This window comes from Buteo buteo, chromosome 6, assembly GCF_964188355.1.
Source record: "Buteo buteo chromosome 6, bButBut1.hap1.1, whole genome shotgun sequence".
NCBI classification, from domain to species: Eukaryota; Metazoa; Chordata; class Aves; order Accipitriformes; family Accipitridae; genus Buteo; species Buteo buteo.
The window spans coordinates 25,356,559-25,498,831 of record NC_134176.1 but is presented as its reverse complement, the minus strand read 5'-3'; the positions used below and the strand labels follow the sequence as shown (position 1 = coordinate 25,498,831).

At 46.5% G+C, this 142,273-nt stretch overlaps 3 protein-coding genes across 11 annotated transcripts; 2 read left to right on the top strand and 1 right to left on the bottom strand.

Annotated features, from left to right (window-relative positions):
• Positions 1-52,607: 52,607 nt before the first annotated feature.
• On the top strand, positions 52,608-64,913 carry CIPC (CLOCK interacting pacemaker). 9 transcript variants are annotated; one of them, XM_075030102.1, is made up of 6 exons: positions 52,639-52,739; positions 53,638-54,251; positions 55,217-55,389; positions 55,711-55,885; positions 56,797-56,966; positions 60,453-64,913. In XM_075030102.1, exons 4-6 carry the CDS (start codon positions 55,819-55,821, stop codon positions 61,329-61,331), a joined length of 1,116 nt encoding a protein of 371 aa, XP_074886203.1. In that variant the 5' UTR covers positions 52,639-52,739; positions 53,638-54,251; positions 55,217-55,389; positions 55,711-55,818; the 3' UTR covers positions 61,332-64,913. The 9 variants fall into 9 exon arrangements, with proteins under 9 accessions (XP_074886208.1, XP_074886210.1, XP_074886203.1 ...); XM_075030107.1 differs by lacking the exon at positions 55,217-55,389 and having other exon boundaries at positions 52,608-52,739; positions 54,161-54,251; XM_075030110.1 differs by lacking the exon at positions 55,217-55,389 and having other exon boundaries at positions 53,638-53,894.
• A 16,401-nt stretch (positions 64,914-81,314) lies between these two features.
• Positions 81,315-86,359, bottom strand: ZDHHC22 (zDHHC palmitoyltransferase 22). Its single transcript, XM_075031085.1, has 2 exons — positions 85,798-86,359; positions 81,315-81,580 (listed from the first exon to the last, which is right to left on the bottom strand). The coding sequence occupies exons 1-2, from the start codon at positions 86,357-86,359 to the stop codon at positions 81,315-81,317; spliced, it is 828 nt and encodes a 275-aa protein (XP_074887186.1).
• Positions 86,360-105,545: 19,186 nt separating this feature from the next.
• On the top strand, positions 105,546-138,582 carry TMEM63C (transmembrane protein 63C). The gene is made up of 24 exons (XM_075031084.1): positions 105,546-105,648; positions 126,173-126,287; positions 126,561-126,781; positions 127,172-127,251; positions 128,385-128,472; positions 130,687-130,724; positions 131,147-131,289; positions 131,597-131,648; positions 132,088-132,196; positions 132,638-132,711; positions 132,816-132,896; positions 133,024-133,144; positions 133,263-133,396; positions 133,583-133,705; positions 134,225-134,378; positions 134,942-135,048; positions 135,901-135,987; positions 136,510-136,575; positions 136,694-136,856; positions 137,078-137,183; positions 137,395-137,562; positions 137,856-137,971; positions 138,135-138,206; positions 138,288-138,582. The coding sequence occupies exons 3-24, from the start codon at positions 126,584-126,586 to the stop codon at positions 138,498-138,500; spliced, it is 2,493 nt and encodes an 830-aa protein (XP_074887185.1). The 5' UTR covers positions 105,546-105,648; positions 126,173-126,287; positions 126,561-126,583; the 3' UTR covers positions 138,501-138,582.
• The last annotated feature ends 3,691 nt before the right edge of the window (positions 138,583-142,273 follow it).

The window sequence follows — 142,273 nt, the reverse complement described above, 5'->3', positions numbered from 1 at the left end:
ACAAAGTGACTCTTTTTTAGGGGAAGCTTGTAGAAGCAGCAAGTAGCGATAGAAAAGTCTTTGAATTATATGAGTCTCCTATATGCAAATTGGCTGAAGAAGAGAGTGGATTTCACACTTAGAAATTTCACACCTAAACTGTGGACATTAGAGAGGCTTCACGAAAGCAAGCTTCCAGTAAAGCAGATGAAAGCTGGTCAAAGTCTTTGCTTCCAGCCACAGTGATTTAGTGATGGCTGCAGGATTTCTACATTAATATGACTTTACTTGACTAAACGAGCATGTGTTCGCTCTGATTCATACTGGAAGGTCAACTCCTTTCCTATCCTTTTACTGCCCCGTGTTGGATCTTCATATGAGAAGCAGAACTGGGCTGTGGGAAAAGGTCAGCCCCTGCTTAAAAAACTCAGGTTGAGAGGGCTGAGGCTTTCCCCTTCAACCCGAGTGTCTGGGAATGCAGAACTGCAGCATATCCCGACTGTACTTCAGTCCCCAGGTTATACAAACCCAACACATGACAAGGCACTCTGTGTGCTTGAACTGCCCCTCACCCTGGCTCCTCGCTCCACTGAATCCTCCTGCAAGAAAGCCCTTTTTTGGTAACACTCACCTCACAGAAACAGCCTTCTTGGCTCACAAGAGCAGTCTTTATAGTGGGTGTAAATAATAATCACCTTAGATATAATCTAGCCTCAGAAAACCATTTACAGGTGCTGTCAACTCCCTTTATAGTTGTGAATAGAAAAAGAGAAGAGATTAGCATCTGTGACCCAACCAATCTGCCTTTACTTTTACTTGCAGGATACACAGTTGTGGAAGTATGTTTGTTTTTCCGTAATGATTAAACTTTGATTTAAACTTTGGTCATGGGCATGTACTGTACCATTACGCAAGCAGCACTTAAGGATGAAGTGTCAGCATAGCAACAATATGGCCAGCAGCAGTGGTGATCTCTGCAGAGCTGACTGATGAAGAGAACTGCAGTGTAAATGCAAATAAATGCCATGCCGTGGCACCTTCACAGGGAACGAGTTGTCAGTATTAATCTAATCTGGTAGGGGAAAATAGATTGAATGGTGGCAATGTAACAAAGCTCCAATCTATGGCAGCGCTGTCCCTGCGAGGGTAGCAGCGCGCTTTCCTGCTCACCTTCCACCTTTCCTCTCCTTTGCCATGCGAATGGCGGGGCAGGAGCGATCCAGATCGGTCTTGCTGGATTTATATTAAACACGTCTGGTGTTTATTTAGCTCTGAAATAATCCAGGAATTAAAATTACGTTTGGAGGAGGAAAAGAGGAAGCCCAAACAATGAAGCCATTCAGGTGCCTGATCTGGCTAACTGAAAGAAAAAAGTGAGCAAACAAAAAATAGCATAAGAACCCCCCAGACAGTACCTTGTTTAATAAGATGGAGGGGAGCGCAAGAAGGGATGGAGCCACGGCCGCAAACAATTGCTACCCAGCTACTGCTTTTTGCACAGGAATGCGAGTCAGCACTTTGGATGCAGCATTAGGGATTCTGCAGAGATTGCCCAAAGTTTACGACCTACCAGTAGTCCCAAGGGACAAGGAATATAATTTTCACTATCAGAAGGGAAATCTACTAACTCCTTCCTTTCAGTGCTAGAATAAATACTGCCATCCAATAATCCCTTTCCCTTTATTCCTGTTACCCTCTTTATTTGGAAGTATGCACACACACGCACATACACATCTGTGTAACATTAAAACAGCAGGTGAAGCTTTGATTTAAACGAATTCAAAACGATCATAAAAAGCACGGTGTGCAGGAGCTGGCCAGCACCTTTCTTAGTGCCACCAGCAGGTATGGGAAGCGGAGGCTGCAACGCACCCCGAAGGAAGAAGCGACAAAACCCAGGTGCCTGGCTATGCCCCAGGCCCGCCGGGCTTTGCTCCATGCCATTCCTGTGTGTGAGCTCCCAAAATATGGGGGTTACTGTTGATCTGGATGCAAGAGGAATAGTGTTGGTTATCGATCAGCAGTCCAATGTTAATTATGCAGAATATAGGACAGGCCTGAAGTTTGCAAGCAGTAATAATTAGGAGCCCATGATCTCGGCAGCTGGGGAATGAAGGGTCTGGTCTGGCTCTAAATGCTCACAGCCTGGGAATAGGTTTAACTCTTTCCTGCTCGCTTTATGAAGTTTTGGCACTGATCAGTGCAGCGGTCACAGCAGCTGGTTCTTCTGCAGGCGTGCACCTACAGAAATGGCTCTTTCCTCAGTGGTCAAAACAGCAGCTACAGCTGGGAAAAAATATGAGAACCAGAAGGGAAGCTCACTCCCGAGAGCATGATTTACATGGATTTACCTCGGTATAGCAAATAAAATCTGTCACGATCAAATCACTGGCTTCACAATGCAGAGATTAGCAGTGAACAGAGCACTTGGTGGTAAAGGAAGTGTGTTCAGCAAATCAAAACACAAACACTTCAGGAAGGAGTTGCATAATTTTGTCAAATTAAAAGTTAAACAACATTGTCTTTTACTGGGAGCTGCCAGGAAGTGTCAAAACACCTAGTTACAAAGAATAGGAGTGTAATTACGTGTTTCTGTTTATCGTTTCAGTTCTCATCTCATTATAATTCTGTTTTTTCCTACCATTCTTCAGGTAGTGAGCCTTGCTGACATACAGAGCCTATTGCTTGCCCATCTAGGAACTCTTCCCTCCTTCCTTCCTTTTCTTCTTTCTCTCCTTAGTCTGCAGTGCAGACACGTCTTAACGGATGTTGCCTGTTGTGTCCTCTGGTTTTACCAGTCCCACTTCCACGTTGCTGCTGGAGCATGGAGCCCAGGGCACAGCTGGGCGGGAGGCTGCCCTGCCCGCAGCCTGGCCACTGCCGAAGCCAGGCCTCCGCTGCCCCATGTGTCCCGCCGAGCCAGCTCTACAGCCCCACAACCGCACCAACCTCTCGCTTCTACCCCGGGAAGCAGTTAGGGCTCCTCTTTGAGACCCGCCCCAAACTGATTCTCCTACAGCCGTCTTTATGGTTTTAAAACCCTCCTGTGAGCCCAGATTTCCGCACGTTAACCTTTGCCAAGTCTTACAGTGCAAACTAAGACACCTATAATTAATTCTGCTCACTCTGCAAGGGACAAGCAACTGGGTAGCATGTTTTAGGCTGGGATATGCGGAGGCTGGGTCCTCCGCTGTTGTTATTTTTACTTTATCCCTGGACTGTTTTCATCTTGCATCCTGTGGACATAGTAAACAATCAACAACAATGAATCAACTGAATCGGTACATTTTTTAAGGCTATTCCCACTGAGAGCCACTTGCACTTTCGTGACAGTTAAGAATCTGCCAAACATTAGCTTAGTTACCAGCAAGACAGGCTCCCCCCTCCCTTCACCCCATACACAGATTGTTTATCAAAACGTGCTGCCAAGAAAAATATCCCTGCTTTTGGCCTCCACCAGTGATTAATAACACTTGAGAACTGAACAAAACTTTACTGTGTTTTCCAAAAAATGGGGGAGGTGGAAGGAGCGGGGGGATTAAGAAAGAAAGACAAGAAAGAAGGAAGGGAAGGAAGGGAAAGGAAAAGAAACTGCAGTATCTTAAGTTATTTCACATGGCATAACCTCCTTTTCCTCTGTAACTAGGCCATCTGAAAAGACCTAAACCACTTTTTCTCCAAGACTGTGTTATAAATGCTGATTAACATTGTTATTGAAAGAAGGATGATATGGACACAGGATAAGGGTGAGAATAGAAGAGGGGGAGGCAGTTTCTTTTATTAGGACATATCAAGATGAGCTATGGGGGGAAACCAAGAAGAAAAAAAAGATCATTTACTTTCTTTTCAAAGACTGTTGGTAAAATTCCTAAGGGAGACTAAGTGCCAAAATTAACTGTCTTGGTGTATTACTTTTAGACACTACTGCCTGGGTGAATTAAGTCAAGTCTTCAAGCAGCAGCCAAAGATAGCTGCAAGCTGAAAAAGAGGCACTACATTTCCTTGTTTTGTGGTGAAACTCACAAATTTGTGGAGATTGTCTTTGCTCCAGGGTTTTTTTTCATATCTCTCTCTCTTTTGCCTTCTAGGCTATTTTTGCTATTTTATATTTGGCATTATAAATGTGTTTCGTAATGGGAAGGCAAGGTAAGAAACAAGCAATTGTTAAGAAAAAACAGAAAAGTAAAAAAAAGCGAGTGCATCCATGTATACTGTGTCTATTTATATGTATACATACATGTGAAAGTACACATACATATGTAAGTCATATAAGGTAATTTTCATTACTGTACTCCAAAAGACATTATTTAGTAAAAGATAATAAACAGCTCTTGAACAGTGGGATATAGACTAGTGAAAACAGTTTACTGAAATTAATGATGCTGGATTGAACCAAACCTTCCCTTTGGAATTAGTGCCAGACATAGTTTTCCTGAACCCTGTCCAACTGCCTGAGCGACAGACAATTTTCATTCTATTTGTGCTAAAGGCTTATGACTAGTGCTGGAAAATGAAGCCCTTGCCCTTGATCTCAGTGCAGATTAAAAAAAAAAAAAAAAAAAGGCAGAACTGTGCCAATTTGTTTCCTCTGCCAATAGAAGCCCTTGTGCTTTCGGTAACGCAAAACAATAAAAAGTTCACATGAAAACTCTCCATTGAAAGGAAACCCACCAAGAGCCATGTATCTCTGCTACATTCATCAGCCAGTTTCCGAGATTCTCACAATGTCAGCAAAATGCGGAGGGTAAGGGCAGAAAATATTTACCAGCCAGCAATACTGTCTTCTTTTTCTATTCCACGTCTCATGGCTATGCATTTGATGATGATTGCTAAAAAATACTCCACTGTAAATAACCACACTCTCCCTTCTTCTAACACTGATCTCCCCACGCTCAGGTACTGCATGTAGATTTGGGGCTGTGCAGCCCCTGTTGTCAGAGCTGATTCTATTTCTGAGGGATGAAATACACATTTGACACGCACACCCCGAGTTATAAACAGTGGCTATACTGTACTGCTGTCAGCCAGCTAATCTCCAGTTGCTTTTTCCTAGATTATTAATAAAATTAGAAACCCAAGCAGAAGGCGTTTGCTTTCATTGTGCAGTCTGCACTTGTGACATGGTACATGTGGAAAATTTTGAGTGCACTGCAGTGAATGGTCTGGGGGTTAGTTTTTAGCTTCCGCTAAGTACCTGGCAGGCTGCCACGGCTGAAGGATTCTGGGAACTGAAAGGCTCCCAAGTACAAACTGCCAGCATTAAGCAGTCCTGACAGCTCTGCTCCTTCCACACTTGGCAGCAGTTCAAAGTGCTCTTTCATTTGAAAGGCTGGAAGGCTGCCATGTGCAATGCAGATTTGCTGTGCCTGCTCTCATAAGGAACTGATAAATGCCGTTGCTGTTGCCATGGGGACAGGAGGCTATCAGAATGGCCTTGTGATCTGCAGCCTCTCAGCTCTGCAGGGTTTTTTTTTCCCTGAGATGGTGAAATAAATGTTCTAGAGAAGGTTAACTCTTGAAGGACAGGAAGCGCTGGTTTGAAAGGACAGGGTGAACCTCTATTCGTGGCTCCTCCAGAGTGCTGGGAACAAGATTAACACATACCTGCCAACTGTCCCTATTTGGGAAGGACTGACCCCAGGGATTTTTTTAAGGCCAGGAGGGAGGGAGGGAGGGAGAGAGGGAGGGGGAGGAAAGACCTCCTTCTCCCCACTCAGTCCCGTCAGATTTCTCTTCCAGTTCAGGATCTCCCAGCATAATTAAAAGGCTGTCCCCTTTCTTCCCCTCACTATCCGCACATAGAGTTTTCACATGCTGGTGGAAATGAATTAATTTACCACTGGATCTTGTAACATGCCCAATGCCTTTACCTCTCATTAACATCACTGGACACCTAGCAGGATTAGACCCATTATGTGGACTCCGTGTGTGGTTAATGTGAGTAAAAAGGATGAAGAGTGTGATATAAAACTGCATATTTAAGAGAGATCTTAGTGATGATGCAAGTCCTGAGAGTGAATCTCTGCTGTTCCTGGTTCCCAGATTAAAATAAACACACCCTTGAGCTATGCGCAGTTTGAGTGTGTATATAAATGAGTGTGCACATCTACTTCTGAAAAAGTGTAGAGAAAAATATAGGCGGCAAATATTTTAGCCAGAATTTATACCCTTTTTCCTACATCTTTTTTTTTTACATGTTATTTCTTTCCGTCTCTGCTACAGCAATAAATTTGAGTTCCCTAAAGACATTTTGCTGCAGTTCAGTAAACTGAATTCTGTCTAACCAAGGCAAAGTCTGAGCATGACATCATAGCGGGGAACAATGGAGTGCATCACTCCTCTCCCTGATCACGCAGCAAACTTCAGGGCAGCGTTTAAAAAGATCAATATAGGCATGTATCTGTGTTTACAGAGAGCATATAAAATGCAAAAAGCATTCAGATAGTGGCATAAACCAGGAAAGATAAAGCATTGGGAGAATTTTGTTTATATGCTGGAGTGTTAGCAGTTTGAGGGCTTTGTTCAAAACTGGGAAAAAAAGTCAACCACCCCACATATGAACAAATCCCCCCCTTCCTTCTCTAAACATGGATCTCTGCCTTTCAGAATTGTACACTTGAATCTTTCCAATATATGTGAATGGTATTATATGAAATGGCACATTAAAACTGAACAAACAGAATTTCAACCCAAATTTGCCAGATAATCTGGTTAACCACTTGATGGTTAACCTGTAGCTTTTTAAAATAAATACCACCACTCTTACTTATTTTAGTTTTACTTCACCTTAGTTTCACTTATTTTTTACTGTATTCATTGTTTAAAAGCTTTTTGTTTGTGAATGTGTTAAGCAAAGGTTTGAATGAAGAAAGTGGTCATTCGAAAAATATACAAGGGGGAATGTTTTAGAAATAACACAGAAATATGCACTATACGTGTATATACACACGCACGCGCACACACACACACACTCCCTATACCTTTTCTGAATTCTCTTTTAGTTTCTGTTTTCAAACCAATTAAGGCATCTGTGATTCTGAGTTTTGTATCTGACATAAAATCCTGCTGGTTAAAACAATCTGCATATGCAAATCTAGACAAAAGCTACTTGTATACATTTGCAAAGTAATTTCAAAATTGCAAACAAGGCTGCACTTCACAAGCCTTTGCACCATACCGAGCTAGGCCAAAGGAAATATTTCTTCCTGACTGCTTGGGATTTTTTTTTTTTTTTTTTTAAATAAATAAATGTGAAGTTAACTGTAATTCTACTGTAATTTCTTTACCTGATTCTCTCTGGGTTCTTGCCTACGGTTGTCATGGTAATTTGATAATTCTGGCTTGCTCTCTACACATTCTGTTTGTCTCACTGGATTTCTTGATTATTCAGAAAACTCTTTTAAAAAACCCTCCCGTCTCTCCTCCTCTGCCCCCGTTCTGTGCTCAATCCTGCTTTTTTCATTCCTCTAGCATAGAGAAATGTGCATTATTTTGCTACAAATCTACTAAGGTGAAAATGTTTGCTCTACTTACCTGAAAATGGAGGTAATGAGATAAGCATACATATTAGAGCACTTCTTATATTATCTTTCATAGCCTATGACAGGGGATAGAGAGGAAATGTGGAAAGATAACTGCATATAGATTTCTTGTAAAGTACTTGGATCTTAATCCTATAGATATTATTTAGGGTTTAACTGCTGCATTTCTGACAGCAGAAACATGTATTTAGCTGTTGCCTTTTCAAACATGACGGACACATTTGTACCTAGAGTGAGAGAGTCAGAATATATTCTCTCTATATGACAGAGTAGAAGCAATATTTTTATTCAGGGGTTCAGGTGACAATTTATGCCAGAAGAAACAAACTGATCATGCTTTGAATGCACCAGTAAAACCCAAATAAAAATGCACACTGCTAAGTAATATTTAGCTTGGGTGTGCCGTTACAGAAGGTTTGTGTCATTGATGTATGCATCATTTAAAAGCACTCAGTGTCAGATTATGTATAGAAAATATATACATACATATTTTAGATGTATACGTAATATATATGTATGAAGGTATATAAACTTGCATTTTTGGGGGCAGTGGTTCTCCCCCAGACACTACATGATTTTTGTGATAAAAGCACAGAGGTACCATATGTACCTATGGTTACTTTAAATAATTTGCTGGAATATTACATCTCATATTATTTCCTTTGTCTAGTCCTTGTACATTTAGCCTTTACGCTCTTCATAAAAGGGTATGTATTTTACTGTGCTCGTCAATGCCTCATACAATGCCTGACATCGTGAGGATCTCAAAGAATTATTTCAAGGCAAATAATTCATGACCATTAAGAGTCATAACTGAAACTATAGTCCAATTTATTACAATTTAGACCAAATAATTTCCACTATACCCTGTCTTTCCAATGTATCAATGGAATCTGCAATCCCACTGGATTAAAAGTAGCTGTATCAATTAAAAGTACTAGTATCAATGGAATCTACAAATTCTGCTGTCTGGCCTCTATTGCTTTCTTCTTTCTCTTTCTTGTACTGGAAAGCACATTTGGGATTTCTTACTAAGTCCTTTTGATGGCATCACACTGTGGAATCTGCTAAACTTAGTGAGCATTCCAGCTGCCCCAACATATTGCCATAATCTAGGACATCTCTGACATCATCTGACAGTCTGTGACATCATCCTGTGAACCGCAAGACCAGAAGAGGTTGCTGTTCCATAGTCACCATGAATTTAAAAGGTGTCGCAGGTAGTACTTGGCATGCGACTACAATGTTCCCACTTGATTTTAACTGTGAAAATGCTGCTAAAATAACCCCCTGTACATAGAATAAAGGACCAATAAATCTGTTTGGAAACTTTTCAGCTGTACAAATCTTATTTTTCTCTTACTTTGATTTTCAAATTTCCATTTTCAGTAAAATAAAAATTACAAATTCTATCCAATTTCTATGTAGTGGAATAAATCAGCAATGAACACGTTTTCTCTTATGTGCTAAAAACCACGTAACTCCGACTGCTACTCAACAGAAGAAAAGGTTTCAGTAAATCACGTGTAGGACATCTAATGTTAAAATGTTCTTAAATTCACTTTAAACTCCTATTTATTCATTTATTTCTATAGCGTAGACACTGCAGAACCTCAACAGACCGTACGCTTCATAGCTAGCAGAAAAATGATGGCCTCTTTCTTCTGAAAAGAAGACTGAGCAAGGGAATGCTCTATTTTATATTCTGCTAGCACCTAATTATTTTTACAAAATATATCCAGCAGCATTTATTATTTTAGCAATCATAAATATTTACAAAGAAATTATAGTTTTGAAAGCAACCTACATGCTGATGCTTTTTTATTTTCTTAGAATGTTGTTTGTTTACATACCTGCTAATTGCTAAAATTCAGTAATCTGTAGTGATCTTACTTTTATTAGTGTAAATTAGCAAAGTCTTGCTGCACAAATTACCAAGGCTTTGCCACGCAAATATAATAGGCTCAGCTATTTCTTTTAAAAGTCAGTGTGCTCTAGTCCATTTTTTTATTACTGTTATCTTTAGTTCTGTGAAGCCTTGGAACATTTCCCAGTCTGGATCTATAGAAAGTTTCCCGGGAAAATGTATAAAGAGCCTGTGTTCTGCTTTACTCTGTGCTGGCAGTGCCTGTGTGCTTTTGGTGAGCTAGGTCTTTGAAGACCTAGCCCATGCATGGAGTCCAGTCAGGCTGAAAAAATTTAGCAGTTGAGACATTTTACAATCCAAAATCTCTTTTAAACAAAGGTGTGGTTTAGCAGGACTGGCTGCTTCTGACCTCTTTCAGCCTCTTATTATTGCAGCTGCTATGATGTAAGTCTGAGTATGGTAGAGCTAAAGTAGCTGAGGCTCAGGGAGAAATGCTGAGAACAGCTGTTTTACTGTAAACATTAACAAGGGTTTGACTTCATTTGCAAGCTGGGAGCATTCACAGTTTCTGCACAAATAATACTTCAGGAATTTGATCTAGATGTTCACAGCACAAAGAAAAAAATTATCCCTTCTATACATTACTGCAGCTTTGAATGAAGCAAATTCTCTGCAGAGAGATGCATCCCATTAAAATCAACAGGGAATTTTTCACATTAATACACAGCTTCACACAGACGATACAGACGTACACACAGGAGAAGCAGCAGCAATATTTATCTACTTTAGCTATTTCTAAAGCTCCTATCACATTGGTATCTAAGTGCCAATTAGATACCAAAAATATTCAGTTGTAGCAGACACTGATGTCTGCTGATTATTGCAGAGCTACAAACAGAATCCTATCCAAGAGGGCAAAGAGGGATTTGAATGCTTTCCCCTTAGCTTGGTGCTGCAATTCATGGATGTTAGGAAACAAATTTCAGAGCTCATTTCCTTCATTATATTCTCGAGGTTGCTTTATTCTGAAGCAAATGAAAAATCTCAGACAAAGTGACCTCTGCAGGGTGCGGGGACATTCACTGACATCACATACATCTGCATATGCACACACAGACATTTGGGCCAGATCCTCCAGACACTGAAAACTGGTTTTTTTCCACATTATCAATGCAATGGAGACTGTGAGCAGCTCAGCCAGCTACTTGCGCATCAGCCAGTGCAGATATGACAAAGCCTCAGCTGGTTTGCAGCCACTGCAGGGACCGCAATGGTTCTTCCTTTCCAGAGTCCTTGTGAAAGACATACAGTTTAGAAATGGCTAAACCAAGCCTATTTCTCATGGATCCCCAGTTACCAGACTAGTTTCTTGGGTCCAGTGGTAGCCAGTGCAAAATACAGTAGCTCTGCTGATGTTACAGTTTACACTAGGGACCACGCTGGCAGGGAGACAACGCCAGGATGATGCAAGGATGGCTTAAAGCTGCATTTTCAGCACCCTCTTTGAGGCCTGCCAAGAACTGCTTGGCCAAAGCTTGGAGTCTGGGCAACAGTCCCTACTTACAGACTCCTTCTAGAAACTCCCCATATTAAATATAAAGCTATATAAATCCTGACTACCTTCCCCGTTTGTTATTATTATGGTTCACAGGCTAAGTGGCATAAACTCTGGTCAGCCCTTTGATAAAAGAAGAAGGCAAACTTGGGATCCAGAAAGGCTTGTTAAAATTCATCGCTTCCAATGAAAATCTTAAAGTTGTGCCTGTGCTGTTGGATGTGGACCCCTCTGAAGGAGAAATAAAATTATCCAATTGGACATCTGACCTTTTTATTGTTCCCAGGACATTTCCCACAAATCTGGAAGTATCAAATTTAGTATCTCTCTAAAATTCAAAGCTAGTTAACTATATTCCATGCTTAAACTGTTTGTGTTTATGCAGGATAAGGGGAGGGTTTTGGTCTCTGTCCTGTTTTATGGTGTTAATCTATTGTACAGTTGAACAGCTACTGTATCCTCCTCCAGACTGGCTGTGTTTCTTCAGATCATGATTTGTTTCTACGTTGTGGGATCATATAACATAAAACTCTGTCTACCTGGTACAGCTGTAAATATTGGCTCTCTTGCATTCCTGTATATAGTGGAGAATAAAAATATTCTGAGTGCCATTTATTCCTGACCCCAGGCATGTTCAAATCTCCAATTAAAATTTCACCATCCATGTGCAATAATTAAGGCTTTGAAATGCACCTGGAAATGTATCTCTCTTTCTTTCCTTCCTTCCCTCTGACAGAATTTCAGAGCTCTGGAATCATATCTGTTGTGAGTTGCCTTTCCCCTAGTCATACTTTTTATTGAACAAATGTTCAAAAAACTACCCAGTTGTTTGCCTAGATCTTGTAACCAAAACAAGGCCCCATCCTGTCCTCTTCCACTGCTCATGGCTATAATTTCTTCTCAAGCTGAACATTGAATGGGGCTAAAGCCAGCATACTATTACATTTGGAACCAGGTTCCATCCAGGAAAATGATACAAATGAACCTGGGAAATAAGCTGCAGCTTGAGAAAGTAATAAAGCATGTTACAGTGCTCATATGTAACTGGAGATGGAGGAGCTGCTTCCAGAACAGGGACTGGAAAGGCCATACTGGCACCTGTGTAATTTCTGAACTGCTGAAGTAAAATTCTTTCCTCTCTGTCTTGGCAAGTCCAGAGACCAGATGAGATGCCGTGGCCTGGCCAAAAGAGAGACTGCTCTGGCACTACACAAACCTCTTCTTTAGCTGATTCTTCCTGTGATAGTAGTTCTTCTCACCACCTCAAAAATGCTCCCTGATACATCAGCCCCAGTTGCAGTTTCTACAACTGGATGAAGTATCTGCCACCACCATTAGAACCATTCAAGCAAAGAGTGGGATAAGACACCTCACAGCACTGGGCCAGCAAAGAGTAACCCTGCTCTAGGCTGGCAGCACACATTCAGGCAGCTGTATCAGGGCATGGTAATTCTGAAGGGCACCGAATGCTCCTTCCCAAAGCTCCCTGAGAAAACTAGGTCCGAAAGTTTGGATTTTGTATTGAAATTCCCCATTAAACATCCCTGTAAATTGAAACATTCGGTCTTCTTGTCCATTCCCATTTAATAATCCCACCTAGAAGCCTTCTTGCCTATAAACGTGTCAGACATGCACAGTTGTCTACCAGAAAGCAAGTGAAACCAACAAACCCATCACCTTGGTAATTCACAACACTAGCCCATGCCGGTTTTCCTGTGTTAAAAACAGGACTGTCAACGTATTTAGATAGCTGAGAGAGGCTGACCTCTAAGCATACAATGCAACCCTATTGACACACAATCCAAATGAAAAATACTTTTTTTTATTTCATCCATTCCTTGATTTGTCAGAAATAAAACCTAATTTCCTATATAAGACACTATATTTGAAAATCAGTCCGCCAATTCTGGCCCTCACTGCTGTCCTGCAACTCACGTGTTGCCACCATAGCCCACTTCCAAATGTCCTTCACACCCATGAGCCACCTCTGGTCACAAAGAACTGCATGTATATCCCTCCCTTTCAGAATGCTGAACTGGTCAGGTTTAAGGAAATCACTGCCAAACTGTGGAAATTTAGGCCAGAAACTGAACTCCCAAAAAGCCGTCATATTGAAAATGTTCTGGTTTAAAAAAAAAGGGGGGGGGGGGGGATGTGGAATTCTGTGATTTTCCTCAAACATTTTCCAAAGTCAGTTTTTCTCCAAATATAAACGAAAACTCCATCTGGAAGATGTGCGTTTATTCCAATCCAGGCAGTCTTTTGGGGAAATGCATAAAACACCAAACTGTATCACAAACATTTTTGGTTAGAAAAACAACTCCAACGTAGGTTGTTATCTGAATATAGGCACAGTCAAGCTTCTGTAACAGGGAAATGGCTGCATTCTCTAGCAGGTCAAATATAAACCAAAAAATGTACCCTAGTCAAAGATAAAGTCTGACCTGATTTTTGAAGCTTTTAATTTTAAAGCTATCTGGAAGAGCCAAAGGAATAATGGAGCACTTGTAAGAAGGAATACAAAAATTGTCAGTGCCAAATATACTGGGAAAGGAAATGTGATGGAGAAAGTGCATCTCTGAAATAGATTTTTGAGGTGACAGCCTGAGGATCAGGTCCAATAAGGGAATTAGTTACACAGAACTTCAACCCCGCAGTGCCGAAGTGAAAGGCACTGGGTTCCTAGAGGGGAGTTCAGAACCTCTTGTTCTGTGTCTAGATTTCCTATATAGAGCATGGGAAAAATTAGGCACCTCTCAGTATGGTATCCAAAACATCTGTTTCTGTATTTTATCCAGTGACTATTTATATGAAATATTTAAGAAACAGTCCTGAAAGCTGGGAAGGGAAGCTAAGGCTCTCTTTGCCAGATGGGTGCCTTAACCAGTACAGTCATGCTTTCTCTTATGCTTTCTCTGCTCTCTGTGACTCCCATTCTCTCTCTTTGGCCCAATGAACTTAGATTTATTTTCTGCAGCATGGCACAGTTTCAATAGGAAGGGTGGAGAGTGCCTGCCTTCAAAACAGCCTGCAGTCTGGTGGTCAGGCCACTCTCCTGGGATGTGTGAGTCGGAGTCTCCTCACGCATGGAACATTCTTGTGCTCACAGACAGGAAACAGTGAGGGTGCACTTGAGAACTCACCTTGTTTTTTCTAATCTCTAACTGCTATTATACAGATAATAAAAGGAAATATTTAACAATAACCATGAGAATTACTGACACTTATAGACACCTTTAATCTTTGAGATTCCAAAGCAAACAATGGGCTATGCTAAAGCAAGTTTGCCCTTTGGACCTAGCAGAAGCACCCAAGAATGCAGAAATGGGCTTTGCTGTACTTCTTAAAATGTTGTAAAGTATGTTTTTTTCTGAGCTAGATCAACTCTGTAGGCTGAGTCAGAAGAAAATTCTGCTTGCACGGTATACATTTTGTCCACTCTATGGAGACTCGCAAACCCCATTTCAGCTTTAATCTCCTTCAGCTCCTTCTGCTTTCCTAGAGCAAAAGTAGAGCAGTTGTATTTAAGCCCTGTGCAGGAGCTCAGAGGGGTAAGTCTTACCTACAGGTATGTACATTTGAATCACGTTGCTTACTATCAGTTTATCATCTCCTGGGGCATCATGCAAGCAACAGTGCACAAGCTTAGGCTAGGAGATGAAGAAAACTTCAACATGTTATTGAAAGTGCAGAGAAGAGCTTGAAGGAGGCAGAAAATAATAAAGCATGTTGGATTTTGGCCAAGACAGTAAGAATTAATAACCTGACTTCCAACAGCATACCACGGGATCTACCGTAACTACAACTATGGCCAGTTCAGTTGCCTGCCAGGTTGTCGGTTTCACGTGGATTTGACAGTTTTGCAGGTCAGACCCCTTTGAATCTACTTTAATTCTTACTATATTTAAACAAAAGAAAAAGAAGAGGAATTTCTGAGTCTGCACAACTCCTGCTGGCAAAGCTACACAGAGCTCACAGAACAGTAGGAAAGGGAACTTTCCAGAATATGGATGTCTCTTTTTTCAGCCAAACCAACACTTGCTGCTCAGATAACGACAGCCAGTCAGTCTCAGGCTGCTTCTGTGCTGCAGCTGGCCAGGAGTCGTAGCGGTGCAGGTCCTACTTCCAGGGTTACTCCATCATCCCTCCAGCTCCTGCACTTACAAGAGAAGCAGTTACAATGACCCCATACTGTGCCTCCATTTGAGTCAGTCTTTCTGTACCAATTGCTGTGCATTAGCAGACCTTGTATACTGAAGGAACAAGAGCCAAAGCTGTCTCAAGTTTCTAGCTTTTTGACTCAGGAAGTTTATGCAATGCAGGAAGCTATGGTTTCCCAAGTCCTTTCCACAAACAGTGTCTTTGGTGAGCACTTTGCTCCTCTATGACCCAATCAAATCAAGGGCAGTTAGTGTATAAATAATTTCATGTCTGTATTTAAATGTTTTGCTCTATCTGGGCCTAAGTAAAGATGTATTTAAAGATAAAAAGGTTCCTAAAATTATGGATTCAGAATCTTTGTGCATACCTTAGAAAATGAAGAACTAATGATATTTTCCTAATGGCTTCATTAACATTGTACATTAATTCCTTCCTTTTCCTTTTCAATGTAGCATATTTAAGACTTGTAAAATATGTTTTTTTACTATTAGGATTTTGGTTTGCTATAATTTTTGCTTTTGTATTTTTTGCCATACAAACATATGTGGTTTTCCATTTTATGCATGAAGGGTGACCAGTTTGGGCTATGATAAAGGAGGACCTCCTTTAAAAGACTTCCCTTTACCAGCAGAAAATCTCTAGCACAGGACAGGGGAGAAAAACGCATGTCACCTCCTCTGTGTCAGCCAAATTACATCCTAACACCTTAGCACGTGTTCTTTTTTTTTCCTGATTCACACAAATCCCTACTGCTGTATCTTATTATGGCATTAAAGAATTTGAGTGATTAGATGTTGAATATAACTCAGTTTGTCTCTCACAAGCAAACACACATATATGCAGTAATACATTCTCACCACTTGTAATCGAGTCTTTACCATAACATTTTCCACCTTGAAAAAAATAGTAGAAATATACAGCATGCGGAGGCTATTTTAACTTGTAATTTCTTTTTCTCTCCTTCTATTGCCAATGACTACACTGGGGAAACACTTTCAAATTACATCTTTGGTAGGCATGTCAGAGTGCATTTTATATACCTGGGTGATGCGACATGGGCTGCACACACTATTCCAATATGAGGACCTTTAGGCGAGACAGTTTGTGCTCATACTCCCTGAGCATACACTCAATGAGCAGGTAATAACAACAGCACAAGAGCTACCCTCTGGCTCTGCCTCCTAGTAACACAAATCCCTTCAGCATGCATTCCACTTTGACTCATTGACCTCACACACAGCCTGTGACCATATAAACAGGGCTTCAGCCAGCACTGTCCATCAGCCTCTGCTTTGCAACTCTGACACACATGATGCCTCTTGCTGCAACTTCTGCTGCTGCTGCTATTAGTTTGGATGGTATCAGACTTTGAAGAACTAACTTGGACACAATGGGATGGGACACAATGGTTCTCAATGACCAGGAGAGAGTTTGGGACTGAAGTCCTCTCCCTCACCCTAGACAAAGGGAGACTATGCTGTTTAGAACAGAACAGCTCTGCTACTTACCACCTAGACTTACTCCTATAGCACAGCCTATCAAATACAGATCTCTTCTCTAGCAAACAGAAGAAGGGAGAGGGAGATGAGCATGCACTGACAGGACTGCTTCGGATTCTACAGAGGGAGGATGGACAGTGACTCCACCGCTTTAGGATAAGGAGTCACTCTGTGCAAACAATTGGAGCCTACCCAGAAGCATGATAGGCTTTATCCGCATGTCCACAAGCACTGCAATCTGCTCACAATGCCTGGACATTCCTGACTCCTGCAACCAGTCTTGCAGTGATAGAAAAGTTCATCATCGGGTGACCAGCTCAGATGTGCTCAGGTCCACCATCCTCAAATGGTGTGGACCACTGTTGCCCTGAGATCGTAAGGCAGCTTCCCAGAAAGTATGCTCAAATAGAGGGAAAGGGGCCAAGAGATTAGCTAATTGTGCCTGGCACAGAGGGCCTTTGACAAAGTTATTCAGAAGAGATTTCACTTTCTGGCCTACAGAGCCTTGCGGAGTACAAAGAAGAATACAAGGACGTTGTGACGGAGGTACCCACTGAACATACAGTTCCTGTATTTTCTAGATTAATAAATTGATTGCATTTTGATCAGTGCTATCTATCTTGTGCTCTCCTGGTCATGCTGTCCTACCAGACAGGGAGGCAAACACGAGTATTTCATCAAGCACTGAACTCCTGATGAGTAGGGGATAAATGAGCTTTTGATCAACTCATCAAGGCTGCCATGTCCTTCAAAGCTTTTACTGAGCCCCATGAGAGCCTTTCCATCCAGAATGGATGCTGCAAATAGAGCCCTTCATAGCAACTTCTCAAAAGCTAGCACCAGTGTAAGCAGTGAGTCTGGCTTCTTGATGAGGAGACAAGTCTGAGAAGCCATCGGAGTTTATTTTGCAGCAGAACTCACAGCATGCTTATAAAGTGCAAACGTGGGTGAATGGCCACTACCAGTGGCCATTACTCTTCCCCATTTCCCTTAGCCACTCTTTTTTTCCCCCTCTTCCCTCATGACCCAACCCTTCAGCCCCTCATGACTGATGTCTTATTCCCCAGGAATGTCCATGGGCTTCAGTCCCTAAAAGGAAGCCAAAGGCTAGTTAGTGTGATTTTCCAGTCACTGGGTTATGTGCATTTGGTAGGAGCTCCCTCCTACTCTGCTAGAAAAACTTCTCTCCTGTGAATTCAGTGCTCCTCTGGGGGCACTCCATTCCCTCAGTCCTATCCCCAGTGCTCGCTGCACGTACTGTCTTCACACTGTGCATTCTCAGCCAGGGTTTCTCCCTCTACACAGGATGCCTATTTCGGCACACACACAAAGGCCCAGGAAGGTGAGGGGAACAAAACGTAAAGAAAGTGCCAGCGCCTAATAATACAGAAAAATATAAGAGGGCACTCGAGTACACCATTCATTTTACAACTAGCTCATTATTTTTCAAAAAAGCCCAAACCGAGCAATAAACTATTTATCCTCAGCAAACAAAGTAACTGGGGATTTGGGCACTAATAAGAATATAGCAGGAGGTTTGGGGGTCATGTAGAAAGATCTTAACATGATGAAAAGGGACATAAATACCTTTACATTTTGCCATCTGTTCTCCTATCAATTCCTGCTTCTCAATGTCCACCAGCAAGATGCCAAGTTTGCTGGGAAGCATCTGGACTAGCAGGGTCAGAACGCTTGTCAGGATATCTTTGGAAACCTGGAGTGTGATTAGGTCTAGCACAGGTTGGATCTGTACTGTTTGCCTGTAAGCCAAAGGAAGTTTTTCCTGCCCCAAGACCTATTTAGTTTCCCCTTCAGTACAAAACCTTGGCATAAATTAAGCTTGTATTCTGTAGAGATGGATGAGGGATGAGGACACCGGTGTGAAACAGCAGTGCATGGTATACAGATACACATGAAATAGAACAGGGCATCTCTAGTTTTAACATAGTCAGGTAAACTATGCTGTTACCTGGGTCAGGTAAACTCTAAGGAAACGTCTCAGGTTAAGCCCCGTACTTCTTAAAAATATCAATAAACATCCAGATTTCCCTCTTCAAACTACTATCACATTAACTGGCGGATCATCAATTTCAGATTGAAATAGTCCAGTGTTGATACAGTCAGAAAATCAATTATATTTCTAATTATATTAGGGGAAATATAGGCTAACTGTATTAAATTAGAACTTTTGTTCTAAGGCAGAACACAGGTTAGGTTTTTTGTTCAAAAGTTAGAACTTTTGAAAATTCCACCCAATATGGGTAATAAAACTGTACACTGCAAAAGAGATTCCAATCAGCTTTTTACAGAAGAAAGGGGCTGCAACTATATCTATTTCTAAAATTCAGCTATTAAAGTGTCTTTGAATAAATTGACAATAAAACACTTAATGATCAACAGCACTACATAAATGCTAGTAAATTACAGAAGACAGAAACTGATGGAAATTGCAAGATAAAATTATTCAATTTTATATTTGGCATATGTGGGTTTATTTCCAGTCAACTACCAAAGTAAGTAAATTGTTTTGTTATGGGCCTATGTTTCATACCAAGGTCTTCACAACTCTCACAGTTCATAGTGAGTAAAAATGCTGAAAGGAGATGATCAAGATAAATTTTTGTGTTTTGAATGCCCTTGCTAACAAAATCTATGCTACTGAATCCAAAAGCCCTTTAAAATGTTATTTTTCAACAATTAGGCTGTTTAGTTTGCTTACTGATTTCCCTAAATATTGGCAGTGAAAAAAATCTGATCTATGTCAGGGTTGTTTCTAATCAGTTGTGCCTTCTGACTCCCATCTATCTATCTACATGTATTTCCCCTATTAAGGTTTCAGATCTTACTGGGAAAGTTTTGCATTCGTCAAGAGCTGGTCTAACAGAGTAATAGTTACCCAACACTTGACACTATAAGACCTTGGTTTAGTTACTTGTAACTGCCAAACTTTAGTAATTTGAATTTAAATTTTCTGTGCCTTCTGCCTTGGGCTGATACTTTGTACAATGTCAGCATAGATGTCTCTGTGATTTCTGAAGAATAACTTACAGAAAACTATATTGTTTTGTCAATGATAAAAAATTCTTACACTTGTTTTCAGAAGGTTCGGTACCTCAATGCTTCAGAACTGCAGACCAAATGCTAGGGTAGCCCTTGCAGAGAGAAACTTTTATTCGTTCCCTAGGTAATTCATGCTGGTAAGGTGGAAAACAACCTGACATGATAAAATCTACAATGGCTAGCTGTGTACACTCAGTACATATAAGAGGCTAGTAAGTAAATTTGTTGGTTATTTCATCCATACTGAGCACATCTACTACAGGCTGAGCTGAGCTGACAGGGAGGTTTTTTTCCAAATACAGAAGGATATAGACTGAAGAGAGTTAAAGCAGAGGGTCTGTAGCCATTAGCGCAAGTACAGTACCAGGACAAGGCTTCCCATTGTTCCTCTATTGTCAGCAAATAGCCATGAAATCCCCTAGCAAAGTGTTTGTCTCATTTTGCCTTTAGAGGCTGGTTCTCATAAAGGATAGCTGCCTGCCGTTAAGGTCAGTTAGCTCAAATGGTAGAGGTCTGTACAAGCACATCTAAGTTCCAGCTCTACTAATGATCCATGTGAGACTTAATGTGGTTCCACATGATGGAATTAACACAGGAAATTACACATAAAGAGATTATATTAAAAGAATATTATGGCTGAAAAGTCAAACACTCAAAAATTTAAAATGCTGAAATTCACATTGCCATGAAATATTAATTCATTCTTTTCTTGCTGTTCACATAGAGCACAAGATGAGCAACATGGTTAAAATTGTGGGTACAAGCAGGTCCCAGGAAATCAGCTGCATTACCTTGTACTTAGCAGAGGACACATACTTAATTGTTGTGCTGAAGAAGACTCTGCAGCCTAAAAATGAGGACAATGACATTGATGTTTTATCAGCCATTCATGTACTATGTAAATATTTTGAAAAATAAAGCCTACTTTCATGAGTGATGCAAATCTTCTCATCATCAAAGGTGCTTCATGATGGGTGAATTTAGGCCTCTTTCTTGTCTGTGTTTATCTCAAAGAGATAGAAAATGACTTCATGTTTCTAGGAGTGTGTGACTGGGATGCCCTGCTCCCAACCCCTGATAATATGGTTAGCATAACTAACACCATTTTATGAGGCAAAGCCATTCTCTGTGACTGAGAGAGTCATGTATGAGTTCCCTTTCCCCACATTATCAAGCCCTGAAGGTCCTGTGAACCAAACAGACAAACCAAACAGATTTCTTCTTGCCCTCCCTGCCAGCCTCAAGGTTTCTGGGCGCCAGGCCAATTACTCCCTTACTTACTGGCCTTGAAGGTCTCAGGCACCCGGCCAGCCAGGTGTTGTGGATGACCCATCACAGAACAGGGAAGCGTAACAGCAAACACTGTCTACAAAATCAAGCAGTTACAAGTCCTAAGTGGGGAACTTGGACTGGAGCTGCTACTGGACAGTGAGACCTGTGACCTCCCGATGGCCAGGGATGCCTCCACCACCGTTTGCTTCCTCTGAAGATTGAATGAGCAATGGGTTGGATTCTTTGTATGATTTTCGGGTCTAGATTATGATTGTTATATTAATACAGCAAACCATGTATTAAGATGTGATCTGATCTGCAGAGGGTTTAGGTGATTAGAAACTGTAAGTTAAGTTAGGGTTGAGGTGATTAGAAATAATAAGTTGTATTATAAATTCTGTATTAGCTACTTACGAATTGTACTACATTGATCCTGCTTGTAGAAATCCTGTGCAATTCTAATCATAAATTCTGTGCTATACTAATCATAATATCCTGTTAAGAAAATAAAGTTTTAATTGTGACTACAACTTAGTGCCATCATCAAGGATCCCTAAAAGAACCTGTCTGTCCTCTTAGTGTCAGGTGACACAGTATTTTAGTCCCACCAAAATTAGTAATAAATTATAATTATTATGCTATGTAAATGATCAGCTCCATCCCCAAACAGAATGTGGACTGTGAAATGAACTGTAAATTCACTGTAAATAGAAAAAATGCAGATGCTAGGTTATACATACACAGCAGCTTAAACCCAGGAAATCCCAGTTCTGACATATAGTGACTTGGGCTTCATTTCCACCATTCTTGGTGTCACTTCTCGTTGATGGAATTATAGCTTTCACTTACAGTGCTGATTATTGATTTTACATAAGTCTGCATACAAATAATTAAACTGATAATTCTGGATTATATATGATTGATGAATAGTAAAACCCAGCACCTCCTGAAGCTTGGAAATGTTCCTCTGTTAGTGACGTTACAATTGATCTTGAATTGGTCATCTGAATTTTGACTCCATCATTTCTTCCATGTTGTTTTCATCTTACTCACTATTAAACAGAACTAGCTGTTCATTGAATATCCCAGTAAATTTTCCAAGATCAAAATCCTGTGTTCTGCTTCTGATAAAATGGGCGCTTTTTGAAATAACCCACAGGCTGCTAATAAAAAATTTACGTACTGTAACAGCTCATTTTAGTTGCCTGACCCTCAAAGAAGATTAGGTACCTTGGCTTTCTATACTGTGCCAGGAGAAAATTAAATGCCCCAATCAGACAGTCAAAAAGGATGAGTGGTGAGCTGCACAATGATTCATAAAGGGGAGAAATGTGAAATGCTGTTGAACCCAGGAATCCCATCTTCAAGGTGAGAACTCTGAGTGCCAGGCTAGCTAGTCGTGCCCCTTCTTGTCTGCCATTCTTCTGGAACCATAAATCTTGTGCTCCTTTCAGCACAAAGGCACAGAGCCAACAGGAAGAAAAATGCTGCCCCTACCTCAACCAGTTTGCTAACTGTTAGGGCAGGCTCCTAGGGAGGAAGAAGATGGCATAATTGAACCTCCTTAAGCAAACTAAACTCAGGACCCCAAAGACCTTGTTGGTAAGTGCTTTCACCATTGGCTTAGAGGGTAAGGCAAGAGCTCTAGTGCAAGGTAAGGTAACCACCATATAAAAGGTGACCCCTATAATCTCATTTTAAGAAGAAAGCAGTTATGATTCCTTATGTAATTTTCAGTCCTAAAACTATTGTGTAGTATAACAATCCATTGTTAAACAGCTGTGATATTCTTACCCAGAAGTGGCAGTATTTTAGCCATGAACAAGCAGCCACCTGGGATATATGTAACTGGAAAAAGGAAAAGGGAGAGGATCTGATTATCTATGAAATATTTTTCTACCTTTCAGGATGAATGACAACAGACAAAGTTAGTGTTTTTTCCCCATAGTTTCATATCTTGCTAAAACAAAACAGATAAATCTTAATAATATCTCATATTTCCCTATCTTCCTTGTTCTTTCCCCTACAAGCAAGTGCACAGATTTACAACAGGCTTAGCTTTACAATCTTGATAGGGAGCCATCTGCCCAAGCAGAAAACAAGAAAATTAGCAGCAGAGTGGATTGTTACTTCACGCTATGATGCTTTTCATATTACAGTCATAAGCTCTTCCTTAAAAGAGTCCAGAAACAATAAATTCAACAGGTAATTAGTATTAGAGGTTTTGCTTCTTCCCTTGTGACCATCTTTACCAGATACTTGCTTTTAAATTTACTGGGAGAATGACTAGCTACTGATACAGAGGCAAATACATTATCTTGGTTGATATTTCCAGATACTTTATACTGAGAGAGAGATATATATATTAATTTGAAAAGGCAGTAATTTTTTTTTATTTCACTTTTTTCCATTTCCCTAGCACTCTCTCTTCCCTGAGCCATAATAATCAGAGGAGTGGATTGAGAGCTGTCGCATAGAGACAGCCTCCCTCAGTACCTGCCCTGCATACTAATTAAGTGCTTCCAGTCTGCAGGCTGGGACATGGATTCAGTCTTTCAAGTCAGCCCAAGGCTGAAAATGAAAATGAAAAGCTGTAAACCTCACTCAGCAGAATGGAAAGCATAAGGTTGCTGGGATATTGTATTGTGCAAGTTACATTCATGAATACAGTGAAAAGGACTAAAAGAATCTGCTGTGATAAAAAATGCAATGATCAGGGGGATTTCTTAGGAGAGCTGCATATGGATCTGAATTCCAGCTACTGATTTGCTTTCATGTCATCTGCAATATTTGCCATCTCATTGTTCACCCCCCTTTTATAGATAACTGCTCAATATATTATACACAATAGTAGTAGTTAGTACTGTATCTTGTGGCACCCCACTATTAACCTTTTGTCATGTGGAAAATCTAACAGTTCTGCCTTTTAATCAGTATCTAATTCATTAAAGTATTACCTCATATCTGTGACTTTAATAACTTTAATAGCTTTGTCTGAAGCTTTGCCTGTGAGATTAATGATTAGTGAAGGTATAACTCCTTTACCCTATAATACCCCTTCATACTCTGAACCAAGAGAGAGTCGATGGGACGATTAATAACATTGGGCAGCTAGGAGCTTCCTGTGAGATTTCTGTGCAAAGAAGCTCAGATCCGGGGAAGTTAAGGCTGACGGTTGGGATGAGCAGAGAATGCAGCCATAGAGAGGTACGGCATTGCCTTCAGATGATGTACTACTTGGTTACCTAAGAGTGAGTTTGCTTCATTGTTCAGAACCTGAGAAGAAGGAGTGAGAGATCTTGGTTATTTACATTTTATTTCAGTTGTGTCTGTTTCTTGCTCCTGGAAAATAAACTCTAGCTGCTCTGATTTGCAAGAAGCAGCAGCTTGGGATTCAAGGATTCTCTTGAAGAAAAAGATGACATTTCTTTCTTTGCAGCAAGGAACGTGGAAGAACTCTGTTAATGTGCATGTTTACTGCAGATCCAGAAGAAATACATCTCTTTTGATGAGCTGTTGACAAACCAGAGCTAGGGTAGAACACTCCTCCCACCTCTGCTGGAAAGATGCTGTGGACCTCACAATTTCTAGGGACTCTTCTGGGCATGAACCTGGCAAGTGGAATGCTCTGGAACCAGAGATGCTACCTGGATAAACTTATTCTGATGATGCTTGATTCCTAAAGCCCAGGAGCGGACAACCCCAATTTTTCTTCTTTGAAGGGAAAAACTCTTTGTGAGAATGAGCACATTTCACCGTGAAACTGATGGTGTAAGAAGCTTTGACTGGTGCACAAAGGAGCGTTATAGCCTGGCTGCCAGAAAAGGGAGCTGGTAAAAGTAAATGGTAGGCCATAGTACAATGATTGCAAAGTTTTCTCTGTGTTAGCATTTTTCTCCAGAAAAACATTTAAGAGTTGCTCTGTTGTTTGGCTTGGATACTCCTTACCAATCATGATTTTTGGAGCAGGCTAAAAGAAGGGCATCTCCATCAAAGTATATTTGGTCAGTATTGGATCAAGTCTTTCATGTGTTGATGGAAAATGCACCAAGTCCAAACTTCAAATGCTTATTTTGTACTTTAAAATCTCTTGTTATGGTATAGATCATATCCAAACTGCATACCATTCTTCAGTATCACATTAACAAAATAATATAACTTGGGTATTCTGTTGTGGATATAGCTTGATCTCATGTCTGTATTAAATTTTAGAAGCTGTCCAAGCACATGTAAACTAGAGCCCTTTTAAGACCCCAGGTGGCCTCTGTCAAGGGAAGAACCTGAAATGGGGCAAAAGAAAGTCTTATTTTGATCGGGATTCTTCAAGTAGTAAGTTTCCCAGAAGGCATGAACTACCCTGATGTAAAAATGATCTCTAATGAGTAAGTTCTCTAGATAACTAATGCACCTGCAGACGTTAACAACAAAGATAAGATAAAACCATTGCCAAGCATTTAATGATAGCCTAAGGACTAATGAAGATCTGAAGGATAGCAACTTGAAAGGCAATGGTCACAGCCCACCAAGAACATGATGTACTTTCTTGTCCTACTGAGATATAGATGGAAATGATTCAAAGGCCTAGAGACCCAAATCCATCCTGAACATTGAAAGGATGAATTACTCTCCTCTAGTAAATCATGCAGAATTTTCCTTCTACTGAGGTATTTGTCCAAACTGCAGAGATTCAAATCCTCTGTGTGTGTGTGAGAGAGAGAGAGAGAGAGACAGAGAGAGACAGAGTACAGAAATTGAAACTCTTGCTCCTGGCCATGTTTTCTATGATTCACATTTTCACCATGGCCAAGTAATAGTCTTCAAGGGTTTTTCATAAGCAAGATACCAGGAGCAGAAAGGGACAGGGCCTATAGGCTTTGGTTCCATTTCTAGTCAGAATCACCACCCTTTTGAGCCTTTCAAACCAAATGACCCAAAGAAAAGGCAAGACAAAGAATCATCATAAGGAGAGAAATAACAGTATCTCCTCTCTGGCTTTTGATCTCTCAGTCATATTCATAAATAATACGTAGATTAAACTTTGGCTTTAACTTTGGATTTCAGGGGCAATTTTGATTTCTTTTTGAAGGGGGCAGAAGAGGGACAATGGCAAGAGGGGTGTTGTTTTTTGTGTTCTCCTTTGGTTAGGACTGGCAGATTCTTGTGGTCTTTGCAGGTAGCCAGTTCCTAGAAGGAGACTGCTAACTGCTGTCACTTACAGAACTGAAAAGATTTCCTGCAACAGCAGAGTTTGATTCAAGCCCTGAAAACTGGCTGTGAACTCTGTGGCTTTCAGCTCTTCCAAAATCTTGTCTGCCTTGAGCTGAAGAGATCTGAGTGAGTCCAGTTTCTCAGATGAACAGAAAAGGAATTCTCATCTCTCTATTGAAGTTCCTATACTAGCCCAATCTCTGAGATATGATTCAGTAATGTCTCCTGAGAGAAACCATCATGCCTAAAGATCACCAGCAGCACAAAATATCAAATGAACCTTGAGGAAATGTTTGGACACCTCCTTAGCCTTCCTTGAACAATTCCAGATTCTTCTGAACCCAAAAGCCAGCCATGAACCACAGTGAGTCTGCATCTGCCCATAACTACTCAATAATTGGCAGCTACAAGTATTGAGAGAGCCAAAGAATAAACCTTTCCTCCAAACATGTTCAATTGTTTGGACACTGTCTCTAGGGGCCGATGACACTTCTCTCAGTTTTAGACTTGCAATCTTGCAGCCAAAACCACAACAAGACAGGGTAGGATGCAGGAAATAAATCAGATGCCACCCTTTTCTGGAAATTATTTTTCTGCAGCTATTTGGCAATATTTTTAGGTTTGTGGACCGGAAGGTTGTCAGACTGAACAACTCAAGAGACAGGGAAAGGAACAAGTTTCATCATCAGAATTGCTACGCATTCCTGCCCCTCTTCTCCCACCCAGTTTAATATCTATTCTCTCTCCTTTAGGGCTTTTTTCAATTGTCTCTGAAAAAGCTACACAGATGGTTGGATGAGGAGACAGTACTGGATGATATCTGTACCACCACATATAGATGAATCTTTAATGTTTGGAATATGAACTTAAGATTCCTGTTAACATTTTCTTCCCCAAAGTAGTGGTGTGCCCAACTCTCCCACAAATTCTTTTCCAGTCTTTCCTATCTTCCTTATGTTTGCTTTCCATCTAATGAAGGTTTGATGCAGGCAGCCACAACAATCCTCAATTTGCACAGTGCTCCATGAGCCAGTGACCAGAAAGCGGTGCCTTAAATCAAAACTAGGAAAAGTCTTTAAGAGTCTAAGAAGAATGCTGTACCTGACACTTCCCAGAAGTTACTCTGTATGCTGTGACACAAATGAAAGTTACACTGACCCTCTATGCTATTTTTTATTTTTTCTTTCTCATGTATCTCACTTTTTTTAATTTATAAAGCAAACCAGTGAACCAACCAAACCAAGACTGGCATCCAGCACCAGCAGTTCAATGCCACCTAACTAGTTCTTTCTACTCCTCCACTTTTTTTGTAGCAGGGACACTTAATACCACCTTTTAAGGCTTTGTATAGAATGATCAAATTTAAGTCTACATACCTGGCAGATAAAACAAACATCTTGCTTAGCTTCTTTTTTTCCCTGTGTCAAAACTCCTTCCCCCTCTTTCTGTATCTAAGGAAAAATAAAAAGGTTTTAAGTGATCACTTGCAAGGGGAGTATACTTGGCTATAAGTGCACTTGCAAGGCATGCCACAAGCCACTGAAACCATCTGAAGAAGTATTCCTCTGAAAGAGGGTGATGCCTGAATTTCTATTCTTCTATTCTATTCTATTCTATTCTATTCTATTTCTATTTCACTGACAGGTATAGAAACATTTCTTGCCAGAGGGATGGGTGCTGGATGAGTAGAACCTTAGCACCAACAGCCCATGCTACAGAACACCTGGAAAAAAATCAAAGTCAGAAGGTGAACTCTAGAGCTATCTAAACTATCAGCAATAGCCTCAAAAGTGTTCTCTTGCTTAAACATTATTTTTATTAAGTGGAGTTTCAAAAGAATAATATGAAACCAGGTCCTAGACTCAGAGATTTATGACAGCAAGATGGGATCTATAGATTTCAGAAATTCGGTGACATAAAGTTGTCTTTGAACTTTGACTTCCCCTACACAAAGGACTCATTTTCCTGGACTCTCATTTAGTCCAGAGAAAATGCTTCCTAAAGATGTTGAGGCATCAGTAACTGTTCGATTATTTGACATTTCTTTCATAAACACCTCCAAAGATGACAACTGATGGTATCTTGGCCAGGCAAACTTAAGCGGCACATTGCTATAGATGAATGATCCAGTCAGTCTAGATACAAGAAGCTTTTATCCTTGAGACAGGATCCAAGGTTGTTGACTAAACAGATCCATTTACTATTGGAGCACCTTCTCTTCCTTTCTTTGCTCATATTACAGGAGTTGCTCTCCTTCACTTCATCTGACAAACTCTAAACCTTTACCCACTGGAACCCACTTAACAGTTCTGTGTCAGGGATAATACACATAAACCCCTTCCTGGTTCACTCTGCATTTAAATTCTCCCACTGTGTGAAAACAGGAAAGTAGCTCCTACATGCTGCTTGAACTAACAGCTGTGACTTGTTAGACTGCTAGAAAGAAGAGATGAAAACTCTCTTCTTAGTAGGGGAGGCCATAAAATAAGAAAGCAGGGGCAGAGGGGAGAAGGAGGTACATTCCTCCCATGGAAGGGAGGAGGAAACTAAAAAAAACCTATAAGCCAAGGAGGCTACCATGGTTTCCCTAAAGCTTTTTCTAGTCTCATTTTATAAGAGAATTTCTCCTTTGAAAGATTAAAGGAAAAGAAGCTGTACTGGGCACACCTACATGATCTTTTAGGAGAACATCTAGTTTTTTAGGTTTTAGTGGAAAGGCTTGAAAGACTTATGTTCTCAAGCTAAGAACTGTGTCCCTTCTGGACCCCTTAGGGAAAGGTTTTCAACACCATCCCCATAACAGCATGTTTCTCTATGGCATAAAGGTAATTTCTGTGCCCTGGAATGACAAACACTGGAAATGGATCTGCCATATTGGGCAAGGTCCAAGGAGCCTAAAAATGTCCCGAATTTGATAACCTGTCAAAAATTAATCTCTTTAAAACAAATTTTGTGAACCTACCTTTAAGATTTTTAAAAATCATTTACAATTTTACAAATTTCTTTCTTCCATAGGAAAGAGGTTTGTTCTGAATACCAGTCTCTAGTGCAGCTATTTGAAAATAAAGTCTCTGACAAATTCATTGGTTTCATTGTGTTTAGTTTGTAAATTCATAGAAATGGTTTGTGTTGGAAGGGACCTTAAAGATCATCTAGTTCCAACCCCTCTGCCTGAAGGCAGGGACACCTTCCACTAGACCAGGTTGCTCAAAGCCCCATCCAACCTGGCCTTGAACACTGCCAGGGCAGGGGTATCCACAGCCTCTCGGGGCAACCTGTTCCAGTGCCTCACCACCCTCACAGTGAAGAACTCCTTCTTTACATCTAATCTAAATCTACCCTCTTTCAGTTTAAAACTGTTACCCCTCGTCCTATCATTACAATCCCTGATAAAGAGTCCCTCCCTATCTTTCCTGTAGGCTCCCTTTAGGTACTGGAAGGCTGCTGTAAGGTCTCCCTGGAGCTTTCTCTTCTCCAGGCTAAACAACCCCAACTCTCTCAGCCTGTCCTCATAGGAGAGGTGTTCCAGCCCTCTGATAATCTTCATGGCCCTCCTCTGGACCTGCTTGAGCAGGTGCATGTCTTTCTTATGTTGGGGGCCCCAGAGCTGAATGCAGTACTCCAGGTGGGGTCTCACGAGAGCAGAGTAGAGGGGGAGAACCACCTCCCTCGACCTGCTGGTCACACTTCTTTTGATGCAGCCCAGGATATGGTTGGCTTTCTGGGCTGCAAACGCACATTGCTGGGTCATGTTCAGTTTTTCATCTACCAACACCTCCAAGTCTTTCTCCACAGGGCTGCTCTCAATCCACCCATTGCCCAGCCTGTATTTGTGCTTGGGATTGCCCCGACCCATGTACAGGACCTTGCACTTGGCCTTGTTGAACTTCATGAGGTTTGCATGGGCCCACCTCTCAAGCCTGTCAAGGTACCTCTGAATGGCATCCCTTCCCTCCAGTGTGTCAACTGCACCACACAGTTTGGTGTCATCGGCAAACTTGCTGAGGGCGTGCTCAGTCCCACTGTCCATGTCACCAACAAAGACATTAAACAGTGCCAGTCCCAATACTGACCCCAAGGAACACCATTCGTCACTGGTCTCCACTCAGACATCAAGCTGTTGACCGCAACTCTTTGAGTGCAACCATCCAGCCAATTCCTTATCCACTGAGTGGTCCATCTGTCAAATCCATGTCCTCCAATTTAGAGACAAGGACGTTGTGTGGTATTCAGCAATTCAGTAATCAGGTAATTCAGTATCCTTCCCAGCAGCATTTATAAATAGGTACATTTACCTCTATGCAAATATTTGAAATATTATGGTAACTTATTTCAGATTTTTAGAAGTAGACCGAATATTTTATTAGCAGCTCAGCTACTTCAAGAACTCTGTAAAAGCTTAAAAATGGATAGAAGGTAATATTTTGTTTTTCCATTAGAATCTCTCATATGTCTGTTAAATTCTTCCTTACACCTTCCATTTGGGCTGCATTTTTCTTTTCTGGAGGTAAAAATACTCATTTGTCTTGAATTACCATATGAACTACTTCACTTAATGCTTTCCTTTACTATTTGTCTGGTTTGGGGTTTTATCATTACAATCCCTTTTAAGGTAGGGAATGCTTTTATACTTTATCTCATATTTAATAGTAAAGAAGTATAAATACAAGTCATAATAATTTAATAACAACATAAGATGATAAATGTTAATGTCTCAGCACAATGTGTCTTAGAAACTGCTCTCTGCAAGACAGCATGATGATAATTATTAATTTATCTGTCCCATAATTTAAATGCATCAAAACTCTTGAATGCAGAAAAGCACGTAACAGTACTACATAGCAGTTCGGGAAGTGATGAAGTATATCATGCCTAGTTCAAACTTCAGAGGGAATGTAGTCAGTCAGCTGGTAAATAATCACAAAGCTGTAGTTAGCACCTCAATTCTTGAGAAAGATGCTACCGATCTTTAATAAAATCAAACAACAAAGAACTCGGGTTTATACTTCATCAATAAAACAGCACTTTCCGAATCATAACTCTAGCATCAATATCATGCATCAATTCAATCCTGGAACACAGAACTGAGGATACTACAGGCATAAAAACGTGCACACTTTCCTTTCTGTATTCCGGAAGTCACTCCCAAGGCCCCTATAATGTCAGGGGATTTGTTAGGTGAAATCAACTCAAATGATCCTTAAGTGAACCACTTTGCAAACTACAGGGGAAGGCACCCTCTACCCCCACCCTACAGCCCCAAGAAGATCCTTGCCAACTTACCATTAAAAAGCTTTCTTTCTGACCTGAAATCAGTGCACCAAATCTGAAACCCACCAAAGCTGTAGCCAATCTCATCAGAGAAAGATGGTAGAGTGAAAAACATTACAAAAGGGAAATTACACTACCAAAAAGGGGAGAAGAAAACAAGAAATTTTTTCTTCTCCTCTTCAGGCAATGCATGGAAACTCTGAAGCATGTGATACCTTAATTAAATGCGACAATTAAATACAACAATTACTACTGAGAGCTCATAATCCAGCAAGAGATGAAGAACCTCATCTAATGAATGGGTCTGGATTGGCCCAATCTTCTGTCCTTGCACATACCAGCCACAGAAACCCTTGGACCCCATACTGAAACATGTCTTTGAACAGAGAGTCAGTTTGCCTTCATGGACATGCCTAGTATCTACAGGACAGAAACCAAGCCAGTACTTAACCTTTCCTTTTATCTGTGCCATTTTCTGGCTTCACTCTCTTCCACTTGCTAGTTTTACAGCAAACAAAACACATGGCACCAAACACTTCCTGACACAGCTGTACATGGAAAGCAAATCTTCCTTTAGCGCTCTTGTAAGAATGACAGCAAACCAAATGCACAAAGCCTCATTTCACAAGCTTTACTTTCCAACTTCATGACCATCCCTAGCCTGCCCTTAACTTATCAAGCTTCACCTTGTAAACCATTCAGATTCCTTGCACCCATTACTCTGTCTGGAAGACAGTTCCTGAAGTTAATTTCTTTGATGGCTAGAGAATTTCTTTTAACATCCTGTCTAAATGTATTATTGATTAATTCATATCCATTTGATCTTATCTTTTAACTTTAATTCTTCTTCTCCCTACTTGCTATTTACACCCAAATGTGTTTCTAGAAAGTAATCATATCTTCTTTGAATCTTCATCTTGGTCAGCCAAACCAAGCCATGTTCTTTTAACTTCCTCTCAAAAGACTTTTTTACCATTCCACTGATGGTCCTTGGAGATGTTTCCTGGGTTTGTTCCAGTGGAAATTCACCTTTTTTCCAGTAGAGATGGTCAGACTGATACCAGTAATCCAGATGAGATCTTAACAGTATTTTGTCCTAATCGTATCAATATTTTCCAATACCCACAGAAAAATGTGTTTTTGACATTTACAGTGGCCTTCTTCATGGCTGAAAAATACTATTAGTGTGTTTATCCTAATAAACACAGAGGTCTAACTTCCTGCATCCCTGCTGACCAATGAGCCTCCAGCTCACAGCAGAAGGTCCCTAATGCATGATTTTGCAGTATTAAATTTTTTCTCATTGTGATGATTCCTGTTGACAGTCATCTCATTCTTCCTATGTCATATAGGCAGATTCACCTTAATATTAGTAATACCTCCCAACTCTCTGTTATGTGCACATTCATGAGCACAAACTGGGTTTTGCACTAAGGTCACTAATGCGAAATATTAAACTGAACCAGTCCCAAGATGAATCTTTGAAAAATACCATAAATAAACTCCCCACTTTTTTACAGCCTCCTTTACAAAATACCCCACTCTAAGTCTTTAGCTAGTTTTTAATTCCAATTCCCATTGTCTCCTCCTTAAATAATGATTTCCACGAACACTGTTTCAAATGTTTTGCTTAAATCCAGATGTATCACGTCTACTGCATAGCCCTTTTAAAAGAAATCCCTTATCTTATCAAAGAAAGATGAGGTTTGTCTGACATGATCTACTTTTGATAAAACCATCTCACATTTTATCCCATTTTCCATTTAACTCCATTTATATGATCTTGATTAGTCCTTCCTTTCAGTTTTTCTAACAACTTGCACAATATCAAGGTCAAACCAACAATTCTCTAGCTTTTCTCTCTCTTTTTAAAAACAAACAATTTTTGATACTTGCCAATCACATGGTACCATCCCAGAATTGAAAGATTAATTGAAAAGCCTTGCTAGTGGAGTTGGAATTTCATGTGCCAGTTCCTTCTGGCACATAATATAGATTTCCTGTTTTCTCAGGGTAAGAAGTCTATATTTTCTATATTATTCCACACTGGTGGCAGGCATTTCTATTACCCTATAATTATTCCCATTGGGTATATTATCCTTGTCTTTTGAATGTCATTATCTTTATTCTCCAGTTCCCAAATCATGAAGACCACACTTCTTCCTTATAAAACCTCTTTTCATATTTAAATACAGTAGATAACCAAACTAATGGAAGTACATGTCTTATATTAGCGCTGTGGTTAATATGATATAAGAAATGGACTACATAGTATAAAACAGTATGAAGGAAACTTCATTAACATTAGTTGGCTCAGTGATATTTGAAGAATATCACTGAAATCAAGAAAACATTCACAACAAGGTATAATTCCCACTGGTACTCCTACTGGAGGCACCAACGTTGTTGCAATTTTTCCCTTTAGTGTGAAGAAAAAGCTATTACATTGATTGCATTCCTTATTTCATGAAAGGAGGATGAGAAGAAAGGTTTTGCAAAAGGAAATAAAGAACAGCTAAGTTTTACGCAATGAAATTTTATCAATCAAAAAAAGCGTATCCTTTGTAAAATGCAAGTTTATAGTCTGTAAACAGAACATACAGATTCACTGTCTTGCTATATTTGCTTCTTATTATTCTGTATTGCTTTCTTTTTACTATTACTGTTCCAGGAGAGAAGCCCATTTAAGTTCTTCCTGAGGTAGCATACAGCAGAAAAAGCCATCCCTGTGCCATAATATGCAGCTGAGAACAAGGAGCAGTCACTAAAATTAAGTTCTTATTCTCTTTTTATTCAGAGAGTTATGACATTTCCTCTACCTGCCTTTTCAGCCCACAGAAATGTGAAATAAAATGTAGAGTTCTCACAGTTCTTCAATCATAGTTTTCAATCATCCCTGAGACTGGAGAGCCATGTACAAAATTTACAGAAATTACATCTCTTTCCTTTCATTCCAGCATCTCCAGACTCCCATCAAGCTCTGCTCAGCCAGCCTAGTATGCTTGGACAAACAAGGTAACTGATCAGTCTGGCAATTAGTTAAACATAGCCTTTAAGATTTGTCCCAAGTTAATCTACGACAGGACAAAGTAAATGAAGAATTGGGTCTAAATAATTCTTCTGAAAGCAGAAACAATCCCTACAAGAGGTATTTTTCTTCCACTCCAGAGCCTTCTCAGAGAGATCTGCCTTTAGGATACTCTTTTCCTATTTGACTGCCTTGGTCTCTTTCTCATTCCTCTTCAATCTTACTGCTCCCATTAAAGGGTCACAGATGTTGCAGAGACAAGTATTCACAAGCTGGTAAATGCCAGCAGTAGTTTTGTTCATGCATATTCATTAGAATAAGTCTATAATTGCATGAGCACATAGTATTTCCATGGTACTATTCCATTGCTCTACCCAGACAGGGCCTTTTACCCTCTTTTGTACCTTATCCATTTTCTACATGTCTTCCAACATTTAAGAACATGTAATTGGACTATTTCATTATGCACAGATAAAACAGTTTGGAGTCAAGTCTGCCCAGGAAGCCTACATTCTGTTTTTCCCTTTTCTGAATGCATGACTTAGAACTTCAAAATTCTTTTGAGATATTTTCATAAGTAAAATGCAATTTTTTTCTATAAATTCATAGGTCAGAAAGAACTTTAAAACCCTTTAGTTGGATCTCCAGCATATCACAGTCTATTAAATTTCACTCTATACTAAGGCTACTAACTTATTTTTCACTAATGCACATTAAAAAACCCAAACCTGTTTTGATTTGAAGGTTATTCATATTTCTTTAGGGAAACTTTCAAATCTTCATCTTAGGAGATGAAGAATCTCCATTTTCCTCTGTAGCTTATTCCATCACTGTTAAAAATTTGAGTTTTGTTTCTAACATGAATTTATCTGGATACAGGTTCCAGCACAAAAGGATGCTATTGTACTATGCCTATCTCCCCTAAAATGAAGAGCCCCTTAGAATGAATGATTTTCTCCACAGGAAAGTATTTTTACATTGTAATCAAATAACTTCTGAATAATTTCTCTCTCTCTTTTTGTTTTTTAAATGAACTAAGCAGACTGGGCTCTTCAGTTTTCAAACTACAAAGCAATTCTCCAGAATTATTTCTGTGGCTTGTTATCCATTCAAAGTGCTCGCTGTTATTTTTAAAATGTAAGCCCCAGAAACTTATTCAGGATTCCAGTGCCAATTCCATATCCAAAATTTAAATGACCTCTCAAGCGGTCCATTTCCTATTCAAATGACCTATTTTTGCCAAATCATTACAGTGGGAAGCCATGTGGAGTCATTTGTCCACTGTGACCTTAAAATCTTTTCAGAATCACTGCTTTCCAGGAAACAACTCCTCTTCCTATAGACCAACAGACAATATGGGTTTTGTCCCTAAATAAATGATCTTGCTTTTGGCAGTGTTAAAATATAACTTTCTTTGAGTGGGCATAACTTAATCAAACAGTCCTGTAAGACTACCCTGGCTTCATTCAGTACTTACTATTTCTCCCATTTTTATATTATCCACCAATTTTACCAAATACATTTAGTACCATTTATTTATTAAAATAATGGGGGAAATATTGAATAGCATTAGACTTCCACTAGCCTCCTGATAGCATTAGTATCAATCCCTGTGCAAGGTAAACTCCATTCATGATGACTCCCTATTGACAACTACTTTTTTGTGTTCCAAGTTCTTCAACCAGAGCAGCATGTGCCTTGTTGACATTGTATAGGGTTCGTTCTTGAATTAGAATGGGGTTTTTTAGTACCAATTCAACTGCCTTATAAGAATCTGTATATATTGCTTCTATAAATTAGTAAACATATAAATGTCCATCAGACTTCTCTGACTAGACTGATTTTCCGTAAATCTACTTTGACTGGCATTCATCATATTTTCATTCTTTAATTCTTTTTTTTTAATAAATTCTTAATAACTTTCCATTATATTGGCATGGATCGATGCCAGGCTAACACATCTATAATTACTTGGGTCAGTCTGCTTACCTTCTAGAATGTTAGCACAACCTTATTACTCTTCCAGTTTCATGGAATAAATAATTAATTAGGGGTGAATGCAAATTCCATCATATGGACCTATGTTAATCTCTATAATAATAGGGTTCTAATCTTTAAATTCATAGTACCTGCTGCTGTCAGAGTCAGACTGCACTAACAAAATCACCAGTATAAATGGTAAACTGCAATATAGGTCAGAGGGTAGAGGGAATTAAGATGCACTTTGCTAGTAGATTTCAGATATATTTTATGATAGCAAAAGAACACTGGGACTCAGGTTTAACTACATGTTCTGTTAATTAAAGAATTTCTTTTCCTCCCTTTTTGTTTACCAATCCTAGCTTGTGCTGTTCTTCTCATGTCTTGACAAATACTGTACCCCTATCAGACCCATAACTATCCTTTCCTACTCATTCCTTTGTATGTCAGGGAGCAAGCTTTCTCTCTCCATTCCACCTCTTAGCAAGAAGCAGCAGCTTTAAGATACAAGGAAAAAGGTCTTACCAGTTTCTTCCATGGTGCCTTGGCACTCCAGAAGATTGATGCCTGGAAAAGTCATGGTCCATGCTAGTCTGTTCAGAGAGTTTTTGGAAGTGGAACATTTTTACTCCCTTTAGAAAGGATACCCATCAGGGCAAAGGAATATCCGTAGAGACAGAGAATGCTCAGTGGATTTGGCTGCCAGATTCTGACAAGCCATTCCAGAATATTTAAAAACAGTGATTTTCGGAGATTAACCGTTCAGCCAAATTAATCTGAATCGCCATAGAGGCATACTGAGCTTGCTGAACAGAACTGTATATATTTTGCAAAACTTGACATCCTTCAGAATTTGAAATTCGAATTTGTGATTTGACTCCCAACTTTTACTACTCTGACATAAACTGTGACATAACTTCTTCCCATATATGTCATGTATAAAGCCTGTAAGTGTTAAAAGAAGGAAGAAAAGTAGGCTTAGAGTCTACCATTTCTGCTACTTTTTCCTAATTTAGACCAAAATCTGGCAATTGTCTTAATAATCAGTGATGCTGGCTAAATAACATTTCTAATTAGAAAAGACCAATAACAATCAAAGAACATCTTTTATCCCTGTGTAGTTCTAACTGTTAATTAGACATGCCATTTTTCACTGTGACCATGACAGTAGACTTGTATGTCTATAAACTTTCTATCCCTCAAAACCACAACGTAATAGCTTTTGTAAATGCAGCATCTCTGTAAAACAAAACCAGTAAAGTCTGTTGTGTTTTGACCACAGCTCACTTTGGACTCAACACAAATTTGAATGCCTGTGTTATTCCTTATGAAAGTATAGAGACCTTTTCAATCTGATTTCCTTTGACAAAAAGGTGACATAATACTGCTTGGATGGTGTAAAATGGACTTACAGGTGTGTTTAAGTCCCTTTATGCAATGCAAGCCATCATCTTACTGTAAATGAAAATGAGGTCAACAATTTTCCATGGAGTTCCTCCGAATGCCGTTAGGAAGGTGCAGCATCAATGCTCCTTTTTTAATCAAGCAAACATGAGACTGATGGTTGCAGGAGAGTATCTGAACTCCCCAAATATGCCATATGATGGTGTCGGATGCTACATTATTTCAAAATTATATTTTTGATGTATGTTGAACACCTACCATATGAATGTTTAAAGTGATTTTTAATGTAAATAGCTTTATTCTCTTTATTTCCATCATTAGAACAAATGAAAAGATCCCTTTTATGCTTTTCTTTTGAACTAGTAGGCAACATCCATACCAACCTGGACACAATATTCTTTGCTTTTCTTTTCAGACACAAAATCGATAGCATTAAGTAGGAACTCATTTTTCTCTATGGATACTTGTATCCATTATTGGATTGTTTCTCATGTGCAACGAACCATCTGCTTTAACGTCAAAGTTGATTCTTTTAGTTGTTCCTTTAATTTTTTTCTTCTGTCTCTTCACCTGCAGTATCTAATACGAAACCACAAATTTAAATCTGGCTGAATGAGAGTATTCAGGGCAAAGTGCTTCAATCACTTCTAAATTGCTCATTTTGTGCTACACTGAAGGTGATGCTTTTAGAAGAAAAGAAGGTTGCAACTTTCTATCAAGTTCAAGCCTTTGCCTTAATTTCTTTCTTTTCTTCCTTTTTTTTTTTTTTTTTTTTTTTTAAGGTGCAGTCGCCAATTGATCTGTCATATTGTGGTTTTCAAAGATGAACTGAGAATGCTCTGAAAGGAGGTTGCTGTTGAAGAGCTTCTGGAAGACCTAGAGTAGGGAATTACATTTTCATTGTGGCTAACTTTCAATGACACTGAAGATGTCTCACTTGGAAGATCATCAAACCCATGTTTTCTCTTCCACTTCAACAGACAAAGCTTCATTCATTTGATGTGGAGACTCTGAAGAAACTAATTTTCTTTTTGAAATAAGTGTGAATTCTTTTTATCTTGTGATTTAACAACTCCTGACAATGCTTACAATTCACTTCAGAAAAATTAGCTGTTTTCATAACTTCAGTATTTCCAATCATTTTTTCCCACTAAGTCTTTTAGTATTCCCTTTCTCAACCCAGGTTAATATACATGGAAGTTTAATAATAACTACTTCTAATTTACCTATTTGTTGTATTAATAAAAAGTTTTCCCATTTACTAAAATTACCATAAAAATAACCACTTCTTGAATTTAACACTGTAAAGAATGAAAATAAGATGTGCTAATCATGTTCTCCAATGATTTATCTTCCATTAATTTCTAGCAGATCAAATCCATCCTTGATTACATACTTTTACATATTTTCTCCTTTACAATATCTAACATTTAGCTCCATCTCTGTTCTCCTGTGACTACGAACACCATGCATTCCCTGTAAGGCTTCCAGTTCTGTAACTATGCTAATGCTTAGTACAAAGAAAAAGTATTTTATAGTTTCATAACATGTTTTTGACAAAGATTTCATGTACAAAAAGGGAGACAGGAATAAAAGTGAAGCGAGACCTAACTTCTGGAAAAGTGTATTATTTGGAAGTTTCTTTTCTATAAAAGAATCCTGATTTTTTCAAGTCACTGGAGGTCTGGAACTAGTTTTCCATTAAACAGTTCAACACACACTGTGTTGTGACTTACCACCATGTTACTAGGCTATAAGAATAATGGTCCAAGTAGAGCAGTGCTAAGGCCTTGTGATCTCCTTTGGTGAGAAGATGCTTTACACAGAAATTGCAATTTCTAGCTAAACTACAGATATGACTTTCAGAAGTTTGTTAGGTGGAGCCAAAAATTTATTACTAAATTTGAAATCAATTTGAACCTCCCAATGCAGTATTTTAAAAAGCTTGTGGAAGAAAAACATGGGAAAAGGGAAAATTAAGATGGATTACAGCTAATGATGACTCTTACAGTGGAAACATGGAAGTTACTTTTGGTTAAATATCTACTGCATATAAGCCTAACAGTTTCTGCCCCCAACTCTACATGGTACTTAACAGATACAGAGAAAATCCTTGCAAAGTTTGTATTATACAAAACAGAATACCTGTTTCCTTTTTACAAAATTTTATTGAAGTGAATATTGGTGAAAAGTGCTTGGTTGCCATCACTGTTGTCTGAAGTGTTTGACATATACACAACATTGGGGCAGCCAAGGTTGGAGAACAGCAAACTTCTGACATAAGATGCCACTGGAAAGGACCTTGAAAGCTCATTTCATCTATCTACTGTCCTAATGCAGGACAGAAACATTTGCAACCAGTTACAATCAGTAACATTTCTGAGCACGGGTAGTCTGAACATAAAGAACTCTAGTAATAGAAATTTGACATCATCTCTTCACAACATACGCCAGTGCTTCATTATTCCTACTTATTCCTCCCAATATCTAATCTGAATGTCTCTAGCTGCATTTTAAACCTCTTATTTCTTGTCCTATCCATGCTGAACATGGAGAAAAATTATTCCCTTTCTTTCTGGGGTAAGCCAGAAGACATATCTGAAAACATGTTTCGCCTCAGACTTTTTTCCCTATAGACTAAACACCACCAGTTCTTCAAATGTTCCTCATAAATCACGATCAGTCTCATTGTTCTCCTTTGGACTCACTCCAGTTAACCCACCTCCTTTGTGAAGTGTAATGCTAAATGTTAACTATAATAATCTAGGTGAGACCTTACTGATGCCGACTACCATAATTTCCTGTATCTTACAGGCTACATTTCCATTTTTGCATCCAAGGGAGACCTACTCTATCCTCCAGATCCTTTTCTAGAGGACTAGCCAGTTATTTCTTATTCCAAGCTGTTAAAGCTGCTTAATCCCACCTAAATATGAAAATTCTCATTTCTCCATATTGAACTGCATCCAGTTTTCCAGATTGCTTCCCCAACTGGCCAAGACCATTCTGAATTTGAATTCTGTCCTCCAACTTGCTGTGGCCAGCCTAGTGCCATCTGTAAATAGAATAAACATACTCTGTATTCCATCCCCAAGCCACTAGTGAAAATACTAAATAGTATGAGACACAGGAGAGATGCTTGTTCAACCCAGTTGATACATCCTTCCAACTTGACAGTGCTGATTACTTTTGCTATTTTGCTACTACTACTATTGCTAACTATTGTCTGAGTATGCTTTCTGAACAATTCTGCACTAACCTTACCGTCACAGTGTTCGTATCAAGTTTTCCCGCTTTGCTTATAAAAATTTGGTATATATGTATGACATGTAAATATGGTCAGAAACCTTGCTGAAGTCAAGATATACAACATCTATTATTGCTCTTCTGTTTGTGGCCCTATTAGACAAAAGCAGAAGGAAAACAGATTGGTTTGACATGGGCTGCTCTCAACAGATCCATTCGGTTGACCATTTCTTTGCTGTCTTCCAGATGTTTACATAAAACTCATTTGATTATTTGTTCATTATTTGTTCTAGTATTTTTTTTGGAATTGAAGATAAATTGACTGATGTAAAAGTCCCTGGCTTCTTCCTTTTTACCCTTCAAGCACTACATTTGTCCTTTTTCAATCTCTTAGAGCCTTAGCAAGCATCTCCAGATTATCAGAGATGCCTGATGACAGTTTAAATAGTTTTGGCCAGTGGTCTAAATAAGCTAGAGTCTATTTTATTAGGCTGTAAGATCATGCTCCTTTGTTTTTCATAATAATTGTATTAGCCACATGATTACAGTAGACTTCTTTGGTGAATACTGAAACAAAAAAGGCATTAAATGTTTTGGCCTAAGACATCTTACATTACTAGTTTTCCCTCTCAACAGAATACTGAATAGTTTCTCAGTCTTTCTCTTATTTCTTACAGAATTCAAGTAGAAACTCAATGGTCATAAACTGTAATGTTCTTTATAAAAACATATTTTTTAAGCCGGTCACTTATAAAAGGTTTCTTGTTCCTCTCAATTATAACTTGTTCTGTGCCTTGTTCTTTTTGATTTCTGTCCCCACATACTTATACATTCCTTTATACTAATCCTAGTAATCTCACATAATTTTCATTTCCTGTATGACTCTTTCACGTGTTTGAGGTCAATCTATATGATTTAACCAGATGATTTCTTGCTATATACTTGCTATTCTTTCCTTGCATTGGGATCATTAAATTCTTAATAGCATGTTTTTCATAAGGAAGTGCTTAATTCCTTTATTGCTTCAAACTTCTCTTTCATGACATGTGATCTTCCAGTATCCTGAGTTTGTTGAAGTCTGCTTTCTTGAAATCCTCTTTTTCTACTTTGCTGTTCGCCCTCCTTTCCTTCAAAAGGATCATGGATACTTTCGTTTCATGTTCACACAAGTTCTCTTCCACTCTCATGTTCTCATCCACATCCTATTTAGCACAAGGCTGCTGTAGACTGTATTCTAACTTCTCTAGTTGCTTCCTCTACCTTCTGTACCAAGGCTGTCACCAAAAAAAAATATATTTTGCTCTCTCTCTCTGTAAGCTGTTATATTCCTTTCCAGCTAAAGTCTATGTAAACTTTTTTGCCTGTTTTTATGAAGTTCCATGCCTTAGAGGATTTGGCTAGTTTCTCAAAGAAAACAAAACCACCCAAAACCAGAACCACCCCCACAAAAGAGCCAAAACTGAACTCAAGCCTTATGCAACAGATATTTCTGGCTTAGGATTTCAGCAGAAATCTCCCTGATCTCATAACAGGTGTATGTACCTGCTTTCTGGACAAGCCACCATGTATGCCATTATACTCATACTTTAGTCATACGAGCCATTCTAACAAGCCATTACTATGCCAGTTGAGTTGGAGTTTTGTAGTAAGAATTCCAGCTTTTCTGTTCCTACTTCCTGTTCCTGATTTCTATGTTTGAAGAGACATTTCTAGATTTGAAAGGACAGCAGACCATTTGGGCTTCAGACTGCCTGCTTAGCCTGTCATCAAGGGAGAAAATTAACACCTATTCTCATGGAACTGTTTATATTCATATTTTTCAATGAAAAAACCCAAAACTTTTCCTGATGTGCATTCACCGCTAGGGTTTTTTTCTGGTGACGCTCAGTCTGAGGTGTGGGTTTTGCTGCTATATACCATGAGAGGAAGGAATGGCACCTATAGCCCAGATTTAGTAGCATTTGCTATATACAGAAGATAAATGGGAGGAATATTTGGCCTTAAAACTGGAAAATAAGATAGAAATCTCAAGTAATTTTCTCACTCTGCTACATATGCAGGTATTGTGTTTACTAAGAAGAACATGTTCTTTTCACAAGTTTTAAATAAAGTACAGGTATAATCCTAGTGAAGACAAGAGAGTTATAGCATGAATCCACATTAGCTGCTTGAAGTAAACTCTAAGATTAAAAACTTTTTTTTCTGGTGATGGCACTACCCTGGTGTGTGAACTTTGGCAACTCATTTATCTGTCCTTTAACTTTTGGTTCTCCAGCTGTAAAATGACTATGACAATAGTTATAAAATTCATAAGTGGGGTGTTTGTCTTAAAGAGTATTTATAAACCCATAAAGATCCCCAAATGATAAGTGCTACAGAAAGCAAAGGATTATTATTAATGATGCCCACTCAGAATGATGCTTGTATCTTAGCAATAACTTTATCCCTAAAATCACTAGGAGAAGATTTAAAAGCTTACAGAAAATGCTGAAATGAGACAAATTTTCTCTCATCTCTGTAAAGCATCTTGCTGCACTGAGAGCTCCAGCACACATCTGTCATCTGGAGGCCAAGCAGGCCTTCCACGATTCCAGGAAATCAATTCCAAAGACTGTAGATTGTCAGTTGCTTGTACACTGGAGGCCATCCAGGCAGCAGATTAAATTGTATGAGAAAATTGTAGCAGGCTCTAGACTGCACGTAATGGAGACCCCCAATGACCTTTCCGAGGACTTGGGAAACATGCATCGAAATTACCAACAGGCCCTTTTGTAGCACCAAAACTACATACTGAACTTCTCTTACTCATCACACAGGGTCATTCTCAACTGAGCTATTTCTGAAGAGGAAAAACAAACCAGAAAATGTAATCACCATCCTTTTTTCTTGCAGAAAATGTACAGCGATACCAGAGCTGCATTATCTGTATGACCAAAAAAAAAAAAAAAAAAAAAAAAAAAAAAAAAGTTGGTACTTGTGAAAGCCATGGTCTTTAGCAGCTTTTAATGGGGCTGCTGTTCCTCAGACTTTCACCCCTGAGAGATTTCAGCAGAATGCCCAAAACACTGGCCAAAATGACTGCTGATGCAGAAGGCTGATTTACAGGAGTAACAGTTTCAGTTTTGTTGTTTTACTCAGACTCTGTTGACTACCCCCTGGTTTTTGGTTTCATTGTTTCTAGAGTACCCTTAACATGGCCAGAGTTCAAACTGCTAATGTGACCCTTTCAGTGCTGCTGACTTGAGGGTTCAGGCTATAGTGTGTAACTCTCCTTGTCATGAACAGGAATGCTGCATGTACACAAAGAACCTAATCCCTTTCGAAAATAAAGTTTTGCCATACCAGCGAAGGATGAGCTACATGAAATTCTGTTTATTACTTCTGATCAAAAAACTGGGGAGTTATGCTCCTGACTTCTACTTTCCTATTTATCAGTGGCAAGATAGGCTGGTCATTTTATCTCACTCCTTAATAGTATTCCTACTCTTTAGGAAATCTGCATGGCTTAATGTATATTTGTAATTTTTAAAAAAAATTTATATCTATTAGAAAAAAATTTACAGGGCCTTTTAAACAGATGGAATGAGTACATTTGTTGGTTTGGAGGGGGGTTATGGTTTTTTGAATTGCCCCTTTACATTCGCTGTGACAGGTAAACATGTCTTTTTTCTTTGCTAAAAGATCATACAGAATCATATCCCAAGCTGCCCATAACTAAGAGTTTTGTATTTATCTCCAAAGCAGCCTTTAGGGCATCAGACTAAGCTAGTTCTTAGTCTGCCAGCAAGGCTCTACAACCTCTATAAGGCACATGATCAGAGAGGAAAACGGTGAACAGGAACTGCCCTTACCATTCTCATGATTTTTTGACTCTGCCACAGACTTCCTATATGACCTTGACCAAGTTTTTAAATCTATTTCCTAATTCCCCATGTGCTATTCTGGGGTAATAATTCCCCATGTCAGAAGCGTCTGAGTATAAATTTATTGCTAAATGTCTTTTATGCTAGGACTTCTAAGTAATATACTCTCTCAAAGAAAATTATCTTTCTGCTAAAAGAGCAATTGCCCTATTGATTATAAACTAACTTTGTGTATATTTTTAACTTTGCTTTATCAGAAATCTTGGTCTGATTCATCTCTAAGTTGTACCTTATGCATTCATTTACACACCGGTATTTTTCTGCCACTTATTTTTGATATTTTTACACAAGTTTTGATCAGCTATAGATAACTACTTTTGGTGCTAGGCACTACAGAATTAGACCTCCTATGTTCTGGGGAGGAAAGATGGGGAGAAAGGTATGGAGCAGCAATACTTGCACACACACAAAAAGAAAATCTGTGGGCTGAATGAATGAAGAATGGAATGAAAGACATATAAATATGAAGAGGAGAATTTCAAAGACTGTTTTAGCCACAGGCCTTTTCATGTCAAATATCTGGTGCATCCAAGCTGTAAAAAGCAAAGCAGGAATTTCTAGGATAGATTTCACCTCTTTAACTCATCCCCTTCCTTTGCCCATTTGCTCTTGTAAGACAGGTCCAGAGTGTGCAACAGGAAACCGAGCAAAAACAATACAAGAAAAACGCATTTTAATTTTAGCCACACAGCTGCCTCTGGGTTCTTTAAATATACTCCCCTCTAAGTGCTTCCATACACCAAGCTATCCAAGTGCTCTAGACAGGCTGAGTCTCAACTGCAAACTCATTCCACAACTAATCTCTGCCTGGCATTGTTACAGCAATCAAACCAAGTTGGTCAAATGCCCAGTTGGGGCAAACTGGGTCCTTATCCAAGTGCCCTCTGTTATGTGGTTTGAAGTGATGAAGTAGTCTCCAAGTTCTTTGTGTGGGGACACGATTTCGGATAGGGATTAAAAACAACCTCTTTTTTCCTTATCTTCTCCCTCTGCACATTAATACACAGCATAAGAAACCAAAAATATCTTTTCAAGTCCTGCCTGTGAGTGACATTGTGCCCTAGTATAATGTGACGGGTGACCTATTCTCCTTGTGCCAGGCTGCATGTAGCCTTGCTGTCTGGAAAACTATCTGGGGAATTTAAGGACTATCAGGAGAAAAATGGGAAATCTAAAAGCTCAGTCACATACTCAGTTCTTCATCTTGGGTTTTTTTTTCCCTTTGGCTTTTGAAGGTGAAGCATAAACCACCTCTGAATTCCAGAGGTTTTTTACTGCCATCATGTGGAGAATTTCCTAAAAAAATGAAAACCTGTCTTCCTTGACTGGATATTTTTCCTGCCCTTGGCAAAACTAAAAAAATCGCATTCAGTCTTACATCTACAAAAGGCTAGTCCTGGAGCCACAAATGCCATAAACATCTGCTAAATATTCTACCAACCTTAGTACACTTTGTTTTTGCCCTACTGAAGCAGTGTATTTGTTGGCATAGCAGAGCTGGTCAAGAGTATGACAGCCTGGCTATGCTTGTCATTTCTGATATTCTATTACAGGTTTCTTTCTCTGGTCTGCAGGAACATACAAACACTTAATACCAATGCTGTTTCTTTCCATGCAGCAATGATACATAGGAAAACAATATTACAGCAGGGTACCACAAATGCAGTTATATAAATTATCTTAGGATCAGAAATATACATTTTTCAGGCGTTACTGTTTCCAGTATGCAATCCTCCATTTTATCTGACCACCATTAACAATCACACTTGAGGAATTTGATAAAAATATTAAAACTGATCCAGAAAGTTGGAAATTTAGAGGGCTATATTAATTTTAATAAAAGGAGAGTATTCTACCTTCCAGGAAATTCCAAGATTTCAAAAGTTTTGACCAAAACCAATAACTATATTTCAATTTAAAAAAAGCAAAATGGAACGTCACCAAATTTGATTTCTATTTAATTTCTTTTTAGTTTTGTATTGTACTGATTAACATTGTATTTACTACTGTAAAAGTCAAAATAAAATAGGTATTTTTTCAGTGAACTTTTCAGCAATATTGACAGATTTTCCTTAAAGGTTTTACTTTTGTTAAATCAACATAATCTGGAAGACAATAACTGTCAGAACACTTCCAAGAAGCTCTGTTTATTTTCCCAAAGACAGGCAAACAAGTGGCCCCATTTTCAAGAGTGGTGAGCCCCCAGTAGCTCCTCCTGAATTCAGCACAACAGAAGTCAGCCTTGCATGTGGATTAGGAATCCACATGGTATCTGTCCATTCTATCACACTTGAAATCATAACTGGTTTTTAGTTTCTCCCTGACCAGATGCTTGCAAACATAGTAATTATGGACCTCAGCAAGGTCCATAAATGACTCCAGCACAAAAGCATGTTCTAATTGATACTGACATCCTCTTGTACAACAAGACCTCTTCAGAAGAGCTGCTATACTTGGTAGTTTAGAAAGTTGGTCTGAGGGTCTGTGAAGTACTGTCATCAAGGCACTGCCTTCTTTCAGTCCCATAAAAATCTGTTCAGATTTGGCTACAAAATACACAGGCTACTGGAAAAATCAGCACTCAGCAGCTTTTTCTTGATTTGCTCCTAGAAGTGCTCACAATTCCTGTAGCCTTGGACACAAACTGTTCAGTGTTCTGCTGTGATAGTCTGTGCAGTGTAGATTTCTAAGTTAAAGGTAAAATGGATCCCGCTACTGTCCCCTAGCACAGGGGAACATACTTTGCTCTGTGAACCAAGAGCCAGTTCCATATTCGTCTTTTAAATGGCTCTAGTAATTCTGAGTGTTTCACAATCATATTATTAAGCAAAGCCTCAACTGCTACTAAGAGAACCCACATGCAATAGATGAATTCAGCCATCTAACAGAACAAGCCTACACGGAAAGCAACTGAGTCACAGTGGCATCTGAGCTTCTCGGAAAGCCTACGTCCAGTCTATAGCCTTGGCTCATCTATCTGTACTATGAGGCACGGCACATGGCTATATCAATGTTACCGCATCATATGATCTCTCTAATGACTAGTCCATAGAAAATGAATCCTTCTATGTGCAACTAATATGGCTAGTCTTTAATCCTCCGTAGCAGAGGTCTGTACTGAAGGTTCGAGGTTCAAATTCTCTTCTGCACGAGGTACATTTGTTATCCTTGCACATAAAGTAATGAATTCTTGCTTTTTCATTTGCTTGTAAAAATGACAGGAAATAACAGGCCAAAATCCTTATCAAAATAATATTCTCAAATATAGTCATGTCAAATATAGTTCCCACCAATTAGGAAAATACAGATTTGAGATCACCATCGCAGCCTTAATTCTGCTACATTATGCATTTATGTTATCAGGCTATCTTTAATTACCTACTGACATCTTAGGTTTTTTCCACCAAACAATGTGTCATTCAGTCGACTGGGTAAATGGTATTGGGAATAAATCATGTAGAGAACTAGTCTGTTGTTTGTAGTATCCCTGTCTCATATTTGTTGCCCTTAGTATGTAAACAAAATTGTTTTAAAGTAAGATTTGGACTACTTATTGTCATTTTATGTAAATTAGATAAAGTCCTTTTCATCCTGAAAAAAGTCCACAAGCAATCCTTGATTGGACAAGTTTGACCTTCCCTATAACTGTAATTCAAAGAGACACACGACACCCAGCGGTTGTTAGAAATAACGCAGGAATGCAGAAGCCACGTAGAATGTGAAGATACTTGCCACCATTCTCAGGTTGACAAAATTAAGATGCAACTAGAAAAATGACGACACTGGACAAGTTACAATCCATATTAAAGAGTCAGTAGGGATGGCCTTAACAGACTCATCACGAACAAAAAAAACCTCCCAAAGCAACCACCAACATCTGAAAAACAAACCCAAATAATTTTTGAGCTCCAGGAAAACACATCTATCCCACTCTGGAGTAAACAGTAGCTGTTTCATGACAACAGGGTAAATCCTGTAGATATCTCCATCAGAAAATAACAATACCATGAGAAGATTTCCCTGATGGCATTGCACTGATTAATTAAAGCCATCCTTCTACACCCTGTAGCTTTCCAAACACTGGAGGCTATACTGAAGACAGAGAAAATGACTGCACTGGGGAAGTGAGGAAGTACGATAGGGCATGCTGCCCTCCAAAGTACTCTGGACTGCTGAAATGGTCTGATGCTGCACAGATTAAAAGCAGTCACTTGGGCTGCTCTTTTGCATAGTTTCCCCAAATCTTCAGTTGGCCCAAGAGCCTAGGAGCTGCAAAGGGAGTATTAAACCCACCTTTGTTCTACTCCAACACAATACAGTACAGAAGAGTGTAAAGAGCACCAGAGGTGCTTTATTCTTGATATGCCATCTCTGCTAATCTTTTGTTATTGTTAAATTATTGTCATTCTGCCCTCCCTTAATTTGGAGACATTTATGGTAAAGATGAATTTGCAAGTGGATACAAGAATCTGAAAGATGTGTACTTTGAAAAGGAAACATAGCTAGATAAAGTTGAAATGTAGAAGAAAAAAACCCCATTGCTAAAATACCTTCATTAGAGAAAAATCTTGTTAACTCAACTGCTGGGTGAAATTCTATGGCCTGTGATAGACTTCAGGTCAGAGCAGGTGATCACACAGTATCTCTTTCATGCTTTGGTATTTATTAAATAAGATATGAATTAAAAACAAAATCCACATGTGGAATGTCTTTTCAAACAGATTTGGGAGGTTTAATGCTGTTTTAATGCCAACAACACAGCTAACACAAATATGAAAGGAAACATCTCTGAGATTTAGTGCCCCTCTGCTGAAAGGTGAAGCAAATACTTTATCCACATGAATTCATTCTTTGGTTGAGACCAACGAAAACTCAGAGGCATCATTTGAAAAATATTCTTCTATTACTGTATTAAAATGACAGAAATGAATAGTAGAAGGAACAAAGGTATCTGTATCAAAATATCATAAAAGTTAGACTTTGGTACAATAAAGTGAGATGAACAAAGCTATTTATTTGCAGACTAACTTAATGAAATACAGTACCTACTAAATTGTATTTTGTCTGTGATAGCAAAATAAATTGGCGGGTATATGAAGCAAAAAGATTGAGTACGTGGTGTTTTCAGACAAACACCTAACCTCTCCAGTTCAGACAATGTATTATGAAACCATGTTCTTCTGACCTGGCTATGCTTTACTTCCAAAGTTTGCCAAACATTTCTTTCTACTGCTGTGTTAGGAGAAAAGATTCTTTGTTCCATAAGTATTTATGAAGTCCGTGCATCAACACCTTTATTAATTGTTCAGTAACCACACAAGAGCTATTATTTAACCGCCTCATTGGATAAATACTTGCTTTTGTCCCTCTTAAGCCGTGAAAGATGATTTCTGCATTTTTTCCTGGAAGAACAGATTCAACACTTTTTTTTTAAACAGAAGTGTTGGAACACCTAAACTGAGTAAACATGCAGTCATACTTCACTCATATTCTTTTCACTCTTCTCCAGCTGTATGACCAGAATAAACAGGGAAGTGAACAAAAAGCTAATACTTACATGCCAAAACGCTCACCTTTAGGATAAACAAACAAACCACAGTACAACAGATGAAAAAAGGAAAACATCCTGTTGCCACTGACAGTAATCACTGAAAGCATGCACTAAAGGAGACCTTGTATCAATGAAGAATCAAATGAAAGGAAGAGAAAGGACAATGACATAAATATTATTAAAACCACAAAAAAGGCATATTTTGGAGCAGGGAGAATTCAGGTGATAATGCTCAATATAAACCTAAGGTTTAATTCAACTGAATTCAGGGAGAATTCAAGTGATAAGATTTTGTTTATTTAAACCTGAGGTTTACCTTGACTATCCAAGAAAACTTCTCTATTAAACAGTACAGTATTTTCAGTTCTCCTACCTGCCGCCACCTGGATGAAAGCCTGGTATCACACATTCCAAATCTGTTCTGAATCGCCTCAACTGAACGGCAGGTTGTCTGTCCCAAATACAGATTGCTTGCTCTCTGATGAGCTGTTTTCAGTGAGCATCCACACATACTCCATATCCTGAGAAATCTGGTCTCTGTGGAAATCAGTAGGGGTTGTTTCTGGGGATAAGGCAACCAGGACCATGCCTGAGCAAATATAATGATGCAACAGCATTCTTAGCATGCTTTTCCTCAGAACCCAAACCTCCTGCACAGTAAGGGATCCAAATTCACAGTCTAGAGATCACACATCTCACGGTACTGTTTAGATGTAACTTGGAGCCAACTCTGGTAAATACTCAAAAATACATCCTAGGAATATGTCATTAGCGTTCTCTCAGAGCACTTCGCATTAGTAGGACTGGAATCCATTGTGTGTTACATTTTCAAAATGACAGTGTCATTTCACATAGTCCGAGACATTTTATTTATGAGGCTATGCTGAAATTAAAGGTCCTTCTCTTTTTCACTCACGAATTTATTAGATCATGTTGATCCTTTAAATCAGTGTGTTTCAGGCTCTTTAACAAGACCATGATAACAATAGAAGTATTTCTTTCATCCATTTCTATTCAGGGAATTCACTGTGTCTTTGCTCAGCCCTTCCACACAGCCTTTTCAGTTTTCTCTAATGGAATGGCTTGCATGCCCAAATGCAAAATATTCTGACACACTTCTGGGTGCTGGTAGTGTTTATGCAGTTCTTAGAAGAATAACTATCCTAGTTGTATTCACTGAACCAGAGGATTCACTTCCTCCTAATTTGCCCTTGGTTTATATGCAGTTCATGGAAAGCAAATCCATGTTATTTCTTTCTCCATCTTGTATTTACCAACACATAGAAGAGTAAGGGTATCCTTTACTCATGCCAGCTCCTCCGTTTGACATGTTTTCCCTCTTTTGAGACAAGTTGAAAGTTTTTGGACCTCTTTGGTGCTGCTTTCCTCATTTTGTAAGTGGCTATCGGTGTTTATGTTTTTGCTGTCACCTCTCATTCTCGGGAGTGAGAGAGGCTCTACAAGTGTCTCCACTCCTGTGTAGAGATGAATTGTACTCTTTTGCACAATATTTGGGGGTCCAGCAGCATTCCAAACGCCTATCTGGTTCCCTCAGAAGTCCAGGCCAGGCAATTAAACGACTTCAAGCCCTCGCACACTTGCCCGGCCACGTGGCGCAAGGCCACCAGGAGATACCCACACCATTTTCCGGTGAAGATGCTCCTTTCAGCCACGTCCCTGACAGTTGTCGTGGGATGGGTCTCCAGAAGCCTTTTAAAACCAACACGCTGCCGGGCCCTTCCCCCTGACAGGCCCTGTGTGCATCCACGGCCGCCTGCGCATCTCGAGCTGCCCGCTCCCACCTCACGCCAACCCCCACCGCACTCGGGGGCTGTGGTCAGGACTCCTGTACTGAGCCTGCCCGGGCGATCCCCCAGAGGCCCCTGCCCTCCCGCCTGGGCTCCCCATGGGGTGCGCTGGCCCCGGGCACCACGACGCCATGTCGAGCCTCCGCCCCGCGCACCGAAAAGGCGCGCGCGCGCGCGCTGCAAACACCCCGCCCCCAGCAAGCGCGGCGCTCGGCCGGCCGGCGCCGGCAGCTTCCCTGTGCGCATGTGCGCCGAAGGGAGCCTGGCGGGCAACTTCCCTCTTCCGGGCTGGGCCGGTCTAGGCGATGAGGGAGGTTCGTGCTCCATGGTAGGGTGTCGCGCATGCGCGGCCCGGCGCGGTTGGAGCTGTGGCGGCCCGCGGCCAGGTGAGGGGCCCGGCGCGGGGGGAGGCGGCCGTGAAGGAGCGGTGGCAGCTGCGGGGCCTGGGGGCTCCCGGCCGGCCATCGCCGGGGCTTGCTTCGCTTCGCTTCGCCTCGCCCGGTGCCGGGGCGGCGGCTCGGGCCCGAAAGCCGGGTGGCTCGGCCCGCCTGCGCGGGAGCCTCTCCTGCCGCCGGGCCCGCAGCGAGGGCGCCCCGCCCGGGCGGGCAGAGCTCCGGGGCTCCCCGGCGCCCGGGCCCGGCGTCTGGGCGAAGCGCCGGGAAGGCGGTCGGGTGGGGTCAGCTCTCGCCGCTGCGGCGGGAGGGAGGGCCCGGGGCGTCGGGGTTGGCGCCCGGCGCTTCCCGCCGGTGCGCGGCGGAGCACCTGCCTGCTGGGCGGGGGGGGGGTTGTCTGGGCCGCGGGTGGGCAGGAGGGATCCCACGCCTGCGTCTGGAGAGAGCGGTGCTTCTGGTTTGTTTGTTTTCTGTTGCCGTTTTGTTGTTGTTGTTACCCCTTTGTTTTTTTCCATAAGGGAAGAGAGGAAGGTGTGCCAGCCCTTCCCAAAGCTTCCCTTGATGCAAGGCTAGCAGGTGGCGTGTTCTTGTTTTACTTATTTCTAGCCCTCCTTCTGTTTCTAGTTCTGCTTTTTTGGAGATTAGCGTCAATACGTATTGCTTTCATAAAAAATACATTTGTTTTGGAAAGGGCTAAATATGAAAGCATGGATGGGGACTTAAACCTCATCTTCCATTCAAGGGACAGCATTTCGGTAGCTCTTATGTAGTTATGTTTGCTCCATACCTGTTAGCAGGACAGCAGGTGTGACTGAACATGGAAAGTAAAAATTATGCAAATAGCTACTGAGGAAGTTCTCCTCTGCTGACTGTTATTCTGTTTTTCTTGTAGTTATGTAGACAGTCACCCTACCATCGCAACACTGTTATCTAACGTACAGAATTCATTACTGGAGGTGCCAAGGCTCGAGATCTTGGAGCAGAATTCTAACAACCAGTTGTCAGGACCTTAAGAAGAAACTTCCCCTTCGGGGTAGATTATTCCAGAATGTGCTGCAATGTCATTTGAAGTAGCTTGCATTGGGTACTGCCATTAATGGACTGCTGGCCTGACTATGATGCGGACTCCTGAGTTCCTGTATTTGTAATGTAACTATACAACTCTAACATGAGACGCAACTTCAAAGGGTTGCTTTTTAGGAAAGTAATTTCTACAAATAACTTTAGACATAATTTCTGCACTTCATCCAGTCACTTTTCTGTTAGCCAAACTCTCAGCTACCTTCTTTAAGAGAAGCAGAAACTTTGCTCTGTCTTACTAGAGTCTGCCTACCCTCAGGAAGCAGCTGAAGGTTGTGGCAAGTATGCACTATGGGAGGCCATAATGTAACTATACATTTTTCTGATTTTCATAGCTTTTAGTTTCAGCCTTCCAGTGTTCTCATTCTGGGTGTGGGAAGAAGAGGGCATTTCTAAGGCCATGTCTCCCCTAGGAGTGCATTGCAGGTATAGTATGTGTTGCGCTTTTAGCAGTATGGATTTCTTTAGCCCCAGCATGTTCTTTGATTGCTTACTTTACTTTCTTTTCTCTGATGACTTACTTTACTTGAGAGTGAAACAGACTGTATTAACAAAACCGTAGCTTTGCAGGTTCAGCTGTATGTGTTGTATGGGCTTCACTCAGCACAGCTGACCTGTGTGGGGATAGCTAAGTTTTCATAAGATAAATATGGCCTGAGTAACTTCTAGATCTTGAAAAAAATGTTGTTGATGAATAGCCTTTAGATTTTAGTTTGTTTTGCTCTTTATGGGTGGAGAAACATGTCTAATACATTAGTTTTCTATCTAAATTTCATTCTTTGAATGATTTGAGCTATTTCTTTTCTGAAAGTCTCCAATTGGCTCACTGGCAGCGTAAAAAAGAGATACGCAGCTATCCTACTTGACTCAGAAGGGAATTAATTTAATTACAGAAAACAACCACACGCTTTTGTATCTGCTATTTTATCTTGGTTACTCACATTGCTGAGCTTCGTAGAATTGGGCATTATGTTTTTAGCAGATCAAGAAATCACGTTCCTGTTTCCCAAGATTTGTGTGTACAGTAAGGAATTACTACCTTGTCTGACAGAATTCATAAGAGAGTTAGAAATTAGTTATGCATTGTGCTCTCCAGATGAATCTGCTGTATACTTTACTTGGTAATCTTAAGTGTGAAATGATTCTACCTCAGGTAGTTCAGTAAGATTGGCTGACCTGTACTCTGACTTGCTCAGCCACTGAAGAAAGGAGTTGAGAGAGACGGGTGAATTCTGCCCCTTCAACTGCATCCATGTCTTCAGTACTTCTGAAATACCTTTGATTCATTGATGACATTCACAGCAGTAGTAAAAACTAAAGAATTTTTTTAAAAAGTAAAATATCTGTACTATATTTCTGCTTCAATTAATTTCTTCCTTCCTGTGCCTTAGGTTTTTTGGCATCTTTTAACCTACCCTAAAGGACGCAACAGCCATGCCTAGTACGATACTGTTCTCTTGTACTTGGTGCAGGGGACTGAAAGATTGGATCATGGAAACTTTCCTGAAACTTAAGAAATCAGCCTAAGGCAGATGGAAAACTTTAGTCCAGAAGATTCTACAAAGTAGTGTGTCCATTGATGCAAAGAATTGTTGCCTATCTTTTCTACTCTGTAATGTGTTATTAAACATGCATAGTTAGAGAGTTTTGCAGGCAATAAACAGTGGTTTTATTGGCAAGCCTTTGCTAATGTAAATGTGTGATAAACATAGCAAATGTGAAGCTGGGAACTTAATAGAATTCTACAGATCACTTAACAGATACAGCAAACCTTTGATAACCAGATTTCCGTAAGGATAAACATGGCCTTCTTTGTTGTCTTATACTGATGAAACTTCCTTTAGATTCAGAGAAAGTCCCTTTTTGTTCTTAACTATTTTTGTAGTTCCTCAATGGAAAAGGTGTTAATGGCTGCCTGCAGCACTATGGAAGCATGGGGACAAAATAGTCATCTATTGAGACCCTCAGGGAACTATTGGGCAAAGTGACGGAAATGAAGAGCTTGAACCATCACTTCAGCATGGCGGCAACTGAATCTGACAAGGACTCCGGATATTCAGGTTTAGAAAGCCACTGCATTACCTTTTTTTTTTTTTGTGTTACCTTGCTCAGACTTTGCTTTTATTGGTGATGTTTTGACAAATCTGTCTCTAGCCATTTACAGTTTGTGTCTTATTACCTGGGAGGACCTTTGTATGCAAGACAGGTTGCATCTGCAATCGTCTGATCATCAAACTTTTTTTGGAGTGGAGCTATATGTAGCTATAAAGTTCATCCTGTGAATTTGAATGGCATGGGAATTTAAAATGTGCCTAATAAAGAAAGAAATGGAAGAATCTCAGACTTCAGAGTCTAGAAGTAGGGAAGACAAAATTACTTTTTGTTCTTGTCAGTGATGAATGAACTGTTGGATTATTCAGTCTAATGTCTCTTAGGATTTGACCAGATTGTCAGTAGAGCCTGATAAACCAGAGAGTAATTGTTGTAACATCAGTAAAACGTAGACACAGTGTGCCATTTTAATAATCAACAAAACTGTGCAAAGATGGCCTTGACAAGAAAAAAAAAATGCTTTTGTGAGAGATACCTGTCTTACTGGGTTTGTAGATGGAAGATTTCAAGGCACAAAATGCCTGCATTACAGACTACAGCTGTGGCAATGCTGGAGCCCGTAGTTCTTTTCTGCACCAGGTTTTAGAGTAGTCTTCATGATAGTGTGCAGTCCCTTAGAGACTAAATACAAAAGAACAAAAATTAATAGATTTTTTGGGAGATGATAGCTGCATGAGAACTGACCTGAAATATAGAGCCTTTTATTAAAGGCTATTTGACAGCTGTCACAGCAGGTCTAATTGTATTGATATTCCAGAACTAAACTTTATTGTTCTTTGTGGCTTGGTTGAAAGAAAACAGAATAGTAGCAAACATGCTGCATGTGAAACAGCTAACAGCTGAATTCTACATCTGGCAGATGGAAGTTCAGAGTGCCTGAGTGCTATGGAGCAGACTGACTCGGAGGACGTGCTGAATGCATTGTGTTGGAATGCAGAAGATGGGCCTTGGCAATGCCCAATGACCACAAGCAGCTCCTTTCCTGCGCTTTCTCCTATGGTCGTAATGAAAAATGTGTTAGTTAAGCAGGTAGGGAAGAAATAATATATTGAAAAATGTTTCATGTTCTTCAGTTGTTTTTGTTTTGTTTTTTTTTAATATTTTTCCTTTCAGAAGGATTTTACGAAGTCGTTGCGGTCCAGAAAGTAACTGGTAACTCAAAGTCCTATTGTGAAAGCCGCCTCCTTTTGAGGAGCAGCTAGAATCACTAAGATCAAAAAAAGTGTGAAGAGGAGAAGCTCTGCTACATCTACTAAACCTCTTTGTCTCAAAGGAACCCCCCCCCAAAATAGATAGCACCAAAGATCAAACCAAAAAAGTGGTTGTTTTTACTTTTGAAAGCTGATGTTCTCTGTTTCATTCAATAAAGACAGTAAAGTAGGATGATAGGTTTTGTTTCCTAGTTCTTAGGTCCTAGAAGTGCTTTATGTGCAATGGGAAACACTAATCCAGAATGTTATAAATGGAAAAATTAAATCTGTATCTGAAGTTAGCTGTGAAGTTTAACAGTTGTTTCTCTTAATTGCATGTGATGGCTCACATTGCAACAATTACATTCCCTATTTATGTCCTCCAGTCTTATGTGTTGTTCCTCCAGCACATCTGTGAGACTCCTAACTTTCACGTTGTAACAGAAGATTTGAGAGCTCCAAGTTCAAAGTATTGCCACTCGCTCATGTTTTCTGACCAGAGCAAAAGTTCTTCAGCATTTTTTTATTAGAATACTTCTGAGAATACAGTGAGAAGGGCAAAAAAGAATATAGATTCTGATTCTTTTTCTACTCAATCTGTTATGACAACAAGTAAAACCTACTAAATTCAAATACTGTGTATCAATGCTAACACAGATACGGGTTTCTGTATTTGGCAGATTATGCATTTATGGGGGAGATTGTTCTGATCTCTGAGCATTGTGCTTTATCTTGACAAACAATTTTATTTTATAGTAATGTTTTTAGTTTTGTGGACAAAATACTGTCTAAACAAATGCTGAAGTATTTATATAGTAGTGAGTAGGCAAGCTTCACCAAAGGTTTACAGCCTTTGGCCCAGAGCTCAAAAATTAGTCTAATGTTAAACTCCAGGTTGTGTTACAAACAGTTAGGAGAAGTAGCTAGTATATATATATATTAAAAAAAAAAAAAAAAAAACTATAATAAAACTGGTAGTGTAGCAAAAAGGTAATTTGGTGAGGAAGAGCTGGAGGTAGATAAAATTACCAAACTCAGTTCTCTTGAGCAGTGCATCATAACATTTAAGTCTAATTATGTATGGTTAAAGAGAATAATGTTAAATTGAAAAATGTTTACTGCAATAAACAAAAGCAACAAGTCTAGGTCAGAATAATAATGAAGTGTCTCTCTGCCTCCTTCTGTTATGCCTCAGATAGTCATGCTGGTCATCTTTTTAAAATGGTCTTTTCAACGCAGTACTCAGTTGGGCTTGCTGGACCAAAAAAAAAAGAAAAAAAGCAGCATCCAGTTACTGCTGTTTATTTGTTCCAGTTTCAATTTCAATCAGCATCATCCTTCTGTCTTAGAACCACTGTGATCCTGCGCGGTGATGGTTACCTGCTGTCCCAATTTCAGAGTGTAAACAGCTAACAATAATGTTACTAAAAAAAAATAAAAATCAAGCAGGGATTAATTCTCTGAAACACAGTGCTGCTTGTGGCAAGGTTTCTGTAGGTCTTGTAAAAGTCCTTAATAAGTAGGAAGGCTTTTTAGACAAGTGACTCTGATACATGCAGGATGTTGGCTTTTATTAAAAAAAAAAACAACACACCAACCAAAACCCAACACTTTGCAGAATTAGTAAAATAGACATGTCCTTCTCTACTAAAAATGAGATTTTGGGTAGGAGAACAAGAGCAGAATGCAATGTGAATGGAAAGGAGAAGAAAGTAGGTAACAGATGGGGAAAAAACAAGAACAAGATAAACAGTTACCACAGTTCTTTTGGCCTCCATGATTTTGGGGTACTGCTGTGCTAGATACTGTACAATTGTGCAGTAAATGACAACTACTGACCCCAAAACCTTGCTCCTTAAGGCTGTTCTGTGTATGTATAGCCATGGTATTTATTTACTTCCTCACTCCTAACATCTCCAGATACTTTTCTTTTGAATGTGTTTGTCCTTTCTTCCGTGATAAGGTAGTAATATTTATTTTTTACAGGTAGTTGTTCTGTACCCCTATTCCATAAGCATCTTGCCCACTGAACCAAAGAAATTCTGTGTCAGAATATGTAATTGAATCTCATCTCCAAGTCTCAGTGTCGTAATCGGTGGGTAATAACCACTTTTGACAAGTTCAAGTCCTTTACTGGAGGAATGGACTTCAGCAAAGCATGTTGGCATTTGCCAGTTTAAATCTTATGAAACTGGGGGAAAGGAGATGGTTTTCAGATGACTCAGTATAGTACCAAAAATAATAAAATGTATTTTTGCTAGCTAAAAACTGTGCCTTCAGCAGGCTTGCCAGTAGCATTCCAAGTCATGAAGAACTGGAAAGGCAGCTGACAGTATATTAGTATAATTGTAGTGGTGATGACTTAAATGTACTAAGAAGTGAAGTTTTGCTTCAGAAAGAAATAGTATCTCTTACTAGGCCATTTGATATGTTTGGAGAAAAGCAGGCATGCTTTTTGGCCAGGAGATCTCATGAAGATCTGTAGTAATGTATTGGAGGAGGAAGAGATAGTGTCTTGTAAAAATTTATGTATTCCCCTATACTTCAGAATATGGCTTGTGGAAGAGAGTAGAAACTTGGGCATTTTTCTTGAAATATAATGCTTTTATGGTGGTGCGCACTATTTCACCAGAGGTATGGAGTTAAACTGCTCTGAGCTTACAACAGGCTTTTTTCCTTGCCTTGGTTGATATTCAGCATTTTTTTTTTCTACTTCATGGATTTAAATTTATTGAAACTGTGTATTGTACTTAAGATTGCAAGACTTGCTGAACAGCTGTCGTCTATTTTAAATAACCATTTCAAAAGCTTGCTATAAGAATAGAATTGACAAGATTAGAGTTGCTGCCTTTAAACAAAAGAGGGAGTCTGAATTGTTCCTAAAATGTCTATGCAGTCTTTCTTTGACTCTTTTAAAATACTTCATAACCGCAATGCTTTAATTATTTTTCAACTTTTCTGTACACTTGTTGTTCGACCCCAAGTCTCGGTTGAACTTTTACATAAGCATTGTACAATATAAGCATGCACTGTAATCCTCATTTAGGAAACCATGTATAAATTCAGATTGAATTGTTTTTAAATCTATCTACTGTCCCATAGTAAAAGGATTATGGATTACAGCTTTGATTCTAGTGCTATGCTCTGTTGTCAGATAAAGAGAAGGATGAGTTTGATGGCCAGCTCTTCAGAATGTATTAATTGGACAGTGTGTATCAAATATGGAGAAATGGTGCAGTCCACCTGTTTTCACTTAAGGTTTTTTGATCCTCTTCTACAATGTTGTTGTTAAGACTTCTGTTTTTTCCCCATTTGTGCTTCTCAGGGGAGTTCATCACAGCTCCAGTCTTGGACTGTGCAGCCATCCTTCGAAGTGATTCCAGCTCAGCCACAGCTAGTGTTTCTTCGTCCATCAATCCCACCTCCCATTAACCCTCACCCTGTTGGGAAAAAGAGAAGTGACTCCACTAATTACCTGCCCATCCTGAATTCTTATCCCAAAATAGCACCACAGCCCTGCAAAAGAGATCACTCCTTTGATCTAGAAGAACATCAGGAAACCAACTGCCATAAACGACTCTGCACAGAAGCACCCAAGATGGAGACTTCTCCTGTATCGAGGAGCACAGGGTTGCCTACTAGTCCTTTTGCCCACATACCAGTTAGCTTTAAGACCCCTCAGGATTCTAGCCAGCAAAATTCTTCAACTCTAGTGACAAGTGGAAAACTGTCAGCTCTTCCTGGTTTTCATCGTGTCTCCAGTGACACTCAGAAAGTGCCGGGTTTGTCTCCCATTTTGCCTTTTGGAACTCTGCAGGCAACAAAGTGCACCCCTCATGAGAGCGAGAGTGCAGCACAGACTACAATGCAGTCTGCAGTGTGGAGTCCCCCACTGATACCAGAAGAGATTTGCACTACCCCTGAGCTGCTCTTGCAACAGCAAAGCAAGTGTAGACGCTTTCAGAATACACTTGTTGTGCTACGCAGGTCGGGATTGCTGGAGATCACTTTAAAAACCAAGGAGCTCATTCATCAGAACCAGGTGACTCAGGCCGAGCTGGACCGGCTGAAGCACCAAACACAGCTTTTCATAGAGGCAATAAAGAACAATGCTCCACAGTCATGGGCAGAGCTAGAAGCATCTCTAACAGGATCTGAAAAAGCTGATAGCAACCTTGAAGACCCCACTTATCCCAACATGTAGTAAAAAGGTACATAGCTGTTGGTCAAGTTATTTCTGTGCCTCCTATTTCCCGTCTCAAGCTTTTACTTGAGCATTTTCTGAGTCCAAGACTTGCGAAGTGGCGTGCCATTAGCAACTCGTCTTCAGAGCCAGTTGTGGGACTAGAATAGCATGGTGGGGTCTTGACAGAAGGGGTACTTACTACTTCAGTGTGACCTTGAACTCCATGCTAACTCAGTGTGTTACCTTGGACTCAAGAAGCTTGGATGTTCTCTGCTGGCATGTTCCCATTTTGCAGTGAAAAGACAGTCATTTGCAGTATTCTGCAAGCAAGCATCTTCCTAGTCTTATCTTCAGATAGTCCTGAGAATCGGACAGCAGAACAGGCCCCAGGGTTGGGCCATCATCAGCTGCAAGTAGATGAAGGGAGTTGGTGTGAGGAGAGGAAACTTATGTTGGTGGGATGGTATCTTTAGGCTGTCGCTGTCCATTGTTACAGCAGTCTTGCTTTGGGGTTTTAACGCATTTGAATTAGTGGAGATCTGCTTGTGCTGAAGCAGCATTCTATATTCATTGCAGGCTTTGGTCAAAGTGATGAGTGTCTTAGGACCCAAGTGAAATTAAGTGTTTTGATGAGTTATACTTTTGATTTTCACTCACTCAACTGTACAGACCAAAATCACAAGGCTTGCATTGGAAAGGTTTGTTCCAAAGCCATATTTATTAATGACTATCAAGTGTACAAGGCAAGTGGCTTTGGATTTTCTTGGTAGCGAACACATTAAATGTTGTTAAAGACTGCAGTGACTTTTTTAAAAACAGTACAAGGAAGATATTCATTCGCCAGGATTAATTTGGCAAGACTAGCTGCATATTATTTGCTGCGTGTATCTTTAGTTTACAAGCCTAAACTCCTTTTTTTCCTGTGAAATCAGATTACTAAGTATTAAAAAAAAAAAAAAAAAAAAGAGGTGAAAGGAAAAGGAGCATAATGGCCTGTGGTGAAACAAGTCCTCCCATCCCTCTTCCCTCTCTTTATTTGGAGAAATCAAATGGGGGTGGGATGTAGGAGAGAGAGAGATGTTATCTTGGATAATCTCCCTAAAAAATTTATCTACCTGAGTTTGAACTTAAAAAAACCCCAAAAAACCAACCAACAAACAAATTTTTTTCTTCCACTTTAAATTTATATCATTCCTAGCCTGCTTGCCTTGAGATATAACTAACACCACTGTGTGCATAAGATATTAGGCCTTACTAGTAGAGAACCACAGTAGTCGTGTTACAAAAGCTGTTCTGCGGATGCTTATTTAATTTCAGGTTTTTTAGACACTTAACCATGTCACTCCCTCCAAATCTGAAGGGTTTTTTTCAGAGGCAGTCTGTGTGGAGAACTAAGAAGGGCTCTGTCTAAGAACGTTAAGGGATCTGGATTGTTTATGGTATGCTCCTTTCTGAGTGACAGTGTTTTCACAAAATTGTGCAGTCTAGGTGACTGGTGTTTTGGTGCTTTTATCACTTCTATCATCTGTTTCAGATTCTTAAAAAAGGAAACTTGAAAGTAGAGTGTATGTCTTGCTAATTTGTGACTAGACCTTTTCATTTTCTGATGCCTTTGGGAATGAATATTGCAGGATGCTGTAGAGAGTGCTTTTGTAGTCTTCCTCAAATATGTGCACTAGAGAAATTGTAAGGGGCTTCGTTCTTGTAAGGGGTTTCCCCCTTTTTACACTGATGAAAAAAAATGCCATACAAGCCTCACAAAGAGGAGAAATGTGAGTCATATTTGTACTAGCCATAGGTTTAGAGAGAAATTTTATGCCGGGATTCGCCCTAGTGAAGCTGTGGCAAACTAGTAGCCATGCCTTTCATGGCATCCTGCCCACCTGCTGAAGACTAGCGCAGTACATGGGAATTGATTAAAAGAAAAGTGTTCATAGTCTGAGTTTTGTCATGTATTTTTTTAAATATGCCTGCTATAATTGTGCATACTAGGATGTCTCATAACTCGCAGCACAGCAGTATGGAAATTCAGCCAGCAAACCCAGAAGGCAGGAAGGCAGCATAGTACAGTGTAATAATGTAGGACATGTCTGATCTAGCTCTTTTGAAATCAGTTGTAATATCTGCACTGAATGACATTTGGCAGGATAGATGTGATGGTACCTTAGGCCATTTGTGAAAGAATCCCAAAAGATAAACTTGTTTCTTCTGAGCTCCTTACAGGAAGGAGAGGAGGCAGTAGAGGGCAGTTCCATTGATCCATTGACCTGTAATAGGCCTAGGGGTGACATGAGAGAAAATGCACAGGTCATCTTTCCTACTTTTCCTAAAATTCTTTCTTTACCTATCAAATAGAGAGGAGAATTTGAAGTTCAGAATATATATATTTTTAGGAAGTTATTTGTCCTAGAAAACAAGATGATGGACTTGGGCTACCTAGAGATTCAAGGAAGTCGGAAAGAAAAAAGTCCCATCCTAGCTGTTTGAGACAAGAAAAAGTTAAGTCTACTAGTGACCTCTTCTCCATCCTATTTCCACTGCTCTGATAGAGTAAAAGGAAGGAAAAATTGGCCTTGCAGGGTAATACCCTCTGACTTAGGGAGACTCTAGCTGATAGAAATCTCTCATACTCCACATAGTACCGCATGTATTTTTTCCTCTGACAGCACTGAGGGTGGGCTGAAGTGGGTGTGCTTATAGCTGATGGGCCTTTCAGCTGGTATAATTTGTATAAATACATATTCAATAAATCTGTGAATAAAAGTCCAGCAGCTGGTTAGAAATCTCGTACTGGGCATCAGTCCAGACTTAAATAGTGTAACTAGAAAAATCCACTCTGGAACTATTATATGTAAATCTGGGGCCCCTTAGGAACAATATCCCTAGATAACTGCAAATCTTGATGCAACATCTATAAAAAAAAAAGATGTTGAAGGCCCCTAGTGATAGACATGTCATCAAGTACCATTCTGTTCGATTTCTCTTAGCTGCCTTTATTCCTGGAAGCCCAGATAACCCTTTAAACAATAAGGGCTTTCCTTTCTTGGCTGCAATTTAATAAAATAGGTTAGCTTGGAACTGTGTTGAGAAAATTAGTTGACTACGTCAGGACCAGAATAGGTCCTGATTCTGGGCAGAATCTGGAAGTGGTCTGGTAGATTTGAGCAGAAACATTAGCCTCTCTGATTGGAAACCTGTAAGCAAGGAACTTCCAGATTTTTTTCACCTTTGAAGCAGCAAGACTTTGTATTAACAAGTTAGCTGAAGACAGCTGTCCCAATCTAAAAAGTCAGATCAGATGGCCTGCTGGGGCTTCAGTTGCTGCTGACAACTAGCAGGTGGGGTGGCTTGATGTGTTGGACAGACTGTTGTTTTTCTATTAAGTTTTAATAAATGTTGGTATTTTTGATTACTTTCACTATGTATTTTTGAAATTCTACTGCTCTAGTTGGAATGTACTTTCGAAGTCAGTTGCCAGCTCTGAATACAGTAGCCTAAGAACTCTGTTATAGAAGATGAACTTTTTGCTAAAACTTTACAGAAACAGACTGTGAAATATGAATGAAATAAAGTATATACTTAAAAAATTTGTGGGTTATTTTAATGCTGTTAAACTGCAGAGTCTTTGGTTCCAAAGCTTGCATGGCATATAGCTCCACAACAGTGAGTTGCCCATGTGGGAAAGTGCAGATCCAAAAGTGATACTATGATGTATCTCTCTGAAGAGTGTCATGTGAGCTTTAACAGAATGTATGAATTAAAGGGTCTCTGGGAGCAGCATGAGTAAAAGTGGGCTGTGCAGAACTCTAAAAATATATTGTCGTGGGTGACCATTGCCATAGATCTGTCATGAACAACCTGGAAGGATTTTTCCATCTCTGTACTGTTATCTCTATGTGATGACTGTACGTTATGCTCACCGTCTGTGCAGGGTGAACGCCTACACTGCATCTTAAACCTGTCAGCCGGGTATGTAGAAGTTCTAAATTGTGAACTAAGGATCTTGGCTACTAAAAGAATTACTTGAGTGAAAAATTTTATTCTTTCTCTTGAAGAACATTCTTCAACTAAATATGTATACCAGCTTTTCACTGAAACACATTTTTCAAAATGTAGCCATCTTCACACGGTCTTTTCTTTGTTCAAAGGTGACTGTTACAGTGAGAACTAGGCAGTCATGCTCAGAACATCCACCAGCCTTGTGGCATGAGATTCTGACCTAAGGTACAAGGGATTCTGGTTAAAGTTCTTACTTGGCACTGGACAAGGCAATAATTTGAATCTCATTACATCCAAAGAGGAGTGCCATCAATTGAAGTAATTTTATTCCCTGAGACTGGAAACTCAGTGTTTACAAATTTGTAAAAGGTCTGGGTACAATTGAAGCAAGAAATTTTCAGGTGTCTCTCTTCTGGCTAGCTTTTTCTTTACATGGTGAAGTCTATCTGCAGGATGTCAGGCCTGGTCACCTTTATTTCTTTGAGGCCAAAGAGGTGAATTACTTCTTTCAGCTGTGCTGCATCTGTCTTGTTTTTCTTTCTCATGAAACACAAACAGTCTGAAAGCAGCAGTACTCCCTGCAGCCTTGGGCTGAGAATCTGGCATGCAAAATTTCTGGCATCCACTAGGTTGACTATAGCGTTCTGTTACTGCTTCCATTCTCACAATTCCTGAGACAGAAATGTGGGGTCCCTGCCTACACAATTTTACACTCTTGCTGTATCTAGGTGATGCTTCCTTTCAGGCTGCTGTGTAATGCAGCCCTATAGCCCCAACTGTATTGCATGGTCCAGAGCGTGCAAAATGCACAAGACTTCTCTCCCCTCCTTAAATCAGTACCTCCTTTGAGGTATGTCCATGAGACAAACTTAACTGTTCCGGTGTAATCTGATTCAGAAGGCAGAAGGAAACACCACATGTTCAGTCTGCTGTCTTGTAAAGCACAGTTTCCAAGACTTCCTCAAATTCTTGTTTGAACTAAAGTCTGTTTTTAGAGGAAGCATCCTGCTTTGATTTGAAAGCTCCTAGCAATGAAGAATCCACCCAAATTGTTCAAAATGTAATTACTTACTGTTAAAAATGTGCCTCATATTGAGCCTGAATTTGTCATCTTTCAGTATCCAGCTGTCAGATCTTTTCCCTTTTGTTTGCTAAACTGAAGGACATGCTGTGACATTGCTGTTTTCACTGTAGGCATTCACAAACTGAACAAGTCATTCTTCAGCTTTCTTTTTTAAAGTAATTGATTAAGCTCTCAAATCTTTTGAATTCTTTATTCATCTGTGGCACTCTTCTTTGGATCCTTTAAAATTATTTAAATGCATTTTTAATTGGAATGCTAACTTTAATAGCAAAACAGGATTGCTAGAAGAGTTGTACAATATCAACCCTCCCTACTGCTACTCTGCCTCATTTTTATAGCAGCCTGGGCCATGGCATCGGCTTGGAAGTCTAAATCATCCTTGGACCTGTTGCTTCTGCAGTTGGTGAACCCCTGTCCTTTAAGTATGTTTCCACGCTCCCTTGAATGCAGTTTGCAGCCAGAAAGCAAAACAGTTTTTAATAAAAGTGACCAATTGCATCTATTAGTTACTTCTGCTTCTATCCCTCGAAACTTTTTCACCTTTAGATTTTGATGGTAATTTTATGTTGTAATAATAGTAAAGAATGTTACAGTCAAGAACCAATTTTATACTGTTTTCAAAATAAGTCGAAGATAGTGTTTAATAGATCTCTGTATACAATTCAGAAACCATAGTCGTAATGCATTTCACACCATCCAGTTAATTTTGTATAATTCTGGCTTCAGTCTGTGTCATGTGGCACACTGTTAACTGCCCATTAGAAGTATAAATATTATATCTGCATCGGCTTTGTCCTCAACCAATTTTTAATTCTAGTTCATCAAAATAAGGAGTCCATTTTATTTGATAAGATCTATTTCTTATAAACTTCATTAATTTCAATTATTTTTGCTTTCTGTGTCGTTGATTAATCAAAAATTATGGGTTATTCCGTTATTTTCTCTCAGTTGTCCAGCCTATGTTCATTCAGATCAGTCTACCTACCCACTGAAACACTGATGCTGTATTAGTTCTTCCATCCCCTCAGTCCTCTGAAATCTTTCCTAGTGGTCTGAAATTCATTGAAATAGTATTGATGGTCCAGAGAGCTTCTTGGTTAGCTCCTGTTAAATTTTCAATCACAACTTATTCAGACTTGCTGACTTTAAAATGTTTAATAACTGTTGTTTAAAATGTCCTGAATTACTTTTTGAAGTGGAAATCAAGCTGCTGTCATGATATGAGAAGAATACATCTGGCTTTTTTCTAATTGCTCAACAGAAATTTTTGTGAAATGCTTTTGCTATTCTGCACTGCAGCAATATAATTTCCATCTTGAAATGGAGCGCTGCCAGCGTAAGAATTTCTGCATCTTGTACATTTTAAGAAATGGAGGAAGTGGGCTTTTCAGGGCCAAAAGGGGAGTTTCATCAACTTCTTCATTGTTTTCTTCTTGTTCTTATTGTGATTAAATTAATGGAGTTAGTTTAATGGAACTGGAATGCCTCTTACCATGCCCACTTAGGCAATCTTACCTTTTTTTCCATAGCAGTAGGAAGGGGGTTTTTTAGGCCACTTAATTTACCAGAACTAAGAAATCCAATAACAGACAGAAACCCAATCCTTATTGCTTTTTAATAGATAGGACTGCTTGAAAAATTTATGTGTTTTCAATGGAAAACTCCCATGTTTTTATTGGAAATGAAAATTATTTTGGCTGGAAGCTTAGTGTATTGTGGCATTAGTCATAGCATTCATTTTTTAGTGCATCTCAAGCACTATGGAAATAGTCTGGACTGTGGGGGTGGGGGAAGATGTTACTTCCCTTTACCCTCATCCCCTTCTCCTCGATTGTTTTGGGTTGCCTGTACTGGAAACAAGACCGCAGCTTTGATGAGTAGTTCCATCACCTCGTGCTGAAGAAGCAGGAGCCCGCATAGACAGCCAAAAGTGCTCAATCATCTGCGATGGAGGAGGAGACTAAAAGAGAGCGCTTCTGAGTAAGTGAGGATGAAACAGCATCTCCTGAGAAAATTGCTAGCTCAGTGAGTACAAATACAATTTTTTCACCATATCCCTAAAAATCCTAATTTAAAAAAAAATATTAAGGGTTCTGTTTGGTACAAAATATCACTGTGCCAGATAAGCCTTGTTCTACATTTGCTAGAGGCAGAGTTCAACGCTATGACTATTTTGTGACATGAGCAGTGCTTAGTGTGGAAAGTGTGAAATATGAGTAGACAGTAGGAAAGCTGTTTTACCCATAGTGAATGTTAACAATGCCTACTGTTTTGTATTCTTGCTAAGTATTGTTTCCCATGCACATGGGCATGCTATACAAGATGTCCAGGCATGCTCGGAAGTCAGAACAGGATAGTCTTCATCAAAGTGAAATTGGCTCTCACTGTTCAACATCCTACTGCTGACAGTGCTTGCAGCATGCTTACATGATAATGCTTTCTGAGAACACTCTGAAAGTGGGTTGCTGACATCAATTGTGTGAGAAATGGCCAGAAAGAATTCTGAAACATTTGTTTCCAAACTAATTGTGCAAGGAAGGCAAGTCTGAGCTTGAAGATAATCATCTGCATACTGAAACGCCTCCAGATGTACCACGGGAGCTGCAGCCAGTGCAAACTGGAACAGAGCAGAGCGGTGAACTGCACTGAGGGTCTGTTGCTGTAGTGCTTGTGGTCTGCAGTGGCAGCATTTGGATAGAGACTGCTGTAGTTAGAGAGGCGATGCCATTCAGAGCAAGATGTTGGTCCACAGATACGCCAATGGCCCTGGCTAGTTTCTAGCAGTTCAAAATCAAGCTGGGCGGTCTGGACATGCGCCTCAGGGCCAAAGCCAAAGGGTCTATTTCTTTGAAAGGCTGGGATGCAAAGATAAAACTTGCCTGTACATTAAAATTGTTACCCTGTTCATTTTTTCCACAGCCAAACTTAAAACAGTGATGTTAGGTGAAACAGATGATGCAGTGGAGCCAGCAAAGTTATGGGAAGCATTATTGCAGTTTCTAAGGCTTGCTTTATTTCAAATTCCACTGCTTCTCCAGCACCTAAACACCTACCAGTCTGAGACACTACAGCCATCTGATGTAAAAGGGGTTAGTTTATCAGTGAGATTAGTTGGGTGAGTGGAAGCAGATGAATGCCAATAAAATAAAAATCCTGAATTCCTGGGGTGACATTACTCCCCAATATCACTTTTCCTCTTCCATGTCATTATAAAATCTGTTTATCCACAGGTGAACACCTTAGAGGAGTACCTGCATGGTTGCTTCACCTTACTGTTCTGGCAGTTGGTTCAGTAACAACCAAGCGCTTGGTAGCCCTGCAAAGATTGACTATTACCTCTTAAAAAATAATGACAATAACAGTAACAGGCCACTACCTGCATCTCACATTAGTGTGGAGAAGGGAGGAAAACACCCCATTGTTCTCCACAGTTTAGCTTAATTTGGGGCATGCTTTTGTAATTTCTTTAGCACACCCTGTTCTGATGCAAGATCAGTCCTTAGCACATCATTTTTCAGTAAATGGGCTACTGCATCCCTTTTAAGTCCCTTCAAAATATAAATGTGACTAAAAATAAGTCTCTATTTGCCTGAAATTGTTTCTGTTTGGGATGGGAACAAATATAGCAGCACTCATTTCTTCTTGGACTCTTCTCATACATTTCCATGGTACCCAGGTCAGAACTACTCTAACCAGAGCACACATAATGGCATGAAATTGATATTGGCAATTGTGTTCACACTTAATGTACAACAAGTGCCATTAGCACTGACATGTCTAACATAAGCTTTTGGACTTTTTCCTTTTCTTGAGATTTGCCCTGGTCTCCTTCTTATTTACTAAAAAAAATCTTGATGTGGATGTGATGTTTATGATGTGTAATATCAGCTCTCAATCTTGTTTTAGTGATTGCTATTGATGTTCAGTATTTCCTTGGCATGACAAAATGTTTGTTTTAAATCATACACTGTTCTCAACGCACTGTAATTTTCCATTCCTTTTCTACAGTCTAAACAGTCACGTCAGGTAGAAGATAAGATAAGAGAACTTTGAGTGAGGAACTGGTTGCCATATGGCTGACGCCTAAAATCTCAGCAATTTGAGGGGAAGAAAGCGGAAAATGATGAAGTAAATTCCGCAAAATTAATGCCATAAGTAGGTGGCAGCTGTTAGTAAGGAGAAGGAGAACAAAGGCAAAGGAAAGAAGAAGAATACCGAACAGCAATGTTACCAAGGATTTTTTTCACAGATGCGTGAAAATAGATTTTAAGGTAACCATCCACACGCAGTGTCCTAAACCTGTTTTCCAGGTTTCTTTTTAAAGATCTGAATGCTGTATTTTTAATAACAAAGATTATTTTTTCCCATTGGATCTAGATGTATAAGCTGTATCTTGATGGTGGAGATGATCTCACTTGCTGCTTTCACTGAGTGCTTGCTCTCTCCCCTTCTCTTTCCTCCAGCCAAAAAGTATGCTGTAGGCTCAAGTTTGTGGCTTTAATCCTGTGAATCGCACCCAGCGCAAAAGCACTTGGCACTAGCATTGCTACTGCTGCATGAAATAATTCAAACAATAACATGTAGTTGGAATTGAGATGGCCCCAGCCTCTGTTCTTGGTCTCACCTTGGAGAAGGCACTTTGATCTTCTCAGCTGTAAAATAAGAAAAGCAATACGTGTTGCAGAAAAGCAATACTTGGATGGAGAATGGATGGAGAGCAGCCTTGTGGAGAAGGACTTGGGGGTGTTGGTTGACGAGAAGCTCACCATGACCCAGCAATGTGCATATGCAGCCCAGAAAGTCAACTGTATCCTGAGCTGCATCAAAAGAAGTGTGACCAGCAGGTCGAGGGAGGTGGTTCTCCCCCTCTACTCTGCTCTCGTGAGACCCCACCTGGAGTACTGTGTTCAACTCTGGGGCCCCCAGCATAAGAAGGTCATGGACCTGTTGGAACAGGTCCAGAGGAGGGCCACGAAGATGATCACAGGGCTGGAACACCTCTCCTATGAGGACAGGCTGAGAGAGTTGGGGTTGTTCAGCCTGGAGAAGAGAAGGCTCTGGGGAGACCTTATAGCAGCCTTCCAGTACCTAAAGGGCGCCTACAAGAAAGCTGGAGAGGGACTTTTTACAAGGGCATGTTGTGATAGGACGAGGGCTAATGGCTTTAAACTGAAAGAGGGTAGATTTAGATTAGATATAAGGAAGAAATTCTTCACTGTGAGGGTGGTGAGGCACTGGAACAGGTTGCCCCGAAAGGCTGTGGATGCCCCCTCCCTGGCAGTGTTCAAGGCCAGGTTGGATGGGGCTTGGAGCAACCTGGTCTAGTGGAAGGTGTCCCTGCCCATGGCAGGGGGCGTTGGAACTAGATGATCTTTAAGGTCCCCTTCTAATCCAAACCATTCTATGATTCTATGATTGTTCCCTATTATAAAGTGCTTTAAGCTTCTTGTATAAGAATTCAAATATTGGTATTTATTACAAGTCATGGCTGTGGGCTGTCATGGTTCCGGTGCTGGATTTTCTAAAGGCTGAGTATCTATGTGGTTATACAAACCTACATTTTGTTTCATGTTAATAAATTAAACTATATACTCATCCACAGGTGAGTGTAGAGACTGGTTCCTTATGGTTTAGAATACTGAAAGGAAGGAATATAGGGGACTGAAGTCTCTACTTCTATGCCTGTCCAGGTAAGTTTTTATAAATATCTCAAGGTTGATAAGGCTAGGGGAATGCTGAGAGTGTTAGCTGGCTGTGTTGCAGACACTAATAAAACCTTTCATGGTGTAAGCAGACATCTGTCTTGCCACATTCATGTATTAGTTTATGTCCACACATGCCATCTTCCTCCCCATCATGTAAACCTGTTCATGTAACTCTAGTAATGCATCGTTTGAAACTGTGGTCAAAAGCCTGGAGGCTTATCAGATGTTACATTTTCATACCTAAAAAGTTACAATATTTGAAGTCAGAAAAATACCCTCAATGAAGTGCTGGAAGACATTGAGTAGTGCAGCCTAACCAAAAGAACTGGGAAAGACATGAGTGAAATGAAGGGTGTGAGTTGTGCAGCTATAGTTACGGGACTATGTCTATGCTTGAAGCTAAGAGTATGCTCAAATCTTTTTTTCCCAGACTGAGCTGCAGTGCTCTCCAGCTAGTAGGACTGAGTATTTTCATTATTCTCTCTTCATCCATGGAGCTTCTGTCCTGCTTCCTTATGTGTGTTTACACAGTTTGCACAATTTTATTGGAGAGACATTGGGATTTGTCACAGCCCAAGGTGAAAAAGATCAGGACATAGCATTTATAACTACTGACCTTCAAGACAGCGTAAAGATTCATAATTCTCTCAGATGGCTTGTAATCTGTAGTAGTGCATTAATGGGTGGAATTTTTGTATGCCTTGAAGAAGCTTTAGAGGCACAGTCTTGCTATTTGCACACCTATATAACCCAAGTGATTCAGCATTCCTGCCAAAATTCACATTTGTTAAAAGACTTGACATTTGGCTAGTTAACTGCAAAAGGATTACTTTCTCTGATGTAGTGCTGGAGACTTCTGACCACCAGAGTAATGCTTCTAATGCCTCAGGGACTTCCTATGGGGAGTGAAAATCTGTAGAGCCTCTTAATGCTTTGACTTAAATGTAAACCTTAAGTTTCAACTTTTGCTGGAAATTTAAATTATGTATTGGTTACATTTTCACTGGGGTTTCAGTAAGTAAATTTTATCAAACAAGTATAAAAGGTCATTCTAGTTGATTCATAAATAATAATGGCTGAGCTAATGAAATGTCTACTTTCTCCTCTTTGGTATTTCCCAGATACTGTGAAGGTCTCACAATTCTTCCATGTGAATGTTTTCTATATGATGTACCATGTTTTATCAAAAATGTTTCCCTGTATTAGATTTATAAGGAGAGGGAGGTGGAGCAAGAGTAAAGAAGGAAAAGAAAGAATATCTTAAAATTATGTCAGAATTCAAAAGTGATCTTAAATCTATTATGACATCTCAGTTTGCATGTATTTATGTAGCTGCTCTGTTGAAGGGTCCTAACATTTCCAGAAGTTCTTAATTGGCAATGTTTCTCCAAACTATCTGAGAGTTGTGTTATGGGAAATTAACATACCTAATTGTTCATTTCAAGGTTAAAAAACATCAAATAGAATATAGATATGTTTTCTTCAGTTTACATACACACAGAGTGGTTGTTCTGGCAGTACTTGAAAGTATAAAAGAGGGTAAAAGCATAAGCGGTTTGGGTATCTCTTAGTCCTATTGAAATGCTGAGAAATATCATCATAACTCATCATTGAATAGAAAACTACTTTAGGGATATAGAATCGTGAAGTTCTCTGCCATCTGTCAATCATTGCTGTAACATTTACAAACAGAAGCCATGTGGGAATCGCATGCTCTAATGCCATGATTATGAAGAGAAGACCAAAACACTGTTTTGTGTTTTCAACACGTATCACCTATATATAATTACTTTATTTGCACAACTGTTTGTATTTCATGTTTTACTTCTATTGAATAAAACACTGGTACTAATGAATATTTTGAACTCAGCTGTGATGGCAAGAAGTGCAATGCAGAATAGAAAATGGTCATAATAATATAAACAAATCCCAGGTGAGTATGATCAGTATCTAGCTCCTCCTTAAGGAGGCTTAAGCTTGAGCAACTGTCTAGGTAAAAAGTGGAAACTTCTCTGGTTTATTTTTCCCTGCTGTTTTCCAGCAACAGCAGTCAGTTCCCTATTCACTGTGCTTTGCCCTGTTCAGTTCTGTAGCTCCCTAGATGTGAAGATTTCAGCTTCTCCAATCTAAGCTTATTCGAAAGGCTGACAGTGGAAGAATTGCTGTTTGGAAATATTTCCTGAAATGTTAACATGTCATTTCCTTTTCTTAAACTGAGCTCCATTTCTAGCTGATGCTTGTTTATCCAACAAGAATTATTTCTCCCACCCTCCAAAATACATGGATGGTTGCCACATTTTCCTCACATCCACTTAGGCCGTAGTTACCCAAGCTAGGCAAATATAACCATTTTTTCCTCTTACACATCCATTTCTCAGCTTCTTAATCATTTGTGCCTTATCTGTGAACTCCATCTGGTTTGACTAATGAAGGCAAAGCTGAATATAACATTCCGTGTCTTTATTGCATCAGAGCATCATGGAAAACATTTACTGGGTTTTTTTTTTGCTTCAAGTTCATCTTCATATGCAGTCTGAAATGCTGCCATCTTATTCTGCAGGCTCATGTTGAATGTGTCCATCATGCTATAATTTGTAGGCTGGTTGGCACACTCTTTCACATATTTCACACTTTCCTACTTTTTTCCCATCAACATAATACATATCCTAATGAGCCCCTGATGAAATTCATTCTTTCCCAGAAGATGCCAATAGCTGATTGGATGACGCTGGACAAGTTTTGGCCAAATTAGTTCATAAGACGTAGTCACTACAGAAAGCCAGAAAGAGATTGTCAAGGGGAGAGATGTAGTGTTTGCCTCCAGCCTGACTACAGAATTTCTTCTACCCCAAACCTGGATCTGATAGAAAGCTTCTGTGTTACATGAAAGATCCTCGCCTGAGCTAAGGGGCTTTCAGCGTGCTGTTGACAGCCTGGATAGTAACACTTCTTTCTGAGCTGATGGCATCTCTTGCTGTAGGACATTGGCTCTGCCCAGGCTGACTGTGCCTGCCAGCTGCATTGATTATATAGACAAATTTCTGAAACACCTGACTACCCTGAAGCAATGGAGTGATCTGAGATGGTGGTGGGCTGAATTCATACACCTGGAAAACACTCCAGTTCTGGAAGCCAGACGCTGGGTCTTATAGTCTGATTTGACATTTCAGCTTTCCTCCTGGCATGAAAAATATTATGATTTTTTTTTTAAGCTTTGTTTCCAGAGACTTTAAAAGAGATTTTGGATGTCCATAAACTATATAGCTGGTAGCTTAGCAGAACTTTGTTGCCACCTTTTGCTTTCTGCGATCAATCTCTTTATTTCCTTGTACCTTCTTTCATGGCTTCATATTCACAAATTGGATTGTTTCCTTGGATGGTTAGTGACAATGGAAGTTTAAGAGAAGACATCTAGAGTGCTCATAAAATTGCAGTCTAGTGCATACTAGTTTAGAGACATGGATAGATGGGGTCCAAAAGTTTTTTTATACCCTGTACTGTGACTTGAAGAGAAAAGGAAAATTTCTTTACCTTGACAATAACACTTCCAAAATCTCAATCAAGTTTTATTTAGTGTAATAAACTACTTGATTAATCAAGGTTTTCTCAGACAAATCCATCTCACTGAGCGTTAACAGATGTTCCCTGGAGAAGAAAATCATAGTATCAATACATGCTACTGGGAGAACCTATGGTGGTCTTCAGTATTGTATAAACCACTCTCATTTAATTTAGCACTGAATGTTTTGGGAGAACATCTAGTGACAGCCTTGAATATCAAACTCAGTGGAGATTAATAAAGAGCTTGAACTTGATACTTGAAAGTTGTCAGTATGGGGACAAGTTCTCTAAGTCTTGAAGGAACTTCCCTTGCTCAAAAAATTGATCTCAGCTTTGAGTGCTTGGAAGTTCTTATCTAGTGAAACACTTACTCCTTCAGTTAATGTTATTTTGAAGTTTTTCTCAAAGCAGCTTTCATAGCATCTGGACTTTGTGGACCTGTTTGACTTTGGCAGTTCATATTTAGACCTACAAACATTGCTTATGTTGTACTGGTCAACAATTTCCTCCCAGCAATCATAAAACATCAGGACTCCTGGCTGATGACACTGGATCTGTCTCCTGGTTTTTCTGTCACTGACCATAAGCTTATCTGTGGTCTCAAGCAGTTCTGAATGATAACATCATTCTTTGATAACAGCCTCTGTGACAAGGCTGCATTCGGCAGTTGCTTGTTAACTCCTAGGGCACTCTCATGTGGGTCCACTGTGTTAACCCCATTGCCCAGTGAATATATAAGATTCTTAAGCATACAGCGATGGCAAACCAATCTATCATTATTTCCAGCAGTCTGATGATACATAGCTTTGTGTCTTCATCTCTTCTTATCCAACACAAGCAGCTAAAAGACTGACCTGACATCTAATAGAAATTTTCCAGTCAGGCATAATAATCATGTGAATCTAGGAATGATTGGTAGTAAAGACAGACATCTGGGGAGACTAGAAAATGCTGGCTCCAAAAAGCCTTAAGGGACATGGGACTGGCCTGCCTGAGCTCTGACATCACTTGCCAGTTAGATTCAGTAGGACAACCAATGCTGAAACCTCTTTGGTCTAATGAAGACAAGGCTGCTGACTGGACGGCTCTGTAAGAAGACTGAAGCACTAATTGGTCCATGTTTGCTGACTTTTAGTGTAATCTCCAAGGCCTCTTTATTCCCCTGGCTTTCTGGAAAAGAGCTGGAAAAGCAGAGGACCCACATGTGGACATGTAGTTATGAGAGAACATCTTACTGTTTGTTAATATCAGTTGCCTGACATTGGGTTTCTATTGATTTAACTATCTACCAGGGCACAGAGACTCCACATATGCTTTACATTTTCTTCTCCCTTTATTTATTTATATTGAAAAAGTAGGTCATGGCTTTACTCCAACCATGATAGTTCTGGCTAGTCTTTAAATAACTCGAAGAGAACTATATAGACTCTGCTGTTGCTACTTATGACTTCTACCCATGCTCCTCCTGCTCATAGCAGCATTTGCAGTTCAAGAGAGGCTCTGCTGGGGCTTTGAGGGTTTTTTTTGTGCAGAAAGTGATTAGCAATGAGTTTTCTCAGTCTGGGCTTTCTTTGTGTCCATTCAGTCAACAATCAATGAAGATAAGTTGAATTCTGTTGTCATACTGCCTGATGGCTCTCAATGCACCATCCCTACCAAAGTCAAATCACTCCTGCTCTCACTGGGGCCACTTTCTCTGATTGCTTTCTTCTGACTGCTTTAAAGACAGATGCCCTAAGCTCTGACCTCAGCTTTTCTTTCTCTCAGTTCAGTACTGCCTGTCCTCCTCCAACTATCTCCTTACAGTTAATGAGTCTCCTCATTAATTTATTCTGTCTCCTTGCAAGTATTTTTAAACCATGATCATCTCTCTTGAGTTGGCTATTTCTTAAACAAGATAAATGCTATTTCACATCATCTTTTCTCATATGCTCCCTGTGCCTTATTACTTGAGACTATTCACGTTTTAACTCTATGTCCTCTGAGGATATCCAATGAAGACCTGTTGCATGCAGGCCTTGAGGGCTGCCCAATAGTGTAGTATGAAGAGGAAAACCATCTACTTCTTATTTTGTATGAGATTCTTACTAAACATAAGAACAGACTTCTGGTTTACTTCACAGCTGCATCCCCTAATTTGCTCTATACTGTCATTGAGAAGACTTCTGAGACCTTAGAGGTGGCACCATTTTTTCAGGTAGCCATACTTAAAATAGACAAACCACAAAGCAAGTGTCTATGGTTCCTGTGCAAGGTCTTAAGCAACAGGGAGCTTTTACTTCAGGCATTAGCATTATCAGAGAAGAAATTATGTTCATCTGAAGAGAAGCCCTAAGTGTTTTATTTTTAAAATGTCTGTAAGTATTTAGACATTGTCACAAGAAATTGTGTTCCAAAATATATTTGCTATTGCAGCTGCTATGTAATAAAATGCAAATAATAAGTAATGGCTCTCTAAGCACAGAAAATTAGAAGCTTTTATTATTTATCCTTATAAAACTTTAGAGTCATTGAACAGATTTAGAATTTGTGACATTGCCATTGAGCTCAGCCTTCATTTACTAAATCATAGCTAAGAGCAAAGGTTCTATTCACAGCTGTTGAGCCCCGCTACATTTTCTCGCCAAGGATTTCTGTAAGTGGTTGCAGAGGTATGACAAGGGATGTCAGGGCAGCTGGATAATTAAAGAGCTACTCTCAACTGTTCCTGCAGAATCACTACTCCTGCAGAACCACCACTACCCCAAACAGGGCAGCCCACACACTTGGGAATGAGCCAAGAAATAAGCCAATATACAGGGTCAGTCTAATGTTATGTTTTTATAGCTCTTTTCATCCCAGAGGATCATAACTGTAAAGGCTGTATCCATCTGAAAGTCTCACTACTACTGCTGAAATCCAGTAGTTTGCTGCAAAGGAACCGTTTAGCTGCATAAAATGGTGATGCAGCAATTTACAGCCAGGAACACAGGTGTCTGACAGAAAGAATAATTGTGCGGAACTGTGCTGCAGTTACTCAAACTAGGTTCTCTCTGTGCTTCAGCAAGGTCTGAGACTTTGCAGCGAGGGCAGGCAGCTGTGACCCTGACGCAGGGGCCAGGCGTGATCCAACCCTGGTGTGAAGTGGCAACAGGCTTCAGGGAGAACTAATCCTGTTGTGCTGCCTGGGGACTGTCCTTTCAGAGTAGCCCACCGAAACTCTGAGCTGGTTGTGCCCTTCTCAGCGTGCGGCCCCGAAGAGCTTACAGCCTGAGGCAACGTGGCAGCAGGTGCCTAGTACCACGAGCTGCCCAAGACTGCAGCATCAATCAACGCCAAAAGCAGAGGGCGAGGGTGTCAAACGATAAGCTCTGCTGACATGAGAAAGCTGCTGGCTGAAATGTTGGGAGCCTGTTGCCTTTAGAAATATATGAAAAAGAAGAAGTTGGATCAACCAGTCTGTGCAATAAGAATAATCCTGGGAATCCTTCCAAGGCGAGGTGTATGGCACAAGCCACTGGCTCTGGTTCCAGTGACAAGGTGACTGTCTGCTCACCTTGATGCCATCATGCCAGTAAGGAATAATTTACGTCGAGATGCTGTTTGTGGGCAATGATAATAGCTTAATTTTCCTGTAGCTTTCAGTTGAGGTTGATAGTGTAACTTATAAATAGAAATTAGAATGGGTCTGCAAGTTGGTTATTAGGTGCATTTTTAGATTGGTCATTACATTAAAGCAGGAAGGGTGAAAGGACCTGTCCAAAATCATATGATGAATTATTGGCAAAGCCAATAAACAAATCCTAACTTTTTCCTTCAACACATCAGTGTGTATGCTGTAACGAATGTACAGAGACAGCTAATGAACTGTCAGAAAGCACAATACAGGTCATGTAAAAAAACAGAACACTTTTTATTGTTCACTGTTAGTGAAAATACAGCGTATTACACATGGGAACAGCAGTACGTTCATGCGAACACACACAGTGTGGAAGGACGTATATCCTATGTGTTTTAATTATCCAGCTAAGGGTTTTTCCGGTATATTTTCATGGTTACTCTGCTCACCACAATAAACTTTGTTTGTTATTGATCCAAACATGTATACAAGTGTGAAGCAGTGAAGGACAGTTACAAAGCCTGTAGGAATGACTGCGTCTGTTCTGGCTCATGAGAAATGCAAGGATGAAAGCAGGTGCATTCCCCTACCTGGGATGCACCGAGAGCGTTTCTGAGGAAGAAATAATGTTTTTTACGGCTTGTCAGCATACTCCCCAGCCTATTAAAGAGAAGCAATGAATTCCTATCCAGCCCGCATAAGCTGATGCAGTTTGCCAAAATGGAGGCTCCTTGTTGCAGCTGCTGGGGAATCCAGTGCTGAGATCCTGGTAGAGATGTCATGGTATCCTTTCTTAAGGCACCTATTAGCATAGGATCTCAGCACTGATCTCATGGGCTGTTGCTGCAGCTAGAAAACAACTGACACATTAGGCTGATTAATCCCTGTAGCAATTCCATTAACCTCCTTAATGGAGTTATAACATGGATGAATTTACCCCTCTGCAGCAACACGAGAGGGAATTGCCCTGGAGACCCTATAACTACGGTGTGGCAGCGATGTCCGAGGTAAACATTTTTTTGTTTTAGTGCAAAGTGAAGTGTTCTGACCAGCTGGAAAACCTCCCTGTCTTCTGGGATTTTGAACTCTTCACAGCACTAATGGTGCAGGTGCCCCCTGCGAGAGGGTGATGCATCAGGGCTCAGACATACCAGCAGGGCTCTTGGCACCCTCCTGACAGCTCGCTGTGTGTCCACACTTCCTTCTCTCTCTCACAGGCATGCGTAGCCTGCCTCATCACACAGCTTCTCAAACACTGCCTTTTCATTCACCTTTGCAGTCTTCTCCCCTTGTGCCTCCATCTGACCATGATTTATCTGCTTGCCGCTTCCTGTCAGAAGGGCAGCTTTGGTTGGACTGTGTCATTGGGCAAAGGACTGCTAAAAATAAGTAGCAGAGCTGGAGTCCTGACATATCATTGCATAGGGAGCAGATCAAGAACAGAAATGAGAAAATCTGAATTTTTCTTTGTTTTCTTCCCAATTTTCTAGCCTGTGGAGAGAAGGTTTACCTGCCACATTAGCCATGTGCATAGCCTGCTCCTAGGGCAGCTTGATTGCATTGCAGTTCTGTCATTAAAGGCTTCTCAGTACTGTGAAGTTACCTCAAGTGTGTAAGAGCCAAAAAGCACCCTGCAAAACCCTCCAAAGGACCAGACGTGTTTTTGCAGTCTACCACAACAGCCCAGGCTCTCTGAAAGCTCCTGCTGCGGTTCGTTAGGGACTATATAGGGTGGCTAATAGGGCTGGGGGCTGGAGGACTCAGGCAGGAAGCTACAGGAGGGTCTGACTAATTTTTCTGCTAGTTCAAAGACTGTTGCCACCTACGCAGGTGCAGTGATGTGACTACTAAGCTGCAGTATCTCTTCGTCTACATGGTTTGTGATCTCCTTGTTAATATGCTAAATTTATTCTGTTTGATAGCCAGTCCTTTCCTCCCACAGAGGCTGCAAGCCCGAGAGATGGAGTAGCCCAGCTCTTTAGTGATCCAGGAGACAGTGGGAGAGAACAGGGGACATGTTGTGTGCATGGGATGCGCACGCACGCCTGGGGATTTTATTTCTCTTTCTGCCTACAGTAGTCACTTCCCACGTTCAGCACAGGGATGAGAAGTCCTAGCAGCCACCTCTTGCCAAAGACCTCTTGCAGGTTCTCCCTCCAGGGCCGGGCTCTTACCACCATCCCCTTCCGCACCTGGTACCGCGTCTGCCCACGCAGGATCAGCAGCATCTGGTGGCAGCAGAAGCCAGCGCAGGCCAGTCCGATCCCAAGCCAGAGGTAGAGCATGAGGATGACAAACATCTCAGAGCTAAGGAGAGCTCCTGCAGAATAAAGAAAGAGTTTAGACACACCTCACACACCAGTGTAACACAGCCCCGAGAACCAACGAGCTGCCTATATTCTCCGGCCACAAGTGGGGAGTTAGGAGCAAGACAGGCTGGTTGCTCCAACTATATAAAGTTGTTTCCTTTGTAATGTCTGATGCAATGGACGCCGCTGGGGAATTACTAAAACGGTAATGGTCTACTTACGCTTCTCCCTCTGCTGTTAATGCAAGGACCTAGATTACAGGGGCGAATTCAGCCAGAGTGAAACATGTCTGTAAGACTTCAGCACTGTTTTGAAGAATGGTTAATTTATTTAAGGATCTACCTGCACACCACAGTGAATCTAAGATTTCCAGGTTCCTTTTGAAAAGACATTTGGGTCCTACAACAGCATGTAGATGCTTCCAGAAGCCTTACTGTGTGCATTAATATTAGGCAGAAAGATTTGGGATTTCTCTTTCTCTCTCTCTCATATATATATAATATAGTAAAAAAGAAAAATAAATTGGTAATGACATTTCTACCATTGGGCAAAGGCAGTTTTTATATGAATGCAAGAAACAGAAACAGAAAACTTTCCAAAATACAAACCAAATTCCTTTTTTAAAGCTGCTGCTAGAATACTCAAAATACTTGTAGGTCTGAAGATTCTAATTCAACAGGTTTTGTAGTATATATTTATGCTGAATATATTTAAATAAAAATATTCTGTGGGCCCTTTCCTCTACAATGATTTTAGAACTCCATCTGGAAAATATTAGTATAATAGCAGGTATCGCTGAGTGACCTTTCAGTGCGTAGGCAGATCTAAACCCATTAAAATAATATTCTCTGTGTGTGCATATGAATGCGTACACACATATTTTGTGTATATTGGTATATTATTAAACACCCATGTTTACACACAGGCACACAAAGAAAATTAAATGTGTGTCAATACTGGTACAAATAGGTGATATCCTCTCACTGGTTCCTGTGAGGTTTAGAAATGAAAAAGCTCTCACGTGCTCCCATCTCTCTGGAAGACCATGGGGCAGACAGACTCAGGCTGGTGAAAGCTCTGGTCGCTCTGAGGCCCTACAAGAGCAATTCTGCTGGAGCAGGGATTGCGTGGGCGGTACAGGTGTCCTGCCTAAAAGAGGTACGTGGCTGCTTCAGGTTTTAAGTTCAATACAAGTGTGGCTGGATAAGCATCTCTTGCTTCTCTTATACAGAAGGCTGGATTAGGTGGTGTCATCTGATTTTGCAATCTCTGAATCCCGGCTTCTCCACCTGGCAGTGCTGTAAGTGAGAGATGGGGGCTGACCCCTGGCAATCACATCAAGCTTTGGGCTCAGCCAGCAGACCCCTCTGAGGATGATTTGTTAGGACACTGACTACAGCCCCCAGCTTTCAGAGATTGCCCTCACTTGAAAAAGGCACAGGAGTCATTCAGTTTCCTTCCTAAATGCAATGTCATCTTTCCCTTCTCATTAGATCCCATTCAGTTCAGTGGGCTTCATATGCAATACAGCAAGGGAAGAACAAACCCCTTAGGATGATGACAAATCCTCATACCAATTCTGTCAGAATAACTTAATCTATCAGGTAGGAAGCCCAGAGCCAAATATGGGCTTCTCTGCCCCTCTTTTACTGGACCAGAGTGTGACAGACATTTGTTCTTTCCTACAGCTGATATTCAGATGGGGTATGGAGAGAGACGAGAGACAGCTATTTTCTTTAGAGCCTTTTCAAGGTGGCTGTAAGCTTTATTTCTATGAGCTGCTGAAATTAAACATCAAGAAAGTAATTACCATTGTTTCCATTTGTGAATATTAAGCATCTCTGAGCTGTACATTCCAGATACATGATTTTTTTTAACCTTTTCTTCAAGTTACCTACATAAAGCATTTTCTATAATTTCTTTTGTGGATCCAATCTGACCTGTGCTTACAAAAGTGCTCTCCATTTGTCCCTCATCACCACAGCCCATTTTAGTCTCAGATTCACTTTTGCTCTGAGTGACCTGGTATGATCTCAAGCTTATTGCCATATATTATCTATGCCAGAAAAGCTGAATCACAGGCTGAAATTACAGACTCTGGGTTGGATTCTGAAATCCATGCCCAAACACAGTCTGGGCAGAACGAGCCAACTGAAAATTTTCCCAGCATGAAAGCAGGGAACACGCAGTTGACATAAGACCAGCAGATTCACCCTTCATCCTCCTTTACTCCTCCTCCAGTGCAGAGAGCATGATGGAGAAGAAGAAAGGTAAAGTTTTTTTCCCTGCTATAGCAATGCTCTGTTTGAATCCTACAACGACCCTTCCAGATAATTATTCCAGGCTGTGTTTTTCTTTCCTGAACTGGAGGTTAAATGTGCTGGTAGAAAGCCAGTAGGCCCTTCCTCCCAAGCGACCAAGACACCATGCACCCATATATTCCTGTGTGAGGCAGTTCTCACCCCAGCCAAGCTAGAGGTTTGGTGGGAGCTGCTGGGAGCTGCTGCCTCTCGAGGGTGTTCTGGCTCCCAGCTCCCAGCCCTGCACCCAGCCCCGTTGTGTCCCACTCAAGCACTGCCCACACGCTGTCTTTGTCACTGCAGTTGCTGACACCAGAGCTGGGGCACTTCAGTGGCTCTTCAAACACATGCCAGGACCCAGCTCAGTGCAGATGAGCCCTCAGAGTCAGAGAGAGAGAACTAATTCCTTAATAATCTCCTCCCACATCCCTGCTCCCCCTCCTGGGCTGCTGTGCTGAGTAGAGCAGGCACAGGGGAAAATGATTCCCAGTGTTTTTAATGCTAGTGAAGATCATGCAACATTATTTACAAAAATTCTTCTACTTGCAAAAATGACTCCATAAAAATGTCATGGCAGGATTTCATGCTTATTGTCTCTCAGTGATTACCATGACAAATCTGCTGATTTGCCAAGTAGAGAGATATTTGTTTGTTTTCAGATGGCAACCCTGCAAACCCAGCCTGGAATCCAAAAAGCAAGCCGGGGCCTCTCTGGCTCCTGTATCCCCAGCAGTGGAGACTCCACACTCAGATCATAATCAACACTTCTGGTGACGGTGCACGAGACAAAACAGACTCCGGGCCCTTCTTACTGAGCTCAGCTGAATCTGCAAAGCTGAAATATATGGGATACCTATTTTAGTCTAACAAAAGCTGATCTAAGTGTGCGAGGCATGAGCTGCATAGGGGAGAAAACGGCATTTTTCTGCAGTCACTTTCAGGGTGCAATAACAGTCTAGGCTGTCTGCATAGTCCCTTCTCTGAGACCAGGTTTTATCTAGCTCTTGGGTTTGGACAGAGAAAGGGTGACATTGGAGAATTTGAGGGCATGTTGAAAGGTGAAGAGGCAAGGCTGGAAGAGCAGAGGAAGAGTTATGGGAGTGGAATCAGGAGGGGGAAGGGGAAGGGTTGTGGAGATTTATGGAAGGGCAGAGAGAGAGGGGAAGGGGAGAAGCAGAAGGAAGGGTAAGGGATGGGGACAAGGAGAAAGAGATATTTGCTTTTGATGTGGAGCTCTTGCAAAGAGCAGGCACAGAGAATTCCTCCTGGTTCTCTGTGGACCTATGTCCCAGACTGCGGTCACGGGAGAGGTGGCTAATCATGTCACATTAAGTCCTCTCCTGGTTTCTGTTGCCTGAACCCCAGTTCTCCTGTGCTGGAAGGATGGCAAGATCTCAGTAAGTTTGTGCTGCCAGGAGACAGGAGGTGGGTGACAGTGGAGGGGGTGAGTGGACATGGATAAAGAGAATGAGAATATCTCCGCTGGGATGTGGGAAGCCTGCAGACTTGTAGGATATGAAAACCTACAGATCCTGTAGGACAGGCAGCAGGTTCCCCTCACCTGCAGTACAATGAGTGAAATCCCTCTCCTCCATCGAATTACACACACTCCCTGCACAACAGATAGCCCTATTCTGTCACCGTCAAGCTGTTCATGGGGCGTCTTCCAGAGCCTAATGCATTAGGAATAGGGCTGTGGCTGTAACCTGGAGTGGGTCCCAGCCTCTCTTTCAGGTGAAGCAAAGTCCTTTGCAAAGGCTGTCTCTAGCCTCTAAAGAGGACTTTGTTGAACACAGCCAATTCTCCCTCTTCCCCATTTCCCCACCACCGCTCCACACACACAGCTGTCTGAGGAAGATCATGTCCCCCCAATGGCAAGAACCCTGGAGGAGGAAGACGGTCCTCGTCTCCGAGGAAGGAGTCCTTACCTGAGAAGAACTGGCTGATGGAGTGAGGCAGAAGAGTGAGGAAGGCCAGCGGATTCGCAAAGGACATGGAGAGTGCAGCAGAAATGTAAGCCATGCCTGCCACCAGGGAGTCGAGGCAAGCCAAGGAGGTGTAGAGGCAGAACATAATGAAGTTTCGCATGTTCCTGCTCCCGATGCAGTTCCCTGTGAAGAAACAGTGGTGGTCATGCCTCTGGGTGACTCTGGCACACAGTCTACAGAAGTGAGTGCTGGGCAAGGCTGAGCCAGGGGACCTGCTTCCATCCAGCCAGTCTGCCACCACTTCGGCTCCTTCACCCAAGTTTAAGCCCTTGCCCAAGTCCTCAGGGGAGCTCTGGATCACAAGAACGTAGTTGCCCAGGGCATTAGCTGAGAGGAAGAGAAAGAGGGCCCCATGCAGCAGAGCAGGAGAGAAAAGTGGGGTGGTGGAAGGGTCTCTGAACATGCTGGGGATGAAGAGAAAGATCTGGAGGACGAAGGTCACTAGGGAGATGCACAAGAAGTAGGCTGGAGCGATAACATTGAGCAACCTGAGAACTAGCATTGCGGATTACGTTCCTGCAGGGGAAAGCAAGGAGAGAAGGAACATCACCGCTTCGGCTGCACACTTCATCCTTCCATTTCCTGCCGGGTCCCGGCCCCGCTGCCTCCGGGAAAAGCCCTCCGGGGGCCGCTCTCCCCCGCCGCCGCCCCACGGCCCCTGTCGGGCCGGGGCAAAGGGAGAGCCCGTGGGCAGCGACCGCTCCCCGCCGCCCGGAGGAGGCACCCCGGCCCCGGCGTCTGCCTCCGGGGAACTTGCAGCAGCGATGCCCCGGAGGGGCTGCGGAGGCTGGAGGGGAGAGCCGGCTCCCGCGGTGTTCCGGCGATGTGGGCACCGCTCTGCTCGCCTAGCAGAGTCCCTCTGCCAGGCAGGGTCAGTTTTGGTATTGCATGAGAGGAAAAAAGGTGGTGCTGGAGGAGGGGGGAGTGAATTGAAGGGGGGGGGGAGGAGAAGGGGAGGGGGGAGAGGTTGCTCTAATCCACTGCAATACGGATCAAATCCAATGCTCTAATTTATCCTTTAAAGCCACGGATCTACAGATTACCTCTATGACCGTTGCCCTGCTCTGCACGAAATTAGAAAATGCACAAAACAGCTGGTCAAGTGCTGTCCGGATGCAACCTGCGGCGCTGGGCTACCGAGCCGGGGCGGCCCCGCAGCCGCAGCCGCGGCTCCGGCCGGGCACGGCGCATCCCCGCCGACCGGGCGGGCACCCCCGGCCCGGGCACCCCCGGCCCCGGGGCTCAGCCTGCATCTCCAGGGCACGGGGGAGCGCGGGGGACCGACCGCAGCGGGGAGCTAGCCGGGTGGCGGTGCGGGTGGCCCCGGCACCCCGAGCACCCCCTCGCCGGCAGCCCCAGGGGCTCCCCAAGCCCCGGCGGCCCGGGGGGTCGGGCCCGCCTCGGCCCCGCGGCGCTGGGGGGCTGCACGCCGCCACCTTGCAGTCCCCTGGTCGCTGGGGCGGAGGGGTGCCGCCCGGTTACCGGCGTGTCTGGCGCCGGCGGAGCCGCCGCTACCGGCTGGCGCGGCGGCCGCCCCCGGCCATGCCGAGAGCCCCCCGGCAGCCGAGCCGGAGCACAGCCCAGCGCCCGCCCTCCCTCTCTCCCTCTCCCTCTCCCTCTCCCTCTCCCCTCCTGCCCTTTTGCTGTCCCGCCCGGTTCGGCCTTGTCCCTGTCCCGTCCCCCCGCCGTGCCTGCCCCGAGTCTGTCTCTGTCCGTCTCCTCCCCTGTCCCTCTCTCTCTGTCCCTGCGCTTGTCAGCCCTTGTCCTCTCTTCTCCTTCTCCACACCTGTCTCTATCTCCCTGCCCAGTCCTGTTCTTGCCCGGTCCTCTCCCTCCCCCGGCTCTGTCCGTGCCCGGTCGCTCCCACTGCCCGTGTCCCCTCCGGTGTCTCTGCCCCGGTCCCTGCCCCGGCCGCGGCCCCGGTCCCTGCCCCGGCCGCGGCCCCTGCCGGCCCGTCAGCGCCGGAGCTGTCCCTTCAGCACCAGCCGCAGCGCCGACGGGTCCCTCCGCCTCCCCCCGAGCACCCCCCGGGGCCCCGGGGAGGAGAAGGGTGTGCTTAGGGCTCCGAGGTCCTGAGAAGTCCCACGGGGAGAGCAGGCGGTGGGAAGGGACGTCCTGCCCTCTCCAGCCCGCAGAGCATCCTTCCTTCCCACTGTGTGGGTGAGGGGGGCAAGGTGGGGCTTCAGAGTGTCTCCCTGTCGCCCCAAAGCTGCCCCTGTTGGAACCAGCATCTGAGGCAAGGGGAAATCTGGGGGAGAGTCCCTGCAGGTTCAAAGCCTCCCCGGGTTTGCAGGGCACCTTTGCACAACAGCAGGTAGCTAGGAAAGGCTTTGAGCTGGGCAGGTGGTGCCTGGGCAGTATGACATGCTGGCAGAAGCTTTGCAGACGTGTGTTTGCCCTCTGAGAGCTGCACCCCCTCACCCCCCCACCCCCCCCGCCCACCCACACAGTCCTTGTACTGTCTACACAGGCGCTGTGCACAGCCTCTCACTCTCCTACACACCTACATGCTGCACCCTCCCAGCTCTGAGGAAAAGCATCCCTCTCTCCCACCACCCATGACAGGAGAAGGGGAGAGAAGGCGGCTGCTGGGCTGCAGCTTTGCCCCTGGAGACAGTCAAACTCTGCGCTGGTCAAAAGTCAAAGAAAGACGGGTTTAACCTAGTCTTAGGTCCTAGGCTTACTGGCCAGCCCCTCAGCACAGACTCTGCTTCTCCAAAAGAAACTCTCCCTTTGCCTGAAGGTTCAGGGCAAAATTAAAGTGTGCTTTGTCTCAGTTTCTAGGGAGAGAGGCCTGGAGGGGAGAGTGGCTGCATTTGTCTCCTGCATGTGCACTCGCATGGAGGCTGGTGACAGCAAGTGAGTGTGCAAGGGTTCTTCATCAGAAATAACTTTTTTTCTCCCAGATAACTTTCATGATTCAACATTTCTGAGAAAAACAGTGGCAATAATAAAAAGCAAGCGCAAACCAAGCCTGTAGGCACTGGATCTGCAGTGACGAACAACTAAGAGACACCTTTGGCAGAACTGGAGGGAAAGCTGCTCAGAACCCATCTAGCTTTCACTCCCACCTCCCTCATTCTCCTGTCACGACTACCGAGAATAAAAATCCTCCAATATTCCCTCAACTCATCAATTTGAAGTAGACTGAGCCTTGCAATAGAGATATGTGACCCAGCCTGGATTTTATCTTTAAATAATTAGACAGTGTTTTCTTCATGTTTTAACAGCTTACATCAAAATAATAATAATTTTTAAAAATTACAGAGAAACCTTTTCATGTCATGAAAGACTCCTGACTGAAGGGACTGCATCTCATGAAAGACATTAATCCTGCCTGTGTAGGGAGCAGCACAAGCTGTAGCCAAAGGGGAAGAAAGGAAGGAAGGAAGGAATAGTAAAGGAAAGGGAAGGGGAAGAGGAAGAGGAGGGGAAGAGGAGGGGAAGGGGAAGGGAAAGGGGAAGAGAAGGGGAAGAGAAGGGGAAGAGAAGGGGAAGAGAAGGGGAAGAGGAAGGGGAGGGAGGGGAAGGGAAGGGAAGGGAAGGGAAGGGAAGGGAAGGGAAGGGAAGGGAAGGGAAGGGAAGGGAAGGGAAGGGAAGGGAAGGGAAGGGAAGGGAAGGGAAGGGAAGGGAAGGGAAGGGAAGGGAAGGGAAGGGAAGGGAAGGGAAGGGAAGGGAAGGGAAGGGAAGGGAAGGGAAGGGAAGGGAAGGGAAGGGAAGGGAAGGGAAGGGAAGGGAAGGGAAGGGAAGGGAAGGGAAGGGAAGGGAAGGGAAGGGAAGGGAAGGGAAGGGAAGGGAAGGGAAGGGAAGGGAAGGAAAGGAAAGGAAAGGAAAGGAAAGGAAAGGAAAGGAAAGGAAAGGAAAGGAAAGGAAAGGAAAGGAAAGGAAAGGAAAGGAAAGGAAAGGAAAGGAAAGGAAAGGAAAGGAAAGGAAAGGAAAGGAAAGGAAAGGAAAGGAAAGGAAAGGAAAGGAAAGGAAAGAATGGTGAAGATTATCCCCCCCCATTCTCATTAAAATGCTCCTGCAAATTGATGCTTATGATTTGTCACTGTCAAAATACTGGCTTCATATTTTAGAATACAGTAGAAAAAATGCCTCTTTCAGTGTTGCTGTGTTGATATGATGAGCTGCTGGCAGGATGGGGGAGAAGTTGTCTGGGGATGAATTTGCCTATGCACGTGCATGTGTATATAAGAGAGAGATGGATGAATAGGGAGATTAGCACAGGGAGTAAGTGAATAATGAGCAAGCATTAAAAAGAAACAATATTTAATGCAGAAATTTTATTTTCTCCTGCTGTAAAATCAACATTACAAGAGAACTTGAATGTGTGGCATTCAGAAACATTATGTCCCTTTTCCTTCTCTGGAGACATAGAGTTTCCCTGGACAGAGTCTGGTAGTGACCCAGGAGATGGAGTATTTCCCATCCTGCTTTTCAACCATAGGTAAATCACCCATGTGTCAAGGTTTTCCTGTCTTTTGAATAGGGTAGGGATTATGCTATGTGCCTTACTCTGAAAGACCTTGACAGATGGGCATGAGGAACAACTGTAAGAGCAATTTATTGTTGTTATTACCTACTGTGCAGATGTTCTCCAGAAATTAGCACGGCATACCGCAGCCAGTCCCTCTCTCTCACCCCAGCCTTGATGTTGCTGAGTGTCACCACTCCACTCTCCCATGCTGGCCAGTTGTGTAGAAGGGCTTTCTCTGGTATGGACCCTTTCCCAATATGTCCCTTTAGCAAGTGGGGTGGGAAGTCACTGTCATAATCTATACAGTTGTCAGCCAGCTGGTGTTTTCATCTCCTACTTCAATAACCTGGGCTACACTTGATGATGACTGGCAGATGACAGCCTGGCCCCCGGATCTCCTAGTTCCTTGTGTTCAGACATTTTAAGCAGAATAAAATATAGTTCCAGTCGATGCCATGCTCTGATACAGCCTGCTCAACATCTTTCAAGGTCTCGCTTTAAATTGCATCCCAAATTATGTATAATTTCTTCCAACTCAAAATGTGCATTGCCTCGGACAGCCCCATTAGTTTAGCATTCAAGACACAGTCTGATGGTGATTTTTCTCTGAAATGACTGAGTTAATCTCTGCTATTTGCTGTGATAGTTTGGAAGAAATGAATGCTCTCTGTGGTAAACTTGGTGCTGCTTGCCTTAAGTTATCACTTAAATACAAGCCTTATGAAGTTTTTGTGGGTTTGTTTGTTTTTCTTTCTTTTTCCAGTTTTCAAAATTTGAATGTCCACAATGTCTGGAGAGGTTTCCTGTTTGGTTAGGTAAAATTGAAAGGCCACAAAAAGTAGCAGGCGAGGCCTGATGTCTTCAATTTAGCAATGAAACAAATACAGCATGGATGGCAGCAGAGCTGTGTGCCTTTATGCTGACCAGATTCAAATCTGCCTAGGTGGAGACATGAACTCCAAGAGGAAAAAGGAGCTCAGTCCTTTCCTCATTCAGCTCTGGGTTATACTACTGAGGTTGTTGGGGTGGACCTGATCTTCCTGAAACAGAAATCTCATGCTAAGCTCTTACTCATAGAAATGACCTTCAGAGGCCAACTCAACCATCTTTCCCAGTTCCTCTGTATCCTTGCCCCAAGTATACCTATCCCTTGCAGACAAGAGTCTGATCACGTCCTGAAGATCTCTGGTGATGGAGATTCTCCACCACCCCCAGGCAATCCATTCAGTTCATTGTTATCCTTTCAGAGTATTTCGTCATGCCTAACTCATGACACTCCCTTGCAGCAGTCTAAGGCCTTAGCCCTTATCCCATGCCCAGTGGATACAGAGAAAGATGAATCCTTTCCTCTCCGCAGTCTTTTACACACTTGAAAGTAGCTACCATGTATTCTCTAGAAGAAGCCACCCTATTCCTTCAATCTTCCCTCTTGGGTTGTGTTTTGGAAACCTCTGAAAGGAACACTGAAGGACCTGGGGTATTGTTTCTGTTGTTCAAGTACCTGAGAGCTGAGGGGCACCCAGCACTGAGATCAGACAGACAGACAGCATAGTTTCATGTAGCCGGCTTTTAATCATTTTGATGTAGATTGCTGGTTGTGCTGTATCAGTTGTGCTGGGGGTTTCAGTGAGGAGGACACTTATTAACAAGGGAAGAGATGGTAACTAAATGGTTGACAGATGGCCATGACTTTAGCACACTGTCAAGTGTGTGCTGTATTTGAATTTATGACTTAAGCTACTGAACCTCTTTTTCAGCTGCCATCTGGCCAATCTTCACCTGCCCTCCCCTTCTCCTTCCTTCAAGGACAGTGTTGGGAAAGAGAGGGATTTTATACAGCCACACCTCCTGCCTCAGTGTGCCAAGCCTTCCCCAGGCTGATACAGCTGCTGTTTTCTCATTACAAATCTCCCAGCTTATCATTCAGCATAAAACTAAGCTAGGAGGTAATGCTCGGTGTACAATGTATTTATGCAGGGACATGTTACAATTCAGATAGTGGCGTATATTGAAAACTAATCCAGACAGTTCTAAAGTAAATGAGTAAATAATCTGCCACCTAACGACATATCCATGGCTTGCTGTATCTTTGTACTTGAGAAATATTTTCATGTCAATAAGCCATGTGAATGAAGACAAGAAATGGAACTGAGGGAAAAAAAATGCACCTAGAACCCCACTCCTCAAAAGGGCTTGTTCTCCACCTTTCCCTGTGACAATGTTCTTCAGCAAATGGATTTCCAGCACTTCAGAAGATAGAGTGAAAGATTTATTGACAAAGGGTCAGTTGCCTCCAAATGAAAAATGAGTTACTGAGTAGGCTGTAAAAGATGTTTTATGTCTATTGAACAAAACCCACCTTCTGAACATCTGAATAGCAACCCACCGCACAGTCCAGGCTGTTGTCATTTCTGCCAGAAAGTCCGAGACTGAGGCGCAGCCCCAGTAGTGTGAGCACCAAGGGTATATTTAGACAAGGAAAAAACTGGTTGCTTTCTAAAATGTGTCTTAGGGGTCTTCTAACTCACCGTATTTTTTAAAAACAGGACTTGATGCCTAGGGTGCAAGGAAGGCCATCCTGCAAAACATTAGCTGATTTGCTTTTCTGTGCTTTGCCTGAGTTGGTGCTGGCTACCTGGGACTGTTCCTCCTGCAACCAAGGAGTTGCCATGATGGATACATTCCTCTGATGTTGGTGGTGACTAACAGGGGGAGTCCTGCGACTGCAGGATACCAGCTGTTTACAGGTGCTCTACAAGGAATGTAGAACTCTTGCCACAAAAAATCAGAGCAGTCACTAACATTGCCTCATCCTGTGTGAAAGTCCTTACGTGTCTCCCTGACCTTCCTAGCCTTTTTCCCTCATTCTTGGAGTCATATAAACATCTAAATATCTTTTTGGGAGCAGAGGAGAAAGACCAATGGGCAACGTGTTTCCAAGGAGTTGGGATATCGTGTCGTTGATGATGCTCTGGCTCTTCTAGCTGGCCTGTGCAACAAAGCACCAGGCCTGTTTGAAATGAGCACTAAGTCACAATTTATGGCATGCCCTGCTGTGTTAGGAAAGCTGTCGCAAAAATCGACATTTGACTCATTTGCTGCTTGCTGGTGGTGTGAGGAAACAAACTTGTGCAGTCAAGTGAAGTTCAGTGTGTCAGAGAGTAACAGCAGGAAGAGAAAATGTTAATGATAAGTGGGAAGGGAATGTTGCAGGAGGGAAGGCACATATGGGCCTGAGCTCAGGCCAGGGCTGTTGTCCCTGACTGTGGTGCACCCACTCCTCCATCCCCCTGGCCCTGCAGGTGCCCCTGAGGCCTGTCCCCATAATAGTGTGGGGAGTCACTCCCTAAGGGACCCAAGATCCTTCCCTTTCAGTGCCTATGGCTGTCCCCTTCATCACACCCTGCCCACAATACTGGCTAGGTACCAGAGGAATGGCTGAATGCTGTGGCAAAAACCTCTATAGGAAAAAAGCTCAAGCAGTGAAAAGAAAAGGAAGGACAAGAGAAGGGAGAAGTACTACAGGAATTTCTTCCTGCAAAGCTCTGAGCAACCTATGCAGGTGTCTGTGTGCTCTCAAATTCCCATCATCCCCAGCAGGCTTCAGTATCAGACATTATACTCTGACAACAAGGTGTCATCCTGGGACTTGATGGAACTCTTCTCCTTGCTTTCAAGATACTTTGGCTAGCAGGAGAAGTGCACAATAAAATGTCTCTTTTTGTTTCAGCTGACTGATCTGAAGCTCCTGAGCCATAAAGCTCAAGCCAACTGAGCAGTCCCATCACCCCCAGGTGAATACCACAGTGAGGAAAGGTATTGGACCGAGGTTCCTTTTGTTCTGCATCATTTCCAGGCAGGACACTGCTGGAGCAGAGCTCTTAAGGAGCAGAGAATTCAAATGATAAATGTAAATGTTGTTTATTGCAGGGGAGGATTAAAACCCAGAGTGACGGGCATGAATATGTGAGGGTGGTCATCTGAAGCAATCTGCTGTCAGCAGGAGCAGCTACTGCTCCAGAAGTTGTTCGCTGCCCTTTTTCACAGGGGTGGCATCTTTGTCCCCACCCCTGGCCCTCATCTGCCATGCTTTGTTGCTGTTGAGCTCTGTGTCAAATTTATATTGGGCACATCAAGGTGCAAGAGCCCTGGTCTTCCTTTCTGCTTGTGAAGTGTTATGCACACCTAGGGAATCCTATAAATAATAAATAACAATAACACATGCACATATTCATAACCGAGTTACTGTTTACATAGTGAATATTCAGCACCCACCAGATGGTTCTTCTTTCTCTGCCTCCAAAATGGAAATGACCAGTTACTAAAGATAAAATATTCCTTCCCTTTTGCTGCTTCCCTAGGGCTCCTACTTGTTGTTCTCTTGCAGAACTGCTGCTCCCTAGAGAAGCCTTTCAGCCTTGGAAACAGTGAAATCAGATCTGAAATATGAAATGTTACAGCAGGAGCTGCAGATAAATGAACACAGTGTTAAATCAATTCCAGAAAATAGACTTGGATTAATCCTCCTGCCTGCCGCAGCAGTGCTCTGGGAGAAGCAATCTCTCTCCCCGCCATCACATGGCTGCTGCCCCTGCCATCAAGGTGTTCCTCCAGTGGGTCTGTAAGAGCAGTTCTTAAATTACTTTGGCTCTGCAAAAATGCTAGCTATCCACTAGTGCACTAGATGCACAGCACACAACCACTACCCCAGCCACACTGCAGGTGGCAATGATTTTAACTGACTAGTTGTTTGCTGCACGGAGGCCAGATTCCGCCTGTTTCATTTCCACCCACCCCAGTGGGTGCAGTTTCCATTTATGATTCATTACATAAAATGCACCAGCAGCACTTGGAGCAGAGATCAGGCCTCCAGCCACCCAATGCCAAGTCGAAGACCATCTTGCTTCTTGCTCTTCTCTGTCCCCACATGCCTTACACATGGTTGCCCAGCTCCATTGAAGGAGCCAGTCCCATCCTATCCCATCAGGTAGTTTGGTATGAAAGATGCTGGGCTCATACTCTGGCAGGTTTAGGAGGAGCTAGAGCCCAGGCACTTAACTTTCTGAGCACATGTTTAAGCCCTGGACTTGGTTGAGAAGAAGGGCCGTTATCCCTGCCATTTGGGTGCCCACATGGAGTGGATTCCCACACTGATCCCTGAGCAGGTCAAGGTTCTTTCTGTGCAGCCCCAAGCTAGATGTCTGTTCAGCCCCATCACCAGCCAGGACGTCCTCTGGGCAGCTCTCTGTCCCTGCTGGTGATGAATAGCATCTTTTCCTGGGGTGGAATTTGCTCTAAAAAAAGAAATTCAAAGCCCTGTTCAGGAAGAGGATGAGAGGCAGAATCAGGTCCTCCCCTGAGGAGCCTGGAGGCAGCCCCATGTTTACCTGTTTCCAGCCCCCATGTGGCCTGGACTCCCAGGGGAGGTAACTCTTTGTGCCGGGGCAGGGGGCTGAGATATCCCTACAGATGTTGGGAGCGAACACCAGGCCCCTGAGGCCAATACCCCTTCTGGGCTGGGCAGGACTGAAGGGTAAACCTTCATCCTGTAATATCATCTCCCTAAATGAGCCAAGGAAAAATAATTGAGATGCTACTTCTGTTTCTCGACTGATGGAAAAGAAAACTGCGATTTGATCATGGGTAGCTGTTTGCCAGTTTCCAGGAACCACCTAATGGATTTGGTATCAAACAAATGAAGCCCTCAGCACTGCTTTGATTAAGCCCAAGGTTGGCCCGATGGCACCGTATCAAGGGCAACCACACATCAGTTTGCCTGAAGAAAGGGCATGTTCCTGTCAGATGGTAATTTCCCTTATTGCCAAGCTTCTGGGCATCTCCAAAGGCCAATGGTGGTCCAGGGCCTATAGAGCCAGTGTGGCGTCTGCTGTGGGGACAGCACCTTCGGCCTTACTCTCCCTCCTCCTCACAGGGGCAGTGACTGAGCGAGGAAAACCCAGCAGAGTACTGCAGTGGAGAAGCAGTGGCCCTCCGCAGTGGAGAACTGCAGAAGACGACTACAGAGGACCGCAGTGTCAACAGCAAGGAGGGAGGTGAATTATTCACCTCTGAAGACCCAGTGAGGAGTTATGGGAGGAAACAGAAAAATGAGGAATAAATATAAAGGAGAAGTCCCACAGCAGTGAGACTTGGACTTTCTCCAGACTTGACTTCACTCGCTTCCCTCAGATTCCCGTCTGGTGGATTTGGGGTAAGCACAGCTAGTACCCGGGTTTCCAAAACGCCTGCCAGAAGCAGAAGCCAGGATCTGCTTCACTCACAAGCTGGGGAAAGGGGGCTGCCCCACAGAGCTGGAGGGGCAGCGGGCAGGCTGTGCCCAGGGAGCAGAGCAGCAGCCGTGCAGTGGGGAGCGGGGGCATGACCACTCTGGGGGCTCTGAGGGGACCGGGGCCAGGGGAAGCCCTGGGGAGGGCTCGGGCAGGAGGGGCCTCGGCAAGGTGCGGAGGGCAGGACCGAAAGGGACTGGGAAACGGGAGTGGACGGGATGACGCTGTGGGGATGGAGGGGCCCTCGGTGTGATGCGAAACCTGGAAAGAACAAGGGTGGTCGGGGTCGGAAAGAGCCCGCGGAGGGGCTGGGGTGATCGCCGGGATGAGAGGGCCTTCGTGCAGGAGGCACCGGCTTCCCAAGCACCCTCACAGCCCCGGCACTTCTCGTCGGGCCTCCCCGGGCACCCAGCTCCCGCTCCCGCCCCGGTACTTCTCGTCGGACCTCCCCGGGCAACCCAGCCCCGGTTTTCCAGGGCCGCCGCCGGCCCCTCTCCGGCACCTTCGCAGTCGAGGAAGAGCCGCAGGTCCGCGTATGACGGGTGAGCCCGTCACCTCCTGCGGAGCGGCCCCCGGGGGTGCCGGGGATGGGCTGGCACACGGGGACGGGAGAGCCCCCCCCGGCACCGGCGCCGGGGATGCCCGGCCGAGGCGGCAGGTGGCGCTGGGAGCCCGCCGGGAGCGGCGGCGGGCGGGGGGGCGCAGCCCTGCCGGGAAGGCCGGCCGAGCCCCTTGCGAGGACCGCTCCTCCCCGGGTGGCCGTGGTGCTCCCCCCGCCCCAGGCAGATCCTCCCCTGGGCGGCTGAAGGGCCCTGCGGGCCGGGGAGCGGGGCCGGGCTGTCAGCCGTCACCGGGCAGCTCCCGCGGGAAGGCGCAGGCACGGGCAAAGAGGGTCGTCTTCAGGCGAGCGCGATGACCCCTTCCTGGGCTCTCCCGTGCCAGAGAAGCGCCTGAAGGCAGCGGAGCAGTGACCGAGGTGAAGGGAAGCAGCGATCCCGCCGTCCCTGCCGGGGTGGGACGGAGTCACCTCCCCAAAGCCTTCATCACCTGGCCCCTGGGGAAGGAGTAGCAAATGAAGGGGCTGCACAGGGAGGAAACCGGCACAAGGCCACTAAACTCACCCCAGCGCAACTGACTTTTCCTACCGAACCTGCTTGCACGGCCAAGACAAACAACCTGAAGGTTCGGCTGGCTCCAACCCGCCTCTTATCAAAAATGCCATCTCGTCAGAGGCTAACACAAACTGGGCAAAGTGCTAGGAACTGCACCGTGGGGAATGAATCAGCTGAGCGAGAGGTGTAGGTCAGTGGGTATAACCGGGCCTGTAGCACGCGTGGTATGTGATGCCGTGGTGCTGTGTTGTCAGCCCACTGGGTTGCAGAGCTCAGGGAGCTTGCTTGGCCCACAGCCCCCTGCTCACCTAAGCAGACCGCTGAGACGCTGCCCTGTCTGGGACGGTCGGGAGGCACCGGCCAGTGACGAGCATGGAGCATACACCCTGCGGCAGTCAGCTCTTCTGGGCCCAACTCTCCGTCCCTCATGGCACACAAAAGGCAATAGTGGGGCAAATGGTGTGGGGTGGAGAGAGTTTTCACTGGAGGCTGAAGATACGGAAGGGGTAGGAGAGTGGGAGCCCCGCTTTAAGATGGGGGCAGTGCAGGGTGCAGCGGTGCTGCGGGGGGGGGGGGCTGGGGGGCACAAGCGGCCAGTTTACACATCTCTTCTCTGAGTCACCCACAGCATGGAGCTGCCACCATCATGGTTCAGGAGTCAAGCAGGTTGAGGACATCTGTGGATGTGAGATGGAAGCCTGCTGTCAACGACCCAAGAGACATCTCTGCCCTGCTTCCCTCTCCAGCTCTGCTGGGGAGCCCCCAGCCCCACAACTGTGTTCTCCCTTGGGAGGGCAGCGCTTTCACCAACAGCAAAATCCACCTGCAGAGCAGCATCCCCCACCCACAGCTCCCCAAATTGCCACTGATGAGGTCTGCAGTCCTCACTGCAGGAGGCTAAAAGCTGCATCAGGTGTGACTCTTACCTGCTGCAGTGATTCATGCTCCGTTGCAACACGGCTAAATGTGCTCCGGGAGTTCTCCAAGCTTTTGCTTGGGAGCTCCAGTGCTTTCTCCTTGTTTGTTACACCACATATTACATTGGTCACCAACAGGGAGCAAATGAGCTGCTGCATCTGCCTTGTCTCAGGTGCTAGACCTCTCTCTGGGGCTCTTGGAGGTGTCCTGAAGCAGTGGCAGAGCTGCCAGTTGCTGAGCTACCTGGGAAGCTAGATGAGGGACCAGGAGCAGGGCCGTGATCATCAGTAACCACCAGTGTTTCAGGACTCTGCTTTTGTCGTGGCGTAGCATTATTAGCCATTAATAGCATGTCATTGACTCACATTTCCCTTCTAGTTTCAGTTCAGTTGAGTGTTCCCAGCTCCTCCCTGGTGTAACGCCAGCCTGATAAACCCCATATTGCCTCACCTGAGTGGTGGCTTCATTTCAGTGCATGTGGAAAGGAGGGGAGGAGAAAGGAGGTGCAAAGATCATGATGAATGAAGTTGAAGATGCTAAATTATACATGCAGTAAACCTATAGGTAAAGCCAGCAGCATGAGCAGGGAAATTAATAAATAATTATTTGCTGATGACTAGGCTCAAACGTTCACTGCATGTTCCAGGTTGAGAAGTGGGTGAAAGTAGCTGGTAAGTGGGTCAGAAGAGCCACAAGGAGATGTCGTGCTCTTCACACAACATGTGGCTTACCTGGGGAACACCTTGCTGCAAGGTGTTGTGAATGCCCATGTTTTATATGGCTTCTGCATCTCTTTCAAGAATGATGTATTTGCTGGTGCAGGAAGCCTCGTGCTGGTGAGTGGGAGAGGACACTGCAGGAGCATTGTCCTCCCGCTCTGTTCTTATGCTCTTCTTAAGGTGTTTGCTACCAGCCGCTTCCAGAAACAGAATGCTAGTCTACACAGATCCCTCTTCTGATCTAGAAGAGCCCTTTCTTTTTCTTTCCTTCTGGTCTTTTTTTCATTCTGATGCTATTCTGTACATGGAGGAAAGGCCAACAAGCAAAGATGTTTTTGTTGAATATTTTGTATATGAGACAGCCTATTTAGAGTTAATGACTTTCATAAAGGATTGCACCACCATGCATTAGCTAGCTGCACTGCTGGCAACTGTTTTAGCTGGGGAGAACATCAGTGCATTGAGCGTTTGCTCCCAGGAAGGCCAGGCATGTGGGCAGAGGCACAGCCTGCACGCAGAGCCCTGCATTTGGCCAGGATGGTAATATGGTTCATTACGTGATGTGCATCTTCCTCGCTGGCTCTCCCGACTCAGCCTGTCAGCTTACATCCTTCCCCCATAATCCACTGACATTCTCATTAAAACTACCATCACTTTTCTCCAATCAATCTTTCATTGCTTAAAGCATCATTGCAAATGCCATTTCCTGCTTCAGAAGGTCAAGTGCTCAGCCTGGATCATCTTCTCGTCTGTCAGGAATTAGCGGTTGCACCTTCTGATGTAGAAGGGTCATTTCCATGGGATTTGCAGGAAAGATTTGACTGTGATCCATGACCTCCACTTCAAGTTCCATGTAACCACGTATTTCTTTTGTTTCTTTCTCGCACAGGTGTGCATAAGAGAGGGAAGTGTATTTTCCGCAGAATGAATAGACCTGTGCTCCTATCTGCGTGCATTTCTAGACCACAGGGAAGCAGCCCAGCACACCCCGGGCTTTCCGAGCAGGCGTGGGGCCAGGTCGGAGTGTCTGTCCTTGACAGGGTAGGTGGGCGGTGGGCCTGACCTCTGGGGACGTGCAGACTAGCTATTTGCAAAGTAATGCAAGGGTGTTTGATGCACAAAAGCTGGCTTGGCATTATCAAGTGCAAGTCTGCAGGTCTAGAAGATCTCCAATGGGTCCTTCTTCAAGGGGGTAAGCAAAGTGCTCCATGTTGCAAAAGGCAGAATCTGGGGAGAGAGAAGTGGAGGAACATTTGGTTAGTGGCAGGATGCTGGGGTGAAGAGAGGAAAGCCCTGAGCAAGAAGCTGCACCAGTCACTTGCAGCGGTGCAGGAGCGGGTGGGAGCATGCACAGAGGCACTGCTGGAGGCAGCAGTGCCTGACAGCCAGGAGGGCTGGGGATGGTATTTGTTGAGATGAGCAGTTGGGTTTAAGCTGCATCGCTGGCTTGGACAGCTTGAGCTGCCTGTGCTGAGGGCCCAGCCACAGGAGCTGGGGCAGGGCTGGCAGTGGCTGCGCGGCACCGCGGGAACAACTTGCTTCCCCACGCCAGCCAAAAACCCGAGATCTGGAGCCACAGAGAAATCCCGTTCCTGCGAGTGCTGAGCCACACTGTCCCGCCTGACTGGCAATTGGGAAGAGCCAATTAGCATATTTTAATGTAACTGATTGGCGCCCGGTCATGCAGCCTGGGTGGTGGGTGATGTTTGAAGCAGATTTGAAATTACAAGCACGCAGACACCAAACCATGAGGGAGCCGGCACGGGGGAGAGACGATTTCCCAGCTTAGCAGCTGCGGCCCCGGTTTCTCTGCTATTCCCAGTGGCAAGCTGCCTTCAAAGACCCTTGCAAAGGTCCAGGGTGAGCACTTGAAAATTAAGAAATTAACTTTTTTAATTAACGGAATTGAGGTGGCTGGTGTGACGGCAGCTCAGCTTCTGCGGCAGCTCTTCCAGCCTCTCCTTTTGCAAAGCGCGAGTCCCATGGTCTCCCGTGGGGAGAAGCATCTTGCTTGGGGTCGGGGGTGCCCCCCGGGCAGACCCCGGGGAAGGGCGCGGAGCCCTCCCCCGTGCGGGGGGGTGCGGGTCCGTCGCGGCCGGCTCCGCCCCGGATTTCAGGGGGTGTCTGGGGAAGGTGCTGCCCTGCCTGTGGGCTCTGGGAGCGGGCTGTGGGGCAGCCCGGAGGCCCCTGGCCGGGCTGTGGATGGGGCTGGTGCCCGCGGCTCCCCTGCGCTGCGGGGAGCCAGCCGCGGGGCGCGCCGCCAGAAGCGGCTGCCTGCGGGAGCCCCGTTGCCTTAGTTACGGCAGGCAGGAGGGATTTCGGGAAGGAGGCAGCAGCACTGGGAAGGGCAGGCAGGGCTCGGGAGAAGGTGGCTGATGCTGGCCTGGGGAGCTGCCTCTCTGCGGCCGCCGTCCCCGGGGCTGTGCGAGGCGGGGTGCTTCACCGCCACGTCCCTTACGCTGTCACTAAATTGCCCGGATTTCGTTTACCGGCTGTCCGCTCGGTGCCCGGGGGTCCAGCTGGAAGAAATGCTGAGGGCCCACGCCTGGAGCTGGAGATAGCAGAGAAGGACTGCAGTGCTGTGCCCTGCCAACCCCGGGGGAAACCGCCCAGCATCGCTGGGGGAGTGCAACTTTAACCTCCTCGGGTGTGAGTTTCCATCTCTTCGCGGGGGATAATCCCCCACTTGTCCCAGGGATGAGAAGAAATTCATTCCTGCTTTTGAAGCAGGAGCATAATGTAGCGATGAGGAAAAAATCCTCCAAGGAACCAAGTAATTCTGTCCTGGAAGCAGTTTGCAGATAAGAAAGGCTGGGGCCGCATCCAGGGCTGTGCTACGCCCGCACCGCACCGGCCATTTTGCGCCTTTGCCCTTTTGCAGCCCCGCTTCCCGGGGGCCGTGTCCAGGTCTGCCCGCACTGCACGGCCCGTTGAAGCCCCACACTGGCTCCCACTCCTGCACTAGGGAGGTGAGGGCTCTCTTCGATGGTTGCCTACAGGCAAGCCCTGGCTGAGAGCTCGCAGGCTGTGCTTGCTGCACCCCAGCTGGCCCATCCTGGTGGGGAGCAGCCGGCATGGGGACATCCTGGAAGCGCCATGCTGTGCCAGGCTGGGCTGCCAGCCAGGGGCACAGACACAGTCTTGTTGGCTCCAGGAGCAGGGAGCAGGGACTAAAGGGTATTTTCATTCCTGCAACCTTCAAGTCTGCCCCCGGCCTGGGCAAACTGCAGTTTTCCAGGGACATACACCACCTCCACGGGGGTATTCAAAGGCACATCCCCAGCTAAAGGCCACACTTTGCCAATGTTTGGCTCCGAAGCTCAGAAACACTGAAGCTGCCCAAGGAAAAACCACCAGCCTTTTTTTCAAACACGGGCAAAATAGTCTTTTTCTTCAGACGTCGTTGTCAGGAACAGTTGCACCATCTTGCCTGAAATATGTCTAGCCAAACTGAGCTTGAGTCCCTGAGCCTGCCTGGAGAAATTCAGCTTAAATATTAAAGCTGTAAGTGACAGAAAAGAGGAATTACAATTAGGAGCATCATAGAGCCAGCCGGATGCAGTGCTACAGCTCCAGCTGCGAAGCAGCTCCCTGTGCCTCATCCTCCTGCTGCCTCTGGCTGCGGCTCCACATCTCTCCTGCACTGCTGCAGGGTTATAAGCCGCACGGGAAGGAGATAACGGGCTCCTCCGCATGCAGAGCTGAAGGCTGAGCCACATGCTGCTTGTGCTTCCTGGGCATGGGGAGGGACTTAAAAACCATGGGATGTCTGAGCCCTTGTAAGACGGTACCTGTAAGGCTCTTGAGCCAAAGTCATGGCCACTGAGGCCCAATACATAACAGAAAATGAAGGAGTTTTTCTCCTTGTTTGGACTCCTCTGTGTTTCCCTTTTGGTTTATTAGTCTAGTCTAGTCTAGTCTATTCCAGCTAGGCACACTCTGGGCCAGAGTCAGAAGAAACAAGTATCTCCAGAGAATGGCTTACGCACATCGGTTTGCCCAGCTTTGTGTGATCCCTGATGTCTTGGTGGACCAAGGAGGAGGAGTGGGTGTTTACTCCTTTGGGACTGGGGCAGCTCACCAGGAGCAAGGTTGCCAGCTCTGCTCAGAAGTCAAGATTTCCCAGCAGCACTTGCCAGTTTAAGTGATGGAGCATATTGGTTTCCAGTTCAGGAGGTCAGAGAAGCCTTGGCTTATGAAAAAGAGAGTCTGCACTTGCTGAGAAGTAGGGTATCGAATATTGGGGACCCAGTGGCAGATCACAATCACAAAGCATTTTAGGAAATCCTCACAGATTTGTTTCTCCCACAAGCCCCCATTGCTCAGCGTTTGCAGAGCATATGTTGTACTAAGCTGGCACAGTCCTTTCTGCTCTCTCCCGAGGCAGGCAGTGTCACCTGCTGCAAGGCAGCAGTCAAGGTCTCCAAGCCTCAGTGATGGTGTAGGACTGGCGCTGGCTTGTCTGGAGTGAGGGGCCAAGCTGCATGACTTCTCCACATCATACATATTACTGGGGCTGAAGGAAGTGGCAGTGAAAGAGATTTGGAAATCTTTTTTTTGTTCCGCTGTTCCCTAAAGTTTTAGGCATGTGTTGTTTGGGCTATGGTAGCTCCTAGAAGTCACCAGCTGGGGATAAAGGTCTCATTTATAGTAAAGTTTTATCAAAAAGCATTGTGTTGTAGCCCACCTGTGCTCTGCATCATGCTCCAGCAGAGCAGAAATCAGCTGAGTGCTACCTCAGCCTTGGGGAGCCTGAAAAAGAAGGAAAGACAGTATGGGAGACACCTGGTTTTCACCCCCTGGTTCCTCATGGACTGTGAGCTGTGCCAGCCTATTTCCACTTGCAGTATGAAGTGAAGTTCTTGGCTGGCAGCTCATTACGTGGTTTGGTTCCCAGATGCTTCTCCTGGTGACTTTCACTGCTGTGCTTGTCAGACTGGAAGGTCCTTTAAATGGCAGGGGCTTAGCCAGCCCCTGGATTGTGCTTCTTCAGCCCGAAAGAGATAAATTGAGCCCAAATGAGAACACTGTTTACTCAGCATCTGGAGAAGCCACGGATGTGGGACCCCCAGGCCCCCCATATGAGGTGGTAGCAATGAAGCACTCGGGATGTCAGTGGGGCTCCTGCGGTCACATTCTGGTGGCTATTCCCTGGTTGCAGGTGTGTCCCTGATCATCGGTTGGGAGTGGCGGCGGCCGGGCGAGACACCCAGTACTGCACCCCTGGGTGTGCTGCTGGCCGTTTCCCCAGCACGGCGTGCGCTGCCCGCATCCTCATGGGTTGGACAGATGGGCGTCACGGTGGGATGCTTAAGGAAAACCAGGCTCTCAAAGCCCCTTGCACCTTGGCGGCTCAGGTCCCTGTCCCACCTGCTGGCCACTCCTGACGGCAGGAAGGCACGGCTGCTCCGCAGAAACAAGACCCCCGGGAAGTTTCTCAGGTACCACCTCTGCCAAGCAACTGAGCGACGCCGCGTCGACGGGAGAGGTTTTGCAAACGCTGCTGAGGTCTCAAACGCACCCATCCACCCGCCCCCGCCGCTGAGGTCGCAAACGCACCCATCCGCCTGCGCCTGCTGCCGTCCTGGGGGGCTGACCCCTCCGTGTGCCCCCACCGCGCCGGCTGCCTGCCCCGGAGGCCCGTTCCCCACTCCCGCTGCGGCACACGCCCGGGCAGCCGCCCCGAGGAGCCCGAGCGCCGCAGCAGCTGCTCGGGGAGGCTGATGCGGCGGGCACAGCCTCAGACCCAGAAATAGCCGGAGACGCGCAGACCCCGCACCCGGCCGCTCTGCCGGCAGCTCCCCGCCTGCTCCCCGTGCCGAGAGCCGGGGCCGCCGCGGAGCCGCCGGCCGCTGCCCCCCCCGCCCGCCGCCTCCCTCACGGATGCCGCGGGGCGCACGGTAGGCAGCGCTGCGCGGGGGGGTGGGTGGGGGTGTGGGGTGGTGCTGCCCGCCCCCGCTTCGGGCCGGGAGGCGGCTCCCCCCGCGGGGCCCGGAGCTCCGGCCGCTTTTCGGCCCCGCGGCCGGCGGCGCAGGCCTCGGCGCCCGAGCATCGGTGAGGCGGGGGGAGCAGCCCGGGGACCGCGGCCTCTCCGCCGCAGCGGGGCGGGCGGGGGGGCGGAGCGGCGGCGGCGGCCCCGGCCCCGGCTCCTTCCCTTTCCCTTTCCCCTTCCCCTGCCGGGGCCGGGCAGCCCGCGGCCGGGCGGCGCGGGGGGGTCGCGGGGAGGGGAGGCGGCGGGCGCGGGGCCCGGAGCGGGAGCGGGACCCCCCCGCCAGCAGGTCAGTCCGGCACGGGAGGCGGCGGCGGGGCGGGAGCCGCGGTCCGGGCTGCGGGGTTCGGCCGGCGCCTGCCGCGGCAGCGGGCGGGGGGGCTGAGGCGAGGGGTGAGCGGGGGGGGCTCCCGGGGTGCAGGACGGGGCGGGGGGGGCGTCCCGCCGTGGCGGGTGATTGGGGTGGGGAGGAAGCCGCGCCGCCCGTGGGGCTGATGCCGGCGCCTCCCGGGTGGGCCCGGCGTTGGGACGGCGCGGGGGGATGCTCACGGCAACTTGCGCGACCCCCCGGGCGGGTGTGCCAGCACCGCCTTGGGCAGCACCCGGGTATATATAGCTCGGGAGGGCGACTCTGCGGGTCCGGGATGCAGGGACGGGTTTGGTTTGTTGTCGTGGGAGATTTCTGGGTACCTAGCTCTGTTCAGACGCTCTTTTCCTGCCCTCGTTCTGGACCACGTACCAAAGTGGCTGTAACTAATGCTTGTGTCCACCCGTCTGATGGGTGGCTGAGGCCCAGCGAGGTGCCTGAGTAAGTCAGCGGCAGAAGCAGGGAGCGAGCCCCAGCCCCTCGGTGTTCTTTCCCAGTAGCTGCGTGCTGGCCTGCGCTGCTGTCCTCTGATGCGAGATAAAATGTCATCCCACCGCTGTGTCATGCCGTGGCTTGTGCTCGGTCCCCACGTCATCCTGGCCACAGAATCCTCCTTCCGGGAGGCACACCTGGCCGTGTTAGAAATGCTTCGTGCTAGCAGGGGAGGGGGGGAGCTCTCCCCGTTTCTCCCTCCAGCTCTGAGAGACTGATGACTCTGAAAGGGCTGTCGGGTCAGGATGATCTAACGCTCGGGCCAAGCTGCTCTCCCCCAATTTATGACTTTGTCCAGATTTGTCCACGGATCAAGGCCCTGCCTTCTCCGTCGCTTGCTTCCCCATCCTCTCTAGCAGCAGCAGTGCTGCACGGTGGGTTTGCGATTCAGAAACCTCCTGAACAGAATGGGTGTTATCCAGCAGAAAGAGAGAGAGACCTTTGTCTGGCTGGCGGATGTTATTTCTGCATGAACATCTTTTTCCTCTTAACTGTTTAGCCACCATCTCCAGGACTGATGTACATGCCTGCCTTCTCCCCTTTCAGAGAGTTCAGGGGGAGCAGGAGGTGAGGGGAAAGCTGGGTGGGCAAACAAGGTATGAGAAAGCACCTTGCCCCATGTTGGGGTTTTCAAGTGCTGTGTGACAGGTCAGGCTGCCTGTCTGAGCAGCAGAGAGAGGGCAAAATGTGCCATTTGGGATAAAAGGTGCTGTTGAAGTGGTCTGCGGTCTTTGTTCAGAAGGGAGAGGGGAGAAATTGTGGAAAAAGCAGAAGCCAGAAGGACTGGCCCTGAGACCAGACCTGAACCTTGGCCTCGCTGCCTTCCCTGCTACTCTGCAAAGTGATGGTCAGGGCTGGCAGCAGATGGAGAGGGAAGAAGCAGCAGCTCTTTCAGGGAGGATTTGTCTTAAGTAACCTGGCAAACAGCCATTGGCAAACAAATAAGTAATAAATAAAAGCAGGGAGGCTGCTGGCACCCCTGCAGCCTCTGACTCCATAGCACATACGGGCTTTTTCCGGCTTCCTTGTAAGCTTAAACCTTTGCCTTCTTCCCATGGCAGCATCCTGTCTCCTGCCACTCCGTCTGAATGCCTTTCAGCTCTTTTATTTTTTTTCATGATAACCCTTGAATCGCTCTGTAGCTGCTCTTCTCTTCAAAGCTTACCCTGAGGTTAACTAGTTCATCCCTGGTTTAGTGGCTGCTGACAATGGTAGGCATAGGGTGGGCCTGCAAATGGGGACAGAAATAGCAGCGCTTGCTGGGCATGCTGGTCAGGGGTGTGCGTAGGCTCTTGCAGGTAAATACTGCCCTCCTTCCACGCAGAGACTTCTGGCCCAAGGGAAAGTAAGGCAGATTTCAGCACAGCTTCAGAGCCTACATCTGCAGAGTTGTAAAAGGAGGAGTGTCACTGCTTTAAAATATTCTTTGCAGGAAATACTCCTGTCTTAACAGACTGCGAGAGCTTTCCTAAAGCAGCAAGGAAAGGGAGAAATGTTTCAAACACCCACAAGTGAATTCAATTGATATTAAACTAATCAGTCACCTAAACTCTTAGGGAAACATCAGTGTGCTGTGCAAATGCTGACTCCTCCGTGAGTCTTATAAACAACAAAGCCTTCTACCATTGTCAGTTCTGCGTTTGGTGAAACAGCTCTTCTTGCCGACTTTAATTGCTGTAAATATGTTTTGTGTATTTAGCCCTAAGTTTGAAGAAAACATTGCATTGCTGATGCACTGCGCTGAGAGCAAAACCAGGTTGGCTTTGAGCTGGTTTCAGGAGAAGCAGCTCCAGTCCCAATTTCCTTCAGCTATGGCTTAATGACATTCAGTCCTTAACCAGCTATTGGATCCCTCAACTACGAGAGGTCTTAGAGCTTTTGAGGGTCCCACTTGGCATCTACCTGCACTTAAAGATGCCTAAACATCTTTTAAAAGCTGGCTTGAAGTTATTGCTTCAAATGTAGCTGGGACTGGTAATTAGGCTGTGATCACACCTTGTTATTAGGTGGGGACAATGGCAGCAGTTTGCTCACTCCATTACAGCAACAATGGGACAGCCCCGGCCAGGTACATGTGCACAGCCCTTCCCATCGCCCAGGCCACTATTGTTGCTGGTTAATGTGTGAGACTGGGCACGGCGGGTCCTGCAGGACCTCTCTGCAGAGGCAGGGGGAGGTGGGGTGGAGTAGCCAGACAAGGGGCATGGGCTCCCCTCTCCCAGCCCACTGCCCTGGTCCCTGTGTCACCCTCACCTCTCTGGTGGTTCAGCCATCGCTTGATCTCACACCTCCTCACCAGGTTTGCTTTTTATGACTCATCTTGGTGGTTACCTAAGCCCCAGCACTGCCCTGCCTTGCCTGTCCCCCGGTACAGCCCTCTCTTAGTGGATGACTGTGTTGGCATAGGAGCTGCAGCCATGCTAGGGGCTGCAGAGAAAACCTCTTTGGCTGAGAAACCGCCCTCCTAATTGAAATTACTGTAATGTTGCCCAGCCTCTGGGGAGCATGAATGCCACACAGTATGGAAGCATTTCAACACCGAGATCGGTTCCTAGCAGAGTCCCCATGAGAAGCTGTGGGTACCATATTGACCAAGGAGGGGCTTTTATGCTGTCATAGTTTGATTTCAAATAAAGATGTGTTTAAAATGGAGTGCCAGAGCAGTGCTCCTGTTCAGTGGGAGTATGTGAAAGCTTTGGGTGACCCGATTCCCCTACCCTGAGTACCGATGTCTTGTGTCTTGTCATCTGCAGATTGTGGATGAGCTGAGAGGAAGGCAGGATCTGAATGAGCCAAGCTCCACTGCAGCCCCAAGTGCTAAAAGGCAGGTTGTGAGAGGTGGAAAAATATGTCACCATGTAATTTTGAGTTGCTCCTAACAGAGAGAGAAAGGGGCTCTGACCCTGCTTCACCGGGGAGCATTTTATTGTTAGCTGGGAGTTGGTGGTAGGAGGCAGCTGGGGCAGGAGTTGATGGAGATTGAGACAATGAGCCCCTTGATGTGCTGCGTTGGATGGGTTAGGGGAGAAGAAGAGAAGGTAGAGATGGGGGAGTTAGGGCAAACCTCAGGTTTGGAAGGATAGCTCCGGAGCAGCTCCCAGCTGTGGCCCAATGTGAGCCCATGGTACCCTGAGACGAGGCCTGGGGACCCTGCGTTGGCCAGGCCAAGGTGACCCTGCTGGAGCAGTCCCCTTGCTGCGCTACCCATGCAGAAAGATGACCCACGCTAGGATGACACGCCAGGGAAGTGGCACAGGCTGAGGTGCTGAGATGTTGCGTGAGGGCGGGCAAGCTGAGGGGTGACTTGCGAGGCTTGGAAGTGGCTGACTATGGGCCACAGGGCACCAGAGCAGCTGGGATCCCAGCTGGCGCTGGGACAGCCCCCAGTAGCCTGGGACCTGGGACATACCTGGCTGGAGGACCTGGTTGCAACAGCAGGTTGGGATGGTCTTCTCGGCATGGCTCTGGCTTGGAGCAGGGTCTCCATCCTTGGAGATATTCAAATCCTGCCTGGACATGGCCCTGAGCAACCTCCTGTAGCTGACCCTGCTTTGAGAGGGAAGGCTGCACTAGATGATCTCCCTTCAGCCTCAACGCTTCTGTGATTATTTGTCCTATCTTCTGACAAATTCGGTCACCATGGCAGCATTAGTGCAATGACCAGAGGTTTGGAGGTTTGCCTAGCTCCCCTGAACCTGCAAGCAGCGGTCTGGAGGTCTCTACACCAGTAAGAGGCTCCCAGGGCTTGCAGGCTCCAGGCTGGGGGCTTGCACCATTCCTTGTGGTTTTGGGCTGCTTTTCTCAGGGAGAGGTCATGGATGGCAGAACTGTGTGGAAGAGAAGTATAATGGCAAAAATGGCAGAAAGCCAAACCAAACTTCGCAGACTTCAGAATAAGTTTGATCTGCGCCTTGTTTGGTGTTTGTACACTTCTGCTCTTTTCCTAAGGACAAGTCGATTCTCAGTGATGAGTATGTTGTGATGCTTAGGACTGAGCGGGAGGCTGCACCATGCTTAAGTGAGTGGGTTTACGGTGTAATGTTATGTAGATTCTTAATGTCTATATTTCTTGCATTAGAAAATGATGAGTGACACATTTCTTTATTAGATATCACTTCATTATTTATTATAAATTTGGTCCAGCTGTATTTCCGTGGAAAATGAAATCCAATTCAAAATGCAGAAAGCAAGCATTTAAAAATTGATTTCTAGTTGGTTAAGTAAAACTGCTTAAAATGTCTGAGTCCACAAAAGAAAAAAGAATAAGTTTATGAAAGCGTTATTTGTATATGTAATGAATTTAACAATACTATATTACTATACTGTATTGTATTACTGTAATACTATGTTACAGAATCACAGAATCGTAGAATGGTGTGGGCTGGAAGGGACCTTAAAGATCATTTAGTTCCAACGCCCCCGCCATGGGCAGGGACACCTTCCACTAGACCAGGTTGCTCCAAGCCCCATCCAGCCTGGCCTTGAACACTGCCAGGGAAGGGGCATCCACAGCCTTTCGGGGCAACCTGTTCCAGTGCCTCACCACCCCTACAGTAAAGAATTTCTTCCTTATATCTAATCTAAATCTACCCTCTTTCAGTTTAAAGCCATTAGCCCTCGTCCTATCACAACATGCCCTTGTAAAAAGTCTCTCTCCAGCTTTCTTGTAGGTGCCCTTTAGGTACTGGAAGGCTGCTATAAGGTCTCCCTGGAGCTTTCTCTTCTCCAGGCTGAACAACCCCAACTCTCTCAGCCTGTCCTCATAGGAGAGGTGTTCCAGCCCTGTGATCATCTTCATGGCCCTCCTCTGGACTTGCTCCAACAGGTCCATGACCTTCTTATGCTGGGGGCCCCAGAGCTGAATGCGGTACTCCAGGTGGGGTCTCATGAGAGCAGAGTAGAGGGGGAGAACCACCTCTCTCGACCTGCTGGTCACACTTCTTTTGATGCAGCCCAGGATACAGTTGGCTCTCTGGGCTGCAAACGCACATTGCTGGGTCATGGTGAGCTTCTTGTCAACCAACACCCCCAAGTCCTTCTCCGCAGGGCTGCTCTCAATCCACTCATCGCCCAGCCTGTGTTTGTGCTTGGGATTGCCCCGACCCAAGTGCAGGACCTTGCACTTGGCCTTGTTGAACTTCAGGAGCTTCACACGGGCCCGCCTCTCAAGCCTGTCAAGGTACTTCTGGATTATAGCAACAGAATTTTATTATAGGAGATGTAAAATATAACCAGTGATATAACCTGCATATTTCTGTCTTTTAAGAATTCAGAACTACTAGGGAGTATCCTCTCACAATTAATCTTCACTGAGCTTGGAAAAGGAACCAGGCTCTCCTGTGTTAACCTGCAGTAATTTTCTGAACTTTGACTAAACTAATCAGTGTACTAAATTAATTGAAACATCTTTTTTCCCTCTGCTTTCAAAGAGGTTGCTGCTGTCAGAGCCACTTTTGCAGTTCATCAGGCTTTAGCTCCAGGTGCTCAGCCACTGAGCGGATCTGGCAGCAAGGACATACTGCATGAATTTCTACTGGCTTATTTTTCACTGATGAGAGTGATTTGAGGTCTTAGCATGTATGTTGTTAGAACTTCCAGTTTTAAATTGGCTGTCTTTTAAATTAAAAAGTTTTTAGTTCAGACAAAATCTGATTACTTTTAAGTCAGGTATATGTTTCCAAAAGTCATAATTCTTTTATTTGTTCTGGTTCCAAGTCCTCTTTATTGCTTCTTCCTTTCATACTACACTGCTGCTAATCTTCTCATCAGGCAGTTTCATTGGATTTTTCTGTTGGGAGGTTTTCATCAAGTTTAATTTTCTTTCATCTGAGTTTTTAATTTCTTGTGTTTTCTTCCATGAAATTTCATCAAATTCTTCCTTGTTCAGAAACAAAAAAAAAAACCAACAAAGTGAATACTGCTAATAACAGCTGCAGTGGCTGGGCCACCTCCTGAGAATGGTGCATTTTAAAGACTTTCAGGTTAGTTCAGTCATTGCAGGAAAGTCAGGGGATGAATGTTTCTGCACATACAGTCCTCTGATATCCTACACACTGGGCTGGATAAACCTAGCTATGCAAATCTTTAGTAATTGGACTTATAGAAACTATGACCATGCCCTAAGCCTTGTCTTGGGTACGTACATACACTATCACAACTACAGCTTTATGTGTGTTCCGGGATAATCGTTAGGTTTCAGGATTCTTTCACCCCAGCAGCTGCGTCTGAGGGACCGACTGTTTATTTGGACAGTCCCTGCACAGAGTCAAACTTCAAGGGTTTCTTTCCCTCCATAACGAGGAGGTGAATTTCTGGCCCTTGTGAAAGGCATGTTGCAGTTGGTTTCAGCAGAGAAGGGATTTTGTTCTACATTTTCTTTGGGCTTGGGATTTTTTGTGGAAAATATCCTGGGGGCAGAATAAGTTTCTGTACATCTGTAGCCTTTAAAGTCCCAGCTGGGAGCAATGCTCGGGTGTGTCCCTCCACCTCCCCGGCTGCCCATGGGAGCCTGCCTTGCCAGCGCTGCGTCCTCCTCATCCCCATTACCTGGGGCAGGAGACGATGTGCACAGGTGTGTGATGGGACCTGCTGAGCTTCGGGTCCGATCCTGCTCTTGGTGCTGCAGGCTGGCTGCCTGCTCCCTGAACATGCTGGGGAAAGTCCTCTATTCCCTGGAGCTCGTCTTGGTTGGGAGGTGGGAATTGGGGAGGGCGTTTGTGTCAGCAGGATGGTATCTCGCTCCCTCATTGAACAGAGCTAATCCGGGTAGCTGGGTTTTGCGGCCATGCCTGTGTGCGTGGCCGGCCTGGTGCTCTGCACAGTGCCAGTGGCATCGCTGAAGCCCGCTCTTGGGGTTTGGGCTGGTCCTGCAGCTCATTTAGCACAGGGTCTCTCCATGCCATGGTGAGCATTAGGAGGAGCCTTCCCGGTGCCCTCCTGTGGCTCTTCACAGCTGGCTTTTGGTCCTTTTTTGGTCCCCTCCCTCCAGCATGACATCCATGTGCCCTGCGATGGAGCTGTGCTGCCAGGAGGAGCATAGAAAGCAGCCGGGCAGGATTTGGAGACCGGTGTGTCCTGCAGGTGGTCCTGTCCCTAGGGAAGGGGCAACAGTGTGGGATTCAGCATCACTTACATACTGATCCCTGCTGCTCTGGAGGAGGGTTTGGCTGTGGGTGCAGAGCTCTGCTCACCCTGCCAGGGCTGTGGTCAGCACAGGGATGTCGGGATGAGCCAGAGCTTCTGCAGCATCTGCGGTTGCATGGCTTTTTGTCTCTTATGAAGTGCAGGTGCGGTGCTGGCACTGGTGAAGCAGAGGGGTGTTTCAGGGTGGGACGTGCCCATGCTTTACTGGAAGCGCTGGTTGCCGCAGGGAGCCAGGCTGGGAGGTGGTGGCTGTGCTGAAGTCTCGTGCACTCTCACCTTGGGTTTCTCAAATTGGCTGGAGACTCTTTGTGTTTCCAGGTGGGGAGATGCTTCCCAGAGCAGGGATGGCAGCTATGCAGCACAGTGTGCACCAAACTGCCGCTTACATCAACGTGTAGCGGGTGAGGTGGTGGAGACCCTGGCTTATTTAGTAAATGCCTTGCTGGTGCTGCAGAGGCTGAGTACTGGATCTCAGGGCGCTCACTGCAGGGTCAGCCCAGCCAGGCAAGAGCAGCGTTCACGGTGGCAGGTTTGGGATGTGCTGGGTGGGGATGCAGGCAGGGAGAACAGCATATCCAAAACCAGGCGGAAGGCAGGGACCCGGGCTGGGGCAAGGCCAGGACAGCCAGCCACTGTGAAAACCACTCCATATCAATGCTGCATCCAAGAGTATCTCTCCCAAAACGGACACAGAGCTTGTCTGATTCCTGCTAATTGTGGCAGGGCCTCAATAGCTACTGGGCTGTGGAGAGGCTTGCAGTGGCTGTTGCTGGGACACTGCTCCCTGCCTGGGCCCCCAGATCTCTTAGGCTGGCTCTATTCCTGGTGCCGATGCTGCTGTGCCCAAAGCACCATGGAACAAGGGGGCACAGGCCTGGGGAGGCTCCTTTTGCAGCCATCTGCTGCAGCATCTCATGTTTAATTTCCTTTCCTTTTCTCTTCCACGAGAGCAGTGATGCTGTGGAGGGCAGGGGGTGGCTGCCTGAGCACCCCGCATGGCGGGCAGGGTGGGCAGAGGGGCGCAGGGGCTGCCAGCCCTTCCCCAAGCACCAGCTTGGCTGTGTGGCACTGTGTGCAGGAAAGGCAGGCTCGTGCAGAGAAACCAGGGACAATCTTTCTGCCTCCCTGCCCCTAAAACTTGCCATCCCGGTCTTTTTTCCCATTTTTCCCCTGATCCCAGATAGCCTTTTTCCAAGGCTGACTTGCCCACAGAGCATCTCTGATGCTGGCTATTGGATGTGGTGAGTTTGAAAGGATGCGACCCCCCGCAAACCTACCAGGTGGGGCCGACAGCCCCTACGCAGTGTTGTGTTGTCTGCTCTTGCAGCAGGAAGAGCTTGCGGGTCGCTCCGTGACCACCCTGCTGCCAAATCTGCCATCTGTCTCACCACGTCCTCTGGGTGATGCTGCGCCTACCGGCCCACGGCTTCTCTCCTCCCCATGCCTTGTCCCTTTCCCAGCCTGGCTGCTGTACATGTCCAGATGTGACACTTCCTTGTCTGCCCGGAGGGAAAGAAACCATTTCTTGTGTTTTCTTCCATCACATCCATCACTCCCGATGCCCTTTGCGCTGGCTGTGGGCAGGTGCTGACCCGTGGGCACAGCCAGAGCTGGGTAGGAAGGCAGCACCGTGGGTGCGGGCAGTGCCAGCCTGCGGCACTGGCACAGCAGAGGCTGCGTGCTGTCTGTGCCCCGCTCACCCCCGTGTGCTGGGCCACCCACCTGCAGTAGGTGTGTGGCAGGGGGGATCCTGAACCCCAGTCCTTGTCATGCATCTTGTCCCCACTCCTGCTGGCTTGGATGCACTGATGTGCTCGTCCCAACAGCCCCGTGATTTCTCTGTTATCTCTGATGCTTCAGGGCCATTTGACTCCCCAGGTCCCCTCCATGGAGGAGACAAGAGCAGGCTGGTGGGTGTGATGGGCTGTCTGCTCTGCTCTGCTTGGCTCTGCTCTGCCCTGCAGCAGGTACGTGGCTGGGGCTGTGCTCAGGTCTCCCGGGCAAGGGGAATTCCCTGGAGGCAATGGGAGTGATGGGGATGAGCTGTCTTGTCAGTGTGCATGAGCACCCGTTGTGCCGGGAGGAGGCTGGAACTGTCGGTGCTTTGCAGAGCCGCGTGTCTGCAGCTCCACGTGCACCTGGGAGAGCTGTCTCCCTTCCTGGCCGCAGCAGCAGCAGCAGCTTTCCTCTGATCTCCCCCAAAGGCTGCGTGGGCTGCAGAGCCGGCTGGATGTGTGCCCCAGCAAGCGATGGAGACTGACTGTGTGCTCCCTCCGCTGCCCCAGCGAAAAGCAGCGTGGGCTGGCCCTGCACGGGAGCAGGATTTAGTGGGAGGGCAGGCGGCTGGCCCACGGCCCAGGCAAAGGCAGAGCAATCTGGTGTTGAGACCGTGAGAAGGGTTCAGTCTCTTCCCTCCTCCTTTTCAAGGACCAAATCTGCTTGCACGCTGAGGGATAGGTGGCAATTTGGAGGGTCCCTATGGATACGTCTCCAGGGGATGGAGGTGACTGAGTCACGCCTTTGGGAGCACCTTCTCCCCTTGTCCTCCTGTTGCAGGCCCCTGTGTTCACCATCAAAGGCTTCCCCTTCCCTTTGATGCATATTGACTCAAACTGGTATGCTGAGAGCTAATCCCTCTGGCACGGCTGGACGCAGCTAGCACAGTGGCTGCCGGAGCCGTCCCCTCTTGTGCAACCCGCTGGTGCAGGAGCCTTCACTGAGCTGCCAGCTCCCATGCTCCCAGGGCGGTGTGATTCATGCCGGTTGTCTGGTGTTACCCAAATCTGCTCGGAAGCTGGGCAGAGGTGGGAGGAAAGCCTTGTCAAGGCCAGGATTGGCAAATGGTGTGCTTGTGGGCTCCTGCTGTAGCCCAAACCTCGCTCTGCTCCTGGCACTGAGCACAGGCAATAGAAATGTTCTAGCTCTGCTGATGCTCTAAAATTGTATTTTACGTGTGTGTGTGGGTATATATCTAGTGTTGTAACCCACTGCTCTCAAGAAGAAGCTTTTGTGCTTGCAGAGAGGGGAGCTGGGCAGGGCAGGAGTGTTTCTTTGCTCTTGCTGCAGAATCAGCTGTGGGGGACGTTGTGGCTGCTCGAAGCTGGGGAGGAGCGAAGAGGGGGAGGCTGGCAGCAGCCCGGTGCCAAGGCCTCCCCCAGAGCGGTGTGGAGGGAGCTGCACAGGTGGCCCAAGGAGAAGGGGATCAATGGGACAAGCATGATACTGCCCAACTTATACTGGCCCCTGGGAGGCTGTGGAATGAGGGTGCTCAGTGGCAGGGTGCCCCCGGGTCCGTATCAGGCAGCAGCAGGCTGGAGTAGAGCAGAGCCGGGCCCAGCACCGTGGGTGCCAGACCCCTGCTAGCTCACCATGTGCCCGCACTCGCCCCCCATTGCACAGCAGGCTTGCGGGCATCAGCTGTGAGGGGGGCTGGCTGGAGCTCAGCAGCTGAGAGCAACCACGCAGGAGACTTGAAACGCGTCCGCTTTCTCCACCAGCTCAGCGGTGAGGTGCCTGCCATTCCCAAGTGCACCATGCCATCCTGGCTGGGCAGGACACTGGGGTGCAAAGCCACTGGAGCTGCCTGGTCCAAGCAGTGTGGTATTGGGCTTCCCGGTCTGCGTCCCCCTCATGCACAGCCCAAGTCCTCTCCTTGCCAGTCTTCTTCCTCTGCCCTGGGGTGAGGTTCCCTCCACTCACTGGTGACGGTGTAGCTGCGCTGGCTGCTCCCGTGGCTGACAGTCTCTCTGCAGCAGGTGGCTTTATAAAAGGCAGCAGATAAATCTCTCACTCTCATCTCCACCTCCCACAGCTCCCTGCTCCCCAAACAGCAGAAGGGACTTGGGGAGGAAAGAACTGCCTTTTCCCCTACCTCCATCCTGCCTTTTCTCCCACCTCCAGGGACCACAGTGCTCCTGGCACCTTGTGGCACTGTGAAAGATGCCCATGACCCGCAGGGACAGCTTTGGGCTGGCTCCCAACCGTGGCACAGCTGCTCCTGGTTTCCATATAGGTTTCCACAAGAGAGTGTTTTTCCCAGCAGAGGTGGCAGTTTCCTTCACAGAGGCCTTAAAATCCGCCTCAGTTTGAGCATGGTTACCTGAGTTGAGGAAGAAGCAATCTGCCTGTAAATGTCTGACGTCCCACCACTGTCGCAGCCTTGCAGAGAGATGCCTGCCTTGGCCTTCGATGCCAAATGGGAGCTGCTGCTGCCAGGCTGGCTGTGCGTGGGCACAGCATGCTGTGGTCCTGGAGTGGCAGGCGATAAGCAACCCGGGGTACCCTTTGCGGGGAAGCTCAAGCCCTTCCCTAGGGCCAGCTGCTGCGGTGGCCCTCAGTCACGCAGGCAGCAGGGGCTAGGAGTTGTCCCCATCTGCACGTATCTTTGTTAATTAATTGCAAGTGTGTGGGTTGCTCTGGGGACTGTGAATAGCATTCAGCATCCCAGCTCGGAGCAGGGACCTCCTCTTTAGAGGAGGGGGTCTCTTTACTGTTTTCCTGAAATACTGTTTTCCTGAGTGCATGTGTGTGTCCATGCATGTATGTTAACTGAGAACCCTGGGGTGACTCCCTGCCTCTTTCCCACTTGTGAGCCACCTGGGTCTTCGGCCCCTGCAGTCAGCCTGGCTTTTTCATAGAATCATAGAAAAGTTTGGGTCTTCTGTGCAGGCTCCTGCCCTGAAGGTGCTGAAGGAGGGGACCTTTAAAGGTCACCTAATCCAACCCCCCTGCAATAAGCAGGGACATCTTCAATTAGATCAGGCTGCTCAGAGCCCCATCCAACCTGACCTTGAATGTTTCCAGGGATGGGGCATCTACCACCTCTCTGGGCCACTTGTTCCCATGTTTCACCACCTTCATCATAAAAAACCTTCTTCCTTATATCTAGTCTGAATCTACCCTCTTTTAGTTTAAAACCATTACCCCTTGTCCTGTCACTACAGGCCCTGTTAAAAAGTCTGCCCCCATCTTTATTATAAGCCACCTTTCCTGGCTCTCTGCTCTCTGTCGTTGCCCACTAGCAGCCAGGCAGCTCCCTGCCCTGTGCTTGGGCTGGGCCTGGCCCGGGTAATCCTTTGTGCTGAGGAGCATTGATTTAAGCGTTATCAGAAGGCAAGGGTGCATGATGCAGAAGGAGAGATGGATGCCTGCCATTGGGAGCTTGCAGCCCAATTAGCTCACATTTGCTCGGTGCTTTGCACACACAAAGTGCTGTGTGAGGAGCTAAGCACGCTGTGTACACAGGGGGATACTGAAATACAAACCAAACATAGGTTAGAGCCAGCCTGTAGTGGCAGCTTAGTCAAATGTGGCGAAAAGGGCTGGAGGTGGAATGAATAAACTCTGCTCTGGTTCTTCCTCCCCAATTGCCGTGCGCTGGCTCCAGCAGCCGCTGGCTCGCACATGCGTGGAGGATGCGCTGGAGAAGAGCTGCTCTGTGCACAGCGTCTCCCACGCGCCGGCTCAAACAAACCTCCCTGGCTGTAGAGCTCGCTCTAAGCACCGTTTGCTCTCGGTTGCCTGAGGTTTGGCTTTATTCTCACGCTGAGGAGCTTTGCAGTGAGTCAGTGCTGCCCTGCTTGTTCCACAGCATCCCTCCAGGAGAAGGGGCTTGTGCAGGTGGCTGCTGTACTGCAGAGGAAGGCCACAAACGTCATCCTGCAGAGAGCCCCGCTGGAGGCTGGGGGCTGGTATGCCTTCTCGTTCAAAAACCTCATACATGGAGCTTAGTCTGTCCCAATGCCAAAATGTGGCCACCCCGGGTCTGCATGGCAGTGCTGGGGAAGGAGGGGAGGGCAAGGAGCTGGGAGCGATGCAGCAGCCACTGCAGGGGGACGTGGCAGGGGAGGGTTTTGCTCTCAAATGCAGTATTGGTTTCAGTTGAGTCCCTGGGGCAGCATGACCCTGCGCAAGGTTTCCCAAAGGTGGTGGCAACCCGCCACTCCTGAGAGCAGAAAAACTTGCTTGGCTCCTCAAAATGGGGTCACAGTCTCACGCTCCTGGTGGGTTATGTTGTTTAGATGGTCAGTGTTGGCAGGGCAGGTTGGGAGTGCTGGGTGAGGAGAGGAGAGTGGGGAGGAGGACACACATTTTCTGTCCTGGGAACAGACGCCTCTTCCCTCATCCTGCTGCCCGTGTGGTCCCTCACGGTGGGTTCCTGTGCCTCCCCACCATCCCTTTCCGTGGGAAGTTCCCAGAGGGCTGGGAGGACACATGAAACACTGGGGATGGGAGCGGCAGTGCCAAAGGCGGGCTGACCGCTGAGGGGAAGGGGCTGGCTGTGGGGGTTTGCATCCCCAGGGCCTGGGTGGGCTCATGGGCCAACCGCTCCCCCCATCATCCTGCCCTGGCTGGCAGTGAGCCTGGAGGGCATTCATGCCCCTCCATGGGAGAGCAGTGCTAGAGCTTATGGGTGGGGAAGATTATGTTTATTTCCACCATCTTTAAGCAGGTTTATTTTACTCAGCCATGCACTCACAGTCATTTTCTCATTGATCCCACTCACTCCCACATTCATACCCACCATCCTCATGAGCACCCCAGCACCTGTAGTCATTTGTGGGTGATATGAGAACAAGGGACACCAGCTGCCAAGTCCTCCTGACCTCTCTGGGTAATCATATCTTCATTGGCAATGACAAAACTAGTCTTTGAGCAGGTGTTTTATACCTTTTAGGAGTCATCAGTTGCTGCAGAGTGGTCCTTTGCCTCCAAACCTTACTGATCTCAGCCTCCATAGCCCACCAGCCAGGTTGCCACCTGTTATGTGGTTCTCCTTGTTTGGAAGATGCATCTGGTTCCTGGCAGGCTAACGGGACAGGCTGGTGTACTTCCCGTGTGAGGGAGCTGCTGTCCTACTTGTGATGGGACGGGGTCTTCTGCTGGTGGGTTATCTGTGCTGTGGCCTTAGCGGGGTGTGGGCACAGCATTCGCACCAGTGTCAGTCTTGGTGCTACCAATCTCTTCTCATCCAGCGCCTTGGCTCCCCAGCGGGGTCTGGCTCCAGTCTCTGTGATCACAGCCCCGGGGAGGTAGGCAGTGTCACGGTGGGGTTCGTCTTCTGTGCAGGCTCCTGCCCTGAAGATGCTGAAGGTGGTGCAAAGAGCCTTGTCCAGGGATGCTGCTGCCCCACACCCGCTTGCCCCACAGGCCACCAGCATCCTGACCCTCTCTTTGCTTTTTGGACCTGCAGGCCATGACCCTAAGAGGGAAGGGTGAAGGGAGGGCCAGGGAGAAATGCCTTGGACCCCCACAGGGTTTTGGAGGGCTGTGTCTGTGGTCCCATGCCCTCTGTGCTCGTCCCCTTCAGGGATGGATATGCCCTGTGGTGTGCCTGTTCTTCTGTGCACTGAGCTACAGGGACAGAGAGGTCACCATGGCCTTTGGTGCCAAAACTGCCTCTGATGGTGTGTGTGCTGAGCTCAGCACAGGGTGTTGATGAGCCTTTTCCCAGCCCAAGGTCATTTGTTAGTTGTGCTGAGTCAGTGGCAGTGACTTGGGTTTCCTGGCGTCCCCATCACTGCAGTCCCACAAGGTCAGTCACTGCAGTCCCACAAGGTGGGACACTGAAGGTTCTCCTCCCTGCCCGGTCCTGGACACACCAGAGCATGAACCTGATCCTACCATTACAGTGGTCCTCGTTTTCCCCTCCCACAGCCTGGCTACGTCTTGTGAAGGAAGAAGGATGCAGAGGCAGTCAGGTAGCTGCGATGCTTGCTTTCTAGGAGACACAGTCTGGCTGCTCAGCCTGGCTTTTCTGCTGGCTTTGCGTGGCCACAGGCAGCTCCATCAGCAGCCCTGTGCCCCAGCTGCCCACCTGCCAGCCGAAATGAGTAATCCCTTCCCTGCCAGAGCGGCACGCTGAGGCTGGGTGAGCACAGGCATACCGAGAAGGCCCACTTAGTCATCTGAGCACTCCCAAGACTTTGTTTTGGTGTTTTGCTACTCCAGCTGTCCGTGAATCCCCTAGTAAATGAGTTTGCTGGCAGGGTGCTTCAAGGGAAAGATAAATTTTGAAAAATTGCATTCGCATAAAAGACATGCCTTATTTTTAATTGGAAATCTGATTCTCTGGATTAGTGCCCACCCAACTGGAGAGGAGAAGCATATGCTGATGTATCAACAAAACAAACAGGGCACTGAATATTCAAGGCAAACCTTACATACTGGAAATGCTTTGTAGAAATTATCCAGCAAATCACTTTCAATGGCAATGCTTATAGGTTCACTGTCCATTTACAGCCGTCACAAAGAGGAGAAAGAAGGATTGCCTTTCTCTATTGCTCCGCTTGTTTTCTGACCCTATTTTAGCATCTTTCCTCTAAGTAAGACCTAGATTGGGTAGACCATGTATTGCAGTTTCTGTCTCTATGTTTATGGCTTCATTTTTCCAAGCCACAACCCTATCCACTCCTGTGTTTCTTGACTTGCCACTTGCTGTCACTTCTCCAGGACAGTGGCTGTGCCAAGGGACACCTGTCCGTCATTGGCATCTGGAGGCACTGCCTCATGCACAGCTAACGGGAAGCTCTCCCAACACCTTCTGGAGGTGAAGGTACCCACCTAGCTCTGTTATTTACAATAATACTTCCTCCTCTGGCCCTTAAAGATTGGGAGAAGCGCAATGGCAGTGGTGTGGCTGGGAACAGGAACTGGTCTGGCGATGCTGTGGGGTTTGTTTGGACCTTTAAGATACGATCACAGTGCTGTCACCAGAGTATTGCAAAATGCTGAATTATCTCATAGTCTGGTGTGAAAATTTAGCTTAGGTGTTTAACAGTGACTTTAAGTCTGACCTACAGTGCCTGTGTGATCTCTCACTCTGTATACCAAGTAAGGTATCTCCTCCAGTTGGAGGGAGGTTGAACATGTCCTACAGGTCTGAGTTCAAGCTGTTCCTGGTGCACATGAACAGAAATCTCCTCTTACAGTTTCTGCTGCATGTGCTGTTCCTAGAACATTTACATGATTTACTTTTAGCTGGTTGTTCCCAATAGTTATTTTAATGGTAACGCTGCAGCTATATAATTTGCATAAGCTTTTCTAAGAGCAGCACCATAAAAGGTGAGATCAGCTGGAACAAACGGTCTAGAAAAGTGCTGGTTTAGGTATTTGGAGGTGGGTTTCCGTGGGTATCTGAGGGTGAAGGGACCAGAGAAAAGGCAGGAAAATGAGCTTGAGATTAGCTCCAGAGGAGCTGTGATATGCCGCAAGGGCTGCGTTACAGGCCTGAGCATGACGTGATGGCCCCTTTGGGCAACGGAGTTGGAGGTGCCTGAGAGAGGGGACAGAGCTGGACAGGTGGCTTCAGGTGGCCTCTGCTCCTGAAATTGCTCTGTGCAGTAAGAGTCTGGCACTGAAACAGCAATGCTGGGTGGAGAGACAGGAACCGATTGGGCTGGGTGGGTGAAGGCTTGCATTTGGGAGGCTTGTGGGCAGGAGAGCTTGCAGCAGGAGGTACTAGCACCATCTCCAGGAGAAACCCATTGCTTTTGGCCACCAGGAGCAAAATATCTGCTACTGGGGGAAGGGGACAGCAACAAGGACTTGGTAGGGAAAGACAACCCGTACCAATCCCTGTAAAAATCCCCCTCACGCTGCCATCCTCTGGCAGGATGTTCCTCCTACGAGCGTGAAGACGGTGCCTAGAAACAAGCTGCAGGATCTTACTGCTGGGTATTGGAGTGGTGGTGGCGGAGAAGGGACTTGGAGGTTGCTAAGAGTCTCCTTGTTTATTTGCTGAAGTCCAACAGCTCCCTGGGTCAGAGACACACTCTCCTTGTTAACAAAAAGGCAATGAATTATTTAGCAGCTGACAATGCCAGATGGCGATGGCTCTGCTGCTTACAGGAGGAGGGGAGGGAGGGAGGCAGACATGCACATGGGGAGAACAGATTGAGAGCATCTCCATAGGAAAGGGCTGACCCTGGCCAGAGGTCCCAGCGGCCCAGGTGGTTCCCCAGCCGCCTGGCGGCAAGCAGGAGGCAGGCGGTCCAGGGCAAACAGCTGCTGCTTGCCAGAGTGGCCCACTCATTTCCTACGGGTCTCCCCTTGTTGGAGTTTCCTCTTCGGGGGTTGTTATCCCGATGGGACCATGCTGGGCCTCGAAGTACAGGACTCCCAACCCTGGCTGGGAGGCAGACCATGACTGAGGACACTACAGGGAGGCTTTGCCAGCCCGTCCCTCACTTCATACCTGGCTGCAGGGATGGTACTTCAGCCCGAAGTCTACTGGGATGCCCTTTGGAGCGGTATCAGCATATCTCAGGTGACCTGGCAGTTCTTTTGGGAGCCACACTAAGGGTCAGCTGTCCCAGCTTGGGCTATGATGTCTCCGGACACCACGGGCTGGCCAGATCAATATATATGTGGCTAGGGACACCTGAGGAGAACTGAAGATGCTGTAGGCAGCATGGACAGATCTGTAGCAGACACTGAAGCCCATGCCCCAGGTGACACTGCACCATATGCACAGGGACTGCCATGGGTCTGTGTGTCATGGGGATCTTCATGCCTGTAGTTCAGTGGCTTCTGACATCCCTTCAAGGCATCTATGCAGGTAACCAGATGCCAGCCTAACCCTGGAGTGGGGTGAGCCTCAGGCTCTGCTGGGCTCATAGCCTTGGTCCATGCATCCCAGCCACTCTTTGGTTTCCAGTGGAGATTTCTCTTTAGGCTGGAATTTATGCTTCAGAAATGAAGAAAACAGCAAGTCACCATCTCTCTCTGTTTAATTTGGAAGCTGCAGGCACCAAGAAGAGTTCTTAAGTTCTTCAACCCTCTTGAGAGCTTGGATTGAAAATCCCTGGTGTCCACCTGATTGCATTTGTCAGGCTGTCAGAGCCTTTTTTTTTTTTTAATCAACTCTTGTGTTTGAAAACCTCCCTCTTCTTCAGTCTTTCTTTTCCCTGAACGAGGAGGTCAAAGAGAGTCAGTGTCTCAGACGTGTAACCTCTGTCAGCTCCTGTCCCAGCACCCCCATCCTACCCAGTCTGCTCAGCCGCGGGGTGGGGGGTGTCTGGGCTCCTCAGAAGCTTTAGGACAGGACTGAGAGAGGCTGAGGCTACAGCAGTGCACATAAAACCACATGCTACTGTAGTCTCCCATCTGTCACACTGACAGAGCAGAAGTAAATGTTTCCCAACAAAAGCAAATCCATGTAGAGCTCAGGAAGATCCCCTTTCTAAGCCAAGGTATTTTGTCCATGTTCTCTCTGTGCTCCCCAAGGACCTCTCAATCAGGTTGCCTTTGGTGTTGAAGAAGAGTTGATCCTGTTTGGTCTTGATGGGAAAAACCGCCATAAACACTTTGCATCTCCAGGTTCCTGGAGGTGCTGGCTGTCTTTGTTTGCACCTTCCTCCATTACTTAATTGGACCATGGCTCTTGCTCCTCTTCCTCTGTCCTGCCCATGTGGGCTGTGAACATCCTGCAGCAAGGATCAGCTGTCACTGGGTGACTGCAGGCACTGCAGGAGGGTCCCAGTTGTGGCTGGAATGTACCTAAAAAGGAGGAAGAGGAGTGAATGCCTAGTGGCTTGAATACAAAGCTCACAGGAGTACATGTTAATGAGCATGCTGAGGTTTCACGTGGCCTTTCCACTGGCCACAATATACTGGTTACAATGTACTGTGCTCAGCATGTTTGCAAGGCAAGGCACTCGTATAATTCCTTATAAACTTCAGGCAGGCCAGAAGGTGTTCTTGTCAGGAGCACAAGTCCCCAAGAATAGGGACGTAGAATAACTGCAGTTGGAAGGGCCCACTTGGAGGTCATCTGATAAAAGCCCTTGCTCTGGACTCGGCCAACTTTAAAATTATATTTCGTTGCTCAAGGCATCCAAAGACAATGCCTCTTTGTCTATCTGTTCCCACACACACCAGTAACCTCAATCTTCCCCTAAGCAGGGTCTTCAGCCCTCTAGGTTTATCTACCTAGAAAGTACTAGACATCCTAAGTCGGGGCCTTTCAGAAGAGATGTTAGGGACCCAACCTGGCTGCCAATTTTGAAAATCCCTCAACAACCTATTAATGGACCATTGTGAGAGCACCCTGAAGAACCCCCACTGTCCCAGGGTGCCTGTCACCCTGGCGATGTGGTTGATCTCACTATGGTCATAGTTGTCCTCCTTTGAAGGCCACACAGCTCTCCAGGCACCAGGAGCAGCTGACTAAAGGTGCTGGGGGAGCTCCAAGGCACGGAGGCATGGCAGGTACACGAGGAGAAGAGACTCTGGCCCTGTTGTCCCCACCCTGTGTTTGTTAGTGTTTGCTCTGCTGGTTCCCTCTCCTCCTGTCCTTCTGGTGAGCGCAGCAGCCGTTCAGCACTGTCTTGGCACGCAGATCTGTGGCATCCCCATGAGTAACAGCCGTGCTGGCTGCTGTAGGGTGCTTGTTCCCAGGGGTCCCACGCACTGCAGGTTTGGAGAGGATCCTCTCCTACCTAAAGCACATCAGTAGGAAAGGTTTTGGAAACAAGCCACAATCTTGGCCATTAATGGCCTTTAAGTATTTCATACCAGTGAGGACTGCAGCCTGCGGTATCAGCTCCTGGGGAAGTGGAGGGAAGCCTGGCATTTAGGGTTTTGAGAAGCTGATTCTTCTGAAGACATCAAGATACCTTGTAAGGAGCAATTCTGCTCTGGTGGAAAGATGGAAGGGAGGTCCCATGACTCCTGCGTCACACAGGTCGTGATGCTGGAGAATGGAGGGCTTAGGGATGTTCCACATGCAGTAGATATCTGGCTGTGGGGAGCGAAGCCAGCGTAGCCCCAGCAGCCCAGTTGTTAACATCATCATTGCTCTTACTCTCAGAAATTCAAGCGAATGCTTTGGCCTCTTGTTCCTGCCTGCTGACCACACCAGGGTGGCCATGACTCAGCCCAGCTTCCAGGACTGAGGGGCAGAGGTGGTGAGAGACCTGTCTCAGGTATGATGGAGACAACCAAATAGCATGGGGTTTAATGGGGAGGGGAAAGGGTACGAGGTAGCTGCGAGATCTCTTCAGCAACACCCCCCGCCCTGTGTCCCACAGCCCCTCCCTGGGAGAGACTGGGACTGGGGAAACTCCAAAGTCACCAGTCAGTCCTCTCCCCTCCCTGCCCTTAGTGAGCTCCTTGGACCTTGCTGGAGGACCTGAAAGAGCCACGGCCCCCTCTCAGGCAAAGGCTTCTCCATCCTCACCCCTGCCCCTGCGTTGCAGGCTGAGGCCCCACGACGGCACCGATGGAGAGCGTGTACTCGGTGGAGCCAGCACCTGACGGTGCCGGCCCCACCTCTCTGGACGTGCTCAGCTTCCTGGACGCCCTGGTGAACAGCACAGAGGAGCAATGCTTCAGCGCCCGCTCCCGCAGCACCGTCCTGGAAGGGCTGCCGTTCGGCGGCGTGCCCACCGTGCTCGCCATCAACTTCATCCTCTGGCTGGTGAGCGGGCCAGGAGGGTGCCGTGCCTACGGGCACCGCAGCCCCCGGCTGTGCCGTCGGAGACCGGCTGTGAGCGTGGCGGCGCGGGGGGGTGGGTGCGTGTGTTATGGGTGTGCTGACGGCCACACGCGAGCGCAGCCTGCGTGCTGGTGCACCTGGCTAATTTGGAGGAACGGGGGTGAGTGTGGGGACCAAGAGCTTTGCCCACATCATGGTGGGCAAAGGGCAGCAGTGGCGAGATCACAGAGCAGGAGCAGTTTGGCTTGAGGCAGGAGTTTTGTACAAGCTTGGGCTCATGAGTGAGAAAACAGAAGGGAGGCATGTGAGGAGACCCCACGGGGCAAGACCCTGCGGCAAACCCTTCACCTGTCCTCTTCCCTCTTCTTCCAGCTTCTCCTCCTGGTCTTCTCCTGCCTTCGGAAAGCAGCTTGGGACTATGGGCGCCTGGCGCTGCTGATGGACAATGATAGGTGAGGAGGATGCGAGGCCACCGCGGACGATGGCTCCAGCCTCTCCAAAAGGGCTGGCAGGAGGGCCGGCACTGCAGGGTGGCCCACGGAGAAGCTCAGCAGGTGTTCTTGTCCCTCCTTCCCGCTGGGAATGGCCTGGCTGCCCTTGGCCATGGAGGCGCAGGCACCATCTGCTGCAGGGAGAGGGAAAGGCCAGGCCAGCTTTGATTTCCTCTTGCAGGCACCATCTGGTGACCGTGCTCTCGGTGCCAGGGAGGGCACTGTCCTGGGAAGGACAGAGGCCCAAGAGCTGCTTTCAAGTGGGGACCGAGCCGCTGCCTCTCCCCCTGCCACTCTCTCAGAATGAGTAGGAGGAGGGAGGCACACAGCAATAACGCTGTTCCTCATGTCACCAAGGTGGCTTGCCTGGCCCATCTTTTGGGCTAGGTGCAGAATCCCACAAAAAATACCAGTGTACTGGTGAAAGTAGAGCCCAGACCAGATTTCCAGGCGGGCTGTGCTGCCCACAGCTGCCTGCCTGCCAGAGCATGGCGTGCCCAGGACAGCAAAGCATCTCTCTTTGTGCAAGTGGGTGCAGACAGGAGGGGGTCTCTGCAAGGCTGGGCAGCCCGCAGAAGCAAACTCTGTAAAAGGCTCTCACCTGCCTTCTCCCGTCTCGAGCTCCTCTTGGCCTCGGGCTCTGGAGCTGAGTCTGGCAATGGACAGGCGATGTTTCCCTTCACCAGGGAGATCAAAGGGGCAATCAAGACTTAAAACGCAAGCTCTGATTACATTTCTTTTTACTGCAATACCATTTGAGAGGGCTGACACCAGTGGAATAGAAGAAAATCTGGTTCAGCAGTCCCTTGTCCTGGAGCTAAGGCCAATTCCCCATGAGCCACCGCAATGTGGGCCTGGGCCACAGAGAAGCTGCAGGGACTTGTTGGTGCGGAGGCAGCAAGATGCAGCCGCTGCCCTGAGCCCAGCAGTAGTCACTGGTCCAGCCCCAGTGCAGAGTGCGGGGAGAGGGGAGGTATTTTCCAGGCTGCTCTCCTAGGAGAAGCTTCTCCGAGGATGCTCATACTCTTCCATCTGCTGCTTCTTTCCTGCCTCACCCCTCCGCTCCACCCTCCGCTCCACCCCTCACTGCAAAGTTTGACGTCACTTTTCTATGGAGAGCAGAGCGAGAAGGAGAAGTCCCCATCGGAGAGCAGCCCCCTGGATGCTGACAACAAGGACGTGGTAAGTGCTGGTGGCTGGTGGCTGTGGCAGCGGGAGCCCAGGCTGGGCTCGTCCTGGCCCAGCCCGCCCTGCTCTTCACCAGAAGCCCAGGTCAGAAGTTAAATGGGAGAAATTAACCCCCCCAGTGCAGGGTTTCCTGCTTAACACCCTTTAGCAGCTGGATGTTCCTAGGAAAGCTGGAGGGTTTCTTTGTCCTGGCTTGTTCTGAGGCATCTACCTTGAGCAGCAGCTTGGAGGGGATGCTCCTGCCGGGGTGAGCATCTCCCGGCTGCATGGCCTTCCCTGCCAGCTGCGGGGACCTAGTCGGATACATGGCCAGAGCCTCGCTGCACGCCTTTCTGGTCCCAGCAGGACAGAGTCCCCTGGCTTGCACCTCCACCTCTGCTGGCATGGTGGGTTGCGGGGGTTTTAAAGTCATCTTTTGTTTCTCTCTACCACACCAGGCATAAAGTAGGCTTCGCTGGAAACAAGCACAGATGGACATGTTTTGCTATCTCTTTCTGGGTTTTGGCAGCAAAAGCTCAAAAATCAGTCCCTGGTGTGCCTATGAAAAAATGACATGACTTATTAAAAAAAAAACTAGGCAGGAAAGGTAAAGAATCAAAATCCTTGCAGGTGGCAGGAGGCCTGTTTAAAGGCTTAGTAGCGGATGCTCTGGGCAAATGTATATTGCTCATCAAAAAATAAGTGAGAAAGACCACAGGGAAAGCCAGCACGGCTAAAGAGCAGATTAAGGGAGATTATTAGAAGTAAGAAGACATCCTTTTAAAAGTCAAGCTGTTCCCAAATGAGGAAAATCTAAACTCTGCAAGGTTAGATGTAAAATACACTAAGGCAGGGAGAAGAGTGCTTTTAAGGAGAAATTTGTAGTGAGCATAAAAGCAAGTACTGGATTTTTCTTCACACATCAGAAGCAGGAAACCTGCCAGAGGGTTTGTAGGACAGATAGATGTTGAAGATAGAAAACGCTTGCTGGAGAAGGCGAGAATGTGGCAGGAGAGCTAAATAAAGTTTTGGTGCCTGTATCCAGTGAGGAGGAGCTTGACCAAATTCCTGCCCAGGAGCCCTTCTCTGTGGGGAAGCACCAGAGCATCCCTCCAGCAGCAGGGTTGGAGGATGAGTTTGCAATAAAAGCAGCCTGACAAATTCCCGTTACTATCACAAATTCCCAGGAGCAGGCATGGGATTTCTCTCACCCTGAGACGAATAACCAAGCTATTGACTGCAATGTGCAACCTCTCTCCTGCACATGGGGATTCTAGAGAGTTGGAAATCAGCTGATAAATGCTGTTTTTTCCAAAGGGTTTCTGGAAAACCCAAGAAATTACAACCCAGGGAGCTTGGCGTCTGCATGGACAACCTCCTAGACATGGTTCTCCAGAGCAGAGCCCCACCACGGGGCACAGGAGAGAAATCAGCCCAGCTGTGCTAAGGGGGTGTCCAGCCCCCGCGGAGCTGTTGCAGGGGCGCAGCGATGTCCGTGCCTCCAAAGCCTCCTGCTGCGGTCGCCAGATGAAGCTGAGCTGTGGCATAGGAGCAAAGGTCCTGGCGTGGCTAAAGCTGGATGATGTAGAGGAGGAAGAAGCTGCCAGCTCTCACGGTGGGGGGGGTAAGGGAATACCACAGGAGGCTGCCTGGGGTCCCTCCCATCCTAGGCCAGCATAAACCCTCCGGAAAGGGGTGAAGAGGAGGGGCCGGATAGCTGAGTGTTATTCGGTACAGCCATGGCCGGGAGGACTGCAGAGGGACCTTCAACTTGCATGAACTCTGGTGTCGGTAAAACAAAAAATAATGCGTAGGGCAGAAAAACCCTAATACTGCATATGCAGTGACAGGGAACGAGCTATTACACAAGCGCTTACCCTACGGCAGTGCCAGCTCAGCGCTCGTTAGTGGTCAAAAAAGCACATTGCATGTTGGGGACTGTCAGGGAAGGGGCAGAGTGGGGAGCTGCTGGAAGCCAGGAGCCTGTGGTACAGAGAAGCCCCGTGTTTCCCGCTCCTCCCGAGGCAGCTGCCTTTGCCACCGCTGCGGACAAGCCACTGGGCTGAGCATCGCCGGGCTGCCTCGGGCGCTGCCTCCATTTGCTCAGCCCCCCGGCCCCAGGCACCGCACCGCCTCCACATGTGTCCCCAGCACATGTCGTGCCCCGACTCCTCACCAGGGAGGTGGGGGTGGTTGCCCCCGGCTCATCCCGACTCTCTTCCCTTCCAGGGATTCTGCTCCTGGCTCATTTCCATCTACCAGATGAAGTAAGTGTGTGTCCTCGGCATCGTGGCCATGCCCCACCGCTGCCCACCCCTGGGGAGCCGGTGGCCACAGGTGGTGGCCCATCACCCAGAGCTGCTGGGACCAGCAGCAGAGGAGAGCCCTCTTAAAACATCCCCCCTCAGAGAGAGAGCAGAGAGCTCGCCTCTGCGCTTCCTCCTGGCCCCTGGGTCTTGTCCCAGAGAAAAGGGTTTCAACTTCTTCTGGTAGGAGCCGGCCCTGTAATGGGATGGCAGCCTGAGAGCTGCTTGTGTCCCTCATTCCCTCTGTGCCCAAATCCCACGTGCCACAGGCAGGATGCCGTGAGTTGGTGTGGGTTGTGTGAGGCCGGAGCAGCCAGTGTCCCCAGGGCGGGAGGTGGTGGGGCGGCACCACCAGCGCTCACCTCTGCCCGCCTCTCCCCCAGGGACGAGGAGATTCAGAGCAAGTGTGGGATCGATGCCACCACCTACCTCTCCTTCCAGCGTCACCTCCTGGTCCTGCTGATGCTGGTCTGCGTGCTCTCCGTGGCTGTCATCCTGCCTGTCAACTTCTCGGGGGACCTCCTGGGTAGGTGCTTCCCCAGTCATGGGATGGCTCAGGAGTGTGGCGCAAGCTTCCCCAGCCTCAGGGCGAGCACCCTGCCACCGGTACAGAGGGCAGAAGAACCTCTCCATCGGGACCCTCCATGTGAACAGGAACACACCATCAGCTGTGGGACAGAGGAACAAAAGAGGCAGGGAGCTTCAGGGCAGCGGGGGCTTGGTGGGCACCTGGGAGATGGAAAAGGAGGGAGCAAAGACCAGAGCCACCAACGCTGCAAACGTGGACATGCACGAGATTCCCTTAACCTCCTGCTTCTCCTCTTCCCCTGCAGGACACAATCCCACCCACTTCGGCCGGACAACCATCGCCAACATCCCAACGCAGTACGTGGCTCCCGCATCCTGGGGGGCTGTGGGTGCTGCCGCTGTGGTGGGCACTGCTGGGAGCACCCAGACATGGCGGTCAACACATGACAGGGACAGGGACAGGTCCACGTGAGGAGCACACTGCTGGTGGTAGCTCCCGTGTCTGTCTGCACCACACGCGAGCACAGTGGTGGTGCCTGGCACGCTGGCACTGCTCGCTGCACCCCACTGCCGGCAGAAGTGCTCTTGGGGTTGCTGGGCGGCCTCATTTCTATAGTGTCTCAGCCACCACCCTGGATGCTGCCCCTCTTGTCCCTGGGGTGGGGGTCTGGCAGCTGGCTCAGGGAGGTCCCGCTGGGCGGTGGGGGTGGCCACGGGTGAGACACTGAGCGCCAGGCTGGTCTGCATGCCACACACCCACAGCAGTGCTCACTGATCCCCTCTTCCCCTCCTCCAGGGACCGTCTGCTGTGGCTGCACAGCATCTTCGCCCTCATCTATTTCATCCTCACCATCCTCTGCATGGCTCACCACTCCGTCCACCTGGAATACCGAGAGAATGAGAAGGTGAGCAACCGCTCCTCCTCCAAGCCTGCCTTGTTCAGTGCTAATGGACAACTTTGTGCCTTGTGGAAAGGATGGTCCCAGTAGGTAGGGAGAGCTTTAGAAACATCCTGGGACGGGGCAGGCAGGGAAAGATATGGCTGGCTTTCTCCAGCTTCTGGAGAAAACCTGGCAGCCTGGAGGCATACCTCTCTCTCCTGCTGCCTTGTCTCTTGAGATTGAAGCCCTGTTGTGTCCATCTGTCTGGGAGGTGGCAGTGTCCGGCTATGCTCCTGCGGTCTGGGAGTGGGCATTGAGGAGGTCTGTGCTGACCAGCCTCTGGGGTGGCAGTCAGTGCCCTGACTTGCTTCTGCCTTCCCAGCGCCTGGGCGAGCAGAGTGGCAGCAAGACGTCCCACAGACCCCCCTGCCCACTCACCCCACTCTGCCCTTTCTCCTCCCCCAGGTCGCCCGGACACTGATGGTTACCCACATCCCCAAAGAGATCACAGACCCTTCCCTTATCATCAAGCATTTCCAGTGAGTAGTGGTGTGCCGCAGCCTCGCCGGGCAGCTGGCAGGCAGGTGGCAGGGGCTGTCCCCGTCCCCCAGCTCCTGGTGCCACCGTGTCCCTGTGCCCACAGCGAGGCTTATCCCAGCTGCACTGTCACCAACGTCCAGTTCTGCTTTGACGTGCGCAAGCTGATGAAGCTGGATGCGGAGAGGTGAGTGTGTGCAGGTCCCCGTTGCCCCTGTGGGTGGGTGCGCTGCTCCTGCCCACTATGTCGAGGGACCCAGTCTGTCTGTCTGCCGCTGCCCGAATGACCCTCGCACCTATTGGCTTCCCGGCAGGCGCAAGGCAATGAAGGGGCGGCTTTACTTCACCACCAAGGCGCAGAAAGAGGGGAAGATCATGATCAAAACCCACCCCTGTGCCCGTATCTTCTGCTGCCGCTTCTGTGGCTTTGAGCAGGTAGGAGGGCGCGGGCAGGGCTGCAGGCAGCACATCCCCACCGCGGGCAAGGCAGAGCATGGCAGCTTGCCCGTGCCTCAGCCCGCCGAGCGCAGCAGAGCCCCGGCTGCTCCCGCAGGTGGACGCCGAGCAGTACTACGGGGAGCTGGAGGAGAAGCTCACGGATGAGTTCAATGCTGAGCGCAACCGCATCACACTCAAGCGGCTTGACATGGCCTTCGTCACCTTCCAGGACGAGCGGATGACGGCTGTGTGAGTGCCCTTCACACAACGGGCACGGGGATATCCTCCAGCCAGGCGATGGGTCTGCCTCCTCTGTGCCTCTGCCATCTGCGGAGATGGCTGCTCTGTTGGGCTGCGGGAGGGGTCTCACAAGAAGTGTGGGGGTCGTCCTGAGCCCTTGGTCTAGACCTGACCCCTGGCTCCCTTCTCCTGCAGGATTTTGAAGGACTACAGCCACATCCGCTGCCGCAAGCACCCCCAGCAGTCCTCTGTCACCACCGTGGTCAAGTCGCACCACTGGGGCGTTCGCTATGCCCCTGCACCCAGCGATATCATCTGGTGAACCCCCGTGGTGGGAGGGAGGGAGGAAGCGGGGCGAGCAGCCGGAGCGAACCTGTGCCCCTACCTATAGGGAGCCCATGGCCACAGCTATAGGGAGCCCATGTATCTGTAGGGAACCTGTGGCCATATCCATAGGGTGCTTTCCCAGGGTGGCAAGGGCTGACAATCCCTCCTGTGGCCGTAGCAGAAGTCAGCAGGGGTGACTAGGCTGATCACCTCATGGGTGGCCGGGCTCAGCCAGGTGAGGTTTGGGGTGATTGCCGGGCTCCTATTTCTCCAGCCTGACTCCAAAGCCTCCTGGTGGTACAGACCCCCGTGTGGCCATTCTGTGGTCCTGGGGGCTCTGCAGGTGTCAGCACAGCAGTGCGGGGAGGGGGCGAGGGTGGGCTCAGAGCAATGGCTGCCAGGATGGTTGGTGCGGGTATGTGAGGCAGAGCTTCGGGGAGCCAGACTGGGAGGCCCCAGACACATGGCTTTTCCTCCACACCATGTCTGAGTCGTGCTTTCCTCTCACAGGGAGAATTTATCGGTCCGTGGCACATCCTGGTGGGTGCGATTCATCCTCCTTAATATCTGCCTCTTCGTCCTTCTCTTCTTCCTCACCACACCAGCCATCATTGTCAACACTATGGACATGTTCAACGTGACACACCCTGTGGAGAGCCTCAAGGTAGTCCCTGGGGCCCTGTGCCAGCTTTCCCAAAGGCTCTCCATTTCCAGGCTTGTCCATGACAGGGGGAGGGCACTGGCTCTACATTAGGCCAAGAAGACAAGCCATCACTGGGATGGGTGTTGAGGAAAGGCAAGAGTGGTCATGCCCCTGCTTGCCATCCATCCCCTTCTTGTTGTTTCCAGTGGCAGAGCCCTGGGGCACCTGTGCAAACCTGAGCTTTGGTGCTGGTGTCCATGGGGGAGGGCAGGTTGGTGTCCATGCAAGAGGAGAGGGGTGGGAAGAGCTCCAGGAGCTTTTAGGAGCTGCTAGCAGTGCATCTCCTTCCTGCTTATTGACCTGCGAGCTGTTGGGCAGACACTGGGGCTCAGAGCATGCCCGTGGTGCCTTTGGCTGGCCTCAAGCTCTTATCTCCTGAAACAAATGCCCCTTCTCAGGAAGGGGGTGCCCCAGCCCACCTGTTGCAGACACCATCCTGTGCCAGGAGGCCCGGGGAGCTGCCTCCAGCATGGCTGAGCTCCAGCAGGCTCCTGAGGGGCTGTCTGGCATCTCTCCTCCTGCAGAACCCCATCATCACCCAGTTCTTCCCCACACTGCTGCTCTGGGCCTTCTCCGTCTTCCTGCCTTTCCTTGTCTACTACTCGGCATTCTTTGAGTCGCACTGGACGAGGTAATGGGGCTGGCCCCCGAGCTACCCCAGGGCTGCGGTAGTTGGGAGGAACCTCAGTAGGACTCATGGGCCCCAACCTGCAGGGAGGCAGGCAGTGCAGCGGCAGACCCCCACAGAGCCCCGTGGGTGTTGCCCTCCATGGAAAGAGCCCCAAGCCCATGCCCAAAGGAGCCATTTCCTTGCCATAGCCCTGAATGCTTCCAGGCTGCTGACAAAGGCACGTAGAGCTGGTTTTAAGATGGGCCTGAAGAAGTTTGTGAAAGGGATGGTATGGTGGTGGACTGGCAGCACCAGGGCCATGGCCCTGACTCGGGCAGCACATCCCAGCTGTGCTCCCAGCCCTCCAAGGTGGAGGCATGGGTTCAGGGTGCTTGAAGTCTCCTAGCAGAGCAAGCTCTGCCTAGCTCCTACAACGTGCTCTCTGTCTTGACCCTCCACTGGCTTCAACCCCTGTCAGCCCCTGTGCCTGGTCTGCTGAGTCCTTGCAGGAGCTTTGTCACCACCTCCCTTCCTTCTCCTGGGGAAACGGGGGCTCCTGAACCTCTTGTAGATACCCAGCTGCCTCTTGTTGGGTGTCCACACCAGAAGGGATGATAGGAGAGTGTAAGGATGAAGGAGGTGAGAGGCTGGGAGGACAAGAGCTTTCACTACAATAGATTCCTCATGGTCACTACTCCTAGCCTGGGAGAGGCTTTGCAAGGCCCCAGGAGATGCATAGATCAAATGCACGTGACTTCGTGGGGCTGGGAGTAGCTCCTTGGTGAAGAGCGAGACCCAGCCCAGCCTCTCCCCCCACTGGCTGCTCTGCCTTGGAAAAGTGCAACGTTCTCCTCTTGCCTCCCCTCTCTGCAGGTCGAGTGAGAATCAGCTCACCATGCACAAGTGCTTCTTCTTCCTAGTGTTCATGGTCATCATTCTGCCCTCGCTGGGGCTGAGCAGGTACGGACCATGCTGCCGTGCTCCTCTCCCTGCTCCCCGGCAGCTGCAGTTGCACCCAGGCCCCTTGCCTCCCACGAGCCAAAGGGCTAAAGGCCCACCGCCACGGAACCATGGCTGGCTGTGGGGAGGAAAACACTCGCTCTTTAGCCATGCTGAGCTGCTACCAGATGGTCATGGACAGAAAGCTTCCCTGCGGCAGACAGGGGGAGTGGAGCAGCTTGCCAGGCTGCCACGGCTGATCTGAGGGTGCTGGTGATGCCCTGCTTGGGGTCATCCCTTCAGCAGACCCTGAAAGGAGCAGGTCAGGTATCTGTGTAGCTCCAGCTATGGCAATCCTGACCATCTGGGAGGCGAGCACCCATGCCACAGTGGTCCCATGTGGCAGAAGGGTCTGCTCTGGTGGTGTAGGATCCAGAGGGTCTTGCCCACCCAGGGCAGGGGGAAGCACGCACCCACTGGGTGCCCCCATGTTGCTCTGCAGCTGCCCCTCTTTCTGAGCTGCTCCTCTTCTCCCCCTTCCAGCCTGGACCTTTTTTTCCGCTGGCTCTTTGACACCCACTTTCTGGACGAGGCTGATATCAAGTTCCAGTGAGTAACAGGGAGCTCCCAAACCTCCCGGGCAAGCAGGAGCACCCAACGCCAGCCCCCGCCAGCTCTTCTAGCTGCCTGCCCGAGCATCCTCTCACCTTCTGCATCCCTGGGGCAGGTGTGTTTTCCTCCCGGACAACGGCGCTTTCTTCGTCAACTATGTGGTCACCTCCAGCCTGATTGGGACAGCTATGGAGCTGCTGCGCATCCCGGGCCTCCTTGTCTACACCGCCCGCCTCTGCTTTGCCAAGTCCGAGCCCGAGCGGCTCCACGTCAAGCGGGTATGTGGCCCTGGTCACCTCTGAGCCTATGCGACCCCCAGCACAGCAGGGACGTGCTCGCTGGAAACTCAGGCCGTCCCACTCCTATGGGGAGGCTTGTGGAGACTTCTTCAGGCCTTGTGGGGGCTAATGGGGGGAGGCAGTCATGTTGGCCAGGGTGCAAAAGCAAGTGCAGCCTTTGCAGTGGCAGAGGCAGTAATGACACTTCGGTTGTGCCGCAGAGCCAAGCCTACCAGTTCCAGTTTGGACTGGAGTATGCCTGGACCTGCTGCATCTTCTCCGTTGTCATGACATACAGCATCACCTGCCCCATCATCGTCCCCTTCGGTAAGTACGATCCCATGCCCATGGTCCCGCTGCCCCCGGCCATGCCAAGAACAGCCTATCCCAGCCACCAGCAGCAGCATGGGAGCGCAAGCTTCCTGCATGGTATGGGAGGGCACCCTTGGGCATCATCTCCTGGGCCTGCCCTGCTGTCCCTCCGACCTGGCTGTCCCTGTTGTCCTCCCACCACAAATGGCCTCTCTCCTCCCACCAGGGTTGCTCTACATGCTGCTCAAGCACATGGTTGACCGGTACAACATTTACTATGTGTACATCCCCACCAAGCTGAACCAGCGCCTCCACGTCGCCGCCATCAGCCAGGTTGTGGTGGCCCCCATCCTCTGCATGTTCTGGCTGCTCTTCTTCTCCGTCCTGCGCCTCGGTAGGGAGAGCTTGGGACTTCCCCCGCCACTGCTGAGGGTCACATCTAATGCTTGGGGGGATAAGCCACTGGTGTCACCCCCCCCGAATTAGGCATGGCACAGAGGGTGGAAAGGGGGATGGGAAGGGAGAAGGTGTGATGGAGACCTGGCAGATGAGGAGGCTGTCAGCTAGTGTTTTGGGAGGGGGGTTGAGAGCTTGTAAGACCCAAAGCAGGCACCAGCCTGGGGCTCAGCTGGATGTGCAGCAGGTCCTTGGAGGCCCATGTGCTGCCCCAGTGTCTCTGTGCTCTAGGTCCCACCCGCCCTGTCACCCTCTTCACCTTTGTGGTCCTCCTCTCCTGCATTGTCTTCTCCTTCTTTGGCCTCTGCCTGAAGAAGCTGCAGCCGCGGAAACCCTCCAGCTACCAGGTGAGCGCAGGCAGCCGCCTGTCCCGTTCCCTTGCCCCGCTGCGTCCCCTCCTTGCCTCTCTGGGGTGCGTTTGCTGTGATGAGTCAGGTGGCGCCTGGCTGGCCCCCGGCATCGGCTGGGGACTCCCAAACCGTCGTTTCCTCCCGGCCCCCCTCTCCCCAGATGTCTGACCAGTCTGAGGGCGCCTTCAACGATGTGGAGCGGAGCAGCGTTTCCTCCACCCCCAACTCCAACGTGAGTACCCCTCCCCAGCCCTGCCGTGGCCACCCCTCCTTGCTCCCCTGGGTCCTGACCCCCCACCGCCCCCCGGGGCAGCTCTTCGTGGCCACCGTCCTGCAGGAGCCCGAGCTGAGCCTGACGCCGGCGGCCTCCCCGGCGCACCAGTCCTACGGCACCATGGGCAACCACCTGGAGCCAGCGGAGGATGGGGAGGACGGGGGGCTGCAGAGCTTCGAGACGGAGCTGGAGACAGTGGAGGGCGAGTACAGGAGCGGCCCCGTGATGGAGAGCCAGGCCCGCTACCAGTGAGCACCCCCGTCGCTGGGGCAAGGACCAGCTGTGCCGAGAGCGGAGGACGTGCCAGGGGGCAGGAAGGAGCCTTCCCAGCACTGGTGGGGGCCACCTCGCTGATGGGGCGGGGGGACGACAGGACTGATGTGAGGGGGAGACCCCATTGCATGGGAGGTGGCGGGAGGCTCTGCTGGTCCCTCCTGCTGCCTGGACCGGCTCAGCCTCCCCCCTGTTCCCGCATCCCCACCTGCCTCTTCCAGCCCAGCATGGGGAAGAAGAGATGCAGCGGTGTGGGGAGAGGGTCTCTCTGAGAGGCCATGCTTTTGGGGGCAGGAGGGAGGCCCTGGCCCCTCCGTGAGGGGGAAGCAGCCCAGACAGCTCAGTCGAATGTGCCCGCCGCCGCGCTGTCCCATGGGTCCTCGGTGGCAGGGGACGGCCACCCCTAACCCTCACTTCCCACCCCTGCTCGTGGCGGCCGTCCCGCTGCCTCCCCTGGTGCCGGCTGTGCAGGTTCTGCCCGCCCCCGCTGCCTCCCCCAAGGCTTTGCCGGTTAAAGCAGGGACTGCTGAGACCTGTGTGCTTTGGTGGGAGGTGAGCGCTCAGGGCTGCTCCCACGTCTGCCTGAGCACCAGCAGCCCTGCTCTGAGGCAGGCATCAAAACGCAAGCCCAGCCCTTCCCCACCCTCCCACCCCATCCCTCCGCTGCCACTGCACCATGCCTGCACCCTTGGGTCCACGGGGAGGAGCGGGAGATCAAGGGATGAGTGTGTTTAATGGCTGTGAGGGCAGCTCCACGTCATCCCGCCTCGCCCGGCAGTATCCCCCTCGTGCTCTCCCTGGGGCTGGCCATGGGACCCTGCACGGCTCCGTCCTTTTGCAACAAAAATGGGGAGGGCAGTGCTGGCAGGACCCCGGCCTCCGGGTCCTGGTCCACCGCATCCTGCCCTCACCCACAAGTCGCAGCCATGGGATGCTCCCCCAGCAGCCGCACCACCTCCCAAGTGTGAGTCCTGCTGTGATCAGTATAAATGCACTGGGTCCTGCCTGGGCAGCGTCCTGGGGGTTTCCAGCTCATCCGCAGCAGCTGTGGAGGCCCCTGGAGATGAGTGCAGATCCTCGCCCTACTCAGCCCCTCTCCCACCAGGCTAGCCCACCTGGGTATGCTGACTCCTTGCTTGGCCCCAGGGCTGATTTTCCTCTAATTTTCCTGCTCCTGATTTTCCTGCTGGCTTCAGAGCAATTCTAGCTGCCATCCCGGGGCCATCCAGGGAGGGAAGGGACGACGACGCAGCTCTGCTGGCACCAAGGCTGACAGCGTGAGGAGTGCTGCTGTGTGAAGGCAGACACTTGGCCATGGCACCACTCAGCATTACTGGTGCTGCATGGTTGTTCCAGTCCGGGGGGGGGGCGGGGGTTAAAAGGCAGCCCAGCAGCGAGCTGTGGGTCTCTGTTGGACTCAAGTGGGCCCTGGGACATCCCTGTGGGTCTTGGCTCAGCCACCTGGCAGTGCTGTGGTCCCCAGCCCACCCATGTTCCTGCATGCTGGGGTGATGGCTGTGGCACACTAGCTGCCAAGTGGTTGCCTCGGGGGGCCCTTGAGCTCAGCCGCTTCCTCCCAACCCCAAAAAAGCACCCTGGGGGGCTCACGGCTCCCTGCCCAGGTGCCCGCGGGACTGCCCACAGTTCAGCCGCTGCCCTCACTGCCTGCTCCAGGGGCAGCCCCGGCTGGAGCCGGGGGGATGCTGGTGGCCTCTCTCCAGGTGGAAGCAAGTGCCTGCGAGCAGCACCACGTCCTCGGGAGCTCGGGCTGCTGGTCCGATTGCCCTTGGCTGCCCCGCTGTAGGAATGTGCCAGAGGTCTGTACCTTCTCGTGATTTATTGCTATGACTGTGCCTTGAATAAAATTACTTCACCCAGCCGCTGCCTAGTGTTGTCACCCTCGTGCGTCCTGCCCGGTGCCAGGAGAGGGGGGACCCTCGCCACTGGAGCCTGTGAAAATACTCCAGGCCCTTTCCCCACCTGCGGGCTGCTTTTGACCCTTCTTGGGGATATCCTGCAGAAACTTCAGTGGTGAGGAGACCATTTGGTTACCTACCCACCTCCAGGCACCTTGCCACCCACCATGGTCCCCACAAAAGCAAACCTAAGTGAGTGGGCAGATGCAGCAACGGTGCGAGAGCAGGGGAGCGCTCTGTTGTGTCCCTTTGGAAATGCTGGCTCAGCCTTCGGTACTGTCCCCAACATCGGGGAAGGGGTGCAGCCCTGGGACAGGCATGTGCCTCCCCTGCCCATTCTCTGCCAGTGCTTGTCCCACAGGCTCAGCTGGCTCAGGACACCACCAAAAAGGGGCACACACTGCCTGGCGGGAGCAGGATGGTGGCCTGGAGCTCCTCCGGGACCACAGCAAGGAGCAGAGGGACCCATCCCATCTGGGGATGGAGCAGATGTTCCCAAAGCTGAACTGCCCACCAGCAAGTCCCAGGGAAGGGGGTGAACACCGTCTTGGGAGCCTTTCTCTAGGTTTTGAGCAGACAGTGCTCTTTTGCTCCCCTCCTCCCTCCCAAAACACAGTCTTTATACCCAAATTCCTACTTGACTGAGCTATGTCTGGTTTCAACAGGTCCCTCTGGCCAGCCCCTCCACGGCTCCCAGGGGGCGAACCCTGCCTGGCCAGCCTGGCTTATGGCACAGGGAGGATTTCCCTTTGGGTGAAAAACTGGAAAATTTAAAAACCCACTCCCCTCGTCACACACCCCCACAGAGCCCCCCCCCGATTTGTAATCAGCGGGAAACGGGCTAAACGCAGGGCCTTGCTGGTGCCAGGGAGCTGAGGCAGGAGCCCTGGCTGTGAGCAAGGGCTGTAATTGCCCTCCCCAGCTGGCGGCTCTCCTGGTCCTTGCAGGGGGAGCTCATTACAGCCTAACAAGCTTGTGTAAGCCTCATCACGCTGTGCCTCCACCACTCCAGCCATCAGAAACCCGCCCGCCTGATTACAGCCTGCGCATACAAAAGTCCCTCACAGTCGGGGCCAAGCAATTGCACGGCGTCTCCCACTGCGTCGGCCGGTGGCGGGCAGTGCTGGGAGCATCCCTGCCGGGCAGCAGCCAAGGCAAAGGGGTGGTTTGTGGGAGCCGTGGCAAACCTCTGCGCTGGTGCAGGGGGTCGAAGATGGGGGTGCTGCTGGGGGGGTGCCGTGCTGGCCCTTCCCTGCAGCGCTGCAGTTGGGCTCCCACTGCCAGCCCTGAGGCTAGCAGCTGTGCTCCAGGCCAGGAAGAGCTGGAAAATTTATTTTAGCAATGAACCACAGGGAGGATTTATTTGCGTCAGATGTCTGCTGCTCGCCTCGCCCTTTGCAGCCCATTGCACGTTGCCCTACAGAACATGCCCCATCCTAAACATTGCCCAAGGCAGAGCAGCGCGGTTTTCCCGGGATGCTCACCATGCTCTCCTGTGGCAGGGCTGGGATTTCCAGCCCTCAGGAGATGCTGTTACAGACCCTGAGCTGGCTTGTCCGCTCTAGGGACCATCTTTCTTCAGTGCCAAGTGCCCAACACTCCCAGGGCTGGAATCCCACTGTGTCACAGTGTCACAGCCAGAATCTGCCCCGAGAAGTGGGAGACAGGACCTCCTGCATCCCCACCAGCTGCTCCCTGGGGCAGGGCTGCTGGCAGGGTGGATGCTGCATGTTCTGGGCAGGACTTTGCTGCGAGGCCATGCCGGGCTGCTGCGGGCAACCAGCAGCGGGTGACCAGCAGCAGGTGAGCCTATGCTATCTCAAAGAACAAAAGCAA

Coding starts and splice junctions, on each gene's coding strand:
- TMEM63C (XM_075031084.1), top strand. CDS start 126,584: ATGGAGAGCGTGTACTCGGTGGAGCCAGCACCTGACGGTGCCGGCCCC. Junction 127,252..128,384: donor CTGCTGATGGACAATGATAG/GTGAGGAGGATG, acceptor CTCACTGCAAAG/TTTGACGTCACTTTTCTATG. Junction 131,649..132,087: donor ATCGCCAACATCCCAACGCA/GTACGTGGCTCC, acceptor CCCCTCCTCCAG/GGACCGTCTGCTGTGGCTGC.
- CIPC (XM_075030107.1), top strand. CDS start 55,819: ATGAAGAGCTTGAACCATCACTTCAGCATGGCGGCAACTGAATCTGAC. Junction 55,886..56,796: donor CAAGGACTCCGGATATTCAG/GTTTAGAAAGCC, acceptor TACATCTGGCAG/ATGGAAGTTCAGAGTGCCTG. Junction 56,967..60,452: donor AAAATGTGTTAGTTAAGCAG/GTAGGGAAGAAA, acceptor TGTGCTTCTCAG/GGGAGTTCATCACAGCTCCA.
- ZDHHC22 (XM_075031085.1), bottom strand. CDS start 86,359: ATGCTAGTTCTCAGGTTGCTCAATGTTATCGCTCCAGCCTACTTCTTG. Junction 81,581..85,797: donor CATCAGCCAGTTCTTCTCAG/GTAAGGACTCCT, acceptor TTTATTCTGCAG/GAGCTCTCCTTAGCTCTGAG.